Source organism: Pan paniscus, chromosome 1 (assembly GCF_029289425.2).
Source record: "Pan paniscus chromosome 1, NHGRI_mPanPan1-v2.0_pri, whole genome shotgun sequence".
NCBI lineage: Eukaryota > Metazoa > Chordata > Mammalia > Primates > Hominidae > Pan > Pan paniscus.
In genome coordinates this window covers 97,950,180-98,064,679 of record NC_073249.2, presented here as the reverse complement: position 1 = coordinate 98,064,679, position 114,500 = coordinate 97,950,180, and the positions used below count along the sequence as shown (strand labels likewise).

The following is a 114,500-nucleotide window of genomic DNA, read 5'->3' as shown; positions in this document are numbered from 1 at the left end:
GGTGACAGAGCAAGACTCTGTCTCAAAAAAAAAAAAAAAAAAAAGAAAAAAGAAAAGAAAACTATCTACTTTCGTTTATCTCCCATCAAGACATCCATTCATCCATTCCAGAGTTACCTTATGACTAGCTCCCTATCTTAATCTTGGTCTAGAAAATTAAGGTAACTTCTTTTTCAGAATTTCAGGAGCTGGTTCAAGGAAAAAAGTTCCCTTTTTAAGCTTCTTTCATCCCAGCTTTCCAACAATTACCCTTGGGCCTTACTCAGATCTTAGAGAAGCAGAATCCATTGTGCTTATTCACATTGATGACTACATCAATGTATCTAAGAAGAGTAAGTGTTAAGACCAAACACATCATCAATTTGTTCAGCACAATTTGTTCATACCACAGTAACTGTGGGATGCAGTCTAAGATATTCTCTTCTTTCCTTTTTAGCAGCAAACCTCTGTGGCTCAAGGAAATCTCCATTGGATGTCCTGTCTCATCTACTCAAGACCAGTAAGCAACACTTACTTAAAAAGAACATAATCTCTTTATTTCTGCTTGGGATACAAATGTTCAGTTTGGATGATGAGAATGAGGCAAGTACTGGAGACAATGGCTGGCTCTCCTGTTTGTCCCAATAAACTCCAATGGAGGAAGAAGCTAAACAGGTTTTGGATGGTTTCGGTCTACTGCATCTAGCTTATCAAATCTACAGCCTGGTACTTCTGGAACAAGACTGCCCTGCCCCAGTGATGACAGTTAAAGATGGCAAAAATGAAGAATTCAACATGTATACGCAGTGCAGTCTGATGTCTTCAGATGTTCTCTAAAATTCTGTATTTGGTCAGAGCTGGGAGTGAGATCAGGGTGCTTGCACATTTCTGCTCCACTGCTCCTGATTCTGCTTTGCTGCCTTGGAGGGAGAGTAGATTTAGATCTGGGGGCTGGTGGGGGCCATGGCCTTGGCAGCTTGCTGGGCTAACCAGTACTTATATCTTTTGGTCTTGGGCTTCTCAAAGTTCACGACAGACATAGGCACTCTCACAGTATCAAGCCCATTTACCTGCACACAAAACAATGGGAATTCTCAGAGATCAGTCAGGTAGGTAAGATTTAGCACCACCTAATCCCAGCTTTTCACCCTGACTTTTCTCCCAGTCAGAAAAAGGAGAGCTAGGGCTGGGCACAGTGGCTTATGCCTGTAATCCCAGCACTTTGGGAGGCTGAGGCAGGTGGATCACCTGAGGTCAGGAGTTTGAGACCAGCCTGGCCAACATGGGGAAACCCTGTCTCTACTAAAATACAAAAATTAGCCAGGCATGGTGGCGTGTGCCTGTAATCCCAGCTATTAGGGGGACTGAGGCAGAAGGATCGCTTGAACCTGGGAGGTGGAGGTTGCAGTGAGCTGAGATCGTGCCACTGCACTTCAGCCTGGGCAACAGAGTGAGACTCCATCTCGAAAAAAAAAAAAAAAAATTAGAAAAAAGGGAGAGGTAGGTGCTAGGTGCGGTGGCTAATGCCTGTAGTCCTAGCTACTTGGGAGGCTGAGGTGGGAGGATCGCTTGAACCCAGGAGTTTGAATCCAGCCTGGGCAATGAAACAAAACCCTGTCTTTAAGAGAAAGGAAAAAAAGGAAAAAGTGGGGGAAAAGGAGAAAAAAAAGAAAAAAGAAAGTATGCAAAACACTCACCGTCACCTCACACCAATACTCGCCCCACCGTGTGATAGGCTCTTCTGGTAACTTTAATGTATGTGGGGCAACCACAACACCAAGCTGCAAAAAAAAAAAAAAAAAAAAAAAAAAATCTCAGCTCAAATGAACTCTGTTTTCATGACTGCCACTCTAGGGAACCTCATAAAGAGGGTTACAGGATTCCCTGCACAGGGATGAATAAAACTGGGGTGTCTACTCTGGCTGATTCCATGGGAGAGAAGGGCATACACCTTCATAGATGGTAGTAGAGAAATTCAATTCTGATTTCTCAGAAAGGGAGGTAGATTCACAAAGAGAAACAGGGCTTGAGGCCAAAACCACTTCATCCACAAAAGTAACAATTCTCCAGTGAGTCACAAATCCCCAGCATTTCCCTAGGTAGACAGGAAATAAATGGAAACCACCACCTTTTCCTATCAATCTTCAAATTCTATGTGACCATCCTTAGTCCTTAGCCATTTCCTTCCCATATTCCTGCAAACTAACCAAGAATACTTCCCTTAACTACAACTGGATGATCACACCCCTTGCTAACAAAGGGATCAATCCCAGGCCTCCTTTCCAGAGGCAGCTTCCACCTCAGGGGTAGAGTGGTTTTTGGGAACACTCACATTCTTGAAGAAGTGGCGGGCAACTATTTCAGTGTTCAGCTCCCATTTGACATTGTTCTTCATTCCTACCTCCAGGCGACAGCTTTTTAGAAATTTCACTGTCTGAAAGGAATTATGAGTTTGAGTCAACGGAGAGGAAACATGTCAGGGTCACAAGGTATGCAAGCCAAGCAAGATGGCTCATACCTGTAATCCCACCACTTTGGGAGGCCAAGGTGGGTCTCCCAAAGTGGATCACTTCAGCCCAGGAGTTTGAAACCAGCCTGGCCAACATGGCGAAACCCTGTCTCTACCAAAAATACAACAGTTAGCCGGGCATGGTCGTGGGCGCCTGTACTGATTATCTTCTCATGTGTCTATGTTATCTCCAACTTGTACGTAAATATCCTTGAAGGCAGAGCCCTCATCTCAGACTATTCCATGGGTTCCCTGATTCCCAGATTGGGACCTCCCTTGGTACTTTAAGGCACTTCACCCAACACATCAGGGATCTCCCAAGAGGTCTCCATACCTGTTTTGTGGGGCAGCCACAACACTTCCCCTTTCTCCCACTCTTGGGTCTGCAATCAGGAGACCTCAAGGGAATCAGGGAGACTCTCAGGGTGAGGTTGGTAAGTCTTGTGACAAATAAATACTTTTTACGTTTCTACTCACCGCCTCACCTGCCTTGGTCTGGATCTTCTCTAATTTTCCTTCTTGTCTCAGCTAGAAAAGAAAGTTAAAGATGAAAAGCAGTAAAAGAAAAATGAGCCCATGTTAAATAGCATCAGACTATTCCTATGTTGGACATTGGGCTTCTGCATTCCTGTTCTTCTAGTTCCTATTTCATTTTCAAGTTAAATGTCAAAGGGAAGGAAGCTGCGAGAGAAAAGAGGTTTTATCTCTCCAAGTCTCTCTGTCCTTCCTTTGAGCTCACCAATTTCTCCTCTTCAAACAGCTTCTTGTTTTCAGGGGATGCATATACAGCCAGTCCCTGAGGAAGGAGTCGATTCCGGCCTAAAGATTTCTTCACTGAGACCAGGTCACCCCGGACTCCAACATCTGTCAATTAGAACAGAGACAGGGGAATTAGAACCATCTAGGAGTCCCTAAAGAAAATATGTCAAAGAGAGAAGCACCTCTTACTTTCTCACAGTGCTTATTTTTCCTAAAAGAAATGCTAATTCATATTCACTAGGAACAAGATTTAAGAGACTGCTAATTAGTTTCTTTAGAACTTGATGTATAAATTTAATATCCCCTGTATAGAGGGAGGAGTTGTCCCATGGAGGATTTCAGTATCTGTGGCACAAATTGTCAGGCTCCTCTCCCCACACACTGTTTGTTAATAATATTGCTGCCTTTATGTTTTAATTTTCAATGCTGGAGGCCAATGTCACAATCACAATAGTTTTTATGGCTTCCTCTTCTCACATATAGAGTTGGATTGTTTCCACAAAGAAAAAGCAAGGCAAATATAGTTGAGGGGGACGGGCTAGAAAAAGCTGATGCCAAACCGGACCAGCCTGAGAGGAAGCGCCTCGGCCCGGGCCTTACTCTCCACCGACTGCGTCAGGATGAGCTCCAGGTTTTCTTTGGGCCGATGCTTCGTGTCCTCCACCAGCTTATAGACGCGATGTCGCCGGTGCAGGCGCGGCTTCCGGCCCTCCCCGGCCAGCGGTACCTTCCACCAGCGCTCCACGATGACCGTGCCCTGGCGGCCAGGAAAGCGACGGTAAGCTAGTCTCCACAAGGAACACCCTCTCCCTCCACCACGGCCGCCAGCCCCTCAAGGAAAGCCCGCCACCCCCACATCGGCCCCCTCCAGGTCCCAGTGCGCCTCCAGAAACAATACTCGAGCGTATCATCTACCCCCTACCCCAGACTCAGCCCTCACCCGATTTTGAGAAAGGCTGAAGTTGCAGGCCAGGTCAGGGGCGTTCCCTTCATGTCGCGGCCGCAGTAGCTCCTGGACGCCTCCCCGAAGCAGCCGTCCAGCGCCCGCCCGCAGCAGAGCTCTGCCCGGGGCCGTGACAACGGGCGCCGCCATGTTCACAGGCACAGAATGAGTGAGACCTGACGGAGGACCCCGGCGTCGGGCGGCAGGAAAGGCCCCCGCCAGGGCTGCCTGCGGCGCGCCGGCGCGGCTTTGGTCTGGGCTGAGCGAGGGTATGGGGAGCGGGCCGGGGAACAGATGGCACCGCGGCTTGCCTATTTTTACTTTTTGGCAGAGGTGACGGACGCCTAGAATTACTGACTGATAATGGAATGAGTGTTAGGTGGACTGATGTCGGAAAAGACGCTCTTCCTCTTGAAAGTGTGGGCTTTGCTGTAGCTCTAGTTGCTGGGGTAACTTTTAATTCTAACGTTCTGTGATGACTGGATACTGACCGGAGAATGAATGATGCTCTCACTTTTCCTTACTTCAAATCTACCTAAAAGTGGTAAAGGATGGGATCCCTTGGAAAACTCTGCCAGCTCCAGGAGGAGCCTGACCCTTAATCATTATACTGCAGTATTTAAGCTAATAAAGGAGAATTCTAAATCACAAGCTATGTAAACCATAGAAAAAAAAGCAACTATGGTAAGGCCGCGACAGTTCCCTCTGGGGAGGGTCTCAGTACTGGACAGAAGACCATAAAAACTGGATGAAAGAAGGTCCATTTGGCAGAGATTATGGAAAGACTGGCCCTTAAACATACTGACCAGTCCTCCTTCCTCCTAAATACACTACTTGGCCTCCTGGACACCGGTCTTCTTCAGTCTCGTTTGCTGATTTCTCCTTTTCTCCCCGCTTCTTAGAATGCCCTTGGGACTCCGTTTTTGAACCTTTACTCTTCTCAGTATACACTCACTGTTGATCTCATCCAGTCTCGTGGCTTACAATACCATTTATATGCCAATGACTCCCAAATTTCTAGTTCCATCCTAGACATCTCCCAAACTCGTCTCAAATATTCAACTGTTTATTCGTCATTTTCCTCTTATGTATCCAAAGGACACCTCAAAGTTAACTGTCCCAAACTAATTTATTTATTCCCCCCTCGCCCCCAAAACTGCCCCATCTGCAGCCTTTTTCCTCTCAGTTGACAGAAACTCCATTCTTTCCATTCTAACTCTTTTCTCTCATACTCCATCAGGAAATCCTGTGGGTTCTACCTTTAAATTACAGATAGTCCCTGACTTGGATTTACAATTTCTGAGTTTGTGATGGTGTGAAAGTGATGTGCACTCAGTAGGACATCAATAGTAAATATTCAACACTTTATTATAAAATAGGCTTTGTGTTAGATGATTTTACCCAACTGTCAGCTAAGTTGTCTGAGCATGTTTAAGATAGGCTAGGCTAAGCTATGGTGTTTGGTAGGTGTATTATATGCATTTTCAACTTATGATACTTTCAACATACTATGGGTTTATCAGGACATAACCCTATTTTAAGTCAAGGAGCACTTGTATTTCCAGAATCCAACCACTTGTCACCACCTCCAATGCTCTACCTTGGAATAAGACACTACTTTCTCCTAGATTACTGCAATAGTCCCCTAAAAGATATCCCTTAATTCTCTACAGTTTATAATTCTATGTAGCTTATTTATAGCAGCCAGAATGATCTTTTTAAAGCATAAGTCAGATCATGTCATTCTTCCACCCAAAACTTTGTAATGACTTCCTCCTTTACTCAAGGTAAAAGAAAAAGGCCATCAGATGGTCTACAAGGCCATACATACTCTGACCCCATTAGCTCCTCTATAATTTACACTGCTCCACCCACAGTGGCCTCCTTGTTTCTTGAAAACACCAGGCACGTTTCCTGCTCAGGGCTTTTGCACTGGCTGCTTTTGCGTTGGATGCTCTTATCCTCAGATGCTGGCTTGGTTAACAACCTCACATCCTCCAAGTGTTTAATTAAATGTCAGTTTTTTTCAGTGAGAGATCACCCTATTTCTTACTGTAACCCTGACCCATCCCCTTCACATTCCTTATTTTCCTTTATCTTGCTCTATTCCCCCCACCCCATAGCAGTTACCTTCTAACGTACTAAATAATTTACTATGTTTATTTTCTAGGTTTGTCCTCTCACTTTTAGAAGATACGTTCCATAGGGCAGGGACTTGTTTTGTTCACTGATGTATCTCAAGCACCTAGAATAGTGCCTGGCTAATAGTAGACCCTCAATAAATATTTGTTGAATGGATAAATATGCAGAGGTCTCAAATTGGCAGTCCCAGAAGCAAATTTTGCTTACAATGTTGTTTTTTTATCAACAATTTTTTTAGTAGTCGATTTTTTTTTTTTTTTAGTTGGAGTCTCGCTCTGTCGCCCAGGCTGGAGTGCAGTGGCACGATCTCAGCTCACTGCAAGCTCCGCCTCCTGGGTTCACACCATTCTCCTGCCTCAGCCTCCTGTGTAGCTGGGAATACAGGCGCCTGCCACCACGCCCGGCTAATTTTTTGTATTTTTAGTACAGACAGAGTTTCATCGTGTTAGCCAGGATGGTCTCGATCTCCTGACCTCATGATCCGCCCGCCTCGGCCTCCCAAAGTGCTGGGATTACAGACGTGAGCCACCGCGCCTGGCCCAGTAGTTGGTATTTTTTAAAATTGGTGAGATTTACTACAAAACTGTCTTTCCAGTTTCTGTTCAAAAATCATACGATACAGCACCATCAAGTCTGCATTCTTGCATGGAACTGGATGGAATTGAGTTGTGTGGACTTCCTTTAGATAAGGTGTGAACTTTCCTATTTTGCTACAGCCCTACCCTGCCACTCCACTAATTTCCATAAGCCCCCTTCAGGGGCCTAGACAATTAGTTTGCAATTCCTACCCTACAAGGATCCTGGGTTATTAAGGGTAGGGATGATAATAAAAATACTCAACTGGTATGAACTGGGAACCAACTAATCAGGTCACCACTGGGTCAGAGCCTTGGAAGAGTCAGATACCAACTCTTTACTTGCTGGATTTTGGGGGAAGGGGAGTGTCCACAGAGGAGGAGGGTGGGTGGGCACAAGTGCTCAGGCAGGGCTTTTGGCCAACCAGTACATAAGTCTTCAAGTTCTATTTTTTAATCATTCATACAGCCATAACATGCATACTAGTCGAATATGAGCCTTGGATAAGGGATTAGGGTAGATAAGCAGCAGAGTGGAGTCCTGAGGTGACATAAGGGCTGACCCCTTATCCATGTCATAGTGCCCACCGGGTCACAATGCCACCAGGTTGCCTAAACCTCTGCCACCCACCTGTGAACTTCACTTTGCCACAGGGAGGCACTGAACTGAAAAACTGCCTTGTAAGAGGTGTCGCCCCTCTGTCTACTCCCTTTCTTATATCAAGAGGGGAAAAACACGTAACTACCTCTACCCGATCTGGTCACCATACGCCTATTACCTTTATTGTTACAAGTACCGGATCACCCTCCGGGAGAAGATGCTGCCTCGCTGTTATAAAAGGTACTTGTTTTCATCTCTATTTGTAGTTGTTTATATAAAATGTAAGGAAAAAGTAAAAGAATTTGAAAGAATTTCCCAAATGGCAAGAAATAACAACAGAATAGGGGGTGGAAAGCTGGCATGGAACTTTAGAATTTTTCCATCTGGTTGGGCCCAGGAACATAGAAACAGGCTGGACAACAGAAAATACAGAAGATCATGCCAGAGCCTGGTACTGTGTATCTTCCCACCTCAGATTCCAAGATAAACTAATTTGGGTCTCTTTCCCAACCAGCATCACTTATAAGGAAGAGGAGGACTTGACACTCCAGCCCCGTTCCTGCCTCCAGTGCTCCTGAGTCCCTAGTAGGCCTCCAGGAGGGCAAAAGCACCGAGCAGGGTAACCACGACCAGCTTAAAGAACTGTATTCGGTAAGTGGACTGTGAGCTAGTGCTGTGACAGGGCAACCCTTTTCTTGCATACCTTGCAGAGGAGGGACATTAGCAAGTTGGAAGATGAATTACAGAGGTAGATGGAATCTTGGAACACATGTGTAAAAGCTACTTGCTATATAGACAAGGATTCTGGCCCACAGACTGTAAAATCAAGGTCATACAGATGGTAGTGAAAATCAGGATGGGAAAAGAGGGAGTGGGGACAAAGGTAAAACAAACTCTATAGGACTTCTGGGACATAAAGCTGTTTATGCCAAGATCCTGCTTAAAGATGCTAAGCAGGATCTGGAATCCAGAACTTACCCACATGTCATATTGCAATAACAAGCCTGGTTGTAACCATGGCATTTTAAATAGAAGAATTTAGAGAAAACCCATATAATGAAAAAAGTGGAAATTATTAGTGAGAAAGGAAGCACATTATAAAGCTTTGTTTAAATCCTAAGCTCTCTGATGTAAACATTTCTAAGTTCCTAAATGGTTATTGTACTCCTGGGTTGAAGTCAGCAGGCAGTAATACTGCCTCAGCTGGATTATTTGATATAAAGGAGAACTCCACAATAGGCATAGGCTATTAGTTCCTGGGACTAAGGGATATTATTGCATCTTTAAGATCTTGGCTCCAATTCTCCCAGGCTCTCCCCATCAACGCCCACCTTGCTTCAACAGATACACCCCAATCTGCCTGAGGTCTGATTTGAAGACTAGAGGAGCATTTTTACTCCTTTTCCAGGCTGGGAACTTGACGGTGCTGGCTACTGACCCCCTGCTCCACCAGGACCCAGTACAGTTAGACTTTCACTTCCGCCTTACCTCCCAGACCTCTGCCCATTGGCACGGCCTTCTCTGTGACCATCGACTCTTCCTGGATATCCCATATCAGGCCTTGGATCAAGGCAACCGGGAAAGGTGACTGAGCCTGGATGGGAGAATGGGGAGGGAATAGGTAGGGGATTTCACCCTTCTATCATGTCATAGTACATAAGGCTAATTCTGGAGCTAGATATAAGCAATCCATTCACCTGGCATGCAGACAAGCCTGTGAGCTGAGCAAGGATCTGGGGTTCAAGGGATAAGAGTCCATGGGAAGCTGGACTCAGATCCAGAAATAGTTGAATAACGGGAAGTACTTTCTAGCTGTTCATCTCAGTAGTCCTTTCTCCCCAGACCCCTTCTGTGGCTTACATCCAGTGGTGTGCAATCTCTTGGCTTCCAAGAAAAATCTACCAAAACTAGTTTAGCAACTTTCATTTCCTGGCTTGGGTGGGTGGAGGGCAGAAAACGACCAATAAGATTTTTTCTGCTCCAAGTAGGTGTCTTTCTGGATTCTGAGTTGGCCAAATTTTTTTTTTTTCAGTATTTATTGATCATTCTTGGGTGTTTCTCGCAGAGGGGGATTTGGCAGGGTCATAGGACAATAGTGGAGGGAAGGTCAGCAGATAAACAAGTGAACAAGGGTCTCTGGTTTTCCTAGGCAGAGGACCCTGCGGCCTTCCGCAGTGTTTGTGTCCCTGGGTACTTGAGATTAGGGAGTGGTGATGACTCTTAACGAGCATGCTGCCTTCAAGCATCTGTTTAACAAAGCACATCTTGCACCGCCCTTAATCCATTTAACCCTGAGTGGACACAGCACATGTTTCAGAGAGCACGGGGTTGGGGGTAAGGTTATAGATTAACAGCATCCCAAGGCAGAAGAATTTTTCTTAGTACAGAACAAAATGGAGTCTCCTATGTCTACTTCTTTCTACACAGACACAGCAACAATCTGATTTCTTTATCTTTTCCCCACATTTCCCCCTTTTCTATTCGACAAAACCGCCATCGTCATCATGGCCTGTTCTCAATGAGCTGTTGGGTACACCTCCCAGACGGGGTGGCGGCCGGGGAGAGGGGCTCCTCACTTCCCAGAAGGGGCAGCCAGGCAGAGGCGCCCCCCACCTCCCGGATGGGGCGGCGGCCGGGCAGGGGCTGCCCCCCACCTCCCTCCCGGACGGGGCAGCTGGCTGGGCGGGGGCTGCCCCCCACCTCCCTCCCGGACAGGGCGGCTGGCCGGGCGGGGGCTGCCCCCCACCTCCCGAACGGGGCAGCTGCCGGGTGGAGACGCTCCTCACTTCCCAGACAGGGCGGCTGCCGGGCGGAGGGGCTCCTCACTTCTCAGACGGGGCAGATGGGCAGAGACGCTCCTCACCTCCCAGATGGGGTCGCGGCCGGGCAGAGACACTCCTCAGTTCCCAGATGGGGTCGCGGCCGGGCAGAGGCGCTCCTCACATCCCAGACGGGGCAGCGGGGCAGAGGCGCTCCCCACATCCCAGACGATGGGCAGCCAGGCGGAGACGCTCCTCACTTCCTAGACGGGATGATGGCCGGGCAGAGGCGCTCCTCACATCCCAGATGATGGGCGGCCAGGCAGAGACGCTCCTCACTTCCCAGATGGGGTGGTGGCCGGGCAGAGGCTGCAATCTCGGCACTTTGGGAGGCCAAGGCAGGTGGCTGGGAGGTGGAGGTTGTAGCGAGCCGAGATCACGCACTGCACTCCAGCCTGGGCAACACTGAGCACTGAGTGAACGAGGCTCCGTCTGCAATCCCGGCACCTCGGGAGGCCGAGGCTGGCAGATCACTCGCGGTTAGGAGCTGGAGACCAGCCCGGCCAACACAGCGAAACCCCGTCTCCACCAAAAAAATACGAAAACCAGTCAGGCGTGGCGGCGCGCACCTGCAATCCCAGGCACTCAGCAGGCTGAGGCAGGAGAATCAGGCAGGGAGGTTGCAGTGAGCCAAGATGGCGGCAGTACAGTCCAGCTTCGGCTTTCACAACTTTGGTGGCATCAGAGGGAGACCGTGGAGAGAGAGGGAGAGGGAGACCATGGGGAGACGGAGAGGGAGAGGGAGCGGCCAAACATTTTAACTGTTTTTCTGTGGCTCCTAGTTTGACCGCAACCCTGGAGTACGTGGAAGAGAAGACAAATGTGGACTCTGTGTTTGTGAACTTCCAGAATGATCGGAATGACAGAGGTGGGGATCTGCTGTTCTTCCTTGCTTTTCGCGCTGAGGCAGCTGGATAACTCCTTTTCCTTTATAGGAGACCCTCTTCCCCTGTCTTTAAAAATGCACCCTCAGGCATTTCAGGGATTCTTTTCTTCCCACCCACCACGAAGGTGGGAAGTTGTAACTTGTTCCATCAAGTTACAACTGGACTCTGAGGAAGCCCCTGCAGGTGGTGTTAGGGGCCAGACTGAAGGAGCACTGGTGAAATTACACAGAATCCATTCAAGGGATGTGGCCAGCAGGACAAAATGGATCTCAAACATATGGAGCACCTACAATGTGAAAGGGTCAGACATAAGGCCAAGGGAACGGGGACATATTTAACTGGATGCCTGGAGCATATGTTACAGAAACTATAGCCTCTTGCCTCAAGGAGTTCAAACTGTGTTGGATATAAGGGATGGTGAATAACCATTCATAAGTGATAGATACTATTTCAGAGCTTACTATGCCATCATTGTATTAGTATATAGGTAGACCTCACTAATCTCTAGTGTTAAGCACTTCATGAACATCTCATTTCATCTTAAATTCTGTGAGGAGGAAGGTTCTATGATTTATAAATGGAAAATTCTATAGATGGAAACTGAAGTTCTGCAGGACTAACTCACAGAACAAGTGTTAAAACCAGAGTTAGAGCCTAGGTCTGTCGGACTAAAGCACATCCTATATGCCTGCACTACACTGCTTCCCAGGGCCACTCCCTAGTGGAAGAAATCAAATCTGGGGGCATACATGTATTGAGTTTTAAAGCATGTTCTAATCATTTGTTCTATCCTTTCACAGGTGCCCTGCTGCGGGCCTTCAGCTACATGGGCTTTGAGGTGGTCAGACCAGGTCACCCTGCCCTCCCTCCCTTGGACAATGTCATCTTTATGGTGTATCCCCTTGAAAGGGATGTTGGCCACCTGCCCAGTGAGCCTCCTTGAACATGCTTATTCCAATGCTTTGAGGGGCTGGAAGCCTTGACACATGGAATCAGGGGCCTGGGATGTGATTCAGGACACTTTCCATCCTAGGAATAAAGGGTAGTGCAATCATCAAGTGTTCACGGTTTCTTGGAGGGGTGGGTAATAGGGTTGACTGGAGAGGGACATACACCTTACAGAGCTAAATTCACTGAAAAGATCACAGGGACCTGAACTACGGAGGGAAAGTACCTAAGGATTTTTGGTTCCCTTTGCCTTCCTCCATGCCCCAAACTATTTCCCCATTTATTCTAACCATTTACTGAGCACTAATCAGTGAACTCCCTAGTTCAGAAAGACTGAGCTTTGTTAGGCTGTTTTTATCCATATATTTCAGTTGAGGTGCTATAGATGTGGAGAAAACCAGAGAAGGCACATAGATCTCTTGGCTTTGGCCCAAGTTGGGGGATCTCAACGGACAGAATAGGTAACATAGAAGAGGGCATTCCAGGCAGCAGGAAAAGTACTGGGTTATACTAACAGAATGACAAAGAACCCATCAGAATGGGCTGTAAACAGGTAAGACTTAAAGGCATATTAAAGAAAAAGACTTTTATACATAGTAACAAACTGCAGGTAAGAATGAGACATTACTCATTTTCCAGGGTAGGAAGTCTTATGAATGATTTATATCAGGGACCTCTAAAGAGTAAAGGTTCCCTACGGAACTCTGGTAGCACCAGTTCCAGGGCTGAGCATGCTTCAGCGAGTTCATTGCAGGCAACATCTGAAACATCAAATAAATGGAAGCTCCTTAAAGATTCCTCCAAGAGTACCTGAACTACTCACCAGAACTGTTCCTTCACTAGAGCCTTTCTGCTAATTGGGACTGAGATTTTTCTTTTCTTTTTTTGGAGACAGCATCTTGCTGTGTCACACAGGCTGGAGTGGAGTGGTGCAATCTTGGCTCACTCACTGCAACCTCTGCTTCCCTGGGCTCAAGCGATCCTCCCACCTCAGCCTCTCAAGTAGCTAGGACCACAGGCACACACCACCACGCCTGGCTATTTTTTTTGTATTTTTGGTAGAGATGGGGTTTCAGCATGGTGCCAGGCTGGTCTCGAACTCCTGAGCTCAAGCAATCTGCCCGCCTCGGCCTCCCAAAGTGTTGGGATTATAGGTGTGAGCCACTGGTGCCTGGCTAATACTGAGATTTTTCTGAGAAAATAAATTTTGAGAATTGTGGTTGTGAGAAAATATAGTTGCCATGTAGTATAGAGGTAGACATTACGAATCCCTAAATTTTAAAAAAAGACCTGTGTAAGGCATCCTTATGTGCTAGTTTTAAATTTTCTAGTTTATCTTGCTTTATCCTTAAAAAAAATTCACTTGCCATTTTTCTACCATCCACATTACTATACATTTATATTTACTTTCAAGCACCTCAAGTACTTCAAGCCTCTCATTTGAGCCTCACAGTACTGTCAGAAAGATGCTATAAGGAAACACGTTAAAATTTTGCAAAAAGTTTACAGTGGAGATCTACTCCTTAAAGATTCCTCCAAGACTACATGAGCTACTTACCAGAGCTGCTCCTAGAATCCAGGTTTCTAGAATCTTAATCTGGGCCTTTACTTTTGAATAGTATAGGTGGGGTCTTACTCACACAGCCTAAACCTAAATTGGTTCTGGTTCCTAGTGAATTTTTTTTTATGAGACAAGGTCGTGTGGTGGTGCAATCGGGGTTCACTGCAACCTCCGCTTCCCAGGTTCAAGTGATTCTTGTGCCTCAGCCTCCCAAATAGCTGGGATTACAGGTGCCTGCCACCACGCCCAGCTAATTTTTGTATTTTGTATTTTTGCATTTTTTTGAGACAGAGTCTCGCTCTGTCACCCAGGCTGGAGTGCAGTGGCACGATCTCAGCTCACTGCAACCTCCACCTCCCAGGTTCAAGCAATTCTCCTGCCTCAGCCTCCCACGCAGCTGGGACAACAGGTGCATGCCACCATGTCTGGCTAATATTTTGTATTTTTAGTAGAGACAGGGTTTCACCATGTTGGCCTCAAGTAATCTGCCTGCCTTAGCCTCCCAAAGCGCTGGGATTACAGGTGTGAGCTACCATGCCCAGCCAGTGAATGGTTATTTCTGAAGTGACTTTAGAGAAAGAATATGAATGTGTATATGGGAGGGACACTTGTTTCATAGATGTGATCCTTTCTGTGAGGCAGTTGGCAGTTTTCACCAGATTTAGGCTCACAGCCTGCTTCCACCTTGTGATTCAATCAGAATTTGGTTTTAGAAAATTTTCTTGAGAACTTTATTCAGCAAAAAAATCCTCCAAATGATTCAAACAGGACTGTATACTCTTCCTCTCTCTCCACGGGTGTATATGTGTGTATACATATAGATATTATACTAGCAATTTAGAAAATTTCCTGAGCCTCCTGTCTCCTTTCTACTTGTATTTTAACTAAAGGTTACAGAGAAATAGCTGGAGCAGTTTCAAAAGCCTGTCTCCAATAACATATCAGCAATTGAGGCTGGGAGGCAGTATTCTCTTCCCACTTCCTGAGGCTTTTAAATATAATTATGCTAATTTTTGCCTTTGCCTCCTGATTCAACTGGAGTCTTTGAGTTCACCACTCAAAAGCTTTCCTTAACCAGAGTCACCTGATAAGGTGAGTCAGAAGTCTGCAGAATCACTTCCAATGACGAAAGCCTGACTGTTTCCCAGCCTCGAAAAGGATACAGCCTAGTAGTAATGTGCATCATGACTGGTAGAGGGGACTGAGCCTGACGTTGAACAGCCTGGAAGTAACACAGCAGTATTCAAACACTGGAGGGTTGGGGAGGGATCAGGAGGTGGGATGGGGGAGACACACTTGTAGTGTGGTAGTCCAATTTTTTTGTAGTCTGATGGGAGGAGAATATTAATTTGGTCCACAGCAAGCCAGACTATATGTGTAATAAAGGAAGGACTGCATGGATCCTTTATCATACACTCCTCTCCTCCACGCACCAATTCCTATGCCAAATCCTGCCAAAGACAGAAATACACAAAAAGCTTGAAAGTGCTCAATCTGAGAGCAAGTTAAGCTGCAGGAAAGCAGCTGCAGAGAAGTATATTAAGACAGGGCACGGGAAAGAGGGAATCAAAGCAAGTGCCCCACTGTCACCCTCATTACTTTCCTGTTGCTACAGATAGATGATAGCTGCACTCACACAGCAAAGCAGATGGCTGAGCAAGCTGAAGCCCAGACTTCAGAGTAAGTAGTCATCTTCAAGGTTATCATCACCAGACATGGAAGCAGCTTCTATTGAAGATAAATAAGAAGGAGAAAGTTAGACACTGCCCTATTCTAGCAGGCAGTGCCAGCGAGGCTCAAAAGAAAAATGGACCTCTTGGTACTCAATGACCTGACTAGGAACCAAGCCTTCAATTAACCTCCCTACTCTGGAAAGACTGAGTGAGAAAAGTTAATCTCCAAAGATGCTCTAGGGAGGAAATACTGCTTGTACCTGATAAGCTGAGGCAGGACAGGGTATGTGTTCTCTCTCCAGAGCTCTTTTTGGTCTCAGTGAGCAACGTGCTGAGAGAGGCATCTGTTTCTGTGGCCTGAGTGGATGAAAACAGGAAAAAAGGAGGAACATGTTGGCTTTTAGGAAAAAAGAGGCCACCCTTTCATTCTTCTCATAGGACCTGGTTAAGGCAGCTGCATTTGGCTACCAAGAGGGACAAAATGCTCCTTTGGTCAACTACTGGAGGAGCTCAAAGTCCTTAGGAAAGCTAACACAGTATCAGGACTAGAAGCCCTTAGTGTCTATGTGCTAGATTTGCCTGGAAGCAGCACCCTATATAACTACAATAGCTCACCATGTCCTTCAACATGTCTGGGACAGCTCTGTTTTCTTCTATGTCTTCAGGAAGCTCAATTGCGTATCCTTTGTGTACTAATTCTAGCCCAATATCAAGTTTCTGAGAAGAAAAATGAAAAGGGAATGATGTTCTCTCAGTAAGCAAGGGCAAATTTGAGGAAACAAGGCAGAAGGACTGATACTTTAAAGACATTCCTTTGGTGAGATGGTGAGAAGGATCTTACAGTAAGAGTAATATCAGATAAGGGTTTCTGAGAAAGAAAATTAGGCTATAAATATACTGAAGATATGGCAAGCAGTGAGTGAATGCCAGTCTTACCTTCCCATTGCTAGTATCGTATAAGTAGATCTTTGGCCAAGTTGAGATCCCAGTCTGGACATAGCTAGAGATCTTGGCTACCAGAGGCTTCCAGTCAGCACAATGAGTGAGTCTATCAAACTCATCCAAAGCTTCCTCTTCCCACTGGTCACCTGGCAAAAGATTGTAGGGGTTACTGCTGATAGGGGTGGGGCTTATACCCTGGAGGGAAGTTGGAACTACCCTTTTCTACTCAGGAAGGCACCTGTGTCTTCTCTGGTTGGGTTGGGTCTGCCAGGCAAGTTTCTGGCTGCTGCTAGTGTTGGTGAGGAAAAGGCACCTGAGTCCCCAGAATTTAAAAAGCCTGGGAATGTGAGAATTCCTTCCAATGAACTGTATGAAGTTATTCTATTTGGAGGTAAGCTCAATAGGTGGCATGACCAATTTACCTGAGGGAGCGATCCGTGCCAGACTACATTCTATTGCTTGAAATGGAAGGCTTAGGAAGTCACTCCTGAAGTAAAAGAAACTAAAATTAGAATCCTGGGGCCAAAAACATCTTCTTATATTGCTGCTTTCAGAAAGAACCAACTAACATGAGACGATAACCATCTGCTCTCTGTAAACAGGTTCCCTTCCAAATCCCCCTGACAACTGCCAACAGCTCACCACCCTATGGCGAGAACTGAGTCAGCAGTTGGGATTGAGCTGACCTCAGCACTGACCTGAGAGCCCTGAGGTCCTTCAGTGGGCAATCTCCATTATCTCCAAAGTCAACAAAATAGAGGTCCAAGTTCCCATTCTCCAAGGTGCCGAGGACCCGGGCTCGATACCAGGAACCATTTGTAGGTAAAGGTGCTGCTACAATGTCTCCTACATGCACAGTCAAGTCTTCAGGCTGTATGTGGGAAGGAGGAGAAAGGCAGAGAGTTACAAAGTGGTAGGCTCATAAACAGAATTGCAGGAGGAAGAAAGAAAAGTAGTTGCTCCACAGGGAAAGGAAGAGTACAATGAAAAAGATATGCCTTCTTTTCATTAAACCCCAGCCCTGTCCCTATGGCAACTCACCACACTATTCTCATAGTGCTGGGTCATCTCATTGACAAGCTTATCCAATTGCAGGCTGCGGGAGCCAACGATCTGGATCCAGAAGTGGTTAGGGTGCTCAGAAGCAGAAACGTAGACTTCTAGGTACTCATCAGCATGAAAACTGAAGTCAGGACTGGGGACTGAACACAGAGATAAGGATGGTGGCCACATCAGACCCATCTCTGGTTGGAATGAAGAGACTAACCAGGGTAGTGAGAGGTACATATACCAATGGCTGTTACCATTTTAAAATGGCAGGAGAGGCAACTGGATGAATCAAACAAGAATATCCTAAAGAAAGATACTAAGCTATCCTTTGTACCTTTCCATGTAACTGAGTAATAACAACTTACATTCTTTGTCATGTGCTACATATTCAAATCAGTCACCAATTGTACAGAAGATAAACCTCCATATGCTAGCTACAGCATGGATCAGTAAAATGGTAATATGGACAGCAATCTTTACATGGACAGTGACGGACATGGACCTGTTCCAGATCCCATTCTACCACTGACTCTTTACATGACCCTGGACAAGTCTGTGAGCTTCTTGGGGACCCAGGTCCTCTTTGCCCACGCCAAAACCTATGTACAGAAGAGAAAGCTCACAGCCTTTTCTTTTTCAATAGTGATGATTTTTAAAAACAGTAATGAAAAAGGCAATATAAAATCTGGCTGAGAATTTTACTTGTTGATAAAGTATGTCTAGGCTGGGCATGGTGGCTCATGCCTGTAATCCCAGCACTTTGGGAGGCCAAGGTGGGTGGATCATTTGAGGCCAGGAGTTCGAGTCCAGCCTGTCCAACATGGTGAAACCCCATCTCTACTAAAAAATACAAAAATCAGTTGGGTGTGGTGGTGTGCACCTGTGGTCTCATCTACTCGGGAGGCTGTGGCATGAGAATCACTCGAACCTGGGAGGCGGAGGTTGCAGTGAGCCGAGAATGCACCATTGCACTCCAGCCTGGGAGACAGAGGAAGACTCTGTCTCAAAAAAAAAAGTATGTCTAGAGGAACAATATCATGTAAATCCAATTATTTGATGCATTACTCATTTGTTTCCTGTGTCAGCATTATTTTGCCATTTTCATCAGCTGTTTTATATTTAGAAAAATATTTATGTTTAGTATTAATTCAAGTAAAATATTATTACCAGTAAGGAATATCTGTGATGATAGACATAAGTGTATTCATGAAAAAAGACTTTTTATTGCTTCCTATTTTGGGTAATCTAAGCCAGTATTTCTTTTTAAAAAAATAGTTAATTTTTTTTTTTTTTGAGACAGGATCTCACTGTCACCCAGGCTGGAGTGCAACGTTGCAATCCCAGCTCACTGTAGCCTCGACTTCCTGGGCTCATGTGATTCTCCCATTTCAGCCTCCCAAGTAGTTGGAACCACAGGTTGCGCCACCATGCCCTAAGCCAGTATTTCTTTTTTTTTTAAACAGAAAACCTAGGTTATTTGTTAAGCTGTTACAAAAACAAAACAATTACCATTTGAAGTACTTTGAGGACTTTATCCCAGACTCATTTGTTCTGTTACAGAAACTAACCTAAAAGGTTGGAAATTAAAGGATATAACCTAAGAGGTTATAACAGAGCGGGCTGGTAAAACATGGCGAAAGGAGCTCTCTCTTTCCCACCCTGTCTACTTATACCTCCAAGCTCCTGTGCATTCTCACCACATAGGTCTGCTAGCTTACAGAAAATGCATACAGTGAAGGCAGGAATTATACGCCTACTCAGAGGGTACCCAGACACAGAAAGTTTTGGGGTAAATAATAAACTACAAATATCCTCTTGGTTAATTCATTTTTGTTAATAAAGGTCATGTATCTATCTTTTGCTGGTGACAACTTGTCTCAATATAGTCTGTCTCAAGAAAGAAGTAGTTCAGGTTGGGTTTGGGAAAAGGAAGAAGACTTTCATCAACTTTGCTTCAGAGTGGAAGAGGCACCAAGTTCTCTCCTACAATTAGGAGCAGAATCTTATACCTGCATAAATCATTTTCAGTGATCAACATCTGCATCCTCAAACTGTCCAGCAACTGTTGGTGTGGATTCTACCTCCATCCCATCTTCAAAATATCTTACTGAATCTTCTGTCCTGACCCCAGCCATATTATACTGGCTGCTCAGACTGAGAAAGCATTCCTTCTAATCTCTCCAATATCTAAGCCAGTATTTCTATCTTCAATGATTAATGGGATCCCTCTTTGTTACATACTTTCAAACATGGACATCTCTGGGATGGCCTGGGCTCCAGACTTCTGAAAGCTGTCATCACTAGGTTTCTCCCAGGAACCTTCCTTTGACACTACCACAGCCATGTCGCCTCCTCCTTTGGGTGGAGGAGTCACCAGGGGTGCAGTCGGCTCCATGCTAGAACTGGTGTTTTTCCATAAAGCTGGCTCTCCAGCTCCACCTGGCTCTGTCACGTCTTCTCTTCTCACACTGATTGGCTGTTTGCGTGGGACCCTGGTTTCTGCAGAATGAGCAATTCTCTTCCGAAGTTCTTCATCTTCTGAAACTTTCTCCAGTATCAAATGCTGTGGAAAACAAGAGAAAGGATGATATTCTGACCTGGGATAGAGTAAAAGGATGTTCTCATGCTCAGGTATAATTCAAGTCTATTAGCTACTTGCCTTGGCTGCTGCCACTTCCTTCTGTGTTCCTGAGATTTTTATAAGTCTTGATAGTAGTAATGTCCCTTCTGATTCTTTGTCACAGGTAATTTTGGCTCCAGAGGCCTTACAGATAGAACGAATTGTCTCGCCGCCTCTCCCTACATTAAACAATATATAAAAACCTGCCCTTCCCTCCTGGCCAACCTTAGCTACTGGAGAAATCACTGTTTTGTATATACTAGGAGAAGAGAATCAGTTCTCATTTCCAAAGTGAACAAAATACAAGATGTTGAATGGAAATCAGGAGCTACTGAAATCATTACTGTGAAAAGGAGAATACCATATTCTTTCCTTTTTCCATTTTATTTAAACTCTACACTTTGGCTAACTTCATGTCATCTTCATTTTGACCACTCAGCATGGCCATATCAGGTCACAAGAAGATATGCTACATAGTGTGTCAGAACACTGGATCAAGGACAGGACATTTCTCTGCCTCTAACAGCAGCACTAAGCAATGCTCTAGGGGAAAGCATAAAAGGTACCCTCTAGAGCACTGTCTTGAAAGACTTGAGATAACATGAGCATCCCAAGCTTCCCTTTAAAAATCAATTATAAGGTAAATATAACACATCTACTAGAACCCTTAAAGAATGAATTTGTAAGGTTCAGATCATACAACTTCTTGAGGAAACAGGTTTGGTTTTACCACCAGTTCTACAAACAGTAAACCTCTGGTCTCAATGTCCCTTTTTTTCCCCTCACATGGTGAAGGGGAACTAGGCCAGAAAAAACCCTGGGAAGGTGTGAAAGAGGGGCAAAGGTAAAGAATAAAGGAAACAATAGAGGAAGCCATCCAGTGGTACCTATGATTCTGCCCACAGATCTCTGGGGAACTGAAAGCTGCTCAGACACTGGGGTATTCTCTGTCAGGATCTGATGGATTGCTGCTTTGGCCTTGCACACCTGAACAGGAAAACCACTGATAAGCAGCACTCGCTCATCGCCTACATCCTCTGTGTCCACATCAATCCGAGCACCTGTCTGTTTCCGCAGCTGCAAAGAAAAGGACATTTGGCACTACATTCTGGAAAAGCTCCCATTTGAGCCCAGCTACAGACACTCTAAAACAAACCCTGGAGGTAGATAGAATTAGCCAAAGGAATCAGCTAATACTATCTATACAACCAGTCCTCAGTTACTTTATATACAACCTCAGTTACTATCTTACTTTATATACAACCTCAGTTACTATCTATACAACCAGTCCTCACTTTATGGAAGGAGATTAGTAACAAATGTAACCCCAAATAGCAGTGAATTCAAACCCATTTATCTTTGTGTTTAGAATCCTTTCCCCTTACTAATTTTATTTGGATTAGAGAATCAAATATTTTGTTTTCTTGACATTTCAGCTGAACAATGGAAGATGGTAAGAAGAACCAGGTAGCCATTCAATATTTACTGTCAATTAATGAGAGTTCATTAATTCCATAGTAGAAAAGGATAATTTGACCAGGCGCGGTGGCTCACGCCTCTAATCCCAGCACTTTGGGAAGCCAAGGTGGGTGGATCACGAGGTCAGGAGATCGAGACCATCCTGGCTAACACGGTGAAACCCCGTCTCTACTAAAAATACAAAAAATTAGCCGGGCGTGGTAGTGGGCGCCTGTAGTCCCAGCTACTCGGGAGGCTGAGGCAGGAGAATGGCGTGAACCCGGGAGGCGGAGCTTGCAGTGAGCCGAGATCGCGCCACTGCACTCCAGCCTGGGCGACAGAGCGAGACTCCGTCTCAAAAAAAAAAAAAAAAGGATAATTCAAGTTATACCATGCTGACAATCACCCAGTCAAAAACCCATATTTCAAGCTAAGTCATCCTTTCTCTAGGGAGAAGTACTCTTCTCTAGAAGGGAAGTAGCTAAAAAGTTTAGTTAGCTAAAAAGTTCCTGTATTTGTTCTTTTAAAAATATACATAGTGGCTGGGCCCAGTGGCTCACACCTGTAATCCCAGCACTCTGGGAGGCTGAGGCAGGCGGATCACCTGAGGTCAGGAGTTCGAGATCAGCCTGGCCAACATGACGAAACCTCGTCTCTACTAAAAATACCAAAAATTCGCTGGGCGTGGTGGCGGGTGCCTGTAATCCCAGCTACTCGGGAGGCTGAGGCAGGAGAATCACTTGAACCCAGGAGGCGAATGTTGCAGTGAGCCGAGATAGTGCCATTGCATTCCAGCCTGGACAACAAGAGCGAAACTCCATCTCAAAAAAAAAAAAAAAATATATATATATATATATATTTTTTTTATATACACACACACACACACACACACACACACACACACACACAGAGCATGTGAATGTTTTGTGATATGGGGTCAGTGGAAGGAAACAAGAAATCAATAAACAGAATCAATCCTTGGGAAAGCAGACTGCCTACTCACACACTTACCTGTTTAATATTGGCTCCTTGCCGGCCAATGATGAGTTTCACAGCCTCCTGGGGAACCCGCATCTCTATCTCAATGTCATCTTCCCCAACAAATGTCAGCCGCTCTTCTGCACAGATCATTGTTCATCAGATCAGACTTAGATAACACCCAAAGCTATTATAACTACCAGTCCTCCCCAGAATCTGGCTGTCAAAGAGACACTGATCCAAGAGATAAAGTGAGGATCTCAACCATAACAACAAGGAAAAGTGGCATCTGAATGGGAATTAGAAGGTCCCAAAGGATCAGAGATGGGCATTTTCTCTGGGACACTGTTTCAGATGCTAAAATGGGAAAAGCAGATTCTGCAATAAAGAGGTGCTGGGGTTTGGGCAAACTACTTCTCCCAAGACATGATTATTGGAGAAGAATGAAGGCCAAAAGTTACCTGAGGGGTCCATTAGGCTCAGAACTTCTCCTGACTGATAGGTACATAAGTTATTTCTCTAGGTCCTATTCTCTAGATCCAGCCTTTGAGGTAAGTGCCTTCTACTAACAACTAATTAGAGAAAAGGAATATATAAAAGAGATGAGTATAGAAATTAAAAAAGAACTCTTTGCTGTGTTGATGTTGCTGAAGAAAGCACATCAGTGGAGTTATAAAATGAGTTCATTTCATAGACTAGATTACTTTGCTATGTAAGAACATAGCAAAGACTAGGCCAGGTGCAGTGGCTCACGCCTGTAATCTCAGCACTTTGGGAGGCCGAGGCAGGTGGATCACTTGAGGTCAGCCACCCTGGTGGTGAAACCCCGTCTCTACTAAAAATACAAACATTAGCCAGGAGTGGTGGCACACGCCTGTAATCCCAGCTACTAGGGTGGCTGAAGCAGGAGAACTGCTTGAACTCGGGAGGCAGAAGTTGCAGTGAGCCGAGATTGCTCCACTACACTCCAGTGTGGGCGACAGAGTGAGACTCTGTCTCAAAGAAAAAAAAAAGACTAAATAATTTTAGTCAAAGATTCCTCACAGAAAGTCAATTAAAATACCTGGGTCAGGCATGGAGGCACATGCCTGTAATCCTAGCACTTTGGGAGGCCGAGGCAGGTGGGTTGCTTGAGCTCAGGAGTTCAAGACCAGCCTGGGCAACATGGCAAAACCCCATCTCTACAAAAAATACAGGCCTGTGGTCCCAGCTACTTGGAGGCTGAGGTGGGAGGATTGCTTGAGCCCAGGAGGTCGACACTACAGTGAGCCAAGATTGTGCCACTGTACGCCAGGCTAGGTGACAGAGTGAGACCCTGTCTCAAAAAAACCCCACAAAAACCCCAAAACAAAACACACACAATACCTGGCAAGGAAAGAGTTTTTTTCAATTTAACAAGGCAGGAGCATGTCTGAACATTTTCACACACACAGTCATAGGGTTCACGTACCTCTGCTTTCCCTATACCTGCGGTATAGGATATAGGCAACTGTTGCACTGGCTGGGATCCCAAGGCCCAGGGCTATTTTCTGAATGGTGGACAGGCTTGTCCAAGAAGTCCGTTCAGTAGACATTTTCTGCTGTACTCTTTGACTTATATCCTGAAACAAGCAAAGCAGGGAAAAGAGGGAGGTTTCATCTAATCCTTTTATGAATAGCAGAGAGGCATGGGAGCACATTATTACTGAAAAGACTACTACTGCCTACCTTCCAATTTCAAGAGCTTCAGCAATTTCAAAATTTATTTCATATAAAAAGGGCTCAGGGTATTTTTTAAAAGTTAGCTAAGGTACACATAGAATTAAATAGAAGCATACTTCACTTTCCCCACCCAAGTCAGTTTTAAAAGACAAAAAAAATTAAATGAATCAAATATTTGAAATATATATACTTAGATTTCATATTAAATTATTTAAAATTACTTATCTAAGTCCTTTTATGCCTCCAGGGCTTTCCAGAAGCTGCTGCCTCTGCAAGAAATGCCATTCCAGGCTTAGTAAAGGCCTTACTATTTATCTTTGTTGGAAGTACAGTCTTCATTTACTGTCTCTACTTTTGGTTTCTATTTATTTACTCTTTAACAAACAGTGAAATGGGGTTCTTCCCTGCTCCATCGCCCAAACTGTAACTTCCCAGATAATCAACCTAGAGGTCATGCATGGAGCCTTAACTCACCCATCTCTCTGCGGTAGCAGGAAGGTGGCCACTCCCTCCACAAAACTCTTTCCTTGGTTTCTGTGCCCTCTTTCTCTTGGTTTCCTCTTATTTCCCTGGAGGGTCCTTCCAAGTTTGGGCTTCTCATCCTGTGCCATCAATTGTTAATGTCACTCTGCTCTCTTTAGACCATTTCATCCACATATGTGGGTTCAATTACTACCTATATGTTAATGACATCAACAATGCTGCATCTGGCCTGATTCAGAAGCTCAAATCTTATTTAGACCACTGCAGTGGACTTCTTACAGGCTTTTGTGCTGAGTTTCTCTCTGACACTGTATCTTCATTTTGCTGCCAAGCAAATTTTAACATGTTCCTCATTATATTTCCTTATTCCACATAGTTTCTCAGCCTCCCTCTGCACTCAAACGTCTCGTGCTGCCTCCTCCAACCTCTCTCAACTGAGGTCCTTGCTATTTCACTAAAAAAGGAGAGCATTCAGAGAAAATATCCACAAGCTTCTACACATTTGCCCACCTTCCTCCACCTGTGCCTAAATGCTTGCTGTTCTCTCCTGTGACCACAGATGAACTGTCTCTGCTCCTAGCACTGAAGTCTTTCATAAAAGCACTGCTCCACAAGTTCTCCTTGCTTCTCCTGCATGATTAACGTTTTCTTTCCTCTCTACTGGATAGTCCCATCAGCAGACAAACATTCTCTGTTCTTAAAGAAAACCCTTCCTGGATTTCACTTCAACTACTTCCCATTTCTTTTCTTCCTTTTAAAGGAAAACTTGAGTGTCAATATATCTGTCCTCAAGTTCTCTTCTTAAATCCACTCTAACTGCTCACATCAGAGTCACCAATGATTTCATACTGCTCAATCCAAAGATCGATTCTCAGTTTTCATCTTACCAGATGTCCCCACAGTATTTGGCACAGCTGATGATTCCCTCTTCTCTGAAACACTTTCTCCATAGCACACCCTCCTGGTTTTCCTCTTTCCTTTCTGGCTATTCCATCAGTCTCCCAGTTGCTGGTTTCTTCACATTTTTCTAACCTCTAAACACTGGAGTGCCTCAGGGATCTGTCCTTCGCCCTCTTCTGTTCTACCTCACTTTCTTGGTGATCTCAAGTCTCATTCACAGACTGGCTTTAACTCCTATCTATATGCTGATAACTTCCAAATTAATAGATCCATGTAGGACCTTTCTCAACTGCCTACATGGATCTCCATTTGATGTCTAATAGACATCTCAAACTTAACACTGAGCTCCTGATTCACCCCCTTCCCATAATCTTTGCCATCTCAGCAAATGGCAATTCCTTTTTTTTTTTTTTTTTTTTTGAGACAAGGTCTTTCTCTGTTGCCAGGCTGGAGTGCAGTGGCACAACCATGGCTCACTGCAGCCACAACCTCTGGACTCAAGCAATCCTCCCATCTCTCAGCCTCCCAGTAGCTGAGACTACAGGTGCATGCCACCATGCCCGGCTAATTTTTGTATTTTTTGTAGAGAAAGGGTTTCACCATGTTGTCCAGGCTGGTCTCGAACTCCTGGGCTCAAGTGATCCACCAACCTCAGCCTTCCAAAGTGCTGAGATTACAGGTGTGAACCACTGTGCTCTGCCTCGACTGCATTCTCTTACTCCCTTAGTCATCCTCTCTCTCACACTGCACACCTAGCCTGTCAACAAATCTTATTTGCTCTACCTTCAAATTATCCAGAATCTGACCACTTTTTCTCTTTGTAGTTCTATGACCCTGCTCTAAAACACCATTATCTTTTCCCTAGATTACTGCATTGCTTAATTACGTTCCTGCCTTTGCCATTGTCCATTCAGTTTATTCTCAACACAAGAGCTGGAGTAAGTACTATGTGCTAGATGCTACTGTGGCACTAAAGACACAAAAATGAAGAGATAAATGTGTTGAGTAGCTACTATGCCAGGCAAATTACATAATTTTATTTTACAGTCATATAACCCTGTAAGGCAGGAAATATTAATCCCATAGAAGAGTACCCATGCTTGAAGAGGTTATCTAATCTCTAACCCAGAGTCTGGGTTATTCTTGCTTGTAAAAAACCTTGTAAAGTGATTTTAGAACTCCTTCCCCACTCTTCCTTTTACCTAAACTCTTAGGGTAACAGCACCTGTATTTTCATTCTTTATTTTGATCAACATATTCAATTCAAAATTAATACTGGTAGAAAGTACTGTAGGTGGTTAAAAAAACACTGAAGACTAAAAAACTAAAGATAGGTGATAAAAAACTGAAAACTAAATATCTGTATTTCCAGATATTACAATCTAGTAGAACAAAGCAAGCTGGCTTTAAATGAGATTTGCTTAAAAATGAGTAAATGTAACTTATGCCATAATTTACCTTCAGGTACAAAAATTCAACCCAAATAATTATAATAAACAAAAATGTATTTCCCCTGGGGGGAAAAGCTGGCTATATCCTGGTAAGGCTAAAAACATACTCATTAATACAAAACCTACTCTGGAATAAAACTTAGGCTTTCAGGGAAAGCACAGTCAATCTGGAAGAGTAAAGAGAGAAAGGAGAACATCTAGCACTGAAATCTCACTGAGGAGCAGATATAGTCAGGTAAGGGAGGCTGGAGGTAGATTTCTTACAACAGTCATCCTCTCTTATCCTCGAGGAATATGTTCCAAGAACCCCAGTGGATGTCTTGGAGTACTGAAAACTATAGGTTTTTTCAATCTGATAACCAAGATGGCTACTAAGTGACTAAGAGGCGGGTAGCATATACAGCATGGATATGCTGGACAAAGGCAGGATTCTCGTCTGGGCCAGGATGGAGATTTCACCATGCTAGTCAGAATGGTGCACAATTTAAAACTTAAGAATTGTTTACTTATGGAACTTCCCATTTAATCTTTTTGGACCAGGATTGACTATGGGTAAGTGAAAGCAAAACCACGGAGAAGGGGAGACTACTACACTGTCATACAGATGACCAGAATTTGCATCTGGCCTCACAGCTTTACTGATCAATAGAACTGAATAAAGTTCTTCAGAGAACTACCAGAAGTTTGCCAAATCTATTTTTTCTATATCCTGGTTTTAAACAAATTTAATCCACCTTCTTGCCCAGACTCAAAAGCCTGAGCAAAAAATAAAACGGCCTTTTACTACCCGAGGTGGGGGATGGGTACCTCTTTTCAAGGGTGTCGTCTATTTTGGGTCATTAGTTACTCAGTGAATTCAGTATATCATTTTTAGAGACTATCAATCTGAGGGAATACTGTTCTCTCCCGACCTTTTTAGAATGTAGGACAGAAAGGGTTGAGTTTAATGTAGACTGTTTTCATTTATGAGGTTCTTTCCCCAACTCATTGGATAAGCTTCTCTTTTTTTAAATACACTGCAAATAAAAGCTTTCACCATCCTGAAAGTTTGGATGGTATTATATAAGCATTGTTGTATATACCAAAGGAAAGGAAACAAGTTGTTTCATAAAGGAGATTTTTGACTTAAATAATTCTTGAATACACACCTCCCAAACTGCTACTTTCCTACACTGAGATGGTTTATTCTTGGTGTCTAGAAAGAATTTGACTTCTTTTGTCCTGATTACTTTAGATATATATATTTTTTGAGACGGAGTCTCACTCTGTTGCCCAGGCTGGAGTGCAGTGGCACGATCTCAGCTCACTGCAACCTCTGCCTCCCGGGTTCAAGCGATTCTTCTGCCTCAGCCTAATGAGTAGCTAGGACTACAGGCACCTGCCACCATGCCCAGCTAATTTATGTATTTTTAGTAGAGACAGGGTTTCACCATATTGGCCAGGATGGTCTCGAACTGCTGACCTCATGATCCGCCCACCTCGGCCTCCCAAAGTGCTGGGATTACAGGCATGAGCCACTGCGCCTGGCTTAGGTATTTTCTTATGTGACCACTAAAGTGCAAAGCTTGTTTCCATTATTAATGCGTCTTGGTTAAATAGTGCTAGCTCTTTCTTGTGTGCTGAGCACATTGGGGACAGAAGGAGGAAGAAGAATTTCTACTTGGAAACATTCATAGTCTAGGAAACATAAACACCAAAACAGGCTGGGCACAGTGGCTCATGCCTGTTAATACCAGCACTTTGAGAGGCTAAGGTAGGAGGACTGCTTGAGACCAAGTATTCAAGACTAGCCTGGGCAACATAGTGAGACTCTGTTTCTACAAAAAAAAAAAAAAAATTAGCTAGGCGTGGTGTTGCACACCTGTAGTTCCAGCTACTCAGGAGGCGAAGGTGGGAGATGGCTTGAGCCCAGGAGGTGGACGCTGCAGTAAACTGATGACACCACTGCACTCCACCCTGGGCAACAGAGTGAGAATTTGTCTCAAGGGGTTTAAAAAAAAAAAAAAAGTATAGGGCAAGATGTGTGTAGGTTATATACAAATAATATGCATCTTATACAAGGGACATGAGCATCTATGGATTTAGGTTCTCTGCAGGGTTCCTGGAACCAATCCCCTGCAAATAACGAAGGGAGGGACAACTGTATAAATTCTTGGTCAATGCGACAGTTGAAAGTAGCTAGAACCTTAAGGTTTATTTCTTAGATGGTGTATAGTTGAAAATCATCTCATTAAAATACAACTCACTTTTCTTCTGCAAACCTATACTACATGAATGAACTGCACTAAATGGACATTTATTCAAGCCAATAAATATCGAGTTCTGATGTGTGCTTGACCCTGGGGACACAACAGTCAAGATAGATTTGGCAGCTGCCTTCATGGAGTTTCCTGTCTGGCAAGGAAGATCTTGACAGGCAGGAGTCTTTAGGTCTTAAGGGCTTTGGGAAACTGAAATCTAGCCCTGTGAACACGAATAAACTGGATCTGTATTTTCATGCTGTCTGCTTTTAAAAACTGGCCATAACTGATGCTTATGGGGCATAGAAATCACAAGATTTTATAACTAGAAGGGACTACAGAACTTATTTGATTCCATTAATAACGTTGCAATTTGGGAAACTGCGGCTAAGGGATAGAAAAGGATTGATCTAAGGTCACACAGCTCATTAGTCATTTCTACACAATACACTGTGCAATGGAAATAAGTCTGTTTTGATGGCCAGTCATAATCACACCTCTTTACAGAGGACCAAAGGACTAGCAGCACTTTTGTTTTCCAGTTCTGACACTATCAAGTGCAGAGGGGCCTCTGCAGCCAAGGCCCCTCAATCTCGACCCCCTACACTGGGTTGAATTACATTGCTATGGGCTTCCACAGAATCCCCAATATCCCTTGATAACACATGCCATGCTTGTCATTCTTGATTAACATCTGTGTCCGTGGTGAGGAGAATGAATTGAAGGCAGCAACCGTGGCTGCAGGAGACCAATCAGGGCCTAGTCCAGGTGTCAATGATGGAGATAGAGAACAGATGAATTGGAGAGTTTGTTGTTGTTTATTTAGAGACAGAGCCTTGGTCTGTCACCCAGGATGGAATGCAGTGAATGATAATAGCTCACTGCAGCCTTGAACTCCCGCAGTCGTCCGGCGTAGCTGAGATTATAGGTGCGGTTTTGGCCGACTTCCATTTGAAGCAAAAGGTAAATTTCACTAACTCCTCTTCAAACATTACAAATGAATTTGTGCTAATTGAGTTATCAGCTGATGTCTCAAAAAATGAGACTCTACTTGATCTGTCACTATGGTTTTGTTCACAATTTTCATATCCTTTCAGTTATAAGTTTCTCTTAAAGAGAAATGGAAAATAATATAATGTAAACGGGGATAACTGCATAGTACTGACTGCTAGCTTGTGTTTGATTTTATTACTTAAAAATTGAATGGGAAGGAGGAAAATACTAGAACTTAAGACCACAGTTTCTAGGGAAAGCTAAGAATAGAAGATGAGGATCATTGCTCAGTGAGGAATGTGGTTAGATAATGGTTTTCAGTAAAAGCTAACTTTGAAATTTCCTGACATTTGTATTGAACAATTGCCAAAAACTATCTGATATGCATCGCTAAGGCTTACTTTATCATTTAAAATGACAGGAGTCAAATAGGATGTGATCAGAAGTCAAATCACATTGTTAGCTCCATGAAAGCATAGATAACTCATTCCAGTATCTCCTAATAACCAGAACCTACAAAGAACCTACAACATGGTGACATGCTTGAATCGAAGCAGCTCAATGTTCTCATCCTTGGTACGTTTATTTTAAATTCAGGAGAAAAAAAAAAGTGTCAACCCCTTTCTCTCAAAACAAGGAAAGGGTCTAAAAGTCAGTCTTTGAAATAGGGGTCTCCAGCCAACCCCCACGATGATACCTGGATTAAGGAATGAGGGATACTGGAAAAACAAAAACCCCAATGTATTATTCTGACGACTGTAAACAGCCATCCTATTAGCGATAACTAAAGAAAAAGCTGGGGAAAGTTAAAGGCAAAGTGATATATGGATGGCAGCTCTCAGTCTCAAAAAGGCCCAGTGGAAGAGTCTGAACTGACTCAGGGCAAACACAAACGCTCCCGCACCGGGTCCGTTGTGGCGTAAGCGGGTGACTGGAGCATCTTCCTCAGATACAGTTACGAGTTCCCAGTGGGTCAAGTTGCCCCCGAGCGGCGTCTCACAGCCCAGGGCTCTGACTCCCCCGCTGCGCCCCACATCCTTCCCTCGCCCGGGGCACGCCAGACCCCTCCCTTCCCTCGCTCCCGCATTTCTATCTCCTAGTGGCCAGGGCTGCCCATGGCCCTGTCTTTCCCACTCCCCAAACCTTCGGTCTCCATCCCCGCCTTTACCGCTGCTCCAGTCAGCCGTCGAGTGCGCCGCCTCGCGCCTCACCCCAGCTGCAGCCACCAGCGCCGCCGCCTCCCACTCACACCACGACAGTGAGCCCCGCCAGCGGCGCTTCAGCCGCCACTTCCCCGCCCCCGCAGCCCGACAGCACCAATCAACACCCTGCTCGCAGTCCGACCAATCGCCTTCTCCCGTCACAACCAATCCTTCCGCGGGCTGCCCCTGAGCGACGTGGCTGCTGCTAGCCGCTGCCCAATTACCCGGATGGAATCCAAAGCAGGCCCACCCTGTCAGCCAATAAGATCCAGGAAAAGCAGATGTTGTTAACTGAGACCGCACCTGCTGAGAATTAAACAGCCAATTACAAGCTTCCCGGCGTCCTCGCAGACCACCTCTAGGCCAATTACCGAGGAGTTTTCTATCTTCTAACCCTTGGGGGAAAATCTGCGCTCCAGCAGGTGGGACCGAGGCATAAGAGCGTTGAATCATGAGTGGCACCGTTCGCAAAAATTGGTGTCTTTGTACAAAGACAGTGCCACAACACAACTCAGTGACCATCGGGAGAGCAGCCTCATGATGGCCGATGCTCCATCAGTTTTCTCTTGCGATCTTTTGCATAGATCGGTCCGGCCCCGCATATGGCGATGAGGACTCAAGAGACACGGAAAACGTTTTCTTTCTGGAAAACATGAAATAGGCTTTGTAGATGGACAGGAAGTCAAGGGACAAGCGGTGCGCCGCAGAGAGCGAGGACCCACTCTTCTATTCCTTTGCGGAGGCACGGACACACGGTGTGGCCCGAAACAGCGGCAGGAGAGTGAGACCCGGGCTCCGACCGCGGTGGTAAGGGGGCGGCGGGCCGTAGGGGCGCCAGGGGCCCACCCTTCCCTGGGGATTCGAAGAAACGGGTCGAGGCGACAGCGTGAAGGCCTACGCCGGGGGAGGGGGTGGTGGCGGGGGGCGTTTCTGTGGGGGTGAGGAAGGGAGCGGGTCTCCGCAGGCGGAAGTTTGGAAGATTTTATTCCAGACGCTGTCCTGGTCCCTGGACCGTTAGGAACGGTTGGGTCCTGCTACCGCCTCCGTGGGGCGGGGAGCCTCGCGAGACCAGCGCTGCGCCCTACTCGGTCCACCCTGTCCCCGCTCCGCGCTAGGGGCTCACCCTGGGGACAGGGGTCGGGCGATCCTGGTCATTGGGGGATCTTCCGCACTAGCTTCCATCACAATACCTGGCAGGTGATGAGCAATAAATATTTGCTGAAAGAACGCAAGGTTGTATCTTTTGTCAATTAGGCAGATGCCTTTGGGCCTCAGGTTTTGCTTTCTATTAATATAAAAATGTGTATGCGTTTTGAATAAGTAATACATTCACATTCTACAAAATTCAGAAGAAACAAGGTTATTATAGTGAATAAATTTTCCTTCCTTCAAGGCAACTAGGGTTACCAGTTTCTTGTGAAAAATTTCACAAGATATTCTATAGTTAACGTGTGTATATGTGTAATATATAAAGTGTATATAAATATACATACACGCACATATGTACACACACATATATTTTTTTAACCCAGTTGATAACATACATACTATTTTGCAACTTTCTTTGATACAGTCTGGAAATGTTTCCGTAGCAGCATATACGTATCTGCCTCATAGTGATAGTTTCATAGTATGCCTGAGGGATATATGAAGATATATTTAACCAGTCCTTTAACATTTGATTGATATGCAAGGATACTTCATTTCCCTCTTGCATATGTGTATGATAAATACTTAGAAATGCAAGTGCCAAGTTAAAGAAATGTGTGCATTGTTTTTTCATTTGGATAGATTAAATTTTGTAAATTCCCTTCCTCCCACAAAGATTTTTATAATTTTAATCCCACCAGCAATTTTTGAAAATGACTTTAGTTAGTATTACCAAATTGCCTTCCCTGGAAATTTTACCAATTTTGTCTCCCGTCAGCAATGTATGAAAAGAACCTGTTTGATAGCACACTGGTGCTGTTAAACTTCCTGTTTTTTGACAATCTGATAGTGTAAATGCTATCTCACTGCAAGATAAAATTTCATTGCTCTTATAAGTAAAGTTGAGCATCTTTTAATATATTTAAATGGCAATTTTTTTGTAAATTCTCTGTTTTTATATTCTGTTCATATTTTTATTGGTTATAGGGTCATTTCTTAATACTTGCTGTTTGTATGTAAGTTAAAAGTATTTTCCCGGCCAGGTGTGGTGGCTCATGCCTGTAATCCCAGCACTTTGGGAGGCTGAGGCAGGCTAATCACCTGAGGTCAGGAGTTCAAGACCAGCCTGGCCAACATGCTGAAACCCTGTCTTTACTAAAAATACAAAAATTAGCCGGTTGTGGTGGCAAGCGCCTGTAATCCCAGCTACTTGGGAGACTGAGGCAGGAGAATCGCTTGAACTGGGGAAGCGGTGGTTGCAGTGAGCTGAGATTGCCACTGCACTCCAGCCTGGGCAACAGAGTGAGACCCCGTCTCCAAAAAAAAAAAAAAAAAGTATGTCCCTTTTCCCAGTTTGTTCTATGTATATTGTTTATACATATAACAAGTATTTTCCCTTTTCCAGGTTTGTTCTATGTATATTGCATATTTTGAGGCTGGTCTCCAACTCCTGACCTCAGGTGATCAGCCTGCCTCAGCCTCCCAAAGTGCTAGGATTACAGGCCTGAGCCATTGCCCTCAGCCTGTTTATGGTTATTCTTTGCAAATTTTAAAAATTTTTATGTAATTGAATTTATCAATATTTTCTTTGATAATTTCTGGGTTTCTTTCTTTCTTTTTTTGAGGCAGAGTCTCATTCTGTCGCCCAGGCTGGAGTGCAGTGGCATGATCTTGGCCTACTGTAACCTCTGCTTCCCAGGTTGAAGAGATTCTCGTGCCTCAGCCTCCTGAGTAGTTGGGATTACAGGCATGTACCACCATACCTGGGTAATTTTTGTATTTTTTAGTAGACTTGGAGTTTTGCCATGTTGGCCAGACTGGTCTCAAACTCCTGGCCTCAAGTGATCCACCCGCCTTAGCCTCCCAAAGTATTGGTATTACAGGCGTGAGCCACTGTGCCTGGCCAACCTCCGTGTTTCATATAATTTTTAGTAAAGTCTCCCACTACTTAAGATTATTCTTAAAGCTCCTATGTTTTTTTAAAAAGTACTTTGATAGTGTCTTTGTATATGTAAATATTTGATTCATCTGGAATTTATTTTGGTGTAAAGGTGTGAGATAGAGATCCAACTTTGTTTTGTTTTATTCAAATCCTTCTTATTGAATAACCCATGTTTTCTCCATTGTTTTTGAATGCTACCTTTATAATACCACATTGCCATATGTATTTGGGTCTATTTCTGGATTTTTTTCATTTTGTTCCATTGATCATTAAAATTTTTTTTTTTTTTTTTAGACGGAGTCTCACTCTGTCACCCAGGCTGGAGTGCAGTGGCACGATCTCGGCTCACTGGAACCTCCAACTCCCTGGTTCAAGCGATTCTCCCGCCTCAGCCTCCCGAATAGCTGGGACTACAGGTGCCCGCCACCACACCTGGCTAATTTTTTGTATTTTTAGTAGAGACGGGGTTTCACCGTGTTAGCCAGGATGGTCTTGGTCTCCTGACCTGGTGATCCGCCCGCCTCGGCCTCCCAAAGTGCTGGGATTACAGGCATGAGCCACTGCGCCCGGCCTAAAAATTTTTTAAATTGTGTACATTATGTTTTTTTTTACCACAATTTAAAAAATTAATTTATAATATACATGCAGAAAAATGCACAAATGACAAGTATATATCTTGATGAATTTTCACAAATGGAATACATTTGTGTAACCAGCAGCAGATCAAGAAACAGAACATTGCTAGTGCCCCAGAAGCCACTTGTATGTTCCCTCTCAGTCACTGCTCTTCTCAAGGACAACCACTCTTCTGACTCCTGATACCATAAACTAATTTTGCCTGTTCTTGCTTTTTATATAAAGAGAATCACAGAGTATGTACTCTTTTGTGTCTGGCTTCCTTTGTTCAAATTATTTCTGTGAGATTCAGCCATATTGTGTATAGTTTTAGTCCCTTCATTCTGACTACTGTGTAGTATAATATTGTGAGGCTATATTGAACCATAATTTACTTTTCTATTCTGTTACTGTTATTTTGGCTGGAATCACATATTTTTAGATTATCTAAAGGAGAATGTATGATAAGAATCTTCCTATCTTCCTATGCATTCAAGTCATTGGTACCCCATCAGTAGAATTTTAGTTTTCATTATGTAGAATTTACATACTTCTTATTAAAATTATTCCTAGGTATTGAGTGCCTTGATTGCTATAGCTTGTTTTACTTTAAAAAAAGTAAAATGGTAGTTCAAATCCAAGGAAGAATGTGTCCAGTGTTGCTATAAAAATACAGACCTACTTTATGGGTCCATCTTCTTCTAGCTCCAGTGAAGGTGGGATGGGCAAAAAAGAGGAAATGAAGTCCAAAAAGGAGGTTACACTTTATAGTTAAACCACAAGAGGAATTTATTTCTTTTTTAAGACAGAGTCTTGCTCTGTTGCCCAGGCTTGAGGCAATGGCATGATCTCTACTCACTGCAACCTCCACCTCCCGGGCTCAAGCGATCCTCCTGCCTCAGCCTCCCAAGTAGCTGAGACTACAGACATGCACCACCACACCCGGCTAATTTTTGTCTTTTTAGCAGAGATGGGGTTTCACCATGTTGCCCAGGCTGGTCTCCAGCTCCTGGGCTCAAGGCATCCACCTGCCTTAGCCTCCCAAAGTGCTGGGATTACAGGAGTGAGTCAGTGTGCTCAGCCTCACAGGAGGAATTTCTTAATCAGAGCAGTGAAAAGCCAGGTGGCATCACTTTTCCCGGAATTTTTTTTTTTTTTTTTTGAGATGGAGTCTGACTCTATCATCCAGGCTGGAGTGCAGTGGCATGATCTTGGCTCACTGCAACCTCTGCCTCCCGGGTTCAAATGATCTTCCTGCCTCAGCCTCCTGAATAGCTGGGATTATAGGTGCACACCACCACACCCGGCTAATTTTTGTATTTTTAGTAGAGATGGGGTCTCACCATGTTGCCCAGGCTGATCTTGAACTCCTGATCTCAGGTGATCCACCTGCCTCAGCATCCCAAAGTGCTGGGATTACAGGTGTGAGCCACTGTGATCTTATTTTAAAATAAGATTTATTTGATCTTATTTTAAAATCAGATTGAATTCTAACTTGCTGGGTAGGGAGGTTGGGGAGCAGAAGAAATAACTTCGAGTGAGCTGATGCCAAACTCACCCTCAAGTCACTGTACATTTGGGATTTGTCATCTCATTTCTCCTCTCAGATCCCAAATCAGGATTGAAAGATTGAATTGTGAGATGCTGGGATTGAGTGAATTGTAATTTCTTTATTCTCATCTCCAGTCCTAAGAGTCTATTCTCTTTCCCTGAAGGGTGTTCTGAACAGGCTGTGGGAGGCATTAGGTGGAGTGAGTTAAGATAAGGTCTGGGTTGCCCAGAGAGTTCAGTGAGCAGGTGTTCCCTTTAGTAAACTGAAGCAGGAAAGTAGATCTTAGCTAGGGATCTGGGCAGTGAGGGGCTCTCAAATACAAGGAGCCTGGCTCCGGAGCCTTGGCTGCCCACAGAGTTCCCTCCCTGTACAACATACGAATGATTCATTCAAGTGCTGTTCAGCTGTCTGAGTCTGAAAAACAGCACTCATCTCTCCTGTTGCCCATCGTCGGAGTCACCCCCTCCTCCCCACTTAAGTCTCTTCACCAGAAACCAGCGACTGGGAGCAGAGCCTTAGTGTCCTCACTTATGCTGGTGCTACTATTCAATCTTTAGGCCAGATTTAATTGTGGCAGATGCCCTAGGAAAGAATTCTCCTCAGCCTCTCTGACCACCACCACCCAGCTCTATCTTCCTACTCAATTCCCCTTATGAAGCAATTTGGAGGAACAGGACCCAGGAGTCCCTGTTTTCAGATACTCTCCAGCCTGAGTCACCACCGTACTGACTTCTTACAGCAAGAGTTCCACCCAAAGTCTCTTGCCTCTCCCTCAGATGGGTGCTGGTGGGAGAAGGGGACAGGGGAGGAGAGAATGATGGAGCATTTTTGTGTGTTTTCTTGCTGGGCCCATTGTAATACCTGCTCTTACCTGTGCTAACATCCACTTTGAACGGTAGTCCTTCTCAGCCTTTTCTCTTTGCCTCTAATGGACCCTGGGGAGCAAAGGTGGCTTGAGGCCTCAGAGTTTTCGCTGCAACCTGTGGCTTCTTATAGCAGAATTTTTAACCTATATTCTATGGAGTCTGTGATGGCTTCAGAATAACTGGATAATTTACAAACATTTTTGTTCATAGCTTGCATCAGGGATTCTCAGAGGGATCTGTGACTCAAAAAAGTTGAGGATCATTGCTTAGCCGGGCTCTCATCTCCTGAATCAGGGATCCAGCACAGCACAGGAAATAGAAGTCAGAAATAGAGAAAGATTGTATGGGGGACGGAAATGTGAAGTGCTGAGATGGTGCCACAGCATCTTTGGGTCCAGAGTTCTCTCTCAGCTTAGGTAAGACCATGTCTGAGATGGAAGAGAGAGGGGTAGAAGGAGAGCAGGATGGAATGTCCTCAGAAAGGTTCTGTCAAGCAGGGGTAGGCAGAAGGTAGGCAGAGTCAAATTCTTCTCCAATCTGAAGTAGCTCACAGATTGTTCCGCCAATCTGTGCAACCTCTCTCTAACCTAGGAAGTTGTTGAGGTTAGAACCCAGAAAAGAACTAGGAAATGTGAAGCCTCCATTTCAGAGAATCCTTTGCTGGAAGCCAGGCATTTCACTGAAGTCCATTTACTCCCTGGAATTTCTGCTCCTTTCTATCAGTCCCTGAGGCAGAGGCTGTAAGGACATTGGGAGAGGGGACTGAGAAGAAAGAGTAAAAACAAAGAAAAACCCCAACATCCTGAATCAGGTGCATTAGAGTTAATGAAGAATGTAAGGACCAATAACTTAGCCCAGTCCCCCCTGAAAGTTCAGAGTGGATGCATTGGAAGATTTCTCCTTTCTTACAGGTCGTGTCCTGCAACTGAAAGGCCCCGGGAGAGAGAGCCGTGAGGGCGTGGCAGTGAGGATGGCAGTGTGATGGAAAGGGGGAGTTTTCAATCAGACAGCCATGAGCTCAAATAGCTAGTTACTATTTACTAACTAGCTCTGTGCACTTGAGCACTTACTCTATTTGACCTTTAGTTTCACCAGCTAAGATGCCTCCCTACTTTATAGGGTTGATGTAAGGATTAAATAAGAAAATATATATAAAGCCACTGACGTAGAATAGGCCCTCAATAAATGTTATTTTCTTCTCTTTGAACTGCTGTCCCACCCTGGGCAGAGCCTCCATTAGATTGTCCCCATGATGTGGTACCATACATCCCTGCACATGGGCCACAAAACTTCTGCATACATACCACCCACTCATGTCCTTGGCTGCATTTGCACACTCATCAGCACACACACAGCAGCCTGTGCCATCACAGCTGAGCTGAGGGCAGTCTTCCCGACAGGTAAGATGAGGGACTGGCATGCTAACGCTTGGACAAGCTGTGGAAGTGCTCATCATAGTAAGCTTGTTACCTGAATGGGCTTCACCCCTCAAAAGTGTTCTGGTAAAGCTGTGAAAGGAGACTAAGGGGCTGTGATGGGACTAACTCCATAGGCATTTCCTTGAGATTAAATGTGTTTCTTGAGGGATACTTTGTCCACCCACCACTGCCAAGGAGACCTTAGTCTATGCCCCAGGTTGCAATGTCTGAAGCTTTGCTGTCCAATATGATAGCCATTGGCCACATGTGGCTATTGAATGCTTGTAAAGGTAGGTGGTACAGCTGAGGAATGGAATTTTAAATTTATTTAATTTAAAATTTAAGACAGAGATTCGATTCAGTTATTGGAAAATGTTTTATGTTTGAAAAAACTTACATGTGTGAATCCACTTTCTCAACAGTGACCTGTATGAAATATAGATTTTTCTGGTGAAAATTTAGTAACTGAATTGCGACGTTGAGATGTACTGTAACTGTAAAATATACACTGGATTTTAAAGACCTAATATGAAAAAATGTTAAATATTTTATGATTGATTTTTATATTGATAATATATTGAAATGATAATAGTTTGGGTATATTGGGTTAAATAAAGTAAGTATTTAAATGTATCCGTTTCATTTTGATTTTTTAATTTAGTAGCTACTAGAAAATTTGAAATTACATGTGTGACTTAGATTCTGTGTCTGTTGGGTAGCTCTGCTCTGGAGACTTTGAGACTTCAGAGACCTTGGGCAGCAGCATGTCCCAGCACCAGACAGTCATCTGTTCCCCAGAGCGTCAGGGGCTTCCCAGAGAAGATTTCTCTGAACAGCATTGCTGCTTCCGCATTGCAGAGAGGGCAACTAGAGTGAGAACCTTCAGCGTCTGACTCCCAAGTCCCAACCTAATAAGCTGCTGGGGGAAGGTTATGGAAAGGAGCGGGAGGGCTGTGCCCCAGGAAATCTGTCTGGTACATTATACACTAAAGAAGGGGAAGTTGCTGGGATGCTGATTGAATTGTGTGTGCATGGTGGGTGGAGAGGTTGCAGGTTCAGGGAAACTCGTTTCTCAAGCAGGTCAGTTTCTCCAGCCCCACTCTCCTGTCTGCCTGGTTCTCACATTCACCTCTGGTACTACCCCCATATTCCTATCTCTGCCCCACTAAAGAGCGGCCTGCCTGTGAAGTCCAGCTTCACCTCCTCAGTGGCTCTGAGTGTCTCATCTGTCGGGCAGTTTGAGCTGGGAATCTTCTAATGAGTGGAGTCTCCTCAGAGCAAGGACAAGAGCAGCAGGAATCAACTAGAAAGCTCACAATGCTTGCATCTGGTTTGGTGTAGGGATGGGTGGGAGGAAACTAAGGACGCTGGGTAGATGCTGCTGTGCAGAAAGGCTCCCTAGAGCCACGTGATTCTTCCCTTCTCAGTCCCTCCTCTGACTCCTCTCCTCTCCCTGTCACTCCTCCCTTCCAGTGATGCTGAGGCTGTTGCTCTGTTCCTTGAGCTTCCAGCATCTCTACTTCTTTTTGGGCTCTGCTTTGCCCTCTATTTGAAGCACAGTCAGTGGTACTCAGCAGTTTCACCTCCTACTCCACCTCCCCATCTGGGGGTCTCTGTAAATCAGTGACCTCTACCCGGAGACAGCTTCCCACTGGGGCTGCACTAAGCACAGAACCAGAGGAAGCTGCAGAAGGATGGTGGAAATTAACTAGGCAGGCAGTTACTGCTGTTCCCCCTTCCCTCCACTTCTCACTACAGCCTGCTGTGCCCTCCTCCCTGTTCCTCCAAGCCTAGTCTCTGCAGTGTCCTGGGTCTCTCTCCTTTGACAACTGCAGATTCTTGTGTTTGTTAGTCATTATCTTGGAGTTCTGAGTTTTCCCCAAGGGCACTAGGGATCTGTGACGCAAAAATGATGGGGAGCTCCCATGGAGAAATGGGAAAGAGAGGCAGCAGCTGGGTGTCCCAGGTGGAATTTCTATGTAGGGGTCCCCTGGAAGGTAGAGGATCGCTCCTTCTCCAGTTCCAGAGATGGGGAGTGAAAGGGAAAGGATTGAGGCTGAAACCGGGCTAGGAGTGCTGATCCCTCCGGGCATGGAGGTGGGGGTGCAGGGCAGTAAGGAAAGTGAAGGTGAGTGGGGCACTCCTTACCCTGTTTGTCAGGCAGGTTAGATGGAGGCAATGCCATTGGGACACATAATCAATGGGCAAGCAGAAAGAGAAGGAGCCGGGGAGATATAACAGAAATGAGGGTAGGAAATAGACTGAAGTAAAGGAAACTCCAGAGATGACATTTAGTTTTGGCTGCTACTGTTGTGGCCCTTTGACAGCAGGTTTAATGATCTGGTAGATAGAGGAAGGTGGTAGAGGCTCATGCAAACACAGTGCAGTATATGGCTGTCCTCTCCATCCCACACTCTGTCCCCATCCTCTTCTCTGTAGCCTGTGGGTCCTTTGCTCTTATTCCTGTACATAGGGGCAGGGTTGGGGTGGGGAGCAGAAAAGAAAGGGACTCTGCCTGGTTGACAAACAGACTCTAAGGAGCAAGTGGCACTTCCCAGCCCCACCTCTGAAATAATCTTATAGCCGTGGTTGGCAATTGGTTATTAAAGGATATAAGCGTGTGTGAAGAAAGCCTAGTGGTTAGACTAGCTGACTAGCGCTTTGATTATGTTTCCTGTTTTGTGTGTGGAGGGGGTGAAGCGGGGGCTGGACTAACGACGGGGTCTGCATCTGCAGCTCCCTGGGACCCTCAGAGAAGTAATGACAATGCTATCCTCAGACCGGAAAAGCTCAGGAAGCAGACTCTCCGGCAGGAGGCACAACGCAGGCGGGAGGTGCAGGAGAGCGGTGCTGCTCGGGACTAGGTTCTGGTTCAAGCAGCCTTGGTTCTGTCTTCCCCTTTGGTATCTGAAGCGGACTTGGTGGGTTCCCCACGGGGGAAGGAAAGGTCAGAAGAGCTTGGCAGTGACCCGGTTACCCCCAGAGTTTTTATCCCCAGAGGGCCGAGGTGCCACAAAGTCAAAGGTCATGTGATGTTTGACCCGACCTTTGCCCTTGCTCCAAAGGGCAATCAGGCCAAAGCAGAGGGTCACTGAGGTGAGGAAGGGGAGGAAGCCGACTGCCAGCACCATGGCCACACCTCTGCTATCCAGAAAAAAAGGCCCTGGGATCCCTGGCACGGTGATGTTGGGGTCAGAAAGTGTGCCGTTTGGTGGTTCCACCTGGATGACTTCCAGCCAGGTCCTCAGGGAGTCATTCCCAGCGACATTGCTGACCACACAGACATAGGCCCCTCTGTCCCGTAGCTGCACTGAGCGGATCTCCAGTGTCCCATCCTCTAGGACCCTTACTCTCCCAGCCCTGCCCAGCCAAGCCCCATGAGGCCTCATCCAGGAGACGGTGGGGGCTGGGTCTCCATCTCCAGAGCAGGAGAAAACCGCATGCCCGCCCTCCTCTGCAATGACCCATCGAGGCCCCGACTTTCGGATCAGGGCTGGTTTGCAGGTGAAGTGCCCTGGAGGCAGGATGTCTGAAAACTCCTTCAGGCTCTTCCCCTGGACATGATGGGGGCCAGCACAGGCAGGGGGGGACGTGCCAAAGTCCAGGTGGCGGCGGAGCCGGAGCAGCCAGAGGAGGCGGCAGTCACAGGTTAGGGGGTTGCCAGACAGCCTCAAGGTGACCAGTTTGTCTGGAGAAGGGAAAGCTGTTTCCTCTAGTGTCTGAAGGGCGTTATCTGCCACATCCAGGAGGTGGAAGGCAGTCAAGCCATGGAAGGCATGGGCAGCAATGGAGGTGAGGCATGCCCCTGACAGGCGTAGCTCCTGGAGCCGCACCAGGGGGCTGAGCCTTCGGGCTGGGATGGCTGAGATGGGATTCTGAGACAGATCCAGGACCCTGAGGAAGCTGAGGTGGTACAGTGCTTGGAAGGGCACCGAGCTCAGATTGCAGCGAGTGATGGCCAGGCTGCTGAGATTGAGCCCAACCAGGCTCCCAGGGTCCAGAGCCTCCAGAGATGGCCAGAGGTGGATCTCCAGCTCCTTGAGCTGCCCCAGCCCCCGCAGGGCCCCAGCTGGCAGCCTCCCAATATCCAGTTCTCTAAGCCTTAGGGCCACTAGTGCCGGGAGACGGGCGAGGGCTAGGCCAGGCACTGTGCTGAGGTTGCAGCGCTCCAGGGTGAGGGTGCTCAACTTGGCCAGCCCTGCAAAGGCCCCCGGAGCCACAAATACCAGGTGGTTGTCCCCAACCTCCAGCTTCTGGAGGCTGCCTAGCTCCCCAAAAGCTCCATCTAGGAAGAGAACAATCTGGTTGAGGCGGAGGTCCAGCAGGGTCAGAGCAGAGAGGCCTGAGAAGACCCCAGGCCCCATGATTCTGAGCCGATTGCCCTGCAGCCTCAGGGTGAGTAGGCTTTGTAGGCCATGGAAGGCCCCGGGCTCAAGGGTTGAGAGCTGGTTGTAGCTGAGGTCCAATTCCTGGAGCAGGCTCAGGCGGGAGAGCATTCCCCGCTGGAGCCCCCACAGGCGGTTCCCACTCAGGTCCAGGAGCTCAGTGTCCAGTGGGAGTCCTCCAGGTACAGCCTCCAGTTGCCTGTGGCCACAGAGCACAGCCTGGGGCTGGGAGGTGCAGTCACACACAGCAGGGCAGCTGCCACCGCTCCCTCCAGGTAGGAGGAGGAGGAAAAGGAGCGGGGGCCATGGGGGCCAGGCTTGCTTTGGAGCTGTGGCTGCATCCATTCCCTCTTCAGTCCTGGAATAGATGATGACATGGCCCTTTTTGGAAAGTGGCTTCAGATGATGGTGACCCTGGACTTCCTGGCCCTTCTTAGAGAGGAGAGAAATTGGTCTATCTGTCTCAGCATTGCCAACAAGTAGGGCACAGAACCAGGAAGAATTCTTGTGTGCCACCTCCCTGGGGCTTCCTGGAGCTTCTCTTTGGGGAATCTCTGCTTTCCTCCCTCTTCCAGCCCTGGATAACCAGCCAAGTGCTTACTGGCTCATGGAACCCTAGCCAAGCCTGATTTCTGTGGGGAAAAAGCTTATGGGAATGGGGCAGGGAACAGCAGGGAGGTACTGAGTCTTTCTGTATGGGGTTTCCTGATGTCTGTGAGATCCAGGAGTATCTCAGGTCCCTTCTCCCTGATACCTGCTCTTCCCAAGCTCTGCTCTGTCCCTCTCTGCTCACGCTTATTATTTCACATTATGTACCCATAGTTTTGCTTAAGGCTCAGGGAGATCATGTCCTTGGCCCAGAGTTCCCTGTTCTGACTGGAGAGGTCCTCACCTTGACTAGCTCACCCAAGGCTGGGAAACATGCAGGCCTCAGCTCCACCCCCATGCTGAGCCCTCTTCCAGCCTGGCCCAGGGCCTGAGCCCTGGACTAACAAGATCCAATCTCCCCAAAATGCCTGTGTGGACAACTGCCAAGCTGTACATTAGCTGTGGCATAGGATGCAGGGGGCACTTGACTGGGAAGCTGGGAATCCCCTGCAAGAGCCCAGGGGCAACTGCTTCTCTATTACAATTGAAGTTGGGGTGTGTGAGGGACCCAAAGGATGCCCAGGTTTTGAGTTCTGTTGCTTGGTCTTCAGTCTTGGGCTTCCCTCATATCCCTCCTTAATGGTGTTTGGATTCTGGTCCAGTGTGTGGATCTGAGGGAGAGCTCTTGTCCCTTTTGGCCTGAGCTGCCTGAGAAATTCCCAAGAGACAGATTGTGGACCAGGGAGCATAGATAAGTGAGGAGAGACAGCATCTGACCAAGTGCTGTAGGGTGGGGAGGAAGGGAGCCGTTGGCTGGCACAGCAGGTATCTGGGCACAGACAGTGTGCAGAGCCTGTAGACTTATAGTCAGTTTCTGGGTACCAGGTTCCGGGAACCCTCAGGAAGATGGTGACTACAATGGCTGAGGTGACAGAGGAGAAGGGGCCCTCTAGGTGATGAGGGCCCCTGACTCATCCTGTTCGATGTCAACAGGGACCCCAAGGCAGAGGAAGTACTGGAATTGGCAAGGGATGGCTACAGAGATAGGAGCAAAAGCCCATGGATGCTCTCTGGGATACAGCGCGTCTGAGTCTCTGCTGAGTGGCAATCCTGATCACCTTTGGGCTTGTGGGCTTCAGGCTCTCTGGGCTCTACGGGGTCAGCTTTCTACTACATGCCCTGTTTTTTCTCATGTGGAACTTAGGAGAGGCAGTTTAAGAGACGGTCATTTCTTCCCCTTTCCTTCCCACTCTCCACCTCCTAGAAGGATCATTCTAGTGGCTATCCTACAGCCACTTGAGAGGATTGTCCTAGTTGGGAAACTAAAGAAAGAGGCCAAAAGAGCAGAGGGATGCAGAAAACTGGTGTGAGGCTTGGGGATGAAAAAGAATAACGTGGGGCAAAGACTGCAGAGCAGATTCTTCTCGCCCCAAACTGACCTAACAGGTCTCTGTGGCATGCCCAGAGCTCTCCCGGGAAAGATGGCCCAGCCTCCCTTGTTCTCCCTAGGCTTGTTCTGGGAAGTCCACCTGACAGCTAGCTCTTCATCACTACTGCTGCAGTTCCTGCCCATCCTCTGCTCTGCATTCAGCAAAAGTGCAGTGAAGCATGTAACACAGCTTTCTTCCTTCCTGCTCCTGTGAGTTTCCCCTGAGTCCCAAAGCCTGCTGGGCCAGGGGCTGAGGGAGCTGGAGCAACCTATTTTATTTCTAAGGTGGCTAATTTAATCACAAACTTCCCTTGCCAACCTCCATGGCTGCAGGACCGGCTTCCGGCCACTTTGCAGAAAGCGAGATGTCAGAACCACTTTTTTGTCCCTTCAGTGGGGTGGGGACATCACCAAGACATGAACCTTGAAGGCATCACCCCTCAAGGGTAGGGAGCCTTTTTCTTGTCTTTATGTGGCAGTCCAGAGACACTTTTGAACCTGGGTATCCTGTATCCTCTTTAAAGCACACCTGACTGACAAATGGGAACTGTGTGGGGAGAGGGTTCCTGGGGGAAAGATTTCTGGAAGATCCACACCGATTGTGGAGAAAAACCCTTCCAGAGGAAGGGGAAGCACTGGGGAGATGGAAGGGAGGTCTCCTTGGAGCCCTTCCACCCAGGGGTACTTGGGATATTTGAGTTTCCCCCTCAAAGTCCCATGGGGCCAGGATTAATTGTTAGCAGTGTGGGGGCTCAAACCCTCTTGCCTTGAGGGGCACACTAGTCTGGCCTGTCTCGGAGAATGTTATGGAAAAGGGCGGCTGCATCTTTGGGACAGAGAGTGGGGGCACTTACCGGAGAAGCTGGAAGGTGGCATCAAGTTTGGCACTGCATCTGTCCAGCGCTGGGGGCCCTGTCCCATTCGAGCTGCACCTCAGGCCCCTGCACCTTCCCTGTGTGCCTCAACCCCTGCTGCCTGGCTGCCCGGCTGCCGCCTGCCGCTGCTGCTGCTGCTGTTGCTGCTGTGGCCGCTGCTGCCAAGACTGAGGTGGAGAAAAGAGCCAGAAAGCATTTCTCCTTTTTTTTTTTTTCCTCTCTCTCTCTCTCTCTTTTTAAACCAGGCAAGAATGAGTCTGCAGCAACCCTGTTGGTGCAAAATAAATAAATAAAGCAACCAGGGAGGGCTGCAGCAAGCACCACTACAGGCTGGCAAGTGACAGGGCAGGGAGCCAGGAGGGAGGCTCTGGTGCCAGGGAGGGGTCATGCAATAGCAAGAACAGCAGGTTCTAGAGGATCTCTCTGACATCCTGATTCCCCCACTGGGGAGCTTGGGCCAGCCACCTTCCAGAGGATTGTCTTTTGGTCTCCCAGATGTGGAGCAATTCTGTGCAACCTCTAAATCTAAACGTTTCCCGTGGGTATCATTTATGGGAAGTTCTCAGTCTAGAGCATCTCCCGTGGGGCTCAGTTTGAGGCTCCTACAGTGGGGGTTCCTGAAGATTTGTTCACAGTCCTCACTGAGGGACTGCTCCACCTGGGGAGAAACTGCAGGGGTGGGGTGAAGGTGGGTTGGATCTGTATAATGCTGATGGATTGCTGAGCTGGAAACCTGAGTCTTGACCCAGGAATGAGACTGGAGAGCAGGCATGCAGGTAATCTAATTTAAGAATCTCCCCCACCCTCTGACACACACACCTCTTGCCTTTAAAATCATTTTATAAAGAATGGCACAAGTTGGGGTTTATGTTTACTCAGATGAACCTGTCCCCTTAGAGGACACAATCCCACCCCCAACCCCCCAACTCCACGACTGCCCATCATTGCTGTTAATCCCTCAGGGGAGGGTTCACAGCTGTTTATGAAGCCAAGAGAGGTTCTGGGCAAGATCACAGCTGGGGAAACAGGCCCAGGCCCTGCTCCCTGGAGTCCTCCATGCTGGAGTCAGCGGTGCCCAATGACGGGGTGATGTGATCACATCTGCTTCCTTCTCCACAACAAGAGCAGGGCTGGCAGGCAGGCCAGGAAAGTCCTCCAGGATCTGATCTTGCCTTCCGACTGACCAGTGCGAGCGACTTCTGCTTCTCTTGGGTCTTCTAGTGGTAGAAGACAGCTGGAGCTGGGGTGGTATTTGGATCACCCCAGACCCAAGATCAGTGGACTGGAGCACCATGGAAATGTTTGGGAGGGTCCCTCAGGATTGGGACTTTCCCCTGAGGCCTCTAGGCTCCTCCAAGCTGTGGCCTCAAGGATAAGAGAGATTGTGTCAGGTTCATGTGTCTCTGGAACTGCATGATTGCTGTTGAGTCTGTATGTGTTTCACCTGTGTATGGATATGTGTCTCTGATCAGATTTGTGCCAGCCCCTAAAGTCTATTTTTAAAGTGCACATAAGAGGTTTGAGTTTTAACTCTATGTCTGAGATGTTCTTGGCCTTCATTGTACCCTAGTCCCACACCCAAATCCCATAAAACAATTATCTCCAGCCTCTCATCCTCATCCCATCCATTTTTGGTTAGACCCCAGGTAAAGGGTAGGGTGCCCAAATACTTCCTTGCTGAGCTGGGAGGAAGGCAGAGGCAGAAAATGTAAAGCTCCAGATTCATTTTATACAGGTCCTTCTGGGCTCTCACTGCCAGTCTCTGAGCTTGATCCATCTCCCCAAGCCGAAGCCCAAAGGGAAATGCAATGAGGTATTTCAAAGGCTTATTCTTAGCTTCTGAGCTTCTGAATGAATTGCGTTCTATTCATCCAGGGAGCCCTGGATGCCCCTGTTTTCTTGAGGATGTCTTGGTCCCCCAGAAGTCCTTAAATCCCAGCCACCCCATGCCTTCCAGAAGCTGGGTGTGAAGGAATATGGGAAATGAGACAGGTCAAAGCTGAGGCTGGAGATGGTGTTCTGCCAGCCCCACCCTCTGGCGATTGTCCCACTGCCAGGCCGGCCTGCTGACAGAAAGCCAGCCGCAGCATCTGCTCACTTCCAAAGAGCTGGTGGGGACCACCCTCCAGGGTTCATGGGAAAGGAAAAGGGTGAGGGTGGAACAGGGTCCAGGGAGGTGGGCCAGCAGGCCATAGGGAGAGGCAAGGAGTCCCTCTTCCAGATCACTTGGACAGCCCCACAGGTGACTCGGTTTCAGTGCTGAAGAGCTCCTTGTAGAGTGGAGGGAAAGCGGCTTGGACCACGATGGGGTGGAGGTGCTGGAAGATCTGCAGCCTTTCCACATGCTGGCTACACAGGTTCCGAAGCTTCCCCTTGGGTGGCAGCTGGATATGGGTTAATGGGGAAGGGAGGGTCAATACTTCAGCTCTCCTCAGAGCAAAGAAGTCTGCTCGTTCTTCCTGGGCTAGGACAAACCCTCCTTGCCTTCCCCTTATGTACTTGGCACTTTGGCACCAGCCAAATCCCACTGGTAGAAGTACGTGTGTGTTCAGGACACTGGAGGGAAGCGAGAGTGGGTGGGGGACAGGTGAATGTTTTCTGGGTGAAGCCCTCAATTTATGTTCCCAATACTTCTAGAATGAACCTTGTCAAAGACTCTAATGTGCACTTCGTGCTTTTATAAGAGTGACTGTCTGTGACTCTTGTTGTATGCTGTCACATGCCTCTGCCTTTGTGCATGTTGTTCCCCTCTTCCCATTACTAATCCTTACCCTCTAGTGTCACCTCTCCTAAGACTATTTCCCTAACTGCCTCCCATCTGGATTAAGGGCCCTTCGTTTGGGCTTTCCTCTGTGTAGCACTTACTACATTGCAGGAAAATGGTCCAATTTGTCTGCCTTCCCACCCTAGATTTCAGCTCCTTGGCTGAGGTCTCTCTTTCCCTGTCTCCTCTGTACCTATCATAATGCTTAGCACATGGCACATGCTTAATAACTCTTTGAACTAAACAGACTTTCTAAGCAGGCACCTAACACTGCAAGTAGCAAACCAATGCTGCCAGCACTCAGCCAAAGGGGAGATGAAAAAGGCACAGAAACCAGTGAGCAGACGGAGGCAGGGAGACCTCACTGGAGCAAGGCTGAAAGAACAATTTATCTCTTGCAGTCTCCTCTATAACCAAGAGGCTTAAAAATGTCTCTTGCCTGCCATTGCCTCCCTCCCCCAGCTTAGTTTCCTTGGAAAGAGGCAGTCAGAGAAAAGCAGGCAGCAGGGTGTGATCCCTTCATATCTCCTAGATTCTTTCTCTTCCTCACCACTGCTTTATTCTGAGCTTTTTTGGGCTATGGCAATAGCTTCCTTCATTCATTCAACAAATATTTGTTGAGAACACATCTGGATCTGAGCTAGGCACTGTGATGGCCTCTAGTGATATATCAGATATATCAGTCAATAAAGTATAATCTGTACCTTGATTAAATTTACATTCTGGTGAGGGGCCCAGAAAATGAATATGTAGTGTGTCAGATAATAAGTTCTTTAAAGAAAACTAAAGCTTTTTGTATGGGGTTACTGGTTAGGAAAAACCTCTCCCGAATGAAGAGATGGAGTAAGCCATTTGGAAAACTGGGGGAAGAACCCTCCAGGTGACTACAATAGCAGGTACAAAATCCCTGCGACTGCGTTTGATGTGTTCGAGGAATAGCAAGGAAGCAAGTGTGGCTGCAATGGGTGTTTGAAGGGGCAGTGGAAGATCAAGTGAGAAAAGAAGGCAGGGATCATGTTATGAGCCACTTGACCATGACGCAGACTCTAGATTTGATTCTCGGCATCACAGGCAGCTACAGGAGGGCTGAGAACAGGAGTCAAGGCCAGGTGTGGTGGTTCACGCCTGTAATCCCAACACTTTGGGAGGCCGAGGTGGGCAGATCACCTGAGGTCAGGAGTTCGAGACCAGCCTGGCCAACATGGTGAAACCCTGTCTCTACTAAAAATACAAAAATTAGCCGGGCGTGTAATCCCTGTAATCCAAGCTACTCAGGAGGCTGAGGCAGGACAATCGCTTGAACCTGGGAGGTGGAGGTTGCAGTGAGCCGAGATCACACCACTGCACTCCAGCCTGGGCGACAGAGCAAGACTGCCTCAAAACAAACAAACAGAACAAACAAACAACAACAACAAAAACAAGAAAAAAACCACAGGAGTGGGGCATGATGAGATTGCATTTTTAAAAGGGCTACCGTGGGTGCGGAGTAGGTGTGGTGTGGTTGCTACACGGCAGATGAGGGTGGAACAGGGGCTCAGTTAGGAGGCCTCTCTTAAAGTCCAAGTGAAAGCTGAGAGCTGGTAGGGGCCAGGGTGGTGGTAATAGTAGGGAAGGTGATGTATTTTGAAAGCAGATCCAACCAGATTTGCTTTCCAATTGCTCTCCCAGATTCCTGTCTCTCCTCCTTCAAATCCATCCTGTAGCAGATTAAAGTTCAAGTTCTTCAGAGCACAGACTGTGTAAGTCATTGCTGTATCCTTAACACCCAGCCCTGTGCCTGGCACATAGCAAAGGCCTGCTTGAATAATTACATAAATGGTTCCTTTATACTGGTTCCAAAGTAAATTGCCTAAATGACAGCTCTGATTGTGTCATTTTTCTAGCCTTTGGAGCTCCCTGTGGCCTAGAAATAAAGCTTTAACTCTTATATGGCATTGAAAGTCCTCTCTGATTTGCCCCTGACCTAATTTTCAGGCTGATCATCTGGTGCTCTTCTGCCCCATCAGTCTATCCCAGCTCCTGATTTTACACTTTAGTGAGGATGTACCATGAGTGATTCTCCACATACACACTATTTTGCCTCCTTATTTTTCTCCTGTTGTTCTTGGTCTTCATTGTACCCTAGTCCCACACCCAAATCCCATAAAACAATTATCCCCAGCCTCTCATACTCATCTCATCCATTTTTTTGGTTAAACCCCAGGAAAAGGATTTTTTTTCATTTTTTTTGTTTTGCTCCTATTGTTCCCTAAGCCTGGAATGCCTGCCCCACCCCCATGAATGCCTGTTAAAATCTTACATCATTCATGGCCTAGTATAAATGTCATCTTCCCTGGGAAGTATTTATGACCCACTCCTTTTACCCCCAAATTATTTTTAATCCCTGTTTTATACTCTCATAACATTTTCCTGGTGTCACTTATTATAGTTATACATAGGGGACACAGGGATAGAAAGAGCGCAAAGAGCACTGGGATTCAATCTTGCATTTAAGTCACTGAAGTCTCCTGATAGCTACAAGGAGATTTTTTTTTTTTTTTTTTTTTTTTTTTTTGAGACAGAGTTTGCTCTTGTTGCCCAGGCTGGAGTGCAATGGCACAATCTTGGCTCACTGCAACATCTGCCTCCCGGTTTCAAGCGATTATCCTGCCTCAGCCTCCCAAGTAGCTGGGTCTACAGGTGCCTGCCACCATGCCTGGCTAATTTTTTTTATTTTTAGTAGAGATGGGGTTTCACCATGTTAGTCAGGCTGGTCTCGAACTCCTGACCTCAGGTGATCCACCCGCCTTGGCCTCCCAAAGTGTTGGGATTACAGGCGTGAGCCACTGTGCCCGGCTGCTACACAGGGAGATTTGAACACCTGTCCTATTGACTGGGTTGCCATGAGGATGAGAAAGCATGTCAGCAAAAGCACTCTGTTAATTGCATTATTATTATATCACATACCACATTCTACTCTATGTTAGAGTTAGTGATACACAGATCTCTTTTTCATACCAGATTAAAATCTCTTGGTGGGGGCAGCGACCAAATCTCTGTGTCTTTCCACAGTGCCTTGTACAAGCAGGTGCTGGGTAAGTGCTGGCTATATTAAACTGAATTGTTCCCTGGAGGTCCCTCCCAATTCCAGGCCCTCTAACTTTCCAGTCTTTATGCACGTGGAAGTAGCTGTTCATTCCCTTAGTTCCCACTGCTGATGCAAGCTCTCTAACAGAGCGTGGTACTCCCGCACTCCCTCCTCTGTACCCGCAGACCCCGGCCCTCGCAAACTCTGATGTTACAGAGCTGGCGATGGGCCTGGCCTCTTCTACCCCAGGGACTGCTCCTACCTTTGCCAGGATGCTTTGGCGATGAGTCTTGCAGAGATGATGATGAAAGGCCAGCTCCAGATTGTACTGCAGCTGTTCTACTTTCCTTTTCTCTTGGAGCCCTGGCCGATCTGGAGGAGGGGGTGGGACCGTAATGAGAACAAGAAAGAACATGGACATTAACTCCCAACAAAAGGGTGTATCTTTGTGGACATCTGTGCTGGATAGAGGTCTTCTAAGCTGAGCGCGTGCATGTGTGTGCCTTGGTTTGATAATGGTAAGCTCTGGATGTTGGGCTTGGCTAGCTGTCTACAAGGAAAACTGGGAAGAGATGAAAGGTATGAGAATTTCTGATCTCCTGACTCCAAGCTACCTTCTCCCTGGTAACCTGATATTCCACATAGCTCATTCAATGCTAGGCACTAGGATTCTGTCATAGGGGTAACAAGAGTTGGAAAAGAGCTCCCCCATGTACGAAAAGGGCTCCTGATAGAAGGTGGCCTTCCTGAAGGTGCCCAGGCCTGCACCAGGGGGCTTGCAGCAATCTGTGACTAACTTTTGCCCTGATTCTATAAAATATCCAGAAGTCATCTTTAAAGTTTTTATCTTCTAGTTTGAAGGGCATATTTAGGTGTCCACTCACTGGCAGAGCCAGAAGACTGATAGTCTCGATCTGCAAACTCAGGTTAGCAGCTTGACCCACTTCCCTAGGTTCTCTGAATATTTAGCATTCATCTGGCTCAGCCCAGCTACTCCATGCCAGGGGAGTGGATAGGATATCCAGAGTCTTCCTATTATAGGCATACAGCCTTAAAATTAGTTCACACAGAGCAGTGATTCTTAATCTTGGTGGCCTGGGGGTGGCTGTTAAAATTCAGTGCACCCCTTATCAATTACAGATGGTCCCAGTCTTATGATGAGTTGACTTACTATTTTTTGATTTTATGTTGGTGAGAAAGCCACTTGCATTCAGTAGAAACCATACTTTGAATACCCATGCAACCATTCTGCTGTTCACTTTTAGAACCATATTCAATAAATTACATGAGCTATTCAACACTTTATTATAAAATAGGCTTTGTGTTATATGCTTTTGCCAGACTGTAGGCTAATGTAAGCGTTCTGAGCACATTTAAGGTAGGCTAGGCTAAGCTATGGTGTTCCGTAAGTTAGGCGTGTTAAATGCAATTTCAACTTACCATATTTTCAACTTACGATAGGTTTATTGGGACATAACCCCATCATAAGTCATGGAGCACATGTACACTGGAATCTCTGGAAGTGGGACCTAGGCAGCAATAGTTTTTAAAGCTCCCCAGGTGATTCTGATGTGTGCTACAATGAAATCACTGCCATAGACTAACAATCAGACACATTTCTGTCAGGAAAGTGGCTCATTTCCTCTCAACCTCATTTCTCCCCACTTCCCACAACCCCACCTTATGCTGCTCTTGTCCCTCTCTGAGAGTCCTCTGAATCTTTATTTTAACTCATTTTATTTTATAGCAATACTGAGTAGGGCTCATTCTGCTATTTAAAGCAATTTCCCAGATTTAACTACATCTGAAGGTCTAGACTCTTCTTCAATATCTGCCATGCCCCTGCCACCTGAATGTCCTTCACCCAAGCCCAGCAACACTCACGGGCATTGATGAGAACAAGGGCTGTGTAGAGGGCAATCTCATCCTCGGAAAAGTGCAAGGCACTTAGGGAGTGGGAGAAGTCAAAGATGGAGCTGATGAGCTCGCTGCAGCCTGATGGAGTGGAAATGAGAAAAGTGAGAGAGTGGCTGGAGCGATGGTGCCCGAGGACACCGCCCTTATTGTGTTTAGAGCAGAGGGGGCAATTTGCCCTGAAAAGAGGGTGCCCTGGGTCACAAAGCTTTGCCTGGGGTTGGCATCAGAATCTTCCCTCTCATTTCTCCCTGTCCCTCACCCAAGGCTCGGAACAGCTCCATGCCACCGTATTTGCCTTCAAAAAAGACCGTGCGGTTGTCAGCATTGTAGGCCCGGCACATCCTAACCAGCACCACTTCCATTGCTCCTGGGCAGTGGGGAGAGAAGATGCAGGGACAGTGTCAAGCAAAGCCAGGATCTGACTCTGTCCCCCTGATTTCCTTAAGCCACCTCCCTCCACTTGGCTCTGTCCCCTTGTCCCCAGGCCTGCCCACCCATCCCTGGGCACCTGCTTTGAGAAGCACAATCTGGTCATTCTGGCAGAGCTCCATAAAGCCTGAGAGCCTCTTGGCGAACTCCACCACGTACTGAATGGCCTCGGTGAGGTGGTGGGCACACCGTTCCCACATCTCCCACATGGACTGCAGGGAGGGAGGAGGGTCCCGCTGTAGCGCTCTGTGTGGCCCTGTGATCCTCCTGAGCCCTGGAGCCCCACCTAATAAACTGCAAGGGGTAGGCTCTGAACTCCTATGTTCTTAACTAGCATTTTCAAAAGCCTGGTCTTAGCACAAATGCACAGATTCCTGCCAGTGAGTCCCACACACTGAGCACCTACCGGCTGCTGACACCGAGTTAGCTGTTGTGAGGGAATCCAAAAAGTATGAGATACAGCTTTGCCCTCCAACAAGGTACATCTTGCTGAGGTGAACAGGACATACAGCTGCCCCTTCCCCCACAAAGGTTATGCCCAAGGTCTCAATAACCTGGAGAAGCAAATGTGAAGTGCCAAACGAGTGTGTTTAGAGCAGGTGGTATGAGAGTGTGATCGAAAAGGCAGCATAAACTTTGGAGCCTGATGAATCCGAATTTGACTTTGGTTCCACCACTTTGTGACTTTGAGGAAATCTATTAACCCCTCTAGGCTCAGTTTCTGTCTGTTAAAAGTAGGAATAAATGCCACCCTCATAGGTTGGTTGTGGTAGGGGCTGAGGATAATTTACATAAAGCGTTTAGCACAATGCCTGGCAGAGAAGGGGTGTTTAACAAATGGTAATCAGGGTTCTGATTATTGTTATTGTTGATGGAAGAGGAGGAAGGAGGGTGCACCAAGGTCTGCATGGTAGAGGAGGTAGGATGAAGGCCAGGTACAATTTTAATAGGCAAGAACTAAGGAAAAGCGCTCATCCATCTGCTGGGGTGTAGACAGATACACACATTCGCAACTGTACATAGAAGGTGTGCACATGCTTGTTGGCCAGCCTGTGTCTGTGATGTCCCGCCCTGCCCCAGGACCCAGTCGTGCGCAGGTAGCCATCTCTGAACTCTCCCGGTGGGGGTGGGATATGTTCCCTTCCTGCAGGTCTCCTGGCCTCACCTTCCTCTGGTAGCCAGTCACTTCCTCCCGGGAGAAGATGTTGGAGCGCTGCCGCAGCAGGTCCTCCAGCCGCAGCTGGCATGTCTCCCTGTAGGACTTGCAGACGCTCTGCACCAGGTGCTCTGGGGCCGGAGAAGGAAGGCATGGCTTGATCTCAGCCAGCTCCTACGCCTACCCACGCAAGGGCACTTCTCAGCCTGGCCTATCCTGCTCCGCCTCCTCCCTCTGCCCCTCGTCTGGACCCCTCAATTCCCTCAGGCGCATGTTTGATTGATATGGGGTGCTGGTGGAAACCCCTCCCTCATCTCTACCACCCTCTCCACCTCCCCAGCTGCTCACCTATCTCTGTCAGGGAGGCATAGGGTGCCTCCGGTGTGCTGCGGAAACTGGGGCTGCCGTAGCTGTCTGGGCCCTGTCCCAGTTCCCCAAGCCCGGGATGCCTGTGTTCCTCAAAACGAAGTCCACATCGGTCAGGGGTCAGCTGGCTGCCTGTGCTATAGAAGCTCTCTCTGCCCTCAGCCTTGCCCCGCTCAGGGCTGTCTTCAAGGTGGCATGAGGCCCCATTGAGCCCTGCCTTGGCCAAGTTGTTGGAATATGAGGCCCCAGAGCCTGAGGCTTTCAGGAGGCCAGGGGGACAGGCAGAAGCCTCAGGCAGGTCAGGCGAGGAGCCCAGGGGCAGCTGCCCGTCTGGGAGCCCCAAGGTGTAGGTGAGGGTATCTGCTCCTTGGGCCCCTGCTGGAGGGGTCTTGACCACTGGTTCCTGTTGCTGCTGTTGCCGCTGCTGCAGCTGTTTCTGCACTTCTGCATGCAGGCTGTCCCTCTGCTTCTTGGACATGCGGCCAAACTTGACAGCTGAAAGAGGTCCAGGGACCAGGGGTTTATGAGGCAGGAGAACATGGCACAGGGCAGGGTCAGGAGGCATTTGGTCATTAAAGGATTAACTTGCTGCTCTCTGAATGGCTGACTCCAAGCACAGCTTCTCTAGCCTTTAGGGAACTTATGCTCAAGACCCTGTCCACCTCTCACTCTTGTTTGCTTCTGGGGTCTGTCCAGTCTGCCATTTCAATCTGCTAAGCAAAATCTTCTAAGTTCTAAATCAGATTTGAATCATGGCAGAATTCAAGCAATGAGTCTAGGCTGGGGATTCTGGCCTCCAGATCTTGGGGCTGGGGGTGGTCGAGCAGAGGGCCTCAAGCTGTATTGGGGTCACCTCGCCTTTTTGGGAGGGTCGGAGGAAGAGGAGAGCTGAGAACACAGGTCTCCCTGTGGTCAGGCCTGCAGGCTCCCTGGTGACCTAGATACTCACCACAGCCCAACCCGGGCTCCGCGGCTTGTTTCTGAACATCCTCTTCTGCTCTCTCTTTCCTGCCTTTTTACTCCCCCCGCCACCCCTCCCAGGTGTAGGGGCACAGCCCCTCGCCCCGCCTGCCCCTTTGCACCCCTGCGTGCTTCCTTTTGCTTTGTTATTTTGGGCACTGAAAAATGCTGACGGGCTCCTTCTGGCTCCTCATCACCTCATGCCCCCCCAGCTCCACCCTAGGCTCCTTCTGTGGTGGTGGAGGTGTGCAGGGGGACTGGTGAGGAGGTGGTGGGTGAGGAGGGTGGATAAGGCACCAGGAACACCAGCCCTCCCCCACGACCACCCTCTGGTTGTTCTCAGGCCAATTCTGTTTCCATTCCTGGCTATAGTCCTGTGTCCAAGTATGGGAATGGGGGATTAGAAAAGGAGATAGAGCTAGAACTACAACAACAGGGTAGCAGGGGAAGGTGCCAGAGCTGCATGGGAGCTGGACCAGAGGGCAGCAGAGTGAGGAGAATTCGTTCCAAGTAAGAAGAGATGAAGAGGTATGGGACCTTGGAAAGAGGATGTTTGTTCTAGCAAAGCCTAAAGTTGGGGACTCCAAAGAACTTTGATGGGGGTGACCCATCCATCCCTGCAGGGGAGGAGACAAGGGGTTGTAACGGGGAGGAATGGAGAGGAGACCAGAGGATGGGCATTCTTGCAGGTTAAGCCTTGTCTAGCTCAGCAGGCCAGGCTGCCCCTCTGGAGACACCAGGAAAACCCCAGGGGGCTGTCAACTTGGCCTCACCATCTCGGGACATGCCCAGCGCCAGGCATTTCTGCAGGCGGCAGTGCTGGCATCGGTTTCGGCTGGTGCGGTCGATGGGGCAGTTCTGCTGACGGGTGCAGGAGTAGGCCGCGTTACAGCGCTGGCTCCGGCGGAAGAAGCCCTGGGGAAAGCAGGTGGAGGGCAAGACTGCTTATCCTGGTCAGGCCCAGCTCACTCACAAAGGCCTCCAGCCCACAAGCTCTGGCAGCTTTTCTACATCCCACGACCTGTCAGTTTTCTCTCTCCTCCATCTATTTGTGTAATTGCAATTTATCCTGTAGTCATTTCCCCAGCTTAAGACAGGGCCCTGCCAGTGTTGAGGGCCCTGCAGGAAGGCGCTACTCATTTTCCTGGCTGCCCAGGAGATCATCCCTGGAGTCAGAACAAAGGCCATTAACCCCCTTGTTTATCTCTAAGGAGACACTGTGTGTGTGTGTGTGTGTGCGCGCACGCTTGTGTATGCACACGCACATATGCATGCATACACATGCCTATGACTCACCTTGCACCCCTCACAGGTGATAACCCCGTAGTGGATCCCAGACGACTTGTCCCCACAGATTTTGCAAGGGATCACTTCAATTTGTGCTGGAAGAGAGAAAGAGAAGTAGGTCAGCCCAGGAGGCTTTTCTGCATTCAACCACCATGTACCTGGGCTGCAGATACAGGTACCTGGTGCTTCCCCTACTTCTCCAACCAGCTCCAGCTTGCTGTTTCCCTCTTGCAAAATGGAAGGGGAAGTGAAATGCCAAATGCTTCTCAGCAAAGGGTGTGAGGAAGCTGTGTTTGTTTCACAGAGGAGGGGAGTGTTGAGGGGTTGCCGGGAGTTGTATCAGTGCTATGGAGGCAGAGAAAGCAGCTGCAGAGGGGCCACCTGCTCAGCCCTTCGAGTTGAAAAGCTCCAGTTGCCTCCCTCCCACCTTGGGACATAGGACTCCTCACGGCCTCACAACACCTGCTTCCCGCCGAAGGGGCTTCCTCTGTGCCTCCCTCCCTCGCTGGGGCTCAGCTCCCATGGGCAAAGTGTAGGGTATAGCAGGAAGATGTGGTACACAAGGGGTGGGGGATAGGCAGAGATGCCAGTCCTCCCCAGCCAGACAGTGAAGGCTCAGGGAGGTGCTATACAGAGACAGGGTGAGGGGGTGGCAGGGAGGAACCCAGGAAACTGGGGCTCAACACCCCAGCTCTGCTGGATGCCTGAGAGCCTAGGGAAAGAATTAGCCAGGGCTCTTAGGCTCTTGGCCCCAGAGCAGAGAGAGGGTGGCTTTGTGTACATCCGTGTGTCTGAGTGTGAACACTTATGTTTGTACAAAGGCATCTGTATCCATTTGTGTGAACATGAATCATCAATGTTAAAAATGGCTGAGACTAGAGACCATCTCATTCAACCTCTTCATTTACCGATGAAGGACTAAGCCAGATGAGGCAAAGCGGTTGGGCCACGGTCATAGGCTAGTTTGCCTGAGAGCTGGATCTACATCCCAGTTCCCCTGAGCTTTCCATTATGCTGTTCTGTGTACCTGTCTTTTGGGGTACACATTTCAGTGGGCATGTTTGAAGGTGTGCTTGTGGGTGTGCATATGCAAGAAAAGTATGTGTCATTTGTGAGCCTACGACATATCTGGTTGCTCCTGCGTCCACACGTGCATATTTGTATGTTAGTGTCTGCTCATGGGGCACTAGGACCCCAGGTTCTCTCTCCCACTGAACTCACTGTAACCTGTACCTGCTTCCCTACCCCTGTGGTTTGCTGCTGGCCCTAGGCTCATCTCTGCTTTGCCCTGTTCCTGTCAATGCCCACGACTCTCTGCTGAGCTTCATGGGACCACAGGAGGCCTTCTCCCAGCTCTTCCTTGAAAGGTAGCTGGGCAAAGCTTGGGATCCCTGGTTACTGTAGGTGTTTTTAGCATTTCCCAGAGCACATGGGTCTCTTTTCCACCATCACTGACCTGCTGCCTCCCCTCTGAGTGGGGAGCCCTGGGGCGGGACAGGCCAGAAAAGTGAAGAGAAGGGCCAAAGCCCCTTTTAATCTATGACATGTCTCCCACCAAAGGGGCAAAAGAAGTGGCAGCCTCTCTGGAGGGCGAATGCACATTGCTGTGATCTCACCTCCAGTCCCTGGCCTGGACACTGGTCACATGTAGGGCCTGTTGATGTGAAGTGGGCAGGGAGACCATGGCTTGCCCGCCATTCCCCAAAATATTATTTCCATCATTCTTAAACCATCATCCCTCAGGCCAGACTTGAGGTGAGTCAGAGGCAGTAGCTGACCCTGACGGGGACAGGGCACATGGGTATCTGAAATCCCTTCGTTAGCACTCAATTCCTCACCCAACCCCCAGCCACACGTGCCTGCCCAGCAGCAAGCTTCCAGTGCTCACACTGTAAGCTGTGGTCCCCCCAGGATCAGGCGGTAAGTGAGTTTTCCAGGTTCTTTCCAGTAAATTAAGAGCAGATTTTAATACATGGAGGGGAAGAGAGAATAAGAGGGCACTGGGTGTCTGGAACAGGGGCAGAAAACGTTGGGGCCCCCATACTTCTAGTCACTTAGATTCTCCCTCTAGACCTGTGTTTTCTTGTCAGCAAGATCAGGATAAAAGTATTATTGCCTGTCCATGGGGTGATTGTAGGTAACAGAGAGTAATGAAATGATATCACCCATGGAAAGCACTGTGTATTCAAGTTACTCCTGAGCAGAGGTCAGGCTGAGATGACCAGTGGGCCTGGCAAGGCTGAGAGGAGCACTCGGGCCCTGTGGACTCTGTTCTTGCCCAACACCTCCCCCTCCAACACTGTGGCATCTCTCTTTTCAGTGGCCTAAGACCAGAGATGGGAGAAACCAACGTGGGCCACCCAAAAAAGTAAGCGGGAGGGAGATTAGGCCAAGCCGCAGTGGGAACTCGGGCTCTGGCCCAGCAGTCAACCACAGGCCTCCCTGCCTCTTCCCTTCTCCAAGAGCCACATCCGCGTGCGTGTGTGTGCTGACCACATGGTGACCCCAGACACATCTCCCTGCCCCATGCTTGACCCACTGCTTCTCCTGGCCCTAGGAACCTCACAACAGTGTCACCAAGACCTTGACCTTCTCATAGGAAGATGCGGCCAGTCAAGGACCCCCTTCGCAAATACCCATGTTTGGGGGACACCAAAGCCTTGGACTCCAGCCACCTGGTCAGCCCATCCTCCATCCTCCCAGTCCAAGACAGAAGTACCCAGTGAGACAGACACACAAGGCCAAAGACTCTGAGCTAGAATGTCAGACCCCCTAGCCTCACTGAGCTGGAGAGACCAAGAGGTTTGGGTCCAGGAAAAACAGAGACATAGATCTAGGGATGGAGAGACGGCTGCAGAAACACTGAAACACAGAAAATCCACGCTTGTATCCTGGCCTTTGCCCAACCCATGGCCCCCTCAGCACTTCAGGCCCTCTAGTCCTGCTCCCCCCTCCTTCCCCTGCCACCTGCACTCCCTTCAATGCCATCCACCCAAACCTCAGAAAGAAAGTACCAGTGCTGTGTACATGAGGGTGTGTGTTACTTGTAGAGAAGGGGTGGGGGAGAACGGGAAGGGGGCTGGTAGACTTGGGGGTTGGTGAGAGGAGCTGAAAACACCTCTGATGATAACTCACCTTCAAAAGCTACCCCTGGGAGACACGTCCCTGAAGCAGCAGGTGGTGGGAACTCAGATTGGGGAGAAGGAGCTGAGTAATCACAGGATTACTCAAACTGTTGCCCAGGAGCCAGGCCTGCCAGGAACTTACCATCTAAGGGCCTGCCAGTGCCAGGAACTAGAGCCAAGCAAAGGTCAGGAACCTCGAACCAGCCCCTGCACCACTGCTCCCATGGCAGCCCTAACTCTACCCTCGCCTGCTGTCTTGGAAAGATCTTTGCATCTCACCTGCAGCTCTCTCACTGTAGCTCTCTCCTGAGAGAGAGCTTTCTCCAAAAGAAAACTCCAATTCCACATCTTCCAAAAGGAGAGACAAATGGCCAAATGCACCCGCCAGCTCCTTAAGTCATCTAATGACTGAATGACTATGGCTTTCTGCATCTCAAACAAGATTACCTGGGGATCTGAGGTGGGACTCAAGATTCTGCACTTTGGTCAGCTCTTAGTTGGTGCCTAAGCTTACTGGTCTTCAGCTTATACTTTGAGTAGCAAGAACTTAGTCCCTATTCCTGCCTTTTTGCCAGGCTGCTCCTTCCAGGGAGTGGGGCTGGGGTTGGCGATCTTTTCCTGAGCTCATTCTTGTATCTTTTCTGCCATCCAGTGTGACCTCTAAGACTTCATTCTGAGACAATACTAGAAAAAGAAACTGAATCTCCTCTGGATTGCTTTAGAGACTGAAGTACCCCCAGGAGCATCCTAGTAGCTCCTCCTATGAGGGGAAATACGGTAGAGGCAAAGTCCTCCATCCTCCTCTAATCGAGCCTCTCACAGCTGTGAGATTCAATGATAGTGCTTTGAGTACTTCCAGAGCCTGGCCCTGTGCCAGCTTAGGAAGCCAACCCTGGGCCCTGTCCAGGTGCCCTATGCCACAGAGAGGAAGTGGTAGGAGCAGGGGAGGGGCTGCAACCCAGGGGGATCTCTCCTCTCAAACCCCAGAACCACCACCCCCCCACCATCATGGTAGAGAATGGGTTCACACAGAGAAACCCCGGGGTCCTCATCTCCTCCTGGTGCCTCGTCAATCTAGAGCTGGGCCTTTTCCTCTCCTCTTTCTCTCTCCTTTTTCTCCAGTGGATACTGATTAAGAAGAAAGGATAATGATAGACATAAGCATTGGCTGAATTCTTACTCTGTGCCAGGCTTTACATGCATTTTCATTCAATGATCACAACAACCCTGTGAAATAGGCCCTGCTAGTATCATCCTCATCTTACAGATGAGAAAACTGAGGCCTAGAGAGAATAAACAGCTTGACTAAGGTCACACAGCCAGAAGTGGCAGATCTGGCATTTGAACCTAGATCTCTGTAATTCTGCAGCCAGTGCCCTCAAGCCTTAAGCTATATACTTTATGAGGATAAGACGCCCAAATGCACACCGGAGACCTGGGTAGAGGACATGGTTATTTGGCTGTAGGGGTAAAAGTGTGAGGTGATTGTGGTGGTCTAGGAACAGAATTCACAGAGGAAACCCACAGAACTAAAGCCAGGACTCCTGTTTGTATAAAGATCCCAAGAGATATTATTCCCTCTGTCCCAAATCTTCCTCTGTGGTCCCAGCCTCCTCCTGCCCTTACCCCTTTCTCTAAGGCCAAGTGAGATGACTTATATATCCCAACAGGGTTCCCGGGGACTCCTCAGGAACACCACAGCCCCTTTAGGGTATAGACTAGGTTTCCATACATCTTGGTATGCCTCCCTTTGCAGAATGAATGAATGAGTGAGAAAGAGGAATGCATCTCTTTCCTTAGCTTGAGCTCCTCCTCTCCCCACAGCCAGAACTCTCTGTCTCGATCCCCACCGAGACCACAGCTCCGGTCAGGGGTCACTTGCACACCCCAACCTGTCACCAGCCTCCCTCCTTTCTCAGCTCTCAGTTCCCCCAGCTTCTGCAAAGCTGGAAACCAAGGTGGTGGGTGCCACCACAGGGGAGCAGGAGTGGGAGGGCTGGGTGGGGGCTGGGGGAGAAGCGGTTCTACCTGGCGAACACTACCCCCAGCCCAGGCCAGGGCCCTCACCGCAGCTCCTGGTGAGAATTTTCTGCTGAAACACCCAGATCCTGGGGCTGAGAAAATAGTGAAGCTAAAACTCAGGTGGGCGAGGGAGAGTCTGGGGTTTTGAAAAGCCATGAATGACAGCCAGCCAGCCACCCGAAACCCCCTCCTGGTGCCTCCGCCACCCCCACAGTCTGGGACTGGAGAAAGGCGAGTGAAAACAACCAGTGAATGGGGGAGGGGATGAATCACTAGGAGGAAGCTCTGGCGAGTGGGAGCCCAGACGTCACCATCAGCACCTTCCCTGCCTTCAGGGCCATCTGTCCCTCATCCCAGAGCACCTTCACTGCTCCAGGAGGGTAGTGGACCCAGAAAGACCTTGGCTCTGGCCCTGAGGCCCTGCCTTGTTACTGTCCCTCCCCCGAAATAGACATCTCCATCCTTTTTGAGCCTCAGAGCCCCAGGGAAGGGGCTGCACTGCAGCAGCAGGCGTGGAGGTGAGACTTCAGAAAGGACTAGCTATATGGGAACAGGAGCACGGGCCTTGGGCTGCCTGCCTGGGAGAGACCTTAGCCCTTAGAAAGTCCTGTTCCCTGTTAGTTTGAGTCAGCAGCACAGCGGCAGGGGATGGGGAGGAGCCCTTGGTAGGGACCGAATATTTTCATTGTGCTGGGACAAGCTGAGTCTTTTCAGAGTCTAGCACCTTGGGCTCGGTGGTTTGGTATTTCTGTTAGGAATGGGAAGACAGGGAAAGAGAAGGGTGCTGGAGTGATGAAAGGAAGGAAGAAGCCCTTCACGGAGTCCTAAGATGGCCCTGGGCTCTCAGGGTGATATCTGTGTACCCTGGGGACTTGGAGTCCTTTCTGGCCCACTGTTCCTCATGATCATGACCAAACCTAAGAAAGATCAGCTCATAGACAGTGACCTCACACCCCTCGGCCTCCCACCTCCCCATCCAGGCCAAATGCCAGGGCCTGAGTGCCTATTGGCGCCATGCTGGCCATGCCCTTAGGGGAAGATGTCTGGGCTACCCTCCGTCTGGCTGGCTGGGAGTCTCTTTGGCGTACAGACACATTATCTCCACTTGACAGCAGCAGGTCGGATGGCAGGGTGCTGGTGCCATCCTTGTCAGAGCCACCCTACTTCCCTCTTACCGCTTGCCTAGACCCTGTGTCTCCCTGTCTTCCCTTTACTGCCAGTTATCTTTTCTCTCCGCCTCTCCCTGTGTCTATGTGCCTTGTGATCTTCTGCACTCCAGCTCTGTTTCTGGGCTTCACACCTTCATGTTTGTTTGTTTGTTTAAGAGACAGGGTCTCGCTCTGTCACCTAAGCTAGGGTGCTGTGACATTGATCATAGCTCACTGCAGCCTTGAACTCCTGGGCTCAAACGATCCTCCTGCCTCAGTCTCCTGAGTAGCTGGGACTACAGGTACATGCCACCATGCCCAGTTAATTAAAAAAAACTTTTTTTGTAGGGACAGCAGCTCACTTTGTTGCCCAGGCTGGTTTCAAACTCCTGGCCTCAAGCCTCAGCCTCCTGAAGTGGGATTATAGGCATGAGCCACCATGCCCGGCTGCACCTCCACGCGTTTGGCTCTATTGGTGTTTCTCCAACCACACCTCCAGCTGGACATTACTCTCTCCCCAGGTGTTCCAGAAACTCGCCCTCTGAGTTGGGCCTCTGCATCTCTCCTTATTTCTTGATTTGTTTCTGCTCCTTTTGTCGGGCCCTTGGTCTCTGGGTGTGTCACAGTCCCAAGCCCCATGTGCTTTGACTTTTGCCATCGGCGGTTGGAGGGGCTGGTGGTGGTTGGCACTCATTGGGGTCAGATAACTTGGGGCTATGAGATACCTGTAAATGTCCAAGTGAGAAGGACCAGTGGCACTGACCCCCTCGTTGGAGGAGGCCCTCTCTCCTACTTCCCCGCCTGGGTGGGGCTGTGTGTGTGTGGTGGGGGTGGGAATAATGGAGAGCTGGCCAAGTGTCTCCCTCAGCCCCTCCTGGGGACTCCTGCCCCGCTGCTGGGCTAGAAGCACACCTAGTCATTTCATCCCAGGGTTGATTTGCTCATTAGGGGCCATCTCTGGGAAGACCAGTCTGCCAGCGTTTGCTGCTAATAGAGAGAAGCTAGAAGGGAAACGCAAGCTCCAAGGGGCCCTTTCCTCTGTGTAGAAGCTGTTGGCTCTTCTCTCCAGCCCTCCTTATCCACCCCAGCTCATATGCCTGCACTGTGGCCTCAGTCCCTGTCACAGAAGTGGAATTCTTTTCTTTCCTTGGTTTTCCTTCCTTCTAACCTCTGGGAGAGCTGAGTCTCCATCATCACCCTTGGGGATGCCTGCCTTAGGGCACTGGGCTCTCTCTTGGCCCTGGGCCTTTGGAACTGGGAGACTCTCCATAGTTGATTTTGTTGTTCTGTCTTAAAATTCAGCTCCCTTGTTTTGCGGATGGTAGACCAGGGCCCAGTGACTTGGCTTGTCTAAGTCTATATGGCTAGCCAGTGATAGGCGGCACAAGTGCCTGGTCTTACACTGTCAGTCCAGGGGTCTTTCCAGGACTCAATACGGCCTCCCTTCTGTGGCTTGTGGGAAGACCCCAGGTTGAAGCTGGGGCTGCTTCAGGCCTCAGCCACAGGGGCATGGGGCTTCCCTTTTCCTCCTTCACCTTGTGCTCTGAGAGCTTCTCTGGCTTCCCTGGCTTCCCTTCACAACAAATACGGGGACTTCCTGAGGTTGCCCACCCTTGCTCTGCTGGAAGGCACAGGAACCCCAGACATCTGCCCACCAACTGTTGGCCCAGGGCTCCAAGCCAGGAAAAGGGTGAGGCCGAGGTCTTTCCAATCCCATCTCCATTGCCTTGCTTCCCCGGTCAAATGGGTGACTGACCCTGGAGAACCACACACACACACCCCCCCCACACACACACACGCACACACACACATGCACACACACGCAGGCATGTGCCCGGGTGCACCCTGACTGGATTCCACATAGTCCTCATGTCCCTGGATTGGGCAGAAAGCCTGGTGGCTTTGAGGCCTGGACACGGGGATTCTGTGCCCTGCTGCCTGCCAACCTCAGTTGACTCTGGCTGTCCTGTTGCTTCAGAGCACAGCAACTGCTCTGGCCTCCTTTTACTCACAAGCAGGCTGGAGGCACAGAGGGAAACACTGTAACAAGGGAAACACTGTAACAGGAGAGTGCGTTCAGGGCCCCTAGTAATTACCAGCCCCCATCAGATACCAGCTGTGTAACGTTGGGCAAAGTACGCGGCCTCCTTGGCTCTCAGTCTTTTTGTAAAATTAAGGGCCTGGATACCTCAGATACTTTTGGAGGTTCTTTTTGGAACTCAGGAATTCCTCAACAGTCCTCTTACCATTGCTGCTGTCAGGGAGCCGCCTGGCCAGCAGGACTCCCCAGCTGCTCCACCCATCTCCCAACAGATCTTGACCTTGACCAGGACGCACCCTGCTTTGCTCAGATTTGCTCACACTGTTCCCAAGACATCCTCCTTTCCAGAGGGGTGACGACAGGGTCCAGGCTCCCCCGCCCCCAGGTGGCCCCATTCACTTACTTCTCATGACTGAGCCTTGGCTCTGCCGGCCTTGGCTCCCTGTCCTTCTCAGCAGGGGGTGGTCCAGGAGTGGGGTGCAGCTGGCGGCAGAGGCGGGGCGAGGCCCTCTCAGCAGCGCCTCAGCCTGAAGCTCTGCACCTAGCTCTCTCCCCCAGTGCTTCTGGACTGGGGGGTTTAAGCTCTGCACCACACAGGTGGCCAAGTGACAACCCCCCACCCCACCCCCAAGGGGTGCAGTGAGTAGGATGACAGGCGCCCCACGTGGCCAATCTGGGCCTGGGGCAGGGTGTGAGGGGAGGGGCAGCCAATCGTAGGGGGCGTTGGAAAATTCCAAAACCACATGCGACAGCCACACGCGGTAAAAGCTGTTTCCACCCGCCAGGGTAGTTCTGGCTGGGGAGCCAGAATGGAGCTCACACGAGCCTGAAGCCAAATTTCTACTCCTCCTACCCCCGAGGACCTTCCAAGCCTGACCCTCTTTGCCAGGTGACTTCAGGGACAGGGATGTTTTTAGAGGTAAGTCACAGGATGTCTGCCTGGGGTGGTGGCATGTGCCACCTGACACCCTGTGGACTGCCAACAGCCATACCCAGTGTGGTGCAGCCTGGGGGGCTGTCCCACCACTCCCATGCCCACGCTCCTCCCTGCAGACACCACATATATCTTGCGCTAGGGAATACATGGAAATGATAGAAGCAGTAATAATCACCAGGCAAATACCCACAATCCACAGAAGGAAACCAGAAATTTCCTTAGGAGCCAAACTGCTGAAATTGGAGTGTAGATAATGATCATCATCACCATCATCATACTCATAATCATAATAATAGTGCTTACTATTATGTGTCAGAAATGGTTCTCGATGTTTTATGTGGATAATCTAATCCTCACAAAATACTTTATGTGGGCCGGGGGCAGTGGCTCACGCCTGTAATCCCAGCACTTTGGGAGCCCAAGGCGGGTGGATCACCTGAGGTTAGGAGTTCGAGACCGGCCTGGCCAACATGGTGAAACCCCATCTCTACTAAAAATACAAAAATTAGCCAGGCATGGTGGCGAGCACCTGTAGTCCCAGCTACTCAGGAGGCTGAGGCAGGAGAATCGCTTGAACCCGGGAGGCGGAGTTTGCAGTGAGCTGAGATAATGCCACTGCACTACAGCCTGAGCAACTGAGTAAGATTCTGTCTCAAAAAGAAAAAATAAAAAAAACTTTATGAAGTAGCTACCATTATCCTCATTTCGAGGAGGAAAGTGAGACACAGAGAGGTTAAGTAACTTGCCCAAGGTTACACAGCTAGTAAGTGGCAGAGTCAGGATTCAAGCCCAGGCAGATTGGCTTCGGATCCCACTTGAAGGATGGGAGGGTTTCTCTGGTTCAAGTCTGCTTTTGAGGGTGTCTCAGCCTGGGAGGTCCCTCGGTATATGAGTCTCTCTGGAGTGTTTTTTGGCCTGGGGGAGGGGGGTCCTTCTCAGGGGCCAAACAATTCCAGAGACCTTCTCAGCCTCTTAGGTGCTCTGTGGGGTACATTGGCTTTGAGAGTCCCTCTTCAGGGCCCCTCAGTATTCAGGCTCCCTCTTGGTCTGGGGAGTTCCCCCGGGTTCCCCATCTTGGACCCCCATCTTGGGGTTGTCTCAATTCAGGAGCCAATTTTCAGAGTCTCTCGGCCTGGGGGAGGCCTTAATGTCTCCTGGATTCTGTGGGGCAAACTCCTGAGAGGTGTCTGATCTTGCTGGGACTCCAGACCCTCTCATCCAGGCACAGGCCTTTCCTTGCCTTCCTGGGCCTTCCTGGGGCTTCAGGAGCTGGGCCGTGGAGTGGGGGAGAGGCTGTCAGCCTGGATCCTCAGGACAACACTCTTGGGGTGGGGACACAAGGACTGGTGGGATGGGAAAGGGATAAGGAGGTATAGTCCTGGCCGAGGTTTCTGAGGTCAGGGGTTAAGGGTAGGAATAGGGTTTGACCTCTCCCAGTTCCTGCTGCTCCGAAAGTCCCCCTACTCCCCCCACCCACATAAGGTCCGTGACCCCCCTCCCCCAGCTCACCCGCGTCACTCCCTGACCCGCTTTCCTCCCGGGGCCCTGCTCAGCATTTCCGTGGGGCCCTGTGGCTAGGGGCAGGCGAGACACTGATCAGGATTATGCTGAGCAAAGCAACCCCCACCCAGGAGGAGGTAGCATCCTGGATGGCCCTCAGCCCTGGGCTGCCCAGCTCATGGAGAAGGGCAATGCTTTGCTCTCTGAGATGTCTCTACTTGGAACAGGGAGGCTCTAGACAATTTTGGCATTGGGCGAGATGGCAGTGAGCTCTCAGGAGGAACTGGCAAGGCAGTCAATGGACGGCTATGGAGAAATGGTGTGGCCACTCCTACCCTGGAGGGATCCTCTCGATTCAGGGACCCATGCTCACAGAAGGGCACTCATGGCCCTGATGGGCATAGCTTTGGGACTGTGTGCATTCTCTGGGGGACTAGCCTTTGCCACAAACTAGGAGAGGAGAGCTGATGTGCTGAGTGGTCCCTAGAGAGGATTCTTATTCACTAGCGTCCACTGGGAAGTCCTCTCTGAGCTCTAGTGCCCTTCTTACCTGCTGTAGTCTGGCTTTCAGGGCCCCAGGACACAGAGTGCCCCTGTCCATTCTGTTTCCTACAGAGATAAAGCTCTCCTGCTCTCTAGTCCTGCACAGGCTGGCTCCAGGCTTGTTCACACCTCAGGATGTGTTAACCACAGAGATGAACACCAAACCTGGCTCAGCACCACAAAGCCTGGTGCAGGCTGGGCACAGTGGCCCATGCCTGTAATCTCAGCACTTTGGGAGGCCGAGAGGGGTGGATCACAAGGTCAAGAGTTTGAGACCAGCCTGACCAACATGGTGAAACCCCGTCTCTACTAAAAATACAAAAATTAGCCAGGCGTGGTGGTGGGTGCCTGTAGTCCCAGCTACTCGAGAGGCTGAGGCAGGAGAATCGCTTGAACCTGGGAGGTGGAGGTTGCAGTGAGCCGAGATTGTGCCATCGTACTCCAGCCCAGGCGACAGTGTGAGACTCTGTCTCAAAAAAAAAAAAAAAAAAAAAAAGCCTGGTGCAGGCTCCCTGTCTCCCTTGGCAGCAGCGCTGAGTTCCTGAGTTCCTGAGGCCACCCCGCCTCCGCACACCCCCTACCTCTATCTCCTTCCTTCCCCGGCCTGGCAGTCGGCCCCCACCCCCTCCCATCTCCCTGCCTCTGTCCAGCATTTCTCCTTGCCTTTTTTCACAAGGCGGTTCCCTTTTCCTTTGTTCTCTCCTGGTTTCTTTACAGTGTTTCCTTTCATGCTTCAGGCTTCTTCCTCATCTCCTCCCATTGCCCTGATCTGTGGTTTCCTCGCACCTCCCCTTGCTTTCCTGTTGCCTGCCATCTCTTCCTGACTCCTCCACCTCTGTCCAACCTCAGTCCCCCCACAGATCATTGCTGAATTATTCTCCATCTCATTATGCCCCAGCCATTTTCTTGCCCCGGACCCCCTACTCACAGGTGTGGGTCTTCTTTGCGGCCAGCAGCTCTGTAAAGACAAGAGAGGGGGTTGACGTCAAAGGTTGAAGACCATGAGGGGCTGAGACACTTTCCCCACTCCTAGGATCCCACTGCCGCACTCCTTCCCTCAGAGCCTGGTGTCTGAAGGGCAGGCAGGCCACCCCCTGCAGTGCCCCTCTCTCCTCCTCTGCCCTTGGGCCACACTGGCCCTCTTCCAGGTACCTAGAAGTGTCAGGCTCCTCACTGCCTCTGGGACTCCCCCAAGCTGCTCCTTTGCCTAGAATGCCCGTCCCTCCTGTACCCCTTAATCTAGCCAACTTCTCTTTCTCCCTCAGGTCTCTGATTATGTTTCTTCCTTGGAGAAGCCACACACACCCCCTTCCCCTGCCCTTGTGCTGACACATTTAGCTCCTTGCATTTTATTTCCTGGCACTCACCATGTCACCAACTGTCACCTAACTGCTGTAATTGTGTCATTGTCTATGAAATGGGTCTTCCCTGCCAAATTGTAAAGCCCTGTGAAGGCAGGGACTGTGTTGGTCTTATTTACTTTGTAATTTCATTGGAGGTGCACAAGAAATATCCTACAGCCAGAGTTAAATCTCTGTGGGACTGAAATCTCTTGGTTGCTTATCTATGCCTGAAAACACCAGGGCTTCAGAGATGTGGGGGTTGGGAGTAGGGGGAGAGGATGTTTGGAGGAAGAGGAGGGGAGAGTTGCAAATACAGACCCCTCTCTGGCTTCCACGGGCCAGGCTTCCCTGGCCTACCAGCCTGAAGAGGAAGGCCTCCCTTCTCTGCTGCTGCTGCGTGGCCGGGTCTGGGTGGAGATTGTGCAGTAGGGAGCATGAGTGGGTCGATGGGGGTCACATGGATACTCGGACCTCCAGGGGGAGCAGCCGTTGAGGGGAGGGCCTTAGCTGGAGCATGGTTGGTGGGTGGGGGGGTGTCACCCATTCATGCAGTTAACATCTATGAAACACCTAGCCAGGGAGCCCCTGGAAAGAGGATTCCCCTGCCAGACCTTGGCCCATTTCCTACATCCACATAGCAGCTCATCACAGAACACAGGGCCAGTCTTTTGTCTCAGAAAGCCCTTCAACCATGCCCTATACCCCCTATAGCTTCCCTAACCTCTGACTCTGTTCTGTTATTTTTTTCCTTCTGCTGTTCAGTCTTGACACCTGACACACACACACACACACACACACACACACACACACACAGTGCCCTTCTGCCCAGGAGATGCTCCCCACTGGCAGGCCGTGGTCACTAGGCTGTGTGGAGGCGAGTGGCCTGATGGCCTGGGCTCTGCTGGGGTGAGGGAGGAGAAAAGACTGCCCCGAGGTGGCAAGGCCCCACCCAGCCCCTCCCACCTCCCCTTGCTCCTGCCTGGCCCCACCCAGCTTCCTCCCTGACGTGGCACCGGCTCCTGGCCTCTAGCCTTGCACCTCAGAGCAGTCCTGTGGTGGGGGTGCTCCCCTTGCTCACCCAGGCAGCCAGTTCTTCCTCCACCAGGTGGCCCTGGAGCTTGGTGGCTCTGGCCCTCAAACTTTCCTCCTCCATGCTCACAGCTGACCAAGCCTGTGGCCCTGCGATCCTGCTCTGAGGGGGTTCCTGACTTGGACCATGGGTGGGGCCAAGGACGGCCTGACATTCTGTCCTTCCCTGCTGATGGCCCAGTGCCCCACATTCTCTGCAGAGATGAAATCCCACATCCCTGGGTGAGTGGCGAGGAAAGGACCAGGCTACGTGGTCATGGGCAGCTGACAGGGTGTGGTTCCCCCTGCCACACTCCCCAAGTCTGTCACTCCTTAAAGGACAGGTTTCTCCACTGGTGAATGAACAGAAGGTGGAGCAGCCAGCCTCCCAGCCACTGCTGTCTGGGGTCCTGGCCAGATCAAGGAAGCAGTGTCCCTGTGCCTCCTGGGGTAAGCCCACACCTGGGAGGGACTGTCCACATTCTGACCCCTCGCTGGGTCTAGATCTGGCTCCCCTGACTTGGCTCTTCCCTCCCCATCTACCCTCCAACCTGTTCCTTCCTTCTCCCGCTTCTCCCTTTCTTTCCTGTTTCTCTCCTTTTGCGATTTCTTCTCCTCTGTCATCTCCCCAGCCCCTCCTCCTGTTTCTCCTCCAGTTTCACTCCCTGCCAACCCAGGGCTTTCTCCTCTGCACTCTTGTCCCTCCCTCCCCTCCTCACTTCTTGCCCAGTCTCTTGCCATTTCTGCCCTCCTCTGAACCTCCGGCAGTCTCTTCCACCTGCAGGCAGGGCCATGGGCCTCTTACCCCGTGAGGCTCGGTGCTGTCTCTGTGGGGCCCTGTCCATGGGGCAGCTCCCTTGGTGCCGTCCTGGCTGCCCTGGCTGCCCAGGAGGGCAGGGAGCAGGGCCCAGGGGAGGGAGGAGGGCGGAGGGTGGAAGGCGGGAGCACCTGGCCCTCCAGCAGGCAGGGAAAAGGAGTGGCTGGCAGAGTGTCCTGGCACCAGGAGGGGACATGAGGAGAGACCAGTGGACCAGTGCATGGAGCCTTGAGGAGAAACAGGACAGGAGAAAGGAAGGGAACTAGCATTTATTAATCACTTACTGTGTGCTGGGCCCTTTGTAGGACACTTTATGTAAATCCATGCTTTTACTTTGTGTAAATATTCACAGCACCCACCACAGGGAAACATTATTATTCCAGATTGATCAGTGAGTGGAGGGATTCTCAGAGATATTAATGATTTTGCCCAAGGACTCACACAAGAACAATAAATGGGTGAGCTATGATTTGGACCCAAGTCTTTGTGACTTTAGAATCCTGTGATTTCTACCTAAGACAGGTGACAGGCATAGGGGAGATGGAGAGGGCAGGTTTGGGGGACTGTGTCTCTTCTCTAGGATGCAGTCAGACTCCTCCCAGTGACTGTTCAGTTCCCTGAGGCCTCTGCCTGCTCGGCCCCTGCCCCTAACCCTTGCTGCTCTTGCCAGGACTCCCTGACCCCCTGATGCTTCCACGTGCTCCTCATCTGTTGGGGCAAGGGGCAGGCCTGGAGGAGTGCCTGGAGGCAGAGAAGCCATGGTGGGGAAGAGGAGAGGAGAGATGCTGCACTGGACTCATTGGGAGAAGGAGAGGCTCCCAGACCTAGTGGCCCACACTGAGGCCTGCAGTGAAGGCTCTGAGGGGGGCCAAGAGGACGAGGCTTCTGGGGATCCTGGTGCTGCTTTTCTCCTGCATGGCCTGGGCCCAGAGTTTGATTAGCTGGGCCTGACTCTCCTGGTTACCCAACAAGCAACTGGCCAGGGGCCAGGCTGCAGCAAGAGGCTCCCTGGCACCTCCTCCTGCTCTCGTTCCCAGCTGGTAAACAGCAGAGCAGGAGTCAGCCATGCCATAGCCTCGTGACTCGCCCATTCCCCCCCACCTGGTGCACGTGGCACCTGGCATGGAGAGGGCAAGCAGCTGTCCCTTCCCTCTTCTGCCGTCTCGTCTCGCCATCCTCCACTCCTGCCCAACCCTGGAGCTTCACACTCTGCTACCATCAGCACCTCTGTTCTTAGGTAGCTCCCAGAGTCTCCCCATGGCTGCAGATTGAGAGATAAAGGTAGAAGTGGAGAAGGACTTTTCAACTCCTAGGGTCATTGACAGTGGATGAGTAGTGAGAAAGAGGAGGGGAAGTTTTGGGGACCTTCTGCACTGAGAGTCTAAGGGTATGTGCCTATGCCTCTGAGGCTCTGATTATCCCCCGTGTTCTTTTGGTAAATGTGGGCCCACGCATCCATGTATGCATCTCTGCACAGAACAGGATATTGGTCTGTTTGGGGGCTCTGCACCTTGGGCAGGTTTGGAGTGAGAGGTAAAGTGCTTTGCAGCTCCCTTCCCCCCCACCCCCTCAGCACCCTCCAGCTGACAGGAGGAGCCAGCAACATGCCGGGGGTGGGAGTGCAGGGGAAATGCCGTTCTGCTCCCCTCCTCCCCAGAACTCCTCAGTTATCCCCCATCTCTCTGTCTCTCTTTGCTGGCTCCTGCCTGTCTGTGGCTCTTCTCCAGCTGTCCCCTCTCTATCTTTTCTCCTTTTTAGGCCTCTCTTCCTCTTGACTCTGGGTCTCCCAGGGGCCCTTCGTGACTACCTCTCCTACAACCCACCAATTGCAGGCACAGAGTGGAGGTCACGTAGAATGCTTGCGGATGGACACAGAGCATCCCCAGACACTGCAGGCACAGCTGACTCCCCAGTTGTGCCACTTTGTGCTACTATGTAGGGTGGGGAGGAAGTGACTGGAGATTTAGAAGACAGTATCCTGACCTCTAGGCCTAGGAGTGTCACATGCTTCCTAGGCATTCTCTACCTCTCCCCTGCCCTAAGCATGGATAGTTTGAGTTTTTTTTTCTCCCCAGGGCAAGAAGATCCCTTGGTTATCCTTTTGGGAAGTTCCCCCTCTTGTCTAAACTTTCTCCCTCTTGCTGCAATCACAGCCCCTTATCTGGAAGAATCGTCCTTTCAAAGCAGGGCGGTGGTTATTTCCTCTTCAAATACAATCTTATATAAGGAAGGGGCTGATAGGGATCAGAGAATCATTTCATCCCCACGTGCCCAGTCCCCTTATTGGGGAAATCTCCATGCTGGGGGCAAACACTCTGGAAGGGATGGGAGGTGGTGGTGGTGGCTTGGAACTGGGGAGCAGTCCCCAACATCTCTTTCCCTCCTTCCCCAACCCTAAACCACAGAAACCACTTAAAGCTCAGCACAAATCTGCCCTTTCAGGGAGGGCCTGGGGGTCAAGGTGGAAAATATGTGGAGCCTGGGTAGTCTGCGGTGGCACACACTTCCCCAGCCCCATCCTTGGAGGGCCCTCTCCTTGGGATGCCTGATCCAGTGATTAGGGACCACCTTTCTTTGGGTTCTAGGGGGTTCCATGCCTGGGGACGCCTCAACCCACTGGAGTGACTCAGGGATGGGTTGTGCCTCAACCGTTGAAAAAGGACAGCCCAGGCTCTGTAACCTTCGGTAGCCTCCAGATCTCACAGTCCCCACCCCTCCCCCTTCTTGTCACAAAGGCCACTGTGGGTGGAGGAACAGTGGGAGTTTGACCCTAGCTCCTGGCCTTGAACTTTCCACAGTGACCCTGCTTGTACCTCTCCTCTACCAATTAACATTTATAGTCACACAGGCTTGGAGGCGGCAAGAAGGGTTTAAATGCTGGAGCAGAATCACTTATAAGAATGTGGTCTGCCATTTACTAGCTGTGGGCCCTGAGGGAAATCTCAGCCCTCAGCTACCACATCAGTAAAAATGGGGCAATAATACCTGTCCTAACTAGTGGATTTTTTTGTTTTGTTTTGTTTTTGAGACAAGGTCTCACTTTGTCACCCAGGCTGGAGTGCAGTGGCGTGATCTCAGCTTACTGCAGGCTTGACCTCCTGGGTTCAAGAGGTCCTCCTGCCTCAGCCCCCCAAGTAGTTGAGACTACAAGTGCATGCCACCACATGCAGCTAATTTTTGCATTTTTTGTAGAGATGGGGTTTCACCATGTTGCCCAGGCTGGTCTCAAACTCCTGAGCTCAGGTAATCTGCCCGCCTCAGCCTCCCACATTTATCCACTTATCAAAGTGTTAGGATTACAGTCGTGAGCCACCACACCTGGCCTCTGACTAGTGTTTATAGAAGTGCTTTGGGGCCAGAGCAATCTGCACACTGGAGGGGTTCTTAGGACCTCCTCACTCCCATGTTTCTGTACTTTAGCTACCCAGGATGTTCCTCCAGCAATGCTAGGGCCCCCATCACAGAGCCTCAGGGCTGTGAATGCTGAGTGAACTGCTCCTGGGAGGAGTGGCCTTGGATTTCCTCACAGCTTCCCCTAAGCAGTTGGGGTGGCAGTGGGGGTGTCTGGGTGGAGTCAGGTCAGAACCTTTCCCTCCAGCCAGGGCTGATCCCCAGGCAAGCTTACTTAACCTATCTATCTGATCCATTTCTTTCTTTGTAAAGTGGGAATAATAATACCTACTCTCCTGAGTGGTTGTGACGCGGTGGCTTATGCCTGTAATCCCAGCACTTTGGGAGGCCGAGGTGGGCGGATCATGAGACCGAGACCGAGATCATGAGACCAAATCAGGAGATCGAGACCATCCTGGCTAACACGGTGAAACCCCGTCTCTACTAAAAATACAAAAAACCAGCGGGTGTGGTGGCACGCGCCTGTAGTGGCAGCTACTCGGGAGGCTGAGGCAGGAGAATCACTTGAACCTGGGAGGTGGAGATTGCAGTGAGACGAGATCGCACCACCGCACTCCAGCCTGGGCAACAGAGTGAGACTCCGTCCCCCCACCCCAAAAAAGAGGAATACTAATACCTACTCTACTGAGTGGTTGTGATGATTAACTGAGATAACACAGATAAAGTTCAGGACCTGGTCCAAAGTACTATGGTTAAAAAAAAAAAGTTTCCTCTCCTCCCTCCCTCTTTCTGTCCCTATAATCTTCCCTTCTCTTTATCTGACCCCTCTTTTCTATTCCCTTTCTTGCTTTATTTTTCTCTGTAACATATCACCAAGTAGCATTCTTTACATTTTAATGGCTTATTTTATCACTTTTCTGATCCCCATGTCTGTTTAATCACTGCTGTATCCAATGCCTGCCACCTGATGGACCTTCCCGAAGTATTTGTTGAAGGAATGCATGAATGAAGGTTCTACGGCCTCTAACTTTTCTTTCCAGATACTTTCAAATGGGCATCAAATCCAGTTTCTCACCAAGGGTTGTTATGGGAGAATTTGGGGGTTGAAATAGAAATCCAGTACTAGGCGTAGACCTAAATCTATAGGTAGACTTCCCAGAATTCAGACATGGGATTTTAAACTGGCAGGGTACGAAACCTTTGCAGAGCTACCATCTTAGGGAAGGAGGCCCCTTTTAGAGTGACTTGATTGGGAGGCAGCAGCTGGCAGTGGGGGGTATTATCTTGAAGTGATTAAGAGTCCAGACTCTGGAGCCAGACTCCCTGAATTCTTCCCTTTACTAGCTATGTGAGTCCTAGTTCTTCCCTTTACTAGCTATGCGAGGCCCAAGATCCCATTGGATAATAATAGTATTTACACTCTAATAGAAAGTGCTGGGAGGAATAAATGGCTTGACTAATTGTTGGAACAGTTCCTCATGTGGTTATAATCCATGTGTAGTAGTTAGCACTTAGGATTGTTTGGTCAATGCCACCACCTGGTGGACACCTGGAGCAAGAGTTCTCTGGCCTAGGGCTGGGTGGTGGGGACCCAATCAGGGAAGAGAGAAGGAACTGGAGAGCTGTCTGAATGAAGCCGTGTGTGTGTGTGTGTGTGTGTGTGTGTGTGTGTGTGTGTGTGTCTGTGTGTGTGTGTGTGTGTTGGAATTTAACGTGTCCAGGTGCTGAGGTTTTTGAGGTTTTGTCAGATCCCGCAAGCTTAGCCCTGGTGCAGGCCACAGCTGGCACCATGAAAAATGAGAAAGGGCCCAAGGGAGAGGGAGAAAGAAGTTGGGTTAGCCTAGTGCCTACCTCACTTCCTCCCTCCCTCCTCCAAGCCTGGCCTGAGTCCAGAGGAACCGGCTCCTGGGAAGGTGGAGGGAGAGAGAAGAAGGTCACTGCTGACGTCAGGGACATTCAGGTAGAGGTAAACACAATGTGACCTACAATTATCCACCTCCCCCCACCCCCACCTCCTTCTGGCTGGAGGAGCCTCTTCTGGCATTCCTGAGAACAGTTCTCACACTTTGGTAGTACCCCACCTCCCCCCTTTCAATCCCTGGGACATTATATCTCATTCATTTGGTACCCAAGCACCTCTCTGGTTCTTGGCTCCAGACTTGCCCCACCCCTCAAGGGACGCACAGGTGTGGAAGAGGCAAGAGGGAAGAAGGAAGACTAAAGGGCACTGTGTGTTCATCTGACATCCCCTGACTCACTCTCAAGACCCAGAAATTTCATCTGTCTTCAGGACAGATGTGGGTTTTAGAGGGGCACAGGAAGGGAGTGTTAATTTCCTCTGTGCAGCCTCAAGTGGAAGGTGGCTTGTGTTGGTTTCTGTCAGAGTGACTCAGTGATTGCAGGGCTCCCTGATTGTTCGGGGGCCTTGTTGGACGGGGACCTTAGGACCTACTTGGCCCAGATCTACTGAAGGAGCATCTCATGGGGATGGAGCCCAGGACCCTGCATATTTAAAAAGCTCTTCCAGGATTTCTGATGTCTGGTTATTCTGATGCTCCTTCAAGCTTGAGAACCACTGCTTAAGGTCTGCTCTACTCAGACCGTCTGAATGAGCATCTTCCCCCCGCGTATGGCCGGGATAGAGGGAAGATCGGTAGGCTCTATGCCCGAGCGTGTAAGGTGCCAGTAAGGGGAAATATCTGGCCAAGGACAAGCGGACATTTTATTAGCAAAAATAAATACAAGCCGGGCAGGGTGGAAAGAATGTGGACTGCAGACACAGTGGAGACGTCCTGAGGAAGCCAGGGGCTCAGGCTACAGGCTGAGATGGGTGGGCGCCAGGGATGACCCGGGACCTAGTCCCCCACCCAGCGGGGGCAGCAGCGCAATGAGGGGCGTCTCGCACTCCCCCAGCAGCACATCCCTGCGAAGTCCCGCGCCCCTGTCTAGCACCTTGGCTCTCAGGCTGCGGGCGGCCAGGTCCGGGGGGCCGAGCCCGTCGAAAAAGAAATCCTCGTTGAAGATGGGGTTGGCGCTGCACTTGACCACGCGGCTCTGCTGCTCCCGCGGCCGGACGCGGGGCCGCAGCCTCAGCACCACACAGCAGCCGCCGCCGCCGCTCCCGGGGCGGGACCGCGGCCGGGGCAGGCCCTCGGCGCTCACTAGGCGCAGCCGCAGCCGCCCGGGCCCTGCCTGATATTCGGTGGAGAGCCGCAGCTGCCCGCCGCGGGGCCCCAGGCGCAGCACGCTCTCGCGCGTGGGCCGCAGCTGGCAGCACAGGAAGTCCAGGTGGAAGAGCGGCGGCGTGGGCGGCCCGGCGCGGCGCGGCGAGTGCGGGCTGGTATCGGCCGAGCTCGCTTTTTCTGGGGACAGAGAGTGCGGCCTGGACACCCGGCGCCGGCCCAGGCCTGGCCGCGGGGAGCCGAAGGGCGACGAGTCCGGCGACGAGGCCGTGTCGCTGTCGGGGGCCCGGCAGAGGCGCAGGTCCGGGGCGGAGACGTGCAGCCGGGACTGCGCCGCGGGGAGTCCCCCGGCCGGGGCGGGTGGCGGCCCGTGGAACAGGGATTCCCGCCGGCGCGTGTGCGGGCTCTCGGGCAGGAAGGCCCAGCCTTCGCGGCCCGCCAGGTGAGGCAGCGAGCAGGTCGCGGGGAGGCCGCGCCCCGCCACGTGCCGCCGGGCCGCGGGCACTGCGTCGCCCGGGTCCGGGAGCCGAGGCGGGATGAAGAACTGCGGGATGCGATCCGGGGTGAGGACGTTGGGGCAGGCGCTTGTGGGCGGGCCCGGGGCGCGACGCTTGGAGAACAGGCCGGAAGGCGCCCAACGGGCCGCAGGCTCTGCGGCCCCCACCTTATAGCCAGCTTTTTCCAAGAGCCACATGCGGTGGGTGGGGTAATGGAATTCCGAATTCCGCAGGGCCGAGAGGGTCCAAATCCCGTCTCAGATGGGAGTGCTCGGCGGAGCGGGGCTGGGCGAGGAGCGCAGAGGAGTCAGAGGTGAGTGATGCTGGCGTACACCGGGCGGTCAGCCACCGCGCCCCGGTCTCCGGACCCACTGGGAGCGCGGACCCCTATTTGAGCAGAAAAAGAAAGGGCGGCGCAGTCTGGGGGGCTGGGAAGAAATGGAGGGAGCAAAGGGCCAGTCACATTTTCATATACGGGCCTCCGTCACCAAGTACACAGATTCTCCCACTGGTACTAAAGATGCCCCATTCACCTTAGAGTTAGAGGGCCCATATAGTATCCACCAGAACCCTAGGGTACTATTAGGACAAATAGGATAATAACCGCATTATAGCAAAAGGACTCAGATCCCAAACCCCCAGGGACACTGCGCCCTGGGCGGGCTCACGCCCTCCTCCCCCGCCCATTTCGAAGACTTGGGTTTTCCTCTGGGATCCAGTCTGGCGCCCCTTGGGACTTCCTCCCTTTGCCAGGCTGCCCCGGCTCAAGCTTCTCTGGCCTGAGCCATCCCTCAGTCCTAGCCCCACCTGCCGCCTCTGGCTCCTCCTTCCCCTCCTCGAGTCGCTCCAAGCCAGAAGAGGACTCACTTCTGCTCCTGGCAGCCAGGGGACACACCTGGCTGCTGACCTCAGGACACCCTGGGCTGGTCCAAGGAGACGCACCTCCCGGGGACACAGAATCCCACCCCCGGTAGCCATGACCGTCCAGCTCCCGCGCCTCCCAGCCCTACCGCATCCCGCGTCTGCAGGGCGGGGCCGGGCCGTTGGGTCGCCCCTCCCACTCTCCACTCCTTTTCTCCCTCGGAAACCACCGAGCACAAAGGCAGCATTGATTCTCCGCCACCCTCAGAGCAGTCTCCGGAAGGCTCCGCCACCACGCGCTCGCCTCAGCCCTGCGCGGAGCCACCAAGAGCACCGTGTTCCGACCCTCTGCCCTGGGATCCGAGCTAGCGATCCTCTCCGTCGCGCGCCCGGAGTGCTGGCCTCACCTGTGGGTCGCCTTTGGGTTCTGGCCTCAGGCCCTGACACTTTCAGAGCCAGAGGGGAGCAGCTTTCTCTGCAGCTTGCTCCCCCAGCGCAGTCCTTATGGGAGGAGCTGGCAGGGGCCTCCGCTGCCTACGTCCTACCTCTTTTCCTGGATAAACACAGCTCTGTCTGTGCGGCCATCAGCCCGGTCTTCTGACTTCCTCCAGCTGAAGCCAGGTTTCTAGCAACAATCCATTCCTGTGCCCAGGCCTCCTCTGATGAAACTGGGCTGCTTAGGGGTGGGGGAGGGCTACAGAGAAGAGGGAGACGGCCATCAGTGGACAGTGGCCACTTCTTTGGTGCTCGGTTCCAACCCCAGCCCTCACAGGTGAAGTCCGTCTTCTGTAAAACCCTCCTGGTTGAAATCCTGCCTTGGCCCCCAGTGCCCTGTTCTGGAGCCATTCCAATAGCTCCAAGGCAGAGTGACTTGCAGTGATCAGTTGTCTGCATTATTCTGGCTAATAGTTCTCTGAATTATTGTGGCTAAAGGAAAAGTGGCCAGACTCAGGATTTCTGGACTTAGAAATACTGAAGATAAAGCTGGATCCAACAGTCAGGATCAAGCTGGCCTATGTCCTCCATCCCTGACAGATCTTAGGAAGCACAGGCCACCACAGACAAGATGAGACCATCAGTTGCAGTCTAGACACACCTACCATCCTTCAGTCTCTGAAAGGAAGCAAGGCTAGTTCCTCGCCTAGGACCACTCTTCTCCTTCATGCTTCAGCTCTGGAGGCCCTCACTGACACCCTCCCACCTAAATTAGGGGCACCTGCTGTACACTTTCATAGTACCTCATACTTTTCCTTTATGGCATTGATTACAGTTTTTCCCCCTCTATTTATGTGGTTATTTGTTTAATGTCCACCTCTCTTACTAGACTAAGAATCTTAAAAACAGTGCTTGGTGCAAAGCAGATACTCAATCAGGATGTATTTGATGAGTGAAGTAGTAAGCAAAATTATACTTGAATCAATTTGTTCATCCATTCATTGAAGTGCCTAAAATGCACCAGGCACTGTGCTAGGGGGATACATAGAATAGAGAGCTGTCTAAGGGGAGAGACAGACAATAAACATGCAAACAACAATAAGACAAATCCTGAAATGCAGGAAAAAAGATGAAATAAACCAGTGAATGCAATGATTATTGTGTCATCTAATACTTGAAGATTTTAACAAAGCAAGTGTTTGTTTTGTGGCGATCCCTGGTGGCCTCCAGACCTTCCATTCATGTGGCTTCTGACTCAGCTCAGCCCTGGTGTTGTTTCTGGGGAGGGTCCATGTTCTTGGAGTGCTGCAGTATTCATTGCTTTGTCATCAGTCAGATGGGCTGGGAATCTGGATTCTGCGACTGACTAGCTGTGTGACCTCTAGCATGTAACTTAATCTCTTTGGGGCTTACCTTTTCCATCTGGAAAACAGAAAGAATAAAACTCTCAGAGTTGGTATGAGGATTAAAGATAACACGTGGGCATCATTTAGGCTGACATCCGCTAAAAGTGTGAGAAAACAGAAAACCCAACTCAGTCTGACTTAACAATATGGACACTTGACTTCCATAAGAAGAAGTCCAGAAGTAGGTAGGACCCAGGGAACACAACTGTTTTATTTTTCTTCCTTTTCTTTTTTCTCTTTAGGCTAGTCAAGTGAAGCAGTGGGAGTGGAGATGGAACAAAGAAATCTGCAATTGGTTGTGATCAATTAGTTGTAAACACTACTGCACTTGGACCAACCTCTTCCTTTTCCTGACTGCTTAGGAAGGATGGAATGTATTTCCTTCCTTCTGGGAGTGTTTGAATGAAGATTAGACTCTCCTTGACCATGAATGAAGAGCAACCAGTTTTTTAGTATACAGTGATTTAGACTCTGGGTCTGGAGTGTAGATATCATGGGCACTGTGAAAGCACAGAAGGAGAAAAGGTTTTTATGTGAGTATATGGGAGAGGAAATAGTTTATTGTCATAAGCTTTTTGGCTATGGCCTCCATTACATCTCTAGCTTTTGGAAGGCACTAAATTGAGGCCATTCAAATCCATGTCCACCTATCCTTTGCCCATCGTGAGACTGATGGCTTAGGAAGCATGTGGTCTAGGTACTAGAGAGGGAGCCTGACCCACCTACCTCACTGCTGCTGCTGAATTTGTGCACAACTCTCTGACCTGGTTCCATGTCACAAAGGGTTTCATTGTCTCTGATTCCCTGAATCCCCAGCTCTAGCCGCAGATCCTGGAACCCTAGCATATGCCTGAAGCTGAATATTTTGCTTGCCAGAGTAAGAGTTTTTACATAGACTCTGTCATCTTCTACTGGCCCTCCTTTTAAACTGAGGCAGCGGCTGCTAGCTACTCACCAAACCTATTTTACTTTCTTTTCCTTTCTTTTTTTTTTTTGAGACAGAGTCTTGCTCTGTCGCCCAGACTGGAGTGCAGTGGTATGATCTCGGCTCACTGCAACCTCCGCCTCTCAGGTTCAAGCGATTCTCCCACCGTAGCCTCCTGAGTCGATGGGATTACAGGTGTGTGCCACCACACCCAGCTAATTTTTGTATTTTTTGGTAGAGATGGAGGTTTCACTATGTTGGCCAGGCTAGTCTCTAACTCCTGACCTCAAGTGATCCACCCACCTCAGCCTCCCAAAGTGCTGGGATTACAGGCATAAGCCACCGTGCCTGGCCCCCCATTTTACTTTCTTCTTTAACATATAGTTAGAATGAAAACATGTTGAAGGGATGATGGCATTAGAAAATTACCACTGGCCACTATCACAGTAATAATTGCTTTAGGCAAGAATGATCAATAAAAGCTAAAATTAATGGGCAAAAGTATGATGAGAAACAGGATATTTATACAATTGCAAAGTGCCTCCCAATAAGATACTTATTAAAACGGTAAAAATGGTAATTTTCAGTGGAGAAATATGGCAGACACCATAGTAACCAACTGATCAAAGGGAACATTGGCATTAATGGGACAAATCAGCATCACGTTTCTCTTGTCATGAAGCACTGAGAAGGCCACAGCATTGCTTCTGAAATATTGCAACAAAAATGAATAACTTGAATCTAATGATGAGGAAACATTGGAGAAATCCAAACCTTGGAACACGCTACAAAACAACTAACTCATACTCTGAGAAACATATCAGTGGACTGGATTCCAAACAGTGGCTCATGCCTGTAATTTTAACACTTTGGGAGGCCAAGGTAGGCAAATCACTTGAGGCCAGCAGTTTGAGGCCAGCCTAGGCAACATAGGGAGACCCCATCTATACAAAAAATTAAATAAAATTTATCTGAGCTTGGTGGCATGTGCCTGTAGTCCCATTTACTTGGGAGGCTGAAGCAGGAGGCTCCCTTGAGCCCAGAAATTTGAGGCTGCAGTGATCTATGATCACGTCATTGCACTCCACCCTGGGCAGCAGAGCAAGGCCCTGTCTCTAAAAAAGGAAATTAAAAAAAAAAAAAAATGTCAAGGTAATGAAAGACAAAGAAAGAGGAACTGTTTCAAATTAAAGGGGATTAAAGAAACATGACAACTAAATGTGACATATGATTCTGAATTGGATCCTGAACCACAGAAAGGATATTAGTGGGCAACTGGCAAAATCTGAATAAAGTTTGTAGATTATAAAAAAAAAAACAGACAAAAAACATGTAGTTAGACCATATTTTCTTTCTTTTTTTTTTTTTTTTTGAGATGGAGTCTCGCTCTGTCACCCAGGGTGGAGTGCAGTGGCGCCATCTCGGCTCACTGCAACCTCCGCTTCCCGGGTTCGAGTGATTCTCCTGCCTCAGCCTCACGAGTAGCTGGGACTACAGGTGAGCACCACCATGCCCTGTTAATTTTTGTATTTTTAAAAATTTTTAGTAGAGATGGGGTTTCACCATATTGGCCAGGCTGGGGTTAGACCATATTTTCTAACCAGTTTTCTTTGCAGTTTGGTGGGGCTTTGTGACTGAATTCTGGCCAATGGAACCACTTGGAGGCCTGGCCCAGAACATCTCCCTGTGGATTCTCTCATCTGGCAACTGGATGCTTACACCAAGGGTGATTTTGGAGTCATGTGTTGGAGATCACAAAGCTTTTGTCAGCCAGGTTCCTGAATGACTGCTAGACACCATGGGCTGAACTTTATGTGAGTGAGAAATACATTCTATTTGAAGATATGGGTTAAGCTACAGAGATTTAAAGGCTTATCTGTTTCAACATTTGGTTTTACCATACCTAATAACAAAGTCCTTCATGATACGGCCCGGGAAGCTCTAATTCTTTGGTAAACCTTCCCTAATCTTGACCTCTTCCTGAACATCCCCTCCACCTACTAGCCTCAGTAGAATTCTGGCTGTCTCAAGACAGGACACTTCTTACAGCCGTCCCTGTGGAAGCTGGTGCCACCCTTCTCCTCCCCAGGCTCAGAGGAGCTACAGACTTCTTCTGGATAGCCATTGCCTCCTCCATTGTTCTTCTCCCTCACAGCAAATCTTTTCTCCTTAGAAATGTGTACCAGCCATGTTGCTGTCTTCCCTCCCCTTCCACTGTTCTCACCTGACTCATCCACCATTGCCCCTGGGTTTTGCCAGCTGGTTCCCACCTTCCTTTCTCCTAAGGTTGGTGCCACTCCAGATACCTGTTTTCTACCAGCAGCTGGGCGCTCAGGATGTCTTGGTCACACATGTACCTGGTACCTGTTTTCCTGATCCCTACAGCGGTTTTTCCAAACCATCCCCCTTCCTCCAGACCTCTTTCCCCACTAATGGCCTTGCCTTCCATTTCATTGAGAAAGTTGAAGCACTCTGGGTTGAATCCCCTCAACTTCCTGTCCTGCTCTGCACTCTACCTCCTTCCTTTCAGTCTCAGAGTCATGCTGACGCTCTCCCATGGCTTCCAAGACAGCTCTAAGAGAGCTGTTCTGTTGGATGACACCTCTGTCCCTCTTTCTTCTAAAAGTTTCAGCCTCTTTCCACTAGCAATTAAAATACAGTCAAATATCTTTCCTTGAATAACAACAACATTCCCAGAAAGAAGCATCTACATTCATTTCCTCATTCCCTGTTCATATTTTCATCCACTGTAATCTGGATTTTTCTCCCACCTCCTAAGATTGCTCTGGCAAAGGAAACCACATTTTCTTCATGACCAAATCCAAAGGTCTCTTTTTAATTTTATTATGCACTTATTTATTTTAGTTTCTTACCTTTTTTGTTTTTGTAGAGATGAGTGTCTCACTTTGTTGCCCAGGCTGGTCTCAAACTCCTGGCCTCAAGCAATCCTCCCACCTCGGCCTCCCAAAGTGTTGGGATTACAGGCATGAGCCACCACTCCTGGCTCAAAAGCTTCTTTTTAATTCGCATCTTCCTTGCCTTCTCTTCAGCATTTGATACTGCTGACCTCTTCCTCTTAAGGATGGTCACTCCTGTCCTGTTCTCAGCCTCTTTAGTGGATCCTTGGTTTTCTATCCCAACTTTGAGCCTTAGTGTGACATAAGGTTCTGGTTCTATTTTTGACCTCTTTCCTTCTCCTTCCCTCCCTCCCCTTTCCCCCTCCCTCCTCACCTCTGTCTTTCCCCTTGCCTCCTTCTCACTTCCACTCTGCATAAGGCATTCCCAGGGGTTTCATGTCACATTTTTTTTTCTTTTGGGACGGAGTTTTGCTCTTGTTGCCCAGGCTGGAGTGCAATGGTGTGATCTCGGCTCACTGCAACCTCCGCCTCTCGGGTTCAAGTGATTCTCCTGCCTCAGCCTCCTGAGTAGCTGGGATTACAGGCATGTGCCACCACACCAGGCTAATTTTTTGTGTTTTTAGTAGAGATAGGGTTTCTCCATGTTGGTCAGGCTGGTCTCGAACTCCCGACCAGCCTCTCGACTCTCGAATCACTCAAGTGATCGGCCCGCATCGGCCTCCCAAAGTGCTGGGATTACAGGCATGAGCCACCGTGTCCGGCCTCATGTCACATTTTATATTGGCTCACAATTTGAGTCAGTAGCTTATCTCTCCAAGCTCCATATCACAATATCCACGTTCCTGCTGGCACTTGCCACATGGTACAAGTTCCATGGGCACTTCAAGCTCGATGCATGTAAAACTGAGCTGATTGTTTACCCCCACCTCTTTCTGTATTTCCAGTGATAACCACCTGGAAACTCATAAGCCAGAAACTTGGAGCTCATCTTCACAGATCCACATTGTATAACTAGTGGCAAAGTCCTGCACTTCCTGTATTTGTAACATTTTCTCATATCTCTCAGCTTCGCAGCTCTGACCCCTGCAGGCCCTTACTGTCTCTAGTGTAAAGCCTGCGGGGATCTCCTAACTAGTACTCCTGCCTTCAGTCTTGCTGACGCCTTACTGCCACTGAGTCATCTTTCTAAATAACAAAGCTCTGTCACTCCCCAGCCCAAGCCCTTTGGAGGCTCCCTGTTGCCTGCAAGACAAAGTTCCAGCTCTCCAGCAGGGATTATGAAGCCTTCCTGTGGTTTGCTCCTGCCCACCTTCTCTTTCCCTAAACGCCTGCCCTCCTCAACACCTTGCTCTTCTCCAAAGTCCCTGTACACTTTCACACCTCTGCACCTTTGTCTTACTTCCCTTCTGCCTGGGATATTCTCCTCTCCCCTGCCTGCCTGATGAACACCACTTAACTTTTGAGACAGTTCAGTAAGAGCTTCTTCTAGAAGATGTTTTCTGATTGCTTTTGTTGGGTAAAACTAGCCCTTCCTCCTGCTGAGATGACACTGCAGTCATGATAGAAGCCAGGGTGGGTGTGGGAGGAGCGTGATAGGGCACTCTGACTTGGCACCTGGCTCCCGCATTGTGCATCTTGAGACCGGGGCCCTGTCTTTCACTTCTGGGTGCCTGGTGCCTCACACAGTGCCTGACACCTGGCGGGTACTCAGTAAATCTTTTCAGTCGGTGCCAAATGGGAAGGTGGGTATGTGAGATGCCCTGGAAGGATTTTGATTTCCAACCACAGAAAGGCCCTGGGCCGAGAATGGGACTGTGAGACTTTATTTACTCAGAGAAAAGGGTCCTTTCCCTCGCCTCACCAATTGCTGCTTGAGGACCCCTCCCTGCTCTTTGATGGGTCCCAGGCAGGCAGGGGAGGCAGGAGGCAGGAGGCAGGCAGGGGAGGCAGTGGCTCTCCTGCAGGCACAGTGACTGTTACTGGGGAGACTCTTCTTCCAACTGCAGCTGAAGGAAAACACCTGCAAGAGAAGGGTAAGCTGAGCTGCAAGAGCTGCACTGAGATGGCAGGAGCTTGATGGACACTCTGAGCATTTGGCTGCAAATTACCCATTACCTGGGTCCTGTCCTTTCGTTATAGGTTGGATAACTCATATATAGAAAAAAAAATCCTAGTTCTGCTCTCCCTTGCTTCATCTGTGTCCCTAGTAGGTGCCCTATCCCACCCCTAAAGAAGCTGGACCACAGCTTGGGATGAATCATTGGCATCTTTTCTTCCTCCTGTTTGTTCTGGGGGTGGGTGGTGGCGGGACGGGGCCTGGGGCTGGGCTGGGGGCTCCTTTACCTGAGGACTTGGCATAAACTGTCTGCTGGTCTCTGCTGTGGGCGATGCAGGACATGTAAAGCTTCTGGTCCTCAATCTTGTCCACTTCTACGTCCATTACAACCAGAGAGCCCACGGGGATCAAGCTGGGAGACGAGGCAGCTTAGCCCATCTCTCATGTGAACCCGGTTCCCCATCCCTTCACTCTCTGTGTCCTCTTCCCTCTCTTCATCCCTCCCTGCCTCGAGGACTCAGAAGTGGCCCTGGGCTCAGGGCCTTTTTGTCAGCTCCCAAAGTTGGACAGCAGAGGCTGTGTCCTGGCCAGGGACTAGAGGAATTGCTTGGGAGTGGGCTGGGGAAGGAGAGTGGCAGGCAGGGCTCCTACACCCCAGCTGCCGAGGATGGCCACTTCCAGGGATGAAAAGGTCTGTGACTTTGGCCAATGCCCCAGGGACCCATACTTACTTTTTGAACCTGATGTTGAGACTTAGTGTGAACAGCCCCTCTCCAGCCAGGAAGGCAGTTTTAGAAAAGGTCTCGTCCATCATGGCTGCCAGGGACCCGCCGTGAGCAAACCTGGGGGTGGGGTAAGGTGAGGAGCAAGGCCTGGGCTGGGGCTGCTGGGCAGACCCCCTCAATGGGCCTTCCCTCCCTCCTGTGGTGATCCTACCTTTCCCTTTCCCTAGACCCTTCCAAACACAGACGTTCAGCCTCAGGGCAGCCAAATAGGAAAGAAGGAAACAGCTGCATCCCATCTGATCAAACCCGTCAAAATCAACTGAGCTTTTCTGTTTTGCTTCAGCATGCGTTTGCAGCCAATGATACAACATTTTATTTCATCAGAGAAATTGTTTTTTTCTGATAAAGTTAATAGAAAACATTTTTCTGGTTCATTACCTAATTGCTGGCAATAATTGCCATAATTTGGAAGGATGGGCATATACAGGAAATGAAAAAGTCCCTGAACTTTTTGACTCAGTCTTTGAGGAACAACCCTGGGCTGTTTCTCACCTTACCAGTCACTACAGCCAGTGCGGGGCCCACATCTCAAGATAAGTAAATGTGAAACATAACTTATGACCTATCAAGGGCTGGCATGACACACTTCTGAGCAGCATTGCCACAGAAAGCAGAGCGCCTGCTTCAGCAGGCTCAATGCTGAAATTGAGCTGAAATGCTCAAATGCCGCAGACATTTGCTTTATTTAGAATGCATAGAATGGCCAGTCGCAGTGGCTCACGCCTGTAATCCCAGCACTTTGGGAGGCTGAGGTGGGCAGATCACTTGATGTCAGGAGTTCGAGACCAGCTTGGCCAGTATGGTGAAACTCCGTCTCTACTAAAAAATATAAAAATTAGACGGGTGTGGTGGCAAGCGCCTGTAACTCAGCTACTCGACAGGCTGAGACATGAGAATCGCTTGAACCCGGTGGGTGGAGGTTGCAGTGAGCTGAGATTGTGCCACTGCATTCCAGCCTGGGCAACAGATCAAGACTGTCTCAAAATTAAAAAAAAAAAAAGCATAAAATGTTCATTCTTGCTTATGCAAGCTTTATGTCAGCTACTTCATGGTTGGCTAATTTGGGGAAAATAGGCACCCATTTTAGAATTCAAATAACACCAAGCAGATTTGAGTTCCTGATTTTCAAAAGCACAGCCCATTCTCCACAGAGCCAGATCAGCTGTCCACACTGTACTGCCATGGGTTACCCTCCTGCTGCTGTGACCAGTGGCTTTTCCAGACCCTTCCCTCCCTGCTTCTTTAGTCTCTATCCACCCAGTTGGACTCCTTGTCCCACAGCTCACTACCTGTTTGATCTTGAGCAAATTGCTAAACCTTTCTGAGCCTTAGTTTTTCCACCATGAATTTCACAATTCTGATCTCAGCAGATTAAATAAACAAATGTTTGCAAACATAATTTACACACTTCTTAGGCACTTCCCTGTCTGCCTCCCAAATTGCTTGAAAGAGAGTGAAAAGAGTTGGTGTCAAAGAACTCGAGACCAACTCTCTCCTCCTTGTCCTCACTGGCCAGCCTGGGGACCCATTGGCCAGTATGTGGATCTACAGAGTAGCTCTTGGCCAACGAGTAACTCCTCCTTCCCACTCCCCATGGTCTAGGGGCCTGGTGGATACTAATCTCTTCTCTAGACCCCCAACCCCTCAATCCACTGACTGGCCTTAGTGTTGGATGGTCCTCCTCTGCCTCTTTGGCCTCACTTCCATCAGCCCCTAAATAAAAGTCAGCCATGCTTCAGAAAGGAGGGAGTCCATGGCCTGGGCAGGGCTCTGAGCAATTCACTAGTATCTGCACAGTCTAGTGTGTGGAGCAGTGTCCCTGTGGAGGACTCCTTTGGGATGGCCAAGGTGACTGAGGGCTGCAGTTGGCATCCACAGCCTCTGGAGGCCCTGACATCTATTTAGCACTCTGGATTCTATTTAACCCCAGTTAAGCCCCTCTCAGGCTTCAGGACCCTAAAGCCACTCCTGCCCTCTCTTGTCTCTCCCTTGCAGGAGCTCCAGCACCACCTCCAGCCTTCAGTGACTGTCTGGAGCAGGCATCCGGATGGAAGAGAAGGGGGACAACCATGAATTTGGTGACCCACGGTCAGCCTGATTTCCCTTGTGGACACATTTATGCCCAGTGTGCATTCCTCCTGAGGTCTGTTCCAAGTCTGGAGGCAGCAGAGTAGAGTGGAGAGAACAGTGGACTTGGAATCTCACCTCCCAGATTAGAGTCCTGGATCTGACTTTGATTGCTGGTGCTGCCTCGGGCAAGTTACTTTAGCTGTGTGCACCTCCATTTCCCCATGGATAGAACATGGGTTTTGGGTAGAAGTGTCTGATAGCTGTACTGTGCTTTACGGTTCATGAGCACGCACACATAGGCCCATAATATCATATCTCTGGTCACCCTGGCAGGTAGATATTATTGCCCCAGGTTTCAGGTAAGAAGACTAAAGACCAGCGGTCAATTGCTTGCTCAGAGTCCCACAGCCAGCAGCAGCCAGGCAGGACACCAAGTCAGAGTCTAGATTCCGGATCTTGCCCTCTTCCAAGTGTACCACATTCTTCTCAAAGTGGCCTCTCAGGTCTTTTGTCCAGAAAATTTTGAGACTTTGATGAGAAGCCCATATCTGCACACTGGGGGTTAGGCCAGATAACCCTGTGTGTCCTTCCAGGCCTGGTATTGTGAGGCTGAAGCCTAGTGCCCCACACTCCCTTCCTCACCCCTTAGAGAAAGATAGAGACTCCAGGGCCAGCCTGGTGGGTGCTGAACCTGCCCTGCTGAGCCAAGCCCAGGAGGCAGCCAAGGTCCTACCAGTGACCTTACCCTGGGGGCCCCTCCAGGTAGGGGCCTGGTTGGAAAAGACAGACCGACTTCTTCTGGGTTGGCTGGAAAAAGATGACATACTCAAAGCCTTGTCCTTCCACTTGGATGCACCTGGTGAAGATGCGACAGTCACCTTTGTCTGGGGAGAGATAGGCAGTGTTGCAGCCAGAGAAGGGAGGGTATGGTCAGGATGCAGCACCATGTGGTTGAGTCTTGCCTCTGGTACAAGATTAAGGAGAGAAAACCAGAGGACACCAGGTCCACCCCCAGGGAGCCTTCCCTCTGGGAGCAGAGGCACAGTTGCTGTCCTCACAGAGCCTTTCTGTCTAGGGCAGAAACATGCAGGAAGTGCCCTGGCTGAGAATGGAGATAGGATCAGGGCCAGGGCAAGACTTTAAGAGACCATAAGCATTGAAAATTGAAAATGTAATTACTCATGTAACTCACATATAATTCAAAAGAATAATACTAAACAGTAAAATAAGAGCAGAAAAGTCCATCAAAGTTCTGATTTTTTTTTTCCAAGACAGCTACCACTACTACATCCTTTTTTGGAAGTACCAAATTCTTTGAAAAAAAATTATGTTGGTATTCCTGCTTTGTTTGTGCCATAAACCCAAGGGTAGTCTGTCCCCTGTACCACTCCTTCATCACTAGGCAGGAAGACAACATATATGAGTGAGAGAGACAGGGAGATGCACATGCGTGCACACGCGAGTGCACACACACACACAAGAAGGTGGAAGCTTATCATTAGGATCCATTAGGATCATTAGGTGTTTCAGGAGTGCTGCTCCAGACCCCGCACAGCAGGGATGATGTGCAGGGCCTCAGTGGAAGGGGTGTGGGGTCCAAGGGCTTTCACAGGGTTGGGGCGGAAGGCTTGGGATGAGGCTTGATAGTTAGGGAGGGGCAGTCAGTGAGAAGTCGGGGCAGGAGCTGGGCTGGCTGTCCTCCAGTGGGGACATGCTTGGCTGGGAGCAAAGGTGGGCCCACCAGGGTGTGCTGCTTCAGATGGGAGGAGGGGAGCTGGAGACCTGAGAGGACACCCGCCGCCTATTGCCTGGGGCGGCAGCATCAGGGGTGGAGTTGGACAGCAGGAAGAACTCGCTGAGAACTGGAAGGCGGTCTGTGAAGTTGCTTCTCAGTCTTAGAACACAGGGAAGGGTGGCTGGGGTGTGTGTACTCATGGTCCTGTCCTTACCTGAGGAAACTGCCAGTCCAGATGGGAGCTTGAGTCCCTGGATGTGGTCTCTGTTGGACTTGAAGGAGGGCAGCTTGATCCAGCCGCTAGACTTAGTCTTCTCCAGAAATTCTTGGTACAGGCTCAGCATGTCCGAACACCAGCTGGCATTGGGAAGAGCATAATCCTTCAAGTCTGTCTTCTCTGGCAAGAATCTTGAGAACTGGGCAGGAAAAATCAGAATGACTAGACAGCATCCTGGAGGGGGGCTGCTGCCTGGGCTCGGGACCTCTAAACAGCTGTTCCTGGGTGCTGGGGCTTCTCAATCCCTTCTGCCAGAGTATCGATCCAAGGGAAAGGGCCCATATTCCTTGCAGGGGGGCTGCGGACCCCTATGGGTGACGAGGCATAAGGATGCTAAAGAGCAAGGGAAGGGCGGGCAGGGAGTGGGTCCAGAGATGATGGGCATGCTGCTCGATGTGGTGCCTTACCCTTGTTCTGCTTAAAACATGTGAGCAGTTCTTTAAAGTTGACAACTGCTCATATTAGCCTCACTGTACAGATGGGGAAACTGAGGGAATATGGCCAAGGTTGCCAAGCATGTGACTGTGAGAGCTGGTGGTCGCACTAGATGCTGTCTCCTCTGCAGGGCAGGGTCACAGTTGTTGAGGACCATTCTAGCAACCCCCACCTCAGGGGCTACTCCAGCTCTGCCCACTGCTGTGGGCCTGCCTGGGCAGGGTGGCTCCTTTGAAACACATTTGGGCCCCCACAGAGGTGTGGTGCCATGGCTGGAGCACAGACTATGTGCCCATCTGTGTGACGTAAGGAAGTCCTCTGTAGCGTCACCTGCTCATACACCAGTCACAACTGTAGACAGCGTGTGAGCTGTTTGCCAATGCCACAGATGGGGTCCTCTGTCTGGGGATACCCCAGCTTTGCTGCAGTAGTCTGAGTCCCACAGGAGGATAGTCATTTGTTGGTGGCCACACAAGACTCAGAGCCAGATGCAGGTCTCCTGGTAGTTTTAGTTTTGAATGGGGGCGACTTGGTATCCCAGAGCACTTTCTCTTTGCCAAATCAAATAGCTCCTCTGAACACTGCCCACCTGCCCTGGCCATGGGCTGGGAAGAGGAGATTTGGGGTGCTCCTTAAGCCCTAGGCTCCTGGGAAAACACTGCCCATCTGGCTGAGCTGGGAACTCACCATGGAGTCTGTGGAGGATCCAAATGCTGAGGCAGGGTTGAGTCTGGGCAGGATATGGGGGGCCTCAAGAAGGCCTCTGTGGTGGCCAAGTCTTGCTGCCACCTGGAAGCATCTCCTTATCATGGCCAAGTGCAAGGATCCAGCCCTGCTTGGATGGAGGGTCTTGGCTGACTCCCAAGGAGTGCTTTCAGCTGCACTTGGGGCCGCTTCTCTCCCTTCTGTTGCAGGCTTTCTTTCAGAGAGCTAGGCGAGCCTGGGCTGGTGTGCTGCAACACCCACAGATGCTCGGCGCCTTTAGCTGGTCTAGGAGCCCCACCCAGTGCTTGGGGAGGGACAGATGCTGCTTGGGCATGAAAAGGCAGCAGGACTGGCTTGAGTTGCAAAAGGAGTAAACAAGTACATAAACAAATAGTATGGGGTATATAGAGCCTTGGAGAGCTGCCTGGGGGTTCTGAGGGAGAATCCAAGAATATTTCCAGAAGGATAAGGGAAGCCTGTCCCTTGATTGGAGGGTGCTGGTGGAGTGTTCTTGGTATGTGCTCTGCAGTGTATACTGGACTCTGAAAACTCTGGTATGATTTTGTGACTCAGAAAACCAACTCACAGGCCGGGTGCGGTGGCTCACGCCTGTAATCCCAGCACTTTGTGAGGCCGAGGCGGCGGATTACGAGGTTAGGAGATCGAGACCATCCTGGCTAGCACGGTGAAACCCCGTCTCTACTAAAAAACATACAAAAAATTAGCCGGGCGTGGTGGCGGGTGCCGGTAGTCCCAGCTACGCAGGGGGCTGAGGCAGGAGAATGGCGTGAACCTGGGAGGCGGAGCTTGCAGTGAGCTGAGATCTAGCCACCGCACTCCAGCCTGGGCGACTGAGCGAGACTCCGTCTCAAAAAAATAAAAAGAAAAAAAAGAAAAAAAAAGAAAACCAACTCACAGCCTTAGACACCTCTTTTTTTTTTTTTTTTTTTTTGGTGACACGGAGTTTCAATCTTGTCGCCCAGGCTGGTGTGCAATGGCGTGATCTCGGCTCACTGCAACCTCCGCCTCCTGGGTTCAAGTGATTCTCCTGCCTCAGCCTCCTGAGTAGCTGGGATTACAGACACACACCACCACACCCAGCTAAATTTTGTATATTTTTTTTAGTAGAGATGGGGTTTTGCCATGTTAGCCAGGCTGGTCTTGAACTCCTGACCTCAGGTGGCCTCCCAAAGTGCTGGGATTACAGGCGTGAGCCACCGCACCCGGCCAACACCTCTTCTTATATCCCGGACAAAGGTTAGCACAGGAGAGTTTCACCTGCTGGTCTCTGGCTGGGGATAGGAGTTGGAGGTGGGGGAGGGCTTGACAGGGAGGGCAGAAAATAATTTGGGAGGAAACAGCTTGGCAGGGATACTCTCATGTTTTGGGAACCCCGTGCCCAGGGAGTGGCTCATGTCAGCAGGCAGTGCTGGGAGTGAGGTGGGCGCGGCAGTGAGGCTTTGTTGAGTGGGAAGGGACACTCAGCCAACATCTGCAAGGCAGTGGGATTTGGTGGTGGTGTGTCTTCTATTGAATTTAAACTGCCAATTTTCAATTAAAAGTCTCAGTTTTAAATTGACTAAAATAAAAGCATGTTCTAAAGATCAGTCCTCGCGCAGTGGCTCAAGGCTGTAATCTCAGCATTTTGGGAGGCCGAGTGAGACCTTGTCTTAAAAAAAAAAATCAGAACTGTGCAAAGGTGGAATCATAACAGTGATGATGACGATAATAATAGTTGTGATGATTATGACATTTTGGCAGGTTCCAAAAGATGAAACTGATTTAATGCGGAAACTTAAAAGATTTGGTTCACCCTCTGTATTTGGTTGCCCTAGAAGAAGACTAGAATATAAATATTTCCCCTCACCTCCTGCAAAGGTTTGAATTAAACTTCCTCAAGGACTGGGGGAACCATTTTTGTTGTTGTTGTTGTTATTTTGTCAGAGTCTCACTCTTGTTGCCCAGGCACCATCTCGGCTCACTGCAACCTCTGCCTCCCAGGCTCAAGCAATTCTCCTGCCTCAGCCTCCCAAGTAGCTGGGATTACAGGCGCTTGCTACTACGCCCGGCTAGTTTTTATATTTTTAGTAGAGACGGGGTTTCATCATGTTGGCCAGGCTGGTCTCAAACTCCTGGCCTTGGCTGATCTGCCTGCCTCAGCGTCCCAAAGTGCTGGGATTACAGGCATTAGGCACCACGCCCAGCTGGAAGTTTTTTTGGTTGATTCAGGCTCTGGGTCTAAGCAAAGATATTTGAGTTGGTTGCCATCCCCAGATAAGTGAGAATATCTGGCAGCACTCATTTTCAGCCCTGGGCCGCAGCCGTTGCTGTGAGGCAGAAATTAAAAAAAGATAGTGAGTACTACATTCATTCACTCCAAGAAAAGTAACAGACAAGGCTAAAAGAAGGTCATAGTGACCTAGTCTGAGAAGTAAAAGCCAAGGCCCAGAATGTGGCAAGGCAAAGGTTAAAAAGAAAGGAAGAACAAGTTTTTCTCTGCCTAGCAAGCTCACTTCAAAGACAATTATAAGATAATGCTCTTCGAGAAGTCGAAACCAAAGGAATAGGCTCCAGACATCCCCCGTCTGGAGCAAGGGTGAAGGAAAAAAAAAAGGACAAATGTCTGTCTGTATTTAGCCAGTTCTTGTTTTTTCTTTGCACGCAGCTACAAGGCCACCAGCTATGCAAAGCCACAAGTTATGCCAAGTCATCAGTTATGCTATAGATTATGTGACCTGTCATTATATGATTAACTGCCTGTTTTGCTTCTGTAAGCCTGCTTATAAAAATCCTGCTCAGTCTTTGTTCAATGCTCAGCTTTTTGGATGTGAATCCACTGAGCCAGTGCCTACCTTAAAATAAACATCGTCCTGTTTTTCCATATCTGTCTCTCTGGTCCTGAGTTTACCACAATAGCTGTAGCTGGTACCCTGTGCCTGTGGCTTGCCCAGGCGTCCCCTGGCACTTGGCGTCCCTTCATTCCCTGGGTCCATCCTTGATCTGGAAGGATGGACTTGAGAAGACAGGATAGAAAAGAAAAATCCTAGGAAGGGTAGGTGAACTGGAGAGAAGTCAGAGGAAAGGTGAGTGGGGAGCAAGAGGGGATCCTCAGGCGGCCCTGACAGCTGGAAGCTGGTTCCAGCAAGGTGGCCCCAGGAGGAAAGAGCTGTCCTCCTAAGAAGAGTCAGTAGGGCCAGGCGCCGTGGCTCACGCCTATAATCCCAGCACTTTGGGAGGCCAAGGCGGGTGGATCACCTGAGGTTGGGAGATCAAGACTAGCCTGACCAACATGGAGAAACCTCATCTCTACTAAAAATACAGAATTAGCCGGGCATGGTGGCGCATGCCTGTAATCCTAGCTACTTGGGAGGCTGAGGCAGGAGAATCGTTTGAAGCCAGGAGGCGGATATTGTGGTGAGCTGAGATTGCACCATTGCACTCCAGCCTGGGCAGCAAGAGTGAAACTCTGTCTCAGAAAATATAAAGAGTCAGTAGGTGGCTGGGTGCAGTGGCTCATGCCTGTAAGTCCAGCACTTTGGGAGGCTGAGGTGGGAGGATCGCTTGAGCCCAGGAGTTCGAGACCAGCCTGGACAACATAGTGAGACCCCGACTCTACAAAAAAGAAAAAAAATTAGCTGGGTGTGGTGGTGTGTGCCTGCGGTCCCAGCTACTCAGGAGGCTGAGGCAGGAGGATCGCTTTAGCCCAGGAGTTTGAGGCTATAGTGAGCCCAGATTGTGCTACTGCACTGCAGCCTAGGTGACAGAGTGAGACCCTGTCTCAATTAAAAGAAAAAAAAAGTTGGTAGGTGCACCTGAGAAAGGAAATTGCTGTTTCATGGGCTGAGTGCCACTTGGGAGCTGGGTTGTCACCCAGCGATTTTCCCATGGTGATCCCAGTGGGGTCTGAATCTCTTGTTGCCTCCTATGTTGGTTGTTTGACGATTTTTGATTAAATCGACTTTCGAATATTTACATAATTATGACTATGTAACTTTTGCTCTCAGCCTTGCCACATACTACAGTTACATTTGTTTCCTGTATCACTTTATTTTCTTGAGTGGATAATTACCAAGGTTCAGCTGGATGATGTGGTCCAGAGGAAAACAGGGGAAGGGAAGGAGCTGACAACTGGTCGAGATCAACTTTCACTTCTCTGCTAGGAGGGAAGAGCATCCAGGAGGGAGAAAATAAGAGAAACGAGGCTCTGGCGCTGTCTGTGATACTGCAGAGCAGCTCTAGTTGGATCAAGGGCATGACAGATGGAAAGAATTAGGATATCTGAGAAGAACATCCATAACTGATGGTACAACCATGGATGTGGCCCCCAATTAGGCTGGCTGGAGGAGAGTGAAGGAGGTTTCCAAGGCCATCTAGGAAAAGAAAGATTAGGATTATTGAGAAAGTGCTCCTTTCTCCCTTTCCAACTCCTCCTCCCACCATTCCACATATCTTGTGGATGCTTTCTGCAATGCAGAGCCCTTCCTGGATGTGGGTCAAGTGGTCCACTCTCCAGGGAGGTGGAAAGGTGCTCAGCTAATACTTTGAATGGGTTTTGTGACAACATGAACTTTAGCCCCAACCCTTCTCCTTCTGTATGAATTTAGCTCAGAGGAAAAAAAGAAAATTCACCTCAGAGACAAGAAAGCCCTCCTCAGGCCTGGAGTCTCTGGAGAAACAATCAGAAAAAAGAGGAAGCCAGTGCCAATTAAGCACAACTGAGAATTCCTACTGAGTTTTGGTTTAGCTTACTGCTGGCCTGGTTCCTTTCCAGTTTGGGACATGTGGGTGCATGTTGAGTTTGAAAGCTTCTCTTCCTGCGGTATGACCTGTGCCCAGAAGCACGTTTTGGGCCTGATCTGCTTGTGGTCCACAGCAGAGCCAGCAGTGGTGTGCAGGCAAACATGTAACAGTCTGCCCTGGGGCTGGGGGTAAGGTGGGGGGAGCTCTGATTTGTAGCATTTGCCCATTTCTGCATTGTAAATATTCCCATGGTGGCTGATTTCTAGCTATCCATATGAAGTCACTGTGCAGTTGGAAGGAGGTGAGCCCAATCAGCTTTTGCAAACCAGTAGGACCCGGCTCCAGCATACCACTGCATGAGCAAACTCTTTGGCTCACAGTGAAAGAGCAGGAGTCACCAAGGCCTTGGTAGGTTCAGCAGATCAGCTCTTGTTTCCAGATCTAAACTCACTCGCACTTCTCTATCTTTTGAAGTTGGAGTTTCCTTCCCTTGTAAGGCTGACTATGGAGTACTCAGTCTCCCCACCTTGTCCTCTTTGTTGCCCCACAAACAAATTCACAGGACATGTTTTGTTCAAAGACATTTACTGTTAACCACTAAGAGGAAACAGGAAGATGATTAACATTCCCAGAAATCTCCCAAATCCCTCCTTGTCTTGGGTGGCCCTGGGAGCCCTTCTCAGATCACCTTGGACATGTGCTGAGCTCCCCTGATGTGGACTGGCTGGCTCCCCATGGGATCGTGGGACTCCCAGCACGTTGGAGTGGTGCCGTCCAGGCTGATTCTCATCTGGCCATTCTGGATGAGCAAGGACCTTCTTCAGCCCCGCAGGCTTACCACAGGCAACTTCTGGAGGGCTCCCTGTCAAACTCCCACCAAGGCTGCCCTGCCCTCAGGAAAGCTGGGTTCCTTGATCTGCAGAGCTAAGGGTCAGAGGCAAGCTGGGCGGGTTCCTTGACCTGCAGAGCTAAGGGTCGGAGGCAACCTGGGCAGGAGCAGCTGTGCATAATAGGGGTGGTGGGCAGACCCAAGGGGACTTGGGGGGCAAACCTGGCCTCACTCCATGTGGGAGTTACCATGATACAGGCCCAGCTGCCAGCACCTCTGCTTTTTCAAGAAAAGCTGGCACAAATCTAGACTTTTATGTGAAAACTTCTAACTTTTAGATGCTGCAGTAGTAATTTATAAAAATACTGCCTGAGCCAAACCAAATGCTTCTGACTGGATCCTGTCCTGTGGGCTGCCAGTCCTGCCCTCTGGTTCTCAGCTCATTCCCAGGCCCTCCAGGAGTCTGCTGCCTGTCTGCCCCAGATCTAGTCTCTGACTCTTCCCAGATTAGCCATTTTTTTCCTGGTTCCCTCTGGGAGGGATCCTCTTGAGATTTGTTTTACACCTGGACACCCATAGGGGACTCTTTGAAAAGGAAAGTAACTGTTACATGTTGAAACGAATGAATCAGCTGGCTTTATGGGGCCTCAGGGTTTGTGCTTCATCTGGGTTCTAAGGTTTTTGGTCTTTGCTATAGGAGAAAGGTGCCAATGGGCAGCTTTTGGGAAAGGCACAAACCCACCCTCAGACAGTCCAGGGCTGGTGAGGACTCACCACGACCAGGGAAAAGGCTGTCTTGACAAAACATGGGGCACAGGATGGGAGCTAAAATAAATGGTTGCTGAGCACTCTGCCCAGAGGAACCCTGGGAGGCTGGGCTTGAAAGGCCCCCTGGGCCATGGCACAGGGACCTTTTGCCTAGGGGAGCCACACAGCTGGTAGGCAGGTGTTGGCTGTGTGGGCAGCTGCCGGTGTGATCACAGGGCTGATGAGGGGGTCTCGGCAGGGAACAGAAACAGGAACTGTGTTGGGACTGAGGGGAAACCCGAGGCCATTCCACAAATGTTGGAGCCCTGACCACTGCTCAACTAGAACTGAGTTCCTATTTGTGAAATGCTAAGGGGCAGTGAGGCAGGACCTCCAAGCTCAGAAAGCTGTGGTGACATCCTGAAGGGGTGTGTGTGTGTGCGCGCACACACACGTGCTGAGGTGGGGCTCAGAGGCCCTGGCCAGCCCTGTACTGCAATCCCCTCCACTTCAAATCCAGATCACAGCTTGAGAGGGGATACTTTCAAACCAGTGGGACAGCCACACAATGCCACTGGCATATCTGCTTTACCAGCTTGGGGTACAAAGTAAGGCCACTTTCCTGTTAAGAAGCATATTAAATGACTGACACCCCTGACATCCTGAGCCCCTTTCTCCTCTGAGAACTCTGAAGCAGGGGTGTTTAGGTGCTTGAGTCAGCTCAATGGCCAAGCTCCTGAGGCTTCCAAGTACAGATGATGTGGACTTCACCAGCCGCTGAGGATGCCTAGGAACCAGCCCCCTCCCTCAAGGTCAGGGACATCCCAGGGGTGGAGTGTGTTCCACACAGGATAACAGATGGCTATGGAGCAAGTCTCGTGGCCCCAGTAAGGCATTGTCCTTGCTGATAGTCACAGCAGCGGCCGGGATGAGGGTGGGGTGCAGGCAAGTCCTCCTCAGGCCCCAGGAGGCTCCTGAGGGGCTCTTGAGCACTGTCCCTGCAGGGGAGCCTCCCAAGGATCTCCCCCAGCCACCCCTACCTCTGTGCTCCCCAGACAAGGAGCCCTTTCCCTCTTTGGGCACCTTTCCCTGCCAGATCCCCTGTAGCCACGGTTCTCTACCTCCCCTCTCCCCAGTCAGTCCTCAGGCCTCTGTTCAGTCAGCGTTGGGGAGACTCCCTTTCTTCTCAGAATTCTTCCCATTTGAGCCCAGGCAGGAATAATTAGCAACTGAAAAACAGGTTCTTTTTCCCCTGGGGGCCGGTAGGGCTCTATCTTTGGGCTTCTGGAGGATGAGGGAAAACAATGACACTCCATTCTTTGAGTGCCCTGAAAAGATTGGGTCATACTAAACCAGCCTGACCATGGCCTTCCCTCATGGAAGCTGGGCTGTCTGCAAGTGTCTGGCTCTGAGGCTGTCTTCGGTTCTGTCTATGAAGACATACAAAGAATTCATCGGGAAGTCCTTTCCTTCCTATGGCTGTGGCTCCTGGCCTTCAGCAGCGCAGGGAAACTCTGGAGGTGTGGCCTTCTTGGAGGGGCACTTCTGCTGTCCACAGCTGGGCACTGGGCACATGGCATGGCCACTGTGCCTTGGTGGCTCCATCAGCTATAACCGCTCCAGTGTAGAGTTTATTGGTGCCAGGGTGAGAGAGAAAGCCTTGTGCGCTCCCCAGCACCCTCTGTTAGCCTGAGCTGGCCTGACTCCTTGGCACTGTGGGCTTTCCTGTCTGCCCCTACCTTCAGCAACTGCAGCTCCAGAGTTAACTGGCTCTTTTAGTACATGCACAGGCACATGCAGTCACCTACACTCACATAGATACACTCACACATCCACAGATGTGGATATACATGCTCACGCACATACATGCATGCATGCATACTCACACACGTCTATACAATATACACACAAGTGTGTGCACACACATACACACAAATACATGCACACTCACACACATACATAAACTTACACACATAAACACAAATGCACATACATGCACATACACACATTCACATATATATATGCTCACTCACACGTTGACTCCATAATACCACACACAAGCACACACAGACCTTCCAAAGGCTGTGAAGGGAAGGAAGACTGTGTGTACGTTTCTATGCGGGGGAAACTTGGAGTGAGTTTAATAAATAGTGATGTTGATAGTTATTGCATCATGCATTGTTCGTCATAAAGTTTTGCTTCTCTTTTAAAATGTAGATATTCTAGCTGGGTTGGGTGGCTCATGCCTGTAATCCCAGCACTTTGGGAGGCTGAGGCAGGAGAATTGCTTGAGCCCAGGAGTTCAAGGATCAGCCTGGGCAACATAGTGAGACCCCCATCTCTGTTACAATAAATAAATAAAATAAAGTATAAATATTCTTGTGAAGGGTCATAGGGTAAGAGTATATTACATTATTTTATTATATTACATAATAAAATAAAATTAGTTATTGTATTTTACTTCTTAGTTTAAATGGGAACCTAAAAGTAGATTTTGATAAGGAGAAGGGTGAAATGATGGCAAAGGGGACAACCCTGTATCTGAGCTTATGAAAGAGAGATTTTCCCTGGATGCATAATTTTGCCAGGTATCTCGGCCCTGAAAGGGCATGGCTGGAGCAGACAGACTGACCTCATCATAGGTGAAGCCCCACAGAACCCTCAAACTGAATCTGGAGGTGCCTCCAAGAGTCTTTGGTTCAAGTCTGTCGTTGTAAAGAGAAGAAAACTCAAGTTCACTGAGGTTACGTGACTTGTCCATCCACACATCAAGCCTCATGGATGGCATTTCCAAAATTCATCTCAATCTGTTTTCTCCTTCACCTATCATCCACATATGAAATCCCAGGGAAGACTCTAATGTTAGGTTATGTGCCTCCTCCTTGGACTAATGTCTGTGGTCAAGGGGGTGGGGAGCTATGATGATCAAAGCTTGTCAAGTGGCCAGGTTTGATTGGCAGTCCTCTCACCCAGCTTGACTCTAAGGGCTTTCTGCCAAGTCAGCATGGTTCTGTTTTCAGAAGACTGGGAGGAAGGGATAGAAGATGACAGACAAGAAAACAACTGGTGTCCATGATTGTATCTTAGCAATAGCCTAGACATTTCTGACCCAGAGATGGGTAGGGTGGGGGTGATGGAGGAGGCATGTCCCCATTGTGAAGACTGTGTTTTGGGAGAGAAGGGATGAAACAGAGACAAAATAAGAGACAGGAGGGGTGAAGGTGGTGTTTCTGGCTGAGGCTCATTTCCAAGTGCTACAGTTCAGTGTTTCAATCCTAGAGTTCTTTAGAAAATTGCTAAAGTTTGCAGGGGGGGGGAGTGGTTTTATAAATGAACTGAGGACTGGGGTGACTTTATGAAAACACTTTTCCTATATTTTAGATTTGGGTGTGGTAGATATTATTCCTGAATCTTGTTTCTAGTATGTTTTCCTTTTGTCACCTTTATCTACACCTGCTGTGATGAGTTTTTTTGTTTTCTGAAGAATAAGGTTTTTCAGAGGCAATCAACAGCCCAAGTGTTGTCTCCTAAATTAGAACACTTATTTCATTTTTATTCCTGACTCAGCTAATGTACATTAGGCTAATGTATAATTAGCGACCACTCTGTAACATCCACCCCAGTCCTTTACACTTGTATTTATTTACTCATTACCTTATTATTCTAGAGGAGTTTTATTCTGATCCTAAAATGACACTAATGATATACCACTATCAAAATTTTCCTTATTATTAAAACTTTATCAATTTCTTTTTTTTTCTCCTAGAAACAGAGTCTCGCTCTGTCACCAAGGCTAGAGTGCAATGGTGTGATCACAGCTCACTGCAGCCTTGACCTCCTGGACTTAACTGATTCTCCCGCCTCAGCCTCCTGAGTAGCTGGGACCACAGGTGCATGCCACCATGCTCAGCTAATTTTAAAAATTATTTGTAGAGATGAGATCTTGCTGTGTTGCCCAGGCTGGTCTCGAACTCCTGGGCTCAAGCATTCCTCCCACCTTGGCCTCCTGGCCTAAAACTGTATCAATTTCTTGATCGGGTATTATTCTTTATAAAATGTAATGTTTTCAAAATTGCAAATTGGAAACTCTGGCCTTAAGTGCAGTGATAAGGGAAATGTCCCTTCCTCCTCTGCCTTCTCCAGGATCTGTCTCCACTTACACCATCACATCTTTACGCACTTCTGTGTTGGTCATCACAGAGGGGTAGTGAATCCTGATGCTGGAAGTTTGGGATCTGAAGCCAGGAGGACCCAGATACAAATCCCAGGTTTGATTCAACTTCTGCATCTGTAAAATGGGAATAATAAGAGCACCTACTTAATGGAGTAGCTGTGTGATTTTGGGAATTTACTTAAGCCTCACAAAGTTTGCTCACATGTAAATTGAGGCCATCAATAGTATCTAAGGAGTAAAGAAAGTGACACAAATAATGTGCTTACACAATGCCTAGCAAACTGTAACTGAGTAATAGCTATCACTTTTTTTTCACAATTAATTACTTGTATTGCAGTAGGTTTGAACAACTCAAGAGAAGCATTATGGGCCAATTCATCTTTTTTTTTCACTTGCAGATGGATACTGCCTCTTCATAAACAGCCTCTGTATGTCTTCTTTAACACTGCTTCTCTCAAGTAGGGTAAAAGCCTTGCATTAAATCTATTGCACATATGCTCATGAAAAGGTTCTTTAAGGTCAGCTGCCCCTGGAAGTTAACATTCCTCAGTTTTTGTCCCTCGCTGTCTGCACTTGGCCAGACTGCTGTGCTCTGGAAGCACAAGTGTGAGGACTGGGGAGGGTTGGCAGGAGGCGAGTGAACTGCCACAGTTCAAGGTTGGGCACATGCTCCCAGGGCAGCCAGCAGGGACCTTCATTTTCATTAAAGTCATTCATAATTGTGCATACACTATTTGGGGTGTGAATACTGGTCTAACAGAGGGTGCCCCAAGTTTAGTGCATGAGCTGCAAAGCCACCTCCAACCTGTGCAGGCAGGCAATGTGTCATTTCTTACCCTGCTTCAGGGTTGCTCCTCCTGGCCTCCTGTAGGCAGCCCAAGAAGCCAGGAGCCACTAGGGCCAAGGGGGCAGCCCCAGCTCCTCACATGGAAAACAGGGTGGGAGGCTGCTGAGGGACCCATTGTGGATGCTGGTGCTGCTGTCACCTCTGCTATGTCTCCAACAGTTCCCTGTGGTGACTGAGGCACGTCCTCCACTGAGCCTGTCTTTCTTCCATGGTGATGGCCACCCAAGCACACCCTTGCTTCCATGATGACAGGCACCACTGCTTTCTCAGGATGGGGTGAAGAAGAAGTTCCTCTCCCAAGAGTGAGGCTCACATCTGGGTGCTCTCACCAGGTGGGCCTGGGTTCCCATTGCTATGATGCTTAACACACAGACACAGTTCTTCAGTTGTGGTCACACACGGCCGCTTCTTCCAGTTCAGATTCCACCACCCAAAGGGGCTGAATGGGGCCCATGTTGGAGGTGAGCCACTTCATGGCCCTGACTCTACAAACCCCTTCCCCTTCCAATTCTTGTCCCCTGCTCCTGCCTCTTTCTGTCCTCCTTCCTCCCGCTGCAACTCCCTCACGCCACCTAGGTGCTTCTAGACACGTTCCAAAAACTTTGAATCGCTTCTCTTTGCCATCTTTTCTCCTCCTGTGGAGCCGCCACTACGTTGCCCAGGCTAGTCTCGAAATCCTGAGCTCAAGCTATCTGCCTGTAGTTCCACCTACTCAGGAGGCTGAGGTAGGAGGATCACTTGAGCCCGAGAGGTTGAGGCTGCAGTGAGCTGTGATTGTGCCACGGCACTCCAGCCTGGGCAACACAGTGTGACCCTGTCTCAAAAAGATACATACATACGTACATACATACATACAGAGGAGCTTTTTGGTTTATTAGCTTGTTAAAAAATTAGAGAATTAAGTAAGATTCAGGTCATAGTACTGTAAGATTTTAGAGAGTTAAAGATAAGTGGGATGAATTTGAAAAAGTTCTGCTGGTGAAGGGAATGTTTAGGAAGGACCTGAGAAGGCAGAAATGGAAAAAAAAATGAAATCTTTTCAAGGTCCCTTGGCTGGGCAATCTTAATTTCTCCTAAGCAATAAACAAGATCTACAAAACACTTTAAAACAAAATATCACACACACGAGATTGATAGTTTCCGGACCACTTAATTTTAACAATTAAAAGTTGTATTTAGTATCAATACAAATAATATTTTTGCTTTTTTTTTTTTTTTTGAGACGGAGTCTCTGGCTCTGTCGCCCAGGCTGGAGCGCAGTGGCGCGATCTCGGCTCACTGCAAGCTCCGCCTCCCAGGTTCTATCCATTCTCCTGCCTCAGCCTCCTGAGTAGCTGGGACTACAGGCGCCTGCCACCACGTCCGGCTAATTTTTTGTATTTTTAGTAGAGATGGGGTTTCACCGTGTTAGCCAGGATGGTCTTGATCTCCTGACCTTGTGATCTGCCTGCCTCGGCCTCCCAAAAGTGCTGGGATTACAGGCGTGAGCCACCGCGCCCAGCTTATTTTTGCTTTCAATAGAAAAATCTTACAGTAGTATTTAAAGTGAGATCAGTGAAACTGAGCATGTCAGTCGCTGTTTTATCTTTGTAACATGGCTGGCAAAGGGCTCCTGGTAGTACAAGTGTCAGCTCTGCCATCTTCTTATTGTTTGCTTGTGTTTGCATTTTTTTTTTTTTTGAGATAGGTCTCACTCTGTCACCCAGGCTGGGGTGCAGTGGCGTGATCTCGGCTTACTGTAACCTCCATCTCCTGGGTTCAAGTGATTCTCCTGCCTCAGCCTCCTGAGTAGCTGAGACCACAGGAGCCCGTCACCATGCCCGGCTAATTTTTGTAGTTTTAGTAGAGACAGGGTTTCACCATGTTGGCCAGGCTGGTCTCAAACTCCTGGCCTCAAGTGATCCACCTGCCTCGGCCTCCCAGAGTGCTAGGATTACAGGTGTGAGCCACTGTGCCTGGCCTGTACTTGCAGTTTTAGTATTATCTTTTTCATTTTTTTAAACAGCTTTGTTTAGATAAAATTCATATAATACACAATTCACGCATTTAAAATGTACAATTCAATGGTTTTTGGTATATTACAATAGCCTTCTGAAGTTGTGGTAAAATATATGTAACGTAAAATTTGCCATTTTAACCACTTTTAAGTGTACAATTCAGTGGCAGGAATTGCATTCACAGTATTGTACAACCATCACCACTATCTATTTCCAAAACGTAATCATCCCAACTTTGTACCTATTAAAAAATAACTCCCCATTCCTGCCTCTCCCTTGCCCTGGTAACCTCTAATATATTTTCTGTCTACAATTTTGCTTATTCTAGATATTTCATATAAATTGAATCATACAATATTTGTCCTTTTAAAATCTTATTTCACTTAGCATAATGTGTTCAAGGTTAATCCATGTTGTGGCATGTATCAGAACTTCATTCCTCTTTATGGCTGAATCATATTCTATTGTATGTATATATCACATGATGTTTATCTGCTCATCTGTAGATAGACATTTGGGTTGTTTCTACCTTTTGGCTATTATGAATAATTCTGCAATGAACACTGAAGTACAACGATCTGTTTGAATCCCTCTTTTCAATTCCTTTGGGTATACGCCTACCACTAGAATTGCTGGGTAATTCTGTTTAGCTTTTGGAGGAACTGCCAGAATGGTTGCATCATTTTGCATTCCAACCAGCAATGTATGAGGGTTCCAATTTCTCCTTCTTCCCCTTCTTCTTCTTCTTCTTCTTCTTCTTCTTCTTCTTCTTCTTCTTCTTCTTCTTCTTCTTCTTCTTCTTCTTCTTCATTTTTGAGACAGGGTCTTGCTCTGTTGCCCAGGTTGGAGTGCAGTGGCATGTTCATAGCTCACTGCAACCATGAACTCCTGGGCTCAAGCAATCCTTCCACTTCAGCCTCCCAAGTAGCTGGAACTACAGGCGCATGTCACCATGCCTGGCTAATTTTCAAAATTTTTCTTTTGTAGAAATGGGGTCTTGCCATGTTGACCGGGCTGGTCTTGAACTCCTGGTTTCAAGGGATCCTTCCGCCTTGGCCTCCCAAAGCGTTAAGATTACAGGCATGAGTCACCACCCTCAGCTGAATCATTTAAAAATGTACAACTCATTGGCATTTAGTACATTCACAATGTTGTGCAACTACCACCTTTCTCTAGTTTTAAAACTTTTTTACCACCCTAGAAAAAGTATTGTAAGTAATCACTTAAATCACTTCCTGTTCTCTCCTCCATGCGCACCACCCTCATTCCCCTAGCAAGCACTGTATTAGTCCATTCTCACACTGCTATGAACTGCCCCAGACTGGGTAAATTTCTAAAGGAAAGAAGTTTAATTGACTCGCAGTCCTGCATGGCTGGGGAGGACACAGGAAACTTACAATCATGGCGAAAAGGAAAGAAAACACATCCTTCCTGACACAGCAGGAGAGAGAAGTGCTGAGTGAAGTGGGGAAAAGCCCTTTATGAAACCATCAGATCTCATGAGAATGCACTCACTACCACGAGAACAGCATGGGGGAACTGCCCCCATGATCTAATCACCTTCCACAAGGTCCTGTCCCCAACACATGGGGATTACAATTTGGATTACAATTCAAGATGAGATTTTGGGTGGGGACACAGCCAAACCATATCAATCACTAATCCATTTTCTGTCTCTATGGAGTTGCCTATTCTAAATATAGTATTGTTTTCTTTCACTTAATGTGATGCTTTTGAGGTTTATCCAAGCTGCAGCATGTTTCAGTATTTCATTCCTTTGTATGGCTGAATAATAGTCTATTATGTGTGTGTGTGTGTGTGTGTGTACTACAATTTGTTTATCCATTCATTCATTAATGGCCATTTGGGTTGTTTCCACATTTTGGCTATTACGAATAATGCTATTATAAATACTAGTGTACAAGCTTCTGTGTGGATGCGTGTTTTCATTTCTCTTTTATTTATACCTAGCAGTGGAATTGCTGGGTCATATAGTAATTGTATGTCTTTCTGGGGAACTGCCAAATTTTCCGTAGCAGCTGCATTATTTTATATTCACCCAGCAATGTATGAAGTTTCTATTTTTTTTTTACATCCTCCTTGACACTGTTTTTAAAAACAAAAAATTATAGACCAGCCTGGCCAAGATGGTGAAACCCCATCTCTACTAAAAATACACAAAAAAATTAGCCAGGTGTGGTGGTGGGTGCCTGTAATCTCAGTTACTTGGGAGGCTGAGGCAGGAGAATCACTTGAACCTGGGAGGCGGAGGTTGCAGTGACCCCAGGTCGCGCCATTGCACTCCAACCTAGACAAGGGCGAAACTCCATCTCAAAAAAATAATAATAATAAAATAAAAAAATTATAGGCATTTTAGTAGGTGTGGTCATTGTGGTTTTGATTTGCATTTTTCTAATGGTTAGTGATGTTGAGGCTCTTTTCATATACTTGTTAGCCATTTCCATTTCCATATCTTCTTTGGAGAAATGTCCATTCAAGTTCTTCCCCCATTTTTAAACTGGGTTCTTTGTTGTTGAGTTGTAAGAATTCCTTATATATTCTGAATGCTAACACCTTTTTGGATATATAATTTGCAAATATTTTTCCCATTCTGTAGGGATTTTTTTTCACTTCACTGATAATATTCTTTAATGCACAAAAGATGAATTTTTTTTTTTTTCTTTTGAGATGGAGTCTTGCTCTGTCGCCCAGGCTAGAGTGCAGTGGCGCAATCTTGGCTCACTGCAAGCTCCGCCTCCCGGGTTCATGCCATTCTCCTGCCTCAGCCTCCTGAGTAGCTGGGACTACAGGCACCCGCCACCACGCCTGGCTAATTTTTTGTATTTTTAGTAAAGATGGGGTTTCACCATGTCAGCCAGGATGGTCTCGATCTCCTGACCTTGTGATCCGCCTGCCTCGGCCTCCCAAAGTGCTGGGATTACAGGCTTGAGCCACCGTACCCAGCCAATGAAGTTTTGTACCCTGCAATTTTGCTGAATTTATTTATTAGTGCTAGTTTTGATTTTTTGGTGAATTCTTTGGGATTTTCTATATGTAGACATGTCATCTGCAAATAGAGATAATTTTACATCTTCCTTTCTAATTTGCAAGCTGTTTTTGTTTTTCTTGCTTAATTCCTCTGGGTAAGACTTCCAGTACTATATTGAATAGCAGTAGTGAAGGTGGAAATCCTTACCTTTTTCCTGATGTTAGGGGAAAGCTTTCTGTCTTTTATCACTGAGTGTGATACCAGCTGTGCATTTTTCTAGATTATGTTCAGGTAGTCTTTTTCTATTCCTAGTTTTCTGAGTGCTTTTTGTCATGAAAGGGTGTTGGATTTTGTCAAATGCCATTCCTTGCACCAATTGAGATGATCATGTGGTTTTACTCTCTTGAAGTATTAATGTGGTGTATTACATTGATTTATTTTCTTATGTTGAACCACCTCTGCCTTTCTGGGATAAATCTCACTTGGTCATAGCATATAATCTTTTTAATGTGCTATTGGATTTGCTTGTTATCTTGTTGAGTATTTTTGCATCTATACTCGTAAGGGATATTGATCTGTAGTTTTGACTTTTTTCCCTCTTATGGTATCTTTGTCTGCAGTCCACTTAATTTTAAATCTATAATTGAGAAGGAATAAACCAATTCTGTAATTCTAAACTGGTCAGAGTAGTGCCAGACCAAGAATACTATCAAGTGAAATTTCAAACTTTTCTGAGACATAAAATTCATGACTTATTTTTAGTGACTTAAATTTGAAAGATTGCCTCATTGTCTCCATCACAGAGGATGTTGTATACTTGGTCTTGAAAAATATGTTTGACTAGGGTTCCATGATGGTCATCCATTAGGTAAGACAATAATTTGGCTTCATAAGTCCCCAGAAGAGGTTAAGGGTCCTGAGAAGGTAATGGGGTAGGGAACATAGGAACATGTAGGATATGAGCTTCCTTAATACAGAAGAAAAGGTTTTTCTTAACTTATACATTTCATTCCATCTTCCCATTAGAGAAAAAACTTAATCTTATTTTGCTTTTTAAAAAAATTCTTCCAACAATATATTTCTGTACATGACTCTCATTTTATTGTTTCTTAGACATTTAGAAACCTGGGAGTAAGAGCAAAAACTCACGGCCTAATTATGTTTACACTGATAGTTTAAAGATATTTTAGCACTAACCAGCATCAATTCCTAATATTCATTCAAAATGTTAGGACTTGGTATAAAGAAGGAAACAGGTTGAGCAAGGTGGCTCATGCCTGTAATCCCAGTACCTTGGCAGGCTGAGGTGGGCAGATCACTTGAGCCCAGGAGTTTGAGACCAGACTGGGCAACATGGCAAAACCCTGTCTCTACAAACAATACAAAAATTAGCTGGGTTTGGTGGTGTATGCCTATAGTCCCAGCTACTTGGGAGGCTGAGGCAGGAGAATCGCTTGAACCTGGGAGGTGGAGGTTGCATTGAGCTGAGATTGTGTCTCTGCATTCCAGCCCAGGCGACAGAGCCAGACCCTGTCTTGAAAAAAAAAAAAAAAAAAAAGAAAGGAAAAAGAAGGAAACAGGAAATGAGGAATAGTTCCATTAGGTCACACAGCAAGCCAGTGATGGAGTGGAGCTGGCAATTCTGATAGCATCTCTCTCCTTCTTTCTACCTGTTCTGCCACCTTTTGTTATCTTACATACTTGCCAAAATACAACCTGAGGAAAGCAAGAGTGCCAGGGCATGGTGAAGGCTAGGAATAGTCTGCTGCAAAGCAGGGAAGCCATTTTTCCCTCACTGGCTATGGGGAACCCTATGTTAACAGTGACTGAGCTTTTTCCTTAGTTGATCTTGTGCAGCATCTAACCTGGATGTGAGCAAACCAGTGTAAGAAATGAAACTGTAAAGGGAAAAAAGTGGATACGAAGGGAGGCAGGCATACTTAACATGAAGAAAACCTGGTCATTTGGCACTCTTTCAGTTAGGTTCTTTCACTTGGCTGGAGGTCTGGTGTGCCATAGCAGTTCTGCAAGCCTGCCAGGGAAATCTAACGATGAGAGTACAGTACCTTCATTGTCTAAACTTCCTCCCAACTAGTTAAGTGAAACTAGCTAAATGAGCAGTGCTGGCTTATTCCTTCGGAGTCATATTTTTTAACATGTGAAATATAATTATTGTAAGAGTCCACTCTCTTAAGTTTCAGGATTTGTTGGAAGACTGGGAATAGAGGGTGGCCATTGCCAGACCTGTAACTTGTAGAGCTGTGAGCCCAGCCATCTCCTGGGGCACTTTCCCAGGCTCTCTCAGAGTTTCTGGGAGAAGGAACTGCCAGCTTCACCCCTGCAGTGCCCCCACGTCTGCTGGGCCCTTGCAACTTGAGAACTGGAGTTGGGCACTAGAGACAGAGCTTCCAGGACGTGGGTCTTCCTCTGGCTTGGCCATCCCAGGTCAGTCAGCTCTGGCAATGGAGGGCTCCAGCTGATCTTTTGGCTGTGGAAGGATGACTGGGTAGGGTACCACAAGGCTGTCCCTAAGTTATTAGGTTGAACCATAGGAAATTGTCAATATTTGACCATTCTGTTCTTCGAAATAGTGATTTCATATGGTTCAGCTTAAATTTCTAATATGGGGAAAGAAAGGAAAGAAATGGAAGCCCAAATAATCTATTGCCTGCACTAGGAAGCAGAATATATTTTCCAGAACATTAGTCTCTGTAGGGAAAAGAGAGATCAGACTGTTACTGTGTCTATGTAGAAAGGAAGACATGAGAAATTCCATTTTGATCTGTACTAAGAAAATTGCTTTGCCTTGAGATGCTGTTAATCTGTAACTTTAGCCCCAACCCTGTGCTTACAGAAACATGTGCTGTATGGAATCAAGGTTTAAGGGATCTAGGACTGTGCAGGACGTGCCTCATTAACAGTATGTTTACAGGCAGTATGCTTGGTAAAAGTCATCGCCATTCTCCATTCTCAATTAACCAGGGGCAAAATGCACTGTGGAAAGCCGCAGGGACCTCTGCCCAAGAAAGCCTGGGTATTGTCCAAGGCTTCCCCCCACTGAGACAGCCTGAGATATGGCCTCGCGGGAAGGGAAAGACCTGACCATCCCCCAGCCCGACACCCGCAAAGGGTCTGTGCTGAGGGGGATTAGTAAAAGAGGAAGGCCTCTTGTGGTTGAGATGAGGAAGGCCTCTGTCTCCTGCATGCCCCTGGGAACAGAATGTCTTGGTGTAAAACCCGATCCTATGTTTGTTCCATTCTGAGATAGGAGAAAACCACCCTGTGGCTGGAGCCGAGATACGCTGGCGGCAATGCTGCTGTTACTCTTTGCTACACTGAGATGTTTGGGTGGAGAGAAGCATAAATCTGGCCTACGTACACATCTGGGCATAGTACCTTCCCTTGAACTTATTTGTAACACAGATTCCTTTGCTCACATATTTTCCTGCTGACCTTCTCCCCACTATCACCCTGTTCTCCTGCTGCATTCCCCTTGCCGAGATAGTGAAAACAGTAATCAATAAATACTGAGAGAGCTGAGACTGGGGCCAGTGCGGGTCCTCTGTATGCTGAGCGCCGGTCCCCTGGGCCCAGGGTTCTTTCTTTATACTTTGTCTCTGTGCCTTATTTCTTTTCTCAGTCTCTCATCCCACCTGATGAGAAACACCCACAGGTGTGGAGGGGCTGGCCCCCTTCAAGTCTCTCCATTCATTTTTTAGTTTTGTTGAGGCTCTTTTACAGGTTGAATTGTGTCCTCCCAAAAAAGGTATGTTGTGGTCCTAATCTCCAATACCTCATAAGGTCACTTTATTTGGAAATACATTTTTTACAGAGGTAATCAAGTTAAAATGAGGTCATTCAGGTGGGTCCATTATG

At 48.6% G+C, this 114,500-nt stretch overlaps 7 protein-coding genes and 2 long non-coding RNA genes across 19 annotated transcripts; 3 read left to right on the top strand and 6 right to left on the bottom strand.

Moving 5' to 3' along the window:
* Window positions 1–514: 514 nt before the first annotated feature.
* Window positions 515–10,388, bottom strand: MRPL9 (mitochondrial ribosomal protein L9). The gene is made up of 9 exons (XM_003817237.7): window positions 10,372–10,388; window positions 8,997–9,102; window positions 4,188–4,366; window positions 3,848–4,004; window positions 3,228–3,352; window positions 2,966–3,016; window positions 2,312–2,413; window positions 1,677–1,760; window positions 515–1,049 (listed from the first exon to the last, which is right to left on the bottom strand). The coding sequence occupies exons 2-9, from the start codon at window positions 9,037–9,039 to the stop codon at window positions 918–920; spliced, it is 873 nt and encodes a 290-aa protein (XP_003817285.2). The 5' UTR covers window positions 9,040–9,102; window positions 10,372–10,388; the 3' UTR covers window positions 515–917.
* On the top strand, window positions 3,707–12,272 carry OAZ3 (ornithine decarboxylase antizyme 3). 2 transcript variants are annotated; one of them, NM_001290340.1, is given in 5 exon segments: window positions 3,707–4,025; window positions 8,023–8,159; window positions 8,917–9,092; window positions 11,110–11,195; window positions 12,015–12,272. In NM_001290340.1, coding segments are annotated over 5 exon segments (573 nt in total). In that variant the 5' UTR covers window positions 3,707–3,993; the 3' UTR covers window positions 12,158–12,272.
* A 461-nt stretch (window positions 12,273–12,733) lies between these two features.
* On the bottom strand, window positions 12,734–32,450 carry TDRKH (tudor and KH domain containing). Of its 2 annotated transcripts, none has more exons than XM_055101195.1 (14): window positions 31,718–32,450; window positions 23,895–24,045; window positions 22,478–22,584; window positions 20,896–21,085; window positions 20,048–20,187; window positions 19,630–19,951; window positions 17,380–17,540; window positions 17,037–17,209; window positions 16,761–16,825; window positions 16,333–16,484; window positions 16,012–16,113; window positions 15,657–15,753; window positions 15,360–15,451; window positions 12,734–12,923 (listed from the first exon to the last, which is right to left on the bottom strand). In XM_055101195.1, the coding sequence occupies exons 1-13, from the start codon at window positions 31,934–31,936 to the stop codon at window positions 15,399–15,401; spliced, it is 1,932 nt and encodes a 643-aa protein (XP_054957170.1). In that variant the 5' UTR covers window positions 31,937–32,450; the 3' UTR covers window positions 12,734–12,923; window positions 15,360–15,398. The 2 variants fall into 2 exon arrangements, with proteins under 2 accessions (XP_054957170.1, XP_054957164.1); XM_055101189.3 differs by having other exon boundaries at window positions 12,734–15,174; window positions 31,718–32,440.
* Window positions 32,091–39,589, top strand: LOC130540922 (uncharacterized). Its single transcript, XR_008954957.2, has 2 exons — window positions 32,091–32,221; window positions 34,800–39,589. It is a non-coding gene; the product is annotated as an uncharacterized LOC130540922 (long non-coding RNA).
* A 108-nt stretch (window positions 39,590–39,697) lies between these two features.
* LINGO4 (leucine rich repeat and Ig domain containing 4) lies at window positions 39,698–46,329 on the bottom strand. The gene is made up of 2 exons (XM_003817232.6): window positions 46,213–46,329; window positions 39,698–43,699 (listed from the first exon to the last, which is right to left on the bottom strand). The coding sequence occupies exon 2, from the start codon at window positions 43,684–43,686 to the stop codon at window positions 41,905–41,907; it is 1,782 nt and encodes a 593-aa protein (XP_003817280.1). The 5' UTR covers window positions 43,687–43,699; window positions 46,213–46,329; the 3' UTR covers window positions 39,698–41,904.
* A 728-nt stretch (window positions 46,330–47,057) lies between these two features.
* RORC (RAR related orphan receptor C) lies at window positions 47,058–72,809 on the bottom strand. Of its 3 annotated transcripts, none has more exons than XM_003817227.5 (11): window positions 72,712–72,809; window positions 70,424–70,453; window positions 58,189–58,274; window positions 57,666–57,807; window positions 55,915–56,427; window positions 55,576–55,697; window positions 54,490–54,622; window positions 54,241–54,348; window positions 53,949–54,059; window positions 52,327–52,436; window positions 47,058–48,617 (listed from the first exon to the last, which is right to left on the bottom strand). In XM_003817227.5, exons 1-11 carry the CDS (start codon window positions 72,749–72,751, stop codon window positions 48,456–48,458), a joined length of 1,557 nt encoding a protein of 518 aa, XP_003817275.1. In that variant the 5' UTR covers window positions 72,752–72,809; the 3' UTR covers window positions 47,058–48,455. The 3 variants fall into 3 exon arrangements, with proteins under 3 accessions (XP_003817275.1, XP_003817277.1, XP_034791365.1); XM_003817229.5 differs by lacking the exon at window positions 72,712–72,809 and adding an exon at window positions 71,917–72,118; XM_034935474.3 differs by lacking the exon at window positions 72,712–72,809 and having other exon boundaries at window positions 70,424–70,866.
* Window positions 72,810–78,774: 5,965 nt separating this feature from the next.
* Window positions 78,775–81,126, bottom strand: C2CD4D (C2 calcium dependent domain containing 4D). Of its 6 annotated transcripts, none has more exons than XM_063605278.1 (2): window positions 81,022–81,126; window positions 78,775–80,181 (listed from the first exon to the last, which is right to left on the bottom strand). In XM_063605278.1, the coding sequence occupies exon 2, from the start codon at window positions 79,948–79,950 to the stop codon at window positions 78,889–78,891; it is 1,062 nt and encodes a 353-aa protein (XP_063461348.1). In that variant the 5' UTR covers window positions 79,951–80,181; window positions 81,022–81,126; the 3' UTR covers window positions 78,775–78,888. The 6 variants fall into 6 exon arrangements, 5 of the variants coding, with proteins under 5 accessions (XP_063461348.1, XP_063461346.1, XP_063461343.1 ...); XM_063605276.1 differs by having other exon boundaries at window positions 78,775–80,140; window positions 81,022–81,113; XM_063605273.1 differs by lacking the exon at window positions 81,022–81,126 and adding an exon at window positions 80,561–80,876.
* Window positions 79,420–91,213, top strand: LOC134730591 (uncharacterized). Of its 2 annotated transcripts, none has more exons than XR_010112427.1 (4): window positions 79,420–79,557; window positions 82,698–82,988; window positions 84,997–85,194; window positions 91,075–91,213. It is a non-coding gene; the product is annotated as an uncharacterized LOC134730591 (long non-coding RNA). The 2 variants fall into 2 exon arrangements; XR_010112426.1 differs by lacking the exon at window positions 79,420–79,557 and adding an exon at window positions 79,561–79,698.
* On the bottom strand, window positions 87,272–97,178 carry THEM5 (thioesterase superfamily member 5). The gene is made up of 6 exons (XM_003817230.7): window positions 94,284–97,178; window positions 93,099–93,300; window positions 91,895–92,033; window positions 89,026–89,136; window positions 88,582–88,706; window positions 87,272–88,258 (listed from the first exon to the last, which is right to left on the bottom strand). The coding sequence occupies exons 1-6, from the start codon at window positions 94,404–94,406 to the stop codon at window positions 88,215–88,217; spliced, it is 744 nt and encodes a 247-aa protein (XP_003817278.3). The 5' UTR covers window positions 94,407–97,178; the 3' UTR covers window positions 87,272–88,214.
* Window positions 97,179–114,500: the final 17,322 nt, after the last annotated feature.

What these genes read in the sequence shown, in the direction of transcription:
- MRPL9 (XM_003817237.7), bottom strand. Translation starts at nt 9,039, where the DNA reads ATGGTCACAGAGAAGGCCGTGCCAATGGGCAGAGGTCTGGGAG. An exon ending in TGTTTGAAGAGGAGAAATTG is followed by an intron (nt 3,017 to 3,227) that starts GTGAGCTCAAAG and finishes TTTCTTTTCTAG; the next exon opens with CTGAGACAAGAAGGAAAATT. An exon ending in AGACCAAGGCAGGTGAGGCG is followed by an intron (nt 2,414 to 2,965) that starts GTGAGTAGAAAC and finishes AATTCCTTTCAG; the next exon opens with ACAGTGAAATTTCTAAAAAG.
- TDRKH (XM_055101195.1), bottom strand. Translation starts at nt 31,936, where the DNA reads ATGGTCACTGAGTTGTGTTGTGGCACTGTCTTTGTACAAAGACACCAA. An exon ending in CAGGTATAGGGAAAGCAGAG is followed by an intron (nt 22,585 to 23,894) that starts GTACGTGAACCC and finishes TGATCTGTGCAG; the next exon opens with AAGAGCGGCTGACATTTGTT. An exon ending in GGCACGGATCGCTCCCTCAG is followed by an intron (nt 16,485 to 16,760) that starts GTAAATTGGTCA and finishes ATCTTTTGCCAG; the next exon opens with GTGACCAGTGGGAAGAGGAA.
- LINGO4 (XM_003817232.6), bottom strand. Translation starts at nt 43,686, where the DNA reads ATGGATGCAGCCACAGCTCCAAAGCAAGCCTGGCCCCCATGGCCCCCG.
- RORC (XM_034935474.3), bottom strand. Translation starts at nt 70,829, where the DNA reads ATGTGTCAGCACAAGGGCAGGGGAAGGGGGTGTGTGTGGCTTCTCCAA. An exon ending in TGCCTCCCTGACAGAGATAG is followed by an intron (nt 55,698 to 55,914) that starts GTGAGCAGCTGG and finishes CTCCGGCCCCAG; the next exon opens with AGCACCTGGTGCAGAGCGTC. An exon ending in GGAGCTGTTCCGAGCCTTGG is followed by an intron (nt 54,060 to 54,240) that starts GTGAGGGACAGG and finishes CCACTCCATCAG; the next exon opens with GCTGCAGCGAGCTCATCAGC.
- C2CD4D (XM_063605278.1), bottom strand. Translation starts at nt 79,950, where the DNA reads ATGTGGCTCTTGGAAAAAGCTGGCTATAAGGTGGGGGCCGCAGAGCCT.
- THEM5 (XM_003817230.7), bottom strand. Translation starts at nt 94,406, where the DNA reads ATGATAAGGAGATGCTTCCAGGTGGCAGCAAGACTTGGCCACCACAGA. An exon ending in TACCTGGAGGGGCCCCCAGG is followed by an intron (nt 89,137 to 91,894) that starts GTAAGGTCACTG and finishes CCCCACCCCCAG; the next exon opens with GTTTGCTCACGGCGGGTCCC. An exon ending in CTCAACATCAGGTTCAAAAA is followed by an intron (nt 88,707 to 89,025) that starts GTAAGTATGGGT and finishes CTCGTCTCCCAG; the next exon opens with CTTGATCCCCGTGGGCTCTC.